We start from the raw sequence: 111,588 nt of genomic DNA, 5'->3' as shown, positions 1-111,588 counted from the left end.
TGGGCATCTCTTATGTACAGTAGCCTACATTTAACTCTATAAAAAGAAATAATTTTTAATGTAAACTGTACAAATGTATTCTTTATTCAATTAAGATGATAATCTGAAAAAAGAATAACACATATATTTTTTCCTGTTATTATTTTAAGGTAACGCCTAATTTTATCGATCAAATTCTTGTAACTTGTACGACTTTGATACAGTCGAGTCAAAAATTTAAAAATAACTTCCTACTAAAATTTGTTAAGTACTTTCCGATGACGAAGCTAGTTTTGTTGGTTTTTTTCTAAGAAAATATGAATATTTTGTTTATTTATTACGTGCACTAAAGTTTAGAAAACTATTTTAATATCGATCGCCGGAGTGTTCTAACGCCAACGTTCTATCATAACTAACCTATTTATGTAGTTTTTAAGTCTCACTTAAGCACGTTTATTAACATAAATTATTATACGGTGTAAACGTTATAAAGAAAAAACAACGGGAGAAACGTATTTATGCCAAAGAACAGGAAAAAATCAACAAAAATCGATTATTAAAAATCATTATAATGCGCTGGAATTTTTAAAATTTAAAAGACAATCACGTGACGCGTGCGTCGTAACCGTTATAAAAAATTCAATTGAAAATGAGTGGTCGACGTCATACGTCGACCACTCATTTTCGAAAGTACGTCATAAAAATTTAAATTTCCTACGTTATGTAAAAGAATATTTCAAAAGTATTAATACGTTTTATTTCTCGGAATCTACGATAATTAAATAATACATTATTAATGATGGAAGTTTCTTATTTATTATTATTATTATACGTTACGTGAAATCACGTGACCCCCGTATATATTTATATATAAAATATAAAAACTCGTACGGTGTATTATTTCGATTTTATCCCAGTATTTTCACCTGCCGCGTAATTCCGTCACAGGCGAGTCAGTTTTCCGCTTTATCGAAGTACGTCTGTCCCAATTTTTATCAACGCCCCCCCTCGCGTTACCATAACGACAAACTTATTGTCATTTAGTTAACTGTCAACTGCACGTGCGCTCCAGTCGCGAATATCGGGAATTATGAGACGCACCTCCGAGTGAGTATTTTATAACCCGATTTATCGTTATTTTACATTTTGTTTTGTGTAATTTTATTCTTTGAACGTCGTCGATTTGGGAATAATACAAACAAAAACCCTCGGTTTAGTATATATGTCTCTCGGTCGATCGGTAGACAAATTTTCCGACTCGACTAACGAATCTAGGGGATTAGTCAGTAGAAAAACCCCCAAACGATTTTTTTATTTTACATCAATTTAGCTTTTGCCAGTTATAATAATATATATTTCGAGATCGTATTAAATGAAATAATAACGTAAATTGTAACGATAAAAGTTAAAATATTATATTTTTGTTAATTTTATAAAATCGAACTCTGGCGGGGCAGACGATCGACCCCCATAAAACCCCCGAACGATTTATTTATTTATTTTGCACGAATTTATTTAGCTTTTCCAAGTGGTGATATATAGTTTCTCTTCTTAAAATAATTTAAAATTAAAATAATTCGATAAGAATTTAATTAAGTCGGACCTTTTTTTAATTAAACAATTTCCTCAGGGGATTAATCCCCCGAAAACCCTCTATATGAAGTTTTTAATTTTAAAAGTTAAGAAAAAATTATTATTACGTAGGATATTAAGTGTTTTATATAACATAAATCGGGTAGAATAAGGATTAAATAATTTTTCCGTTAATTTTACTAACCCCAATCAAGCATTGGGTCACCAACTACAAAATGGAAAAATCTCTCACTTTTTTAAAAATATCGCATGTTAGTGTTCTTTTTTATTTATTGTAAAAAAAAAAAAGTAAAGGCTTGTAACAAGTATATGAACGCATGGTCATTTTTATGAGCATCGTTAATTAAATAAGAACTTAACTCCTTTTTTCTCCTGTTTACTTTAATGGCTTAGTAAAAAGTATATCTTTTGCATATATTGTATATAGATATCATTTATATAATAAAATATATCAAAGCTCCCAGATCTGGCATCCTCCTAAAATTTAAATACTCGTAAAAAGGGCTTTTATTTAATTTTATAATTGTGGTATCACTCGAATGATTTTTAACTGTTTTTATATATGTAATTATTACATAATTCGATTATATACATATTTTATTATTTAAATATCCATTTTAATAGCAATAAAACACTATGGACGGATGAAAAGTAGGCGTATTTTTCAAAAATTTTTAATCGAAATGACAGAATATCGTACGTAATTAAAATAAAGTTTGGTGTGAGTTGTATGCGTATAATTTATCTGCGAATTTTTGTATGTATTTAATTTCGCCATAAAAAGTGTTCCGAGTTTAAATAAAATAAATTATTAGAAGTTATTTTTAAAAGCAATTATTTGTTAGTTTTTGAATTGTTTATAGCCTATATTTTATACCTAGAAAATAATAATGAAATGAATTATCCTATAATATAGTTTAAAAGATTTTATAGAAAATAGCAGTAATTATGCGAAATGTCCTGTGTATATGGTACAAGTAAAGCGCACCAAATATAAAGGCCACGTCGAACCGGTATGAATTTTAAAGCTTACGCTTATTCTATATAGCATTTATACCGAAGATGCTTCCGAGATAAAAAATTTAATTATAAGTTTTGTTATTTATCAGTGAGAACTTCGTCCAAAATATATTATCTTGTGCAAAAGATTTGGGCTGTGTTCGTTAGACTTTTTTTGGTTCTCTAAACGGAATCCCTATATGTATTATTGATATAAGTGTTCGGATAGAGGATGGTCCCGGTCGGTTATCCATTACAAAGATTAAATTGCTGCCTTATTCCAGTAATAGTTTTATTACTTACAAATCCGACCGATTATGTAAAAGGAAAACGCATTCTGAAGTCGGATTTATTAATATAATTTTTATTTGCAAGTACCTGAACGTACAAAAAATAATTATTTGACTTTTGGCCACCTCTGAGTATGAATATATTTTTTTTTTCCTGCTTAAAGTAAAATGACTTTGGATTTTTTTTATGTAAATAATTCTCTATTTTTAGTTTCCTTTTGTACAGTACATATTGATATTTGGTTACCTAATTTTTAATTTTAACAGATATATATGTTTAAAATTTAAGTTAATCTACTAAAGATCTTACAACAAAATTAATTTTTAAATAGTGTTATATAATCTATAAAGTCGCCCATATGTTTAATAAATTTAATTTTTTTTTAAAATAATTATTTAAATATTTAAGCCATTAAAATTTTATAACGTGAATATTAATTTGGTAAATCCACACGAAATCTAACATATAAAAAGTGTCTGTAAAGCTTTCGTTTCAAAATTACAATAAAGGGGAAAAAATAGAAATTTTATGTAATTATTTAAATATAACTTAATTCATTTTGTATTCATGGTTTCACGTGTAACTGCATTACTGGATTGAGTTTTGCTATAATCGTTCATAAACATGCAAGTGCTTTCACATATATAAGTAAATATCGTTGGGTTTGACCTGGCATCCCAGTTACCATGGAAACTTGAATAATAATATATTTCTTAATACCGTGAAACGTTTGCCGAATTCTTGTTTCCTGAAACAATTTAAAACTTTGACAGAGTGACAAGTTACAAAAAAATTATAGATTTTTGTTATATTTAAGTTAAACATTTTTTTAAATTAATAAATCGGCAGAGTAAATGTATTAATTGTGTTAGGAAGCAAAAGTATTAAAAACCTATATTTGTAACAAGCGTTATGAATTAAATGGTAATTTAGTTCTCAAAACTTGGATTTATGTAACTATTTTATGATTTTCTGCATGTTTTTTTATACGTGGGATTGTTAAGTATATTTACAAATATATCTTTAATGGATTCTAGTTATTAACACACTTATGCAAAACACTTTTTTCACTTTTAAAATTATCTTTACAGTCTAATGGTACCATTATATACATTTAAAGCATCTAGGTGCAGCCTCCTAGGCAAACAAACCAATGATATAGTCAGTTTCTTGCTTGTTTAACTATGGTCCATCTACACGCACACCTGTATCAGATAAAATAGTCAGTAAGTTAACGGTACTAAGTGTGTATGTGTGTCATTTATTACTTTTTATCCAGCAATTTAAAAATGTTTTTTTCTTATTTTCTTCAATAAGTATAAACTTAATTGCAGTCATTTGATTTTAAAATATTTTTATATGGTTTAAGAGTTATACATATTTTCTTTATTATAATCATTTGGTATAAATGCATAATAAATGCTTTTGAATTTATATAAAATCTTCATTTAATTTATTCAAATTTTTATGTAATATTTTCATTCCTAATATGTTAATATTTATAATAATGATAGTGATAATAATCAAGTATTCCTAATTCTCCTGAAGCAAATCGTTCAATGACCCTAAATGAGGTCATAATCAAATCTATAAATCATTATGAAAAGTTGCTATATGAATATGATATTAGTGTGTGCGTAACACGGTTAAACATTGTTACTTTTGCCCGGTTTACAGATAAAAAATATTTTGCAAACAAATGAAAAGTCATCTGAAACCGATTAACATAGACAAGCTGCAGGCGTCCGTGACGGAAAAGAAGGCTTCGACCAGTCACATACTGGATCGTGCCAATCAACTGAAAACGCTGTCTCGTAGCAGAAAGGAAGAATCTCTTTTGGCTCAACATAAAGTAATATGGGAACAGGAATATATGCATTTAAGATATTTAGAAGAAAAATTTCAGAGAGAGGTATATAATCATCTTGCCACTTTTGGTCGACTCTGTGACGAGGATGATCTGTATCTGGCCGACGGTCTAAGTTACGTACTGGAACTAGAAGAAGAAAAAGCACTGTTTAAAGAAAATGTTGTAAATCCATTATGGTATTTGAGGTAAAAAACATGTCTGAACCTATTGGAATCATTTAAATTAAATTGAATTTTTCAAATTAACAAACATCATTAAAAACAATAAACTAATTTTATTAACAGGGAGGATTTACAAGAATGGTTAAATTTACATGCAGACTATAAACCCCTACCTGAAGACATTAGATTATATCATAATGAGGTACAGGAACAAGTTAAATCTGTATGGGAAAAATACATTGAAATTGTATATTCCTTAGAACAAGAATTAATTGATTTGGAAGTAGAAGTCAAAGAAGGTGAGTAATTTGTAAACTTTCGTTTTTAAATATAAAAGAAACAAAGAATTTTGATAAAAGTTAAGTTCTTTTCCCCCAAACTACAGCAAGATCTGAAGTAATAGGTGATAAAGAGAAGCAAATTCCAAAAGGCATTCCGGATGAATTTCAAAAGCTATTAATTCCAGATATACATCTGAAAGATACACTTTTATCAGAGCTTCATAGAATAGATGATACTTACAAACACCGTTTAAAAGAATTGGAAGCAGTAGCCGAAAAACAGTAAGACATACATGATGTAGAGGGAAAAATGTTGTTCAATAATATAGATACTTTTTGTTTACAGGGTGATCAAATGATGATACATCTATGTAAAAGGAGTAAATAGACTTGGTAGTGCTGGAATGTCAGTTGGGACTACTGACTTCTTACCTGCCACTGATTTATTTATTTGTTTAAGTTTTCTCTTGAATCTGTAGTAAATGAATATTCAAAATTTAAGTGTTTCTATAGTAGGGCAGTAACAAGCATTGCCAAATTTACTCTTTACAAGTAAACTTTTCACTTGATCATCTGGTGTAAAAATTTGTTATCCTTTTCCTAATGGAATTATAATCTGGCATAAATTTTTTGAGTTCAAAATTCAGTTATTAAAATTTGTTCTGTTCTTATGATAGAATTTATACTTTGAATGATTGACAAAAAAATCTATTTACTTTTTCTTAAAAGTTCCAAACCAGGAGGATGGAATGAAAAGGACTTGTCAATTTTTAAACATATCTTACAGCAATATCCAACAGATCTAACAGACAGAAGAGTTCTGTTGTTTAATCGTTTGAAAAGAACATTTCCAAACAAAAGTTTGGCTCAATTAGTAAGTAAAATTCTATTAAAATATGACTTTATTTTACTCAAATATTTGAAATGTATATTAAAATTTAATTGTTTTAGATGGCATTTGAAACATGGCTTCAGACTCACAAATTTCAGAAAGATCGTTATAATAAATGTCTAGACGACTGGATTCGTGAACGTTGGAGTTGGCTTTTGAGAGCGGTCAGTGCAATATCTCAAACTCAACAGTCTTACGAAGTACACGAAATGACCAGAGAAGAAATAATGCAACAGAAAGCACTCTGTCAACAACTAAGACAAAAAGTAATAATAACTGATAAAATTAGAAATTTTTGTAAACAGAGCAGTCTTTCTTAAAGTTTTTATTCTTATTTAGGTAGAGCAATGGAGGAAAGAAAAAGAAATAGAGAAACGTCAGCAAGCCGAAATTGAATCTCAGAGAAAGATGGTTCTTCAGGCCGCTCAGCAGAGCCAAGCGGCAATAGAGGAACGCAGGCGTACGATGGCAAGACAACGACTTCGAGACTATTATGAAGAAAAGTTACGTTTCCAACAAGAAAGTGAAGAAGCTCTCAGTCGGCGCCTCGATGAAATGAGAGAACTCACAAAAGAACGATCTAAATACGATCGAGAAAGGTAGGCATTTTTTAATATATTTAAATATACAATAATGTATGAGAGTTATTTTGATGACACTTTTTAATAACAATATTCAATTAAATAATTAATTTTATATTAATATCTCTGATGTGCTTGTTAGAATTTCAGATGAATTTTAAATAACTTAGTTATGAGCGATCAGAATTGAAAGTTTTTTTCCCCTCTTAACAGTAATTATTATTCTTATATTAATAAATGGATTAATGAATAAATGAAAATGAAATAATTTCCACAACACCTTATCTCACTGAGAATTATTTAACTGTAACAAACATTTTCAGGTTTTTAAAAACCATGGAGCATTGATAACTGTTCTTTTTGAATAGAACACATTTAAAATACAAAATTCTTTGGAATATTGAGAATTGATTGTAAAGAATAAATTACAGTAATATATATACAACTTAAAGGAAAAAATTTACATTCACAATATCGGTTTTTGATTGTGTGGACATTATGCACCATTCTCTAGTAAGTTTTTTCAACCATATATTTCCACACTGGGTAATACTGTGGTATCCTTATATATATATACATACACACATCTGTCCAAAAGATTACTTCTATAAATTTCACTTTTTTCAAAATTCATTGCTAATGTTGATGAGTGTACTGGTTTTATAATGCTAGCTTTCTTCCATTCTATCACTGATCCTTTTCTTTGCATTTTTTTGCAACTAGACAAAGCTGTATAATACTGCCCATTTCAATGTATACAGGTGTTCTTTAAGACGTATTAAGGTTTCTGTGTTGTACCCCTACGTATTTCTAAATCCAATTGTTTATTTTTATATGGGATTTTGTATACTCCAGCCTGGTCTTCCTTTTTTTTTTTTAACTTCATCATTCCTTAAAAGGCTATAAATGGTAGGTGCTCTCTTGAGAACCAATTGGGAGTCTTTGTAATCCACCATTTCACTCATAACACCAGTCATGTTCTTGTTATATGTAAACTTAATTATTATTTTCTTTCTTGTTGTTCTTCCCTTTCTATTCTCCATATAACTTCTTACTACAGTAATTGAAAAATTGATTTTATATTCTAAGGATACAGCAACATTTTTAATTCTATCCAGCTTTTTTATCCTGTCATATATGTTGGAGCAATACATGATCTTATTAATGCCCTAAATGCCGACAGTTTATAAATGTACAGGTCATTTGACCAAGAATGAATATACTGAGGGTTATGCATAGGTTTAATGTATAGCTTTGTGTTCAAAGATCCATCATTAAATATGATGTCAATATCAAAGAAATGTATTTGTGTTGGACTTATTTGCTCCATTTTAAGATTCAACAGTTTTTCGGATGAGGTTAGCTCAAAGAATGAATCTTATTTTCGTTTCTCCATAATATGAAGACATCATCCACATACCTCTTGTATAATACTACATCAACCATAAAATGTATAATAGTATTCTTCTCCAGCTTATGCAGAACTAACTCACATAGCAAACTTGAAATTGGGCTTCCCATTAGCACACTTTTTCTTTGTTATATATAGCCTTCAAAGCTGAAAAATGATTGGTAACAGATAACATCTGCTAGTTGTTTCATCTACTTCTGAAGTAACTGCTTTTCTTGTTTTAACCCCTATCATTTCAACCTTGTCTTTTTTGTGCATCTGATCCCTAAGGATGCCCTTCATCTAAAATAGTCCTTTTTTACTTCATTTAATTTTGTGCTCCTCTTTATATTTCAGATATTGTGTCTTACCAATACTTGTTGTTATCAGGTGCAAAATTGGGGCTTTTTTCAAGGAGTTTCCTATCATCATCTGGGACATTGATGTGGTCCCATAATATAAATGCAGTAGATTACTTTACTTTATTCTTTCTCTTTTTCTTGCTTGCTTAGTACAAATCCAGACCAATTTCTTGTTGTATTTCTTCTTCAAATTACTTTGCACTTGATCTATTAATTTAACCACACTTGTTTTAATTCTTATTAGGCTATTCAGATCCTCAAAATGCATTTCGTTTTCTAGCTTTATAGGCTCATTTAATACTTCATATTTTTGGTATATTAAATGGACTTACATCAGCAAAATTTTTTATCTTCCACCTAAATGCTCTACATTCATCTGGTACATTGATTTGATGGATTGACATTAAAAAATTCCATTCTTGCAACTTGCCCTTACAATCTTCAGAGACAGTTTTCTATACTTCCTATGAAGTTTGGTGTCTTGCCATTTTAATACTTAAGATCAGTATTAATTAACTTCCGCAACATCATCTTATCTCACTGAGAGTTATTTATTAACTGTTTCAATATGTTCTACAGGACATCTTCAGGCTTTTAAAGGATGCCACAGCATGGAAATATATGGTTGAAAAAAACTTACTAGAGTGGTGCATATTGTCCACACAATCAAAAACTGATATTGTGAATGTAATTTTTTTATTTTTATCTTATTATATTTTGTTACTTTAAGTTTATATATTACTGTAATTTATTCTTTGGAATCAAATTATCTCATTATTCCAAAGAATTTTATATTTTAAATGTGTTTTATTCAAAAAGAACAGTTATCAATGTTCCATGGCTTTTAAAAACCTGAAGATGGCCTGTAGAACATCGTTACATCGTTAGGAAAGGGGGGTGAAGCCCATGCTACTTGTAGGTATTGCACGGGGGGAAAATGGAGGAGAGGACAAGAAGAGGATGAGAGTGTAGTAAGGGAAGAGGGAAATGTAAAGTGAATAGGAAAGTTTGGAAAAAAGTGGGCGTCTGGCATCGCAATTGTTTACAAAAGTAGTACAAATACAAGCATAATACAAGCATAGTATAAACATGATACAATCAAAATAAACAGAATATATAGGTGCCACGATATTAAGAACAGAGTAAAACATTACAAACAGTACAGAACAAATATGGAATGCAGAGTATCACGTTACAAAGTACAATACAAAATAATATGAAGTATAAAAATGTCAAAAAAAATACAGAGTAAGATACCAAGAATTTTAACATAAATTGCTAGTACAGAATAGAGAACAGGATGTTAAATACATTGTGTCGAGAACGTCGGTGGTACAGGTACCAAATAGTGTAGGCAATATATTAGTACAAAATACAATGCTTAGGGGTACAAACTAAGAATACACACAAAAGGAGAAACACACGTAAGTACAATATGTACATAGATGAAGGGCCTGCCGAACTTGGAGCTGACGTCCCCTGGGATGAGCCTACTGATGAAAGTCTGTCATCGTTGGAGGAATTTACCTGTTGGGGACTTGGCGGGTTGACTGTTGCAGCTGGGGAATGTTACTTACAAAGTTTGTGAGGCACACAAAAAGTTTCTTGTTATCGATGAAATCTTGGAGACGACAGGGCCAATGAAGACCCTCAAGTAGTGCCGTATCCCGAAGCTGCTTCCGATGGGCTGCAAGATCCACGCACGCAAAGATGAGGTGGTAAGGGTCGTCTTCCTCCCCCATCCCACAGCCGCAGAGCCCATCCCCCTTGCCAAGAAACCTCAGCAGGTAGGAACCGAAGTTACCATGGGCCGACAGCAGCTGGGTGAGGGAATGGCTCGAGAGGAAGTGTCGGTTGTTAAGTCTGCTGTTGACATTCGGGATGAAGTCATGAGTCACCCTCCCCGTAGTACTGGAGTCCCAATCTTTTTGCCAGAGTCCAATGAGAGTCTTTTGGATAAAAGTCGAGATGCAAGAGACAGGGATAGCCTCGTAACTGTAGCTGTTGGCAATGTTGTTGGCTTTCTTGGCAACCAAGTCAGCCCGATCATTACCCGGCACCCCAGAGTGCCCCCGAACCCAGTAGAAATTTAGCTTTGAATAGCTGTTAATGTCCTTAATGAGCTGCAGGCTTTCTTCAACAATCGGCAGTTTTCTGTTTTCTTTCTGTAGTTGGTAGAGGGCTGTCCGGCTATCACTGATAATATTGATGGTCACCTTTCTAAAGTTATCTCTGTTGCCGTTGATGTAACGGAGGGCGCGTAGGATCGCGTACGACTCCGCTTGAGCGATGGAACAATGAGGTTTGAGACTGTAGGCCGCTTGCCAGTGCAGCGTCCTGTGCGGGTCCACCAGGACCACCGAAGCCCCCACCTTGGTGTTAGTCTTGGAACCGTCAGTATAAAAGTTGACCCCGTATTTCGGGGTGACGGGATTGATATAGATGTTGCTGTCCATGGTACAGGCGGGGTGTGGATCCTTAGGGCTGTTAATACGGTCAATACCGTTCGTGGTAATATCTCTGTTGATGTGGTCTAAAGAGTCAGAGAGCTTCAATTTGGTGAGGAGGTTTTGCCTCTGGGTGGGCATGGACCCATCCTTCTCCAGGAGCAGGAGAGACTTCTTGATAAATTTCCCCAGAGCCACGAGATGGACTGGGAAAAGCCCAGCGATGGCCAAGAGGGCGTCGGTGGAAGTGGTACGGTATGCCTTAGTAATAGCAATCAGGGCGGCCCTCTGGGCCGAAAGAAGCTTACGCCTATGGTGCACCTTAAGGGTGGTGTACCCCCATTCTTCGGCTCCATAAGTGAGAATGGGTTCAATTACTGCCCTGTAGATAAGAGCACTGTTTTTTGGGCTTAACCCCCAGGTGTTCCGAGCGATGCTGCGGAGGGTGTTGCTGACTCTGACGGCTTTGTTATAGACACAGTGAATATGGTCAGTCCACGTAAGCTTGGGGTCAAGGGTAAGCCCCAAATACTGAAGGGTGTCCACACATTTAATTCTGCAACCCCCGATCTTGATGGTGGGTTTCTTCTTAAGGATGTTTTCTTTAGGAAAGACCATGCAGCTACTTTTTCTTTTGTTAACTATCAACTTGTGATTAGTGCTCCAACTTTCAATTCTTTCCAGGAACTGGTTGGCGTAACTCTGAAGCACCTCCTGGTTTTGATGCGAGAACAGCACTACGGTGTCGTCCGCATAGCCCTGAATATAGGGACTCCCCTCGGACTGAGAACTATCAGTAAGTTCAAGGAGGCTGTCGTACAGGATCGTCCAGAGGAGCGGCCCAGATTTAGAGCCCTGGGGGCAGCCCCGGTTGATGAAAGTGCAGTAAAGGGTGTGACCCTGATTGGTGGCCCACACGTGCCTGTCAGTAAGATAACTCCGGACGAGATTATAGAGGTTTTGTGGGCAGTTGTCCTTGCCCAGCTTGTACAGGATAGCCGGCCACCAGGCGTGATTGAATGCACCTTTATAGTCTATAGACACCATAAGGGTGTGCTTACCATTCTGTCTGGCAGTCCGAATGTAGTTGAGGACTTTTTCTACAGCGTGATGTGTGGACCTGTGCCTCCTGAACCCGAATTGGGCCTCGTGGAGAGCATTGCGGGATTCCAGATGGTGAAGGATCCTATTTCCCATTAGGGAGTCAAGGACCTTACCAAGAACAGAGAGCAGGGAAATGGGGCGGAAGTCGGAGACTTCAGCAGGAGTGTTGTCCTTCTTCTTAGGAATGAGCCTGACATCCGCCTCTTTCCAGTCCCTGGGAAAATACCCCTGGCTAAGGCAGGAATTGAACAACACCAAAAAGGTTGTAGGAATTGCCTGATAGGCATGCTGGGCCATGTTCGTGTTAATGGTGTCCATCCCCGGTGCTTTCTTTTTCTTTAGTTGGTAAAATTCTTTCTTGATCTCTCGGGGGTTGAAGGGGCAATCCATAGTGTCACTCTGATAGTTATTCCCAAACTCTCTGATGAGGCGCTGCTTGTCGCTGTCCTCCGCTGGTTCATCCTTTGGGAACAATTCATCAAAAATAGCCCTGTAGGTGTCGTGTGGGTTGTTGGTGTAACCATCCGGGGTCCTGATGGTGTCCGGAATGCCGAGAGTTTTGCGCTGTTTAAAAATGGCGTAGAACGGGATGTCCCAAGGGCTCTTTTTTCCAATCTCGGTGCACAAATTCCTCCACGAAGCAGACCTGGCCCTGTTGATCATGGTCTTATACTCCCTAAAAAGGACAAGATAGTTTTCCTTGTGTGTTTGCTTGGAAATGGGGTCCGTGCAGCGTTGGAATATTTTCCTGGCCCTCCGGACCCTTCTCCGCTTGTCAGAGAGCTGTTGATTCCACCACGGAGCCGAGGGCCGCTTTATCTTGATTTTGGTAGAAAGGAAGAAGGCCTGCTTAATGGTGTTATGAAGGTGCCGAACCACTAAATCAATTTTCTTGGTGGAGTCCAAGTTACGAAGGTCACTCGGGTCCCACAAGAGTTTGACAAACTCCTCGAAGCTGCCCCAGTCAGTTTGGTTAACAATAGTCAGATTTTTCTTACACTGTTTGTAGTCCACCCTCGTGAGAATATAGGCATGGTCGCTCGTTGAGGTGCAGTCCATAGTGTAGCAGTCAGTGTTCAAATGAGCGAGAGAACTATTGCCGAGGACGAGATCCACCCAGCTTTCTCCGTGGCTATTGGAGAAGGTGGGGAGACTGCTCGAGTTTAGGGAGACAAGATCCAGCTCAGCCATGAGACCGATGACATTCCGACCCCTCGGGTCCTCCAAGGGGCTATGCCAGATGGGCGACTTCGCGTTGAAGTCCCCACACACCAACTTGGGGCCCGGAGGGAGCCCCTGGTAGATCTCCTTTATGTCCTGCAGGATAGGGGCAATGTCCTCAGAAGGAGGACAGTAGGCATTGATAATGTGCAAGCATGAGGCACTGAGGTCCACACTGATGGTGGTGATGTACGAAGTGCAACCCTGGGCGAGGACTTGGCAGTTTACGTTCCTGTTGTAGATAGCGAAGCCCGTGAGGATAGCTTCCTCGAGCCCGCTGCCCGTCAGGGTGTGTCCCCTACCAAGCAGGGCAACCCTCCCTTTACGGGTGTAAGGTTCCTGGTACACTAGAATATCGATGTCGTGATCTGCCACCATTTGAACTGTGGCTGAGGCCGCCGCTTTACATTTCTGTAAATTGATTTGCAGAATGTTTAGCCGATCCTTGCTACACTTGTCATTGTCGTTGAACATAACGACAAGAGAAGAGCCGTTTACAGAGAGAGAAGCCGAGCTAGTCATATTGGGTCTTGTTAATCTGTATTAGCTTATGCCGTTTCAGTCTCGGGCAACTTCTGTCAAACGCATTGTGATCAATATCCACTTTATTGTGGTCAGGGACTTCTTTGTTGTGAAGATGACAGTTGATACACTTCGGATCCCTAGACAGATATGGGCATTCCCTAAATTTATGCCGTTTGGCACAGTGGCTGCAGCGTTGCCTCTCCTCGCATCTGTAGGACGTGTGCCCGAAACCGCAGCAGTTGAAACACCTGATTACTGGTAGATAATCGTCGACTCTGAGAGACAACCACCCCACGAAGATACGACCGCTCTCCATGACGGCGTTCCTGATGCTTGGGGGAACCGTCATTATAACATGTTTGGCCTCAGTCTCCCCCCGTGGGTTGAAGCTACGGTCGACTTTGGCATGTTCAAGGCATTCCTCTTTTGTCAGAGACGCATTGAAGCTGGAATTTTGTTCGTAAATATTTTCTAAGAGGGATTGGACTTCAATAACTTGGGGCACGTTAATTATAATTATCTTGGGCTTTCTCTTACTTTTTTGGGTGGTCTTTAGTCTGTGTTTAAGAACCGCACTATCCTGTATTGCCGTTTGCAGTTTGTCGATATCACTTCTATCCGTGGTCTTAATGTCGAGAGCCCCACTTGGAAGGGGGCGGACTTGAAGAATTTTTACACCCAGCAACTTTGGCTTAATATTGGCCTGAAGGAGGTCCATTATTTCCTCCGGAATGAGTTCCTTACCCTCCTGGTCGGGAATCGCCGATACCGTAAGACAGTGGTCGGTTTTATTGGGGTCCATCGAGCCACCCCTGTTCACCGAATTGGCCGCGATTAGTTTAGCAGTAGCACTCCTAGGACGAGTGTTCCGTTTGGCCATTTCCGAGTAAGAAACGCGGTGTTCCGTAGTGCGGGGAGAGGAGTGGAGTTTGGCCGCTTCCCTAAGGGCAAGGACCATCCCGAAGATTTGGTTGGCGACCGCGTGAAGCTGCACGGCCGCTTCCCGAGCCCGAGTACGGTCGGCCACCTTGATCGTACAGTTGCTTTCCATAGGAATGGCACTGAGGATAGACTCCAAACAGTTATTAGCAGCAGAGATGAGCTCCTCCTCAGCGAAGCTGGTATTCAGCGGGTCACCCATGTTGGACAGCCAAACGCACCACCAAAAAGCAAAGCTGGAAGAGCGAAACCGAAACAAACAAAAGCGCACCTAATAGAAAACCCCACTAAAAGACAGAGGGTAAAACGACGGATCAGACGATATATAACACGAATGTGTGCGAGGCGCGAGTCCCGGGAAAAACGACAGCAACCACGCCGAAAATGGCCGACAAAAGGAGCCGACCCGGCCACGTGCAGATGGCCTGTAGAACAGATTGAAACAGTTAATAAATAATTCTCAGCAAGATAAGATGTTGTGGAAGTTAAGAAGCATCCACTGGTATTAATTAAGTATGAAAATAAATGCTTTTCAAAAATGGTTCATTTGTACAGTGGAACCTCGGTATACGACCTTAATCCGTTCCTGATGTTTGGCCTTATACCGAATAGGACGTATACCAAACCAACCTTTCCCATAAGAAGTAATGTAAAAATGATTAATCCGTTCTCATGTGAAAAAAAACCTCTTGATATGATATATTAATGGGGTTGTAAAATAATTTAAACACTGTTTGAGCACATAAATAAATAAATATTTATAATAGATTTTTATTTATTAAAGTTATTACAGTATATTGTATTAATATTATTTAAATCATTAAATCAAAATCAAATCAAATCAAGCTCTCCTTAATACTAATAATCTGTTTAGAAATTGATTAAACCCTTTCGCAACGTTAGCAGATTTAATAATGTCTTTATTTTTCACAATTGTCGATATCATCATTCTTGGAATACAATATACAACAGTTAAATCTCGAACACACACGCCACCTTCATATTTCTCAAGAATCTCTTTTTTCAGTTCCATTGTGATTCTAGTCATTTTTTTAGTTTTCTGTTGCTTTTCATTTGTCTTTTTGCAATTCATGATTAAAAATAATAAAATTTTACTTACAAATTAAAATCAGAAGAAATTTAACAAAGTTATAAACCGTGGCACCGCGAACGTCTAGTCTTGTCTAGTACACCAATAGTACTATTTGTTCATAGATGACGCTTATAATTGAATTAAGTCGTATACCGAGCAAAATTTGTTTCGTCCAAACAGGACGTATTCCGAATTGTACGTATTCTAAAGCAGACGTATACCGAGGTTCCACTGTATTTTAAATAATTAAATTAACAATTATAGTTTGAATAATTATATAGTATTATATGGCTAATAAAATCACACATGAAATGATTATATATTTGGAATATCAAACAATTAATTAAATTAGAAATTTAATTTTATTCTATTATTCATTCTGCAAAAAATGATCAAATTAAAATAATTAAATTTCACATGACAATAATTTAAGCAAATAAACTAAAATTTTTAAATTCATTATTACTGTTAATAAAAATTTAATTTTGTTTAAATCAACTTTTAAATTTTAATTTCGATAGTTTCTTATAATTAATGTTGTTATAAATATTAAGGCATAGTTTATGTATATTAAATAAATTATAAAATATCAATAAATTTGCCAACCGGAAAATTTGTATAATGTTTATTGTACAGGGTAAGATATCGTTCCGGGCTCTTGTATCAGAACGTGATGGAGAGACAAGAACGACAACTCAAACTACAAGAAGAACAAATAGCACGTGAACAAAGACTCGAAAATTTGCGCAAGCAGGTATCCACCAGAATTCCGCGTACCTCCAAACAGAAAGTTACCGTTTAGTGCAATAAAAAAAAAATGATTGTTATATTTATGCACGGAATTTTAACAAAATATTATTTTTATAACAATTTTCCTGAAAGGAAACAAATGTATATATGTATTTATGTATATATATATACACACACATATGCAATATTAATTTTTTAAAATTCATAAATCACTTTTTAAAAAATTTTCAATGTTTGGAAGTAAGAAAAGTTCTTTTTCTCAATTTTACTTTTTATACAATAATAATAATAATAATAATAATCAAATAAATAGTTTAATTAATCAATTAAACTACAAATTATTATTGGAAAAAAGTTTAATAGCAATAATTACTTGATCACATTTTTTAAGTTTTAAAAAGGGAGATTTTAAAAATAAATTCTAGTTTTTTAGGTTATAAATAAATTCTTAGAATAAAATTAGTTTATAATAATAAAATTTCTGTCCTTAGAAAATTGTTTTATGCACGGACATTTTTTCTACGTATAAAAATAGCAATACACTTTATTTATATCTTAAAAGTTTATAATGAGAGTAGATTATCATTGATGATAAATTTTCTGAAGGATAATAGGATAATAATAGGAATAGTATGTATAATTTGTTTTATTCGTAAACGGTTAATTTAATGATATAAAACAATCAAAAACAAAATTCGAGATTAAAAAAATAATGTAGTAATTTTTGATAATTTATTATAAATCATAGAAAATTTTGACTTTTGTTAAATTTTTTTGTGTCAGTAATTTAGTGCAGTGTTTCTCAACTGGGGCCACAGAACACTTCAAGTAGCCACATGCCAAATCAACTTCGGAAGCCAGAACAAACTCTAGGGGGTCACAATCAGAATAAAATATTAAAATTATATAAAAATGATTAAATAAAATAAATAAATTTGATAAGGAAATTTTGAATCAAAAATGTTTTGTTATCAAACAATATAACAATACATTTCTTTTTTGTAAATGAATACATGTTGAATCTTGAAAATGACATGCTTTGCTACACATGATTCATTTTTTTTAACGAATGGTAAACATCCATTAAAAAAATGTAAATCCGTTAATAGTAAATATAAAAATATCAGTCTATTGCATGTAGATGTATAGAATGCATACATATACTATGAAGCTGAAGTTAAATATAAACAAAGAAAATTTCTGGATAAGTAGTGAAATGGCAAGTAAGCTTCCACAGCATTGGATAGGGCCAAATTATATTTTATTGCATTTCTTGCATCTTATCATGTTGAATCTGGATTTAGTGGGGTTATTCATCTGCTCTCAAAAGCTTGCAATCATCTTGATGTTGGAATGGAGGTACTCTTCATTTGTTACTGACAACATTGCAACAGGACATTAAAAAAAACTTGCTGGTTTGCATTAGCAAGAAGGATCACACTAAAGAAAGTAAATGTTTTATTTTTAAAAAATGTATAATAAATTGACATGTAAGTACATATGTAGTTCATAAGAAATATTCTATAATTATTTTAATTAAAAATCCATTTTGTAATATATATATAAAAAAAAGCAGTGGAATTTTTAATGTGTATTTTTTAATTTTTTCCTCATGCTACTATTTATGGGGACCACAGAAAAGTTCAGAAGGGATCAATGATCAAAAAAGGTTGAGAAACACTGATTTAGAGTATATGAAAAATTTGTCATATTTCATTATTAATTTTTAATATCACTTTGCCTGCTTACTAATTACATATATTCTCATTAATATTATAAACAATCTAAAAAAATTAATTATTATAAACTTAATCAATTAATTCATATTAACATACTTAATAAAATATTGTTCTGTTGCAATCTGCATATTTTTCAAATGAGTAAGTACCATCTGATACTTGAAAATAGTGTTTGGACAGGAGAAAGTATAAATGCAAGAACAATGCAATGAATTTTAAGATAAAATTATAACAATTAATAATTAGAATTGGAATAAATTTTTCAATCATCTAGGATGCTAAGTAAAAAAATAATTAGTGCTTGAAAAAACAACTGCAGCCACTAAAATTTGATGCTATGTCAAAATCTCGCATGACTTATTCGATACTAGACCACAACCTCTGACTCAATAAGTCTGTATGGTCGAAATTTTTTCAAAATTATGATTCATTTTCACATGTTTAGTTGCTTAAAATAGCATATTAATTCAGAATGTGATTGTACAGAATCAGTTTTTTTCTTCTTGTAATTAGATAATTGATAGTCTATTCTACTTTGCAGTTGAGAAAAGTTCCGATTTTTATGTTTAGGTATTACTTTAATACTTTAATAAACAAATGAAACTTAATACAGTAATCTATTTTAATCTGTAATCTATTTTTGTTACATTCTCAATGATTTGAATTAAGAGATTGTAGAGCACATTTTAGAATTAAATATAAAATTTTTGAAATTTCTTCAAAGGTTTTTTTTCTTAAAGTATGCTGTTTGGATCATTGAGAGTATAAAAAAAAAAGATTTTCAAAGGAAACTCAAAAATGAGTAAAACTGGATACAAATTTAAACTTTCTGTTTAACAAACTCAAAATTTTGCTAGTAAGATGCAGATCTACAATCAAGGGCATATGAGTTTGAATCTAATCTAGATTCCCACAAATGATCACATACAGTACAAGTTAGTGTTCCCTATGTTACCTGTGCTAGACAGGAGCAACCACAGTAGAACTAGTTCTATTGTGAGTTTCATATCTATTACAGATAGGTTTTATGGTCAGTCACAAAGACCTAAACATGTTGGTGCCTTATGTTAACTAGCCAATCGAAAACTCTTAGATAAACTGAATCAGTGTTACACTGCATCCAAAGTGGATGCTTTTGGTAGTATACTGCCTAACTTTATTTATGAAAATGTAATACTGGTAATGCTTTGATTATGGCAATTCTGAGCAATCAGAAAAGTGAGATTTGAAACTTTTTTTTTACAGTTACAACAGTTTTGTGTTTATTCAATAATAATTTAATTATATAATAAAAGTTATACAGAAAATTTTTGTCCAATTAAAAAATATCTTTCTCTAGAAATATAAAAGATGCCATTTAATGTAGCAATAACTTATTACAAATTACAAAAAATAATTTTTTATGTTAAATTGCTTGAATTAATCTTATTAACAAAATTAATGTCTTGATAATTATTAATTTATATAATATAGTAAAAGAGCTTGTAAAATATGCACTAAAAACAATGTATAACAAACTGGCAAATAAAATAATTGCTTAATAACAAATCTGTAAATGTTTTTATTAAACCAACATATATATTATATAATTATTAATTATTAATTCTCCCCGACTTTAATGTCGAAATGGTTAAAAGAGTTTAATTTAAAATCCGATAGGTACGGGTGCGTGCGGAAAGAGATCCGGACAGGTTAGAACAGGATACCGTTTCTTCTCAAGCTAAAAGGGAGCTGTTAGACTGGCAACTACAGACAACACTGTTCAACCTTCACACTTACACTGATGATCAGGTATGCTGTTTTGCATAAAATTATCCCTCATTTGGAATACAGACAAAACTAAATTTAAATTGTGCAAAAAGAAAAAAGTTGGCAGTTTTTATAATGGAATCCCAATTATCCAGATGAGTTACAGATTTACACAAAAAAAATTTAATTATGTTATATATAAGAACATCAGCTAAAACCTGAGTTTTTTAGTTAAAGTCAAATGAACTGCCAAATTATCTGGCTATAATCTGACTATGTAATTAATTAATACTAAATAATTTGTCTTGAAGTAAGCAGTTATGGCATCATAAGATGGCAGCATAAATGCCTATCTGTAGACAAATTATTTAGTATTTAATTAATTACATAGCCATTTTATAGCCTGACAATTTGGAAGTTTGTTTGGCTTTATGCTACGTAATCTAAAAATAAGCCAACCACACTCAAAAGTACATATGTTATATTTTATAAATCGTGTATCTGCCCAAGGAAAGAAACAAAGACCGATTGGAAAAATTTATGCATTGTGGGAAGTGAACCTCTGACTTTTTGTGGCACTTGTGTTTTGTAAACATGCAATTAATACTGTTCTGTGGTAAACTTAATGATGAAGGTTGAAACATAATGCAATTATAGTGTAGTTGTTTGATTGTCTGGTATTAGGGCTCTTGAGGAGTTTGGCAGGCTTGACGTTGCAAACTCCCCGTGCTATTTCTTAAAATTTTTCTTTGACTTTGAGCCCTTTGGAGTGATTAGATACATTTTTTTGAACTAGTCATAGACTTTCAAGTGTTTATAGGTATTCCAAGGTAGTATTTAGCAGTGTGCTTGTATGTAGAGCAATTCAGAATAATGGACTTCAGATTATGACATTGATCATATTTTTATCATCTCTTCTACGCAGTCTTGAGTAAATGAAAGAATCGTGCCTGCTGTATCATCTACTAACATGTGTTTGTAGCATTTCACTATCAAGTATCTGAGATGATTTAGACTACAGATTTGACTTGTATCGTGTGACACAATAAATGCATATTGAGCAGTTATAACATTGAGTTCCTCCACATTGATGTATATAACGTTCATTGCAAAAATATAAGGTCACCCAATTTTTTGAAATGCTGTGATTCAGCCACACTCAAAAATGATTAAGATCTATCTATTGTTAACATTAGTTATCACAACAATTAATGGTATTATGAATTCAATTATGCTGCCATCTCTTTATGATTATTAAATTCTAGATGATAGTGACCTTTTTAATTAATAAATCACTCAAAAATATTTTTGCAACACTATTATTTTTGATTTTTGGAATAAAATATTTATATCTTAATTTTATTTTTGATTGTAAATAGAATAAGTAATTCTTTTACATCTACATTTATTCCTGTCACTAAGTTTTTGTTTAACTGTGATAAAAATTTATTATTTCAAAAAATTGGTGTCACCTTATATTTTTGCAAAACATCTTATATAATTTGATGTATACTACACATTCATATGAAACTTAGTTACTGACAAGGGAGGTTACCCAAACTGTACTCACCGATTTTGATGAAAATTTAGTCAAAATAAGTATTTAGCCTAACCAAAAGATGATTTTTGTATGAAAAAATTAACTGCTAGTAAACACGCATTCACAAGATACTACTGCAGCAGGCCATCGAAGGACTTCGTTACAGACCGTGCTGCGTGTAGCCGTTATTTATTGGCGAAGTCTGTCGACCTTACATTTTGTCTGCAAATGTTGTTTTAAAATATCAAAATTAATGGCTTTGATGTGAGAAAGATATACAAAGAATTTGATATGTTGAAAAAGCAATCGATGCTAATAACAACTCGAGAAATTGAACCAAAAAGTTGGATTTTGGGTAAGTAAAAATCGCAGTTGCTTTTTGATAACAAGATTAGCATAGTTTACAGCCTAATAATATATATACACATGGGTGGCCAGTTACAAAACTGAAACCGAGCAGAGGTTGGAGTTGGGTTGGATACAGAACCATAAAGAACTGAATAAATCAATTACGTTGATACAGATGTGGGCAAAGACAAAAATGATTAAGATTAGCGATACCGATATTGCTAAATCACTAAAAGTTTCTTCAATAAAAGATGTTAGAAATATATATTGGAAAAATTCAGTAGAATTTTGATAATTCGGTTCTTTGAAATTTACAACTGTCCAGAGTCAATTGTTTTTATCATTGAAGAAGTTGTTCACATTTCTGTATAAATCAAATGAGGTTTCAAGAAGAAGAAAAACTGAAAGTAATAGTCAACTTTGTCCCGGAGCAGTTTGAATCATCAAAATCTAAAAATCCAATTCTTCGTGATGTCAATTTGAAGAGATGGAAAAAGTGAAGAGAAATTTCTTTGGAAAACTTCAAAGTTTGAAAAATGGTTACAGAAATTCAAATCTTAGTCAAATTGTTTTGTGAAAGGAACCGGTTTGTCATCCTAACATATAGCAGTGAAAGCAAGATTTTACTGCAAAAAATGTCACTTTTCCTAGCATCAAGTGCAGATGATTTTGAGACCACAGCTCAAAATATGATTTTCAATAGTAGTCGGAGTGGGTCCCTTCAAATTACATTATGGCCGAACTCTTCGGGCTAAGGGATTTGTCGTGTCGAAGGCACGGTCGATCAATTGGATCGATGATACTTTCTTACATAATATAACTCAGTCTCCGTTAAAATGATAAACACCAGCAAATTCCCTGTTATGAAAAAACTGCAACTGTTTTTGACCAAGAGAGCTCAAAATTTGTTCCAAACATTCACACTAGGGCATCGAGAAAATTAACAAAAAATCATAGAAAAATTTCTTCAAATCAAGTTTTTAATTTTAAACCTTCTATTTTAGACAAAAGTTTGTTAGAGCACATATATCATTATCTATAAATTCATCAACAACTTATTTTGGAGGCAAACAATTCTTCTAAAAATGACTTCAAGCAATCAACCTTTTTGATGTTTTCTTCAGAATGTGAAAAAATTTTGTTAGAAAATTTTCTGACAGTTCTGGTTGATAGAATAGACATCATCTTACACCAATGAAATAATCTTAAAATTGCAATCTCTGGTTTGTATGTCTTGGCGATAAAAATTGATTACAAAGAATTCATCAAATTTGCATGGATGAAAACAGAGTATCTAATGGCAAACCATCTCACAACAAAACTCCTGTCAAATTTGCATTTTCTTTGAAGAGCAAAGACTGTTCTGGAGACCGTTTTCAATATTTTGAAGATGTGTTCATGGTGTGAACATCCTTTATGCTTTAGTTATTTTTATATTGAAAATCATTATTTTTTCATTCAAAAAAGTTGGTACAATAAACAAAGCATTATTAGCAATTAATTTTTTCACGAAAAAACTTTTAGTTAGTGCTTATTATGACCTAAATTTTTTGTCCAAATCAGTGAGAACACTATTACTTTCAAGATTACACAACCGTTGAAATTTTTAAATTCTTATTGAATTGTCCTGTTATACATTTATATACATTCTGTTGATTTTCATTTTTATATTAAAGTGAAAAAGTAATCAAACAATCGGCATGTTTAAATTATTATTTGAAAATTTTATGGCATACTAGTATACTGTGGCACACCGAACCATTAGACAGTAATAAATTAATTGGATGTATCACAGAGTAAGGTAGCTTATTCTTTTTATCTGGTCTTAGTTTCTTTCTTTAGGTGAATATATAATTTATAAATTAATTTAGCATTTTGGGTGTTTCTTGTTTATTAATTACATCATCTAGAAGTAGCATTGAAACATCATCAATTCATCATTAAAGATATATATGTTGTCACGACGAGTATATACGTATACATATACTAATTGTGTTTCGTTTCATAGAGTGCAATGTGCATTGGATGGTCTTACGAACAATGGCGGATGACATAAAACTTAAAATTTAAGCGACGGAAGCACTGTATGAAAGAAAATGCAAAACACAATAAAATGTAATTATTTAAGTGCACCAGATTCCACTTTTCTCCCCCTTTTTATAATTAAAGAAAATTATAAAAGTAAAAAGCAATTAGAATTTTTACCAATCTCATTGTTTTCTTAAAGGTCTTAAGCAGTCCACGCATAAGATTAGAATACGAGCTACGGGAAGCCGGTCTGATTCGTTCCGATTACGCCGGACGAATTCTTCGAATCGTAAAACCGTCGAAGGAACCCCGACGTGACACGGTCTCTTCCGTTTTTCAGTACGAACAATTGGTAGACGACTGAATTAAGAATTTTAATATTAGTAGTAATTTTTATGAAATTCAAAACATGTTTATATTACAAAATATTCTGTAGAAGGCTTTTAAATATAGCTTAAAATGTTTGATGTTAAAAATGTTCAAGAATTTTTAGAAGTTAAGAATTATATATTATATTATCTACAAATATATAATTAACAAATATTTAAATACATTGGTCTCTTAACATGTGAGAAAGGATTTACTTGGCACCTTTTCATAATTCTCAAATATCTGTTTTAAAAGAATAATATATTTCTAGAATTTTTAGCTAAATTAATAGAAATAAAAATAGTTTTAACAAACATTTTTGCCATGAAATTCTTTAAAAAAAAACTTTTTTAATAACTAAATTTACCTTTCTACGTTTCTATGCCTTTTCGACCTTTCGCGCAAAGGCGGCCTTCTCGTCGGACCGTCGGGGTTCGGGTCGAACCGTCCGCAAAAATTTCTAAAGATTAGACCCGGACTCAAAAGCGGTCTCTTGCCGCCTCGGCACATTTCTATACTTCAAGAGATTCTTACAGAATTTTAAAGTATTTGTTTTTAATGTTTATTTTGTTAAATTTTTTATATAATTATAATTTTTATTAATTTAGTAAAATATAATTATGCATAAAATTGTTTTATTTATATATATATATGTATATATAAATGGTTTACATCTTACACATTTACTAATATCCAATCAATCGAATTAATTTTACGGATTCGTAAAATGAGCCCGTGCAATTTTCTTGCCTGTTTTTTGTTTTTAATTAAATACACTAATGCACAAATAACTTTCAAAATTTTATATAGAAGTATGCTTACTACATATTTTTTGTTTTGATAAAAAGTATTAACAATTATTAAAGGCAAACAAATTCATTTATAATACTATAACATTTCGTATTAACTTAGTCGTCCTCGTAAGTATATGCTGGAATGATTTTAAGTTTGATAAAAAATAATAATAATAATAATAATAATGGCATGGATCTCAAACAAGATAATTAAATAAGACTGTTATGAAAGCTTTTCCCTATAACAAATATATGAAATGTTTTTTAACAAAGTCAATCTGTCCAAACTGAATTAGGAAAATGTTTGAGCAGTCCTCTAATTTTGAAAGTTTTTAATGTATTTTTATATAAATATCTAATTTTTAAAATTAAAAAATATCGTCTCTAAGAATGATTTTTTTTTTGTTCGGATTTGCAATACTACTTTGAGTATTTAATGTAATTAACTGCAATATTTTAAAATAATTTTAAAAATTTTTAATCAAATTATTAAATTAAAAATATTCTATATTTATATAATTTGCTATATAATTTCAGAATTGATGCTGCGATCGTACATTTTTGTTTTAACATAATGACGTGATAGATATTCATATAAAAATACAAAAACTAAATTTAAAAACCCAATAAACCTTGCAGAATTTAACAGAACGATTTAAAAACTGCTGGCCGTTAAATTACTCTATCACAAAAACCTCGTTTCCTATTTTACAGAATCACGTAAGTGAAATTTCTCAACAGAAAAAACATTTACAATATATAGATACTAAGTACAGAAAGGAACATCTGTTTATAACAATGTGGAATGTTTTTTTTTTCTTAATGATTTAATACACTTGTGATATGAGTTCAACAAGAAAAAAATGGCTTTTTTAAAAAAAAGCCTCGTGTAGAAGGCACCTAGAAAAAAGAAAAGCCATTCCCTCGAAATGCAGATCGGCAACAAACAACCTGAGACAAGTCGACCCGTCTTTACCTGCGTTCGCGTGCACGAGGGTTGTAACAAACTGCAGATTTGGAATGTTAATGTTTCGTTTAGGACGTCCCCGTTGCGAGAACGTGGTCGTGGAACGTTCGGATTTCCCTTCGACGCACTTCCGCCTCTCGTCGTAATTACAAAGTCGTGCACTCTCTCTCTCTCATACCGCTTTAATTTCTAATGTTTTTGACGTAAAAATCTTTCGTCCTACGATGCTTGCCATTTGAACCTTCCTTGCATTATCCATTTCTGGGCTATACTGTTACTATTGCATTCCTTGAGCACTGGCAAAGACATGTCCTTCTCTTGAGGTTTACTTAAACACAGACCGGTGTTTACATGTTTGATTATTTGATCCTGAAAGAGAAACATTATTTAATTTGGATCAGTACAAGAATTTAAAGAACTGAAATATGTTTATTTGTGAAAATTTTGAATTATTACACAGACTTAAGTAATCTCAAATGATCAAGTGAACAGTGGTCTGAAATAATAATAATAATTTTATTATTATTCACTTGTAAACTAATAATGTAACAGTTGATAGAATTATTCTAGAAATATTTATATTATGTGGCATCTGATATTGTCCACACTTTGATATTACTCACGACTACCTATGGAGGCAGATCAGTAAGATAAGGTCCACAAAACCCGCAATAACGATATTTGATACCATCGTGGTAGTTAGTTTCGTTAGTCTCCTATGCATAATCTCTGTGACTGAGGTAGTCATTGAGATGGCAGGCTGGAACAGACCCAGCTGTATCATTTGTCAAGAACTGCTGGAGGTGTATGGAAACAGGTTTGGTTTTGGTGTAAGGTGTTTGTAAATGGCAGGATAGATGTGACAAAGGGTGAGTTGCATCCCATGTTGGTTGCCACAGATGATGACATGTACTGTGTGGAAGACATGATTTAGGATGATTGGCAATGCCCCTCAATTTCAAATCACCCATGAACTCGACATTTTGTATGATACTGTCTGTCAGAAACTGAGGCATGGGAAAGTTTGTACCCAATAGGAACTGGAATGCCCAAAAGAGGACACGAAATATGTGCTTTGCTTTGCATCACCTATTTATCCAACAAGCTATGAACAGGAAAAACTCTTCTCTCATGTTCTTATAGAAGATTAAACAATGCTGCACCTGTGGAAACCAGAATTGTCCGTCGTCTCTACAAAAAAAAATTTGAGACAACACTCCAACCACAAAAATTGTGGCAATGACTTTTTGGGACTACTTAGATGCCTCGAAGAAGAAATCCACAAGCAAAATATCATTGTGTCGTACACATTACGAGACCTGCACTAAAAGAGACCTGCAGTAAAAGACCCGAATGCTGTAACAAGATGTCATTCAGTTGCCTGCAATGCAAAATTCCACATTAAATTTCACCCATTTCCATATTGAGGATTTATACTGAGGCAGAAAGCATCTTGAACAAATCTTTTCTGCCTCACATACACAATAAAATGAAAAAGTAAATGTAGAGAGATGTGATATAGTTGCCTACCATACAGACTATAGTTCTGCCAAGTTTTGTTTTCAACTCTAGGTTCCTTCATTAAAAAAATTATTTATTTACCTATACTACCCCTTAAATTTATGACACATATATATAATCTCATTGTTGATGTTCTCAATCCTTTGGCAGCACTTTTGGTGAGTTGAGGCAATCTTCTCTAAAATGGGTTAGACATCTCATTGGAAAAATCTAACAATCCAACAAGCTCCATATGTCAGATATGTACCTTTTTTCTTCTTTTTTCAATGATTTAAAATCTTGAAAAAGAAGATCACCAAATCTCTGACTTGAGCGACATGCTGTTCATCAATTGACGTGAATGATCTAACAGAGCATGGTTCATCTTGGACACATTCTCTGTCTTCCTTGAAAATCTTGTACCACTCAAACAAGAGTTTTTGATAGTCTATCATAACCAAAGGCTTTTTTTAAACATTTCCAATATTTCTGTAGCAGTAATTCTGTTGCAAAAACAAAATTTAATGCATGTTCTTCTCTCAATTATACTTGACATTTTGAAAAATCACTTGTTTGGCACAAAAATTCTTTACAAACAAAAAAGACTATGACATAAGGATTGCTGCTAGATGTTGAAAGTAAAAAAAAAATGCATGTGTCCAAGAGGACACATGCAGTTTAAATGAGCCATTCCTGATATTTTTTTTTTATTACAGTAGTATATACAGGGTATTAATCTTTGACTTGCACAAGGATGTAATGATTCAACGTTCTTACAAGTTTCTTGATATAATTTGAATATTACCCTCACATTTTTGAAAATGTCCTACTAATTGTGACAAAGGGGTGAATATCTCTCCTGTATACTAAAGTCAGGTGGGTACCTTGATTATGACCTAACATAGGCTGACTATAATATTTACGTTTCAACTGGGGCCAATTTTCGCATCAGTGAAAAATGGGTCTAAAGCTAAATTTTGGTATTTTTTAAAATTTATTACCAATTTATAGATCAATAAATAAATATTATATTGGTGTGTTAATAAAATTTCTCTATTCAAAAATTGATTGTAGAATCAAATAATAATAAACAGGCAAAATTAGGAACGTTTGGTCACACTACCTAACACGTTTCTACTGCTCGGCAAACTGAATAGCCTTTACTCAATACACATTTTACAACTAAATTCTTGTTCAGTACTAGAATTTTTTCCTTTTCCTTCTCTTTCTCTTTGGCGTTACAGTAGAGCGTCGATTATCCAAACGTCGATCAACTGAAAGCTTTCCGGTAGGCAAATTTAAATTTCTGAAAGTGCTGTGGCACTGCATGCAATATTTGGCTATGTTTTGGGCTACTCCAATATTACTTTTGTTGGCGTGTGTGTTTTAGCTGGCAGCATTGGCACAACCATAAAAGGGTACTTAAGGACACGCCAGTATTCGAACAAGGCTTTTTTTCCCATCACGAGCAGTGCCGTCTTTAGGGGAGGGCCTATGGGGCCCCGAGGTCGTAGGGGCCTCTGAATCCAAAAGTAATAAAGTTACAAAGAAAACAAATAGGTTACTTGAAATGAAGAAACCATTAATAATACAATTGAAATTATTCCTCCAACACATAGTGTGAAGTGTTGAGTAGAGGGTGAAAAATCTCACTGGCTAAAAAAAGGGGGGTCAACAGATTTTCTGGGATATGTTAAAAGGGTGATAGCACAATATCCGTAACCGGTCTTGCCTGTGCTAGCTACACCAGCGACTCCTAGGTCTGTAATCTAGTATTGATTCAGTTTCTTCATGGGGGACCCCTAGCATTCTTCTGGCCAGGGCCCCTTACTTTCTAAAGATGGCACTGATCGTGAGTGGTGAGCTTTGGTCGGTTTGTGTGGTGTTTTTCTCAGGACTGTGTTGGGATGTGTGTCGTGCTGAATCGGAATGTTTTTGATACTAGATTTCCAAAACAAATATATTGAAAAATATAAAAACAAAATAATTTTTTTTTGTTTGTGCAAAATAATGATCATTTTTAACGATACAATAGCCACAATTATTATTTTAAAAAATTTATGTCAGGCTTAACATCGACAAAAATTCAACACAAAGCAACAGAGAAAAATTTCAACATGGGATAGAAAAATATATTTTTTTATACATAATCAATTATCCGAACGTCACCAATTGATTCGGATAATCGATGTTATACTGTATTGGTACCAGTTTCTGTGGGGGTAGAAAAAATTTTTTCTAATTTACTTTCATTTATGGTTGGATGCAATACCCTTTGCCAACCTTCTCTTTTAATCCAAGTTTGAGACCAATTAAAATGTTAATGTGTATTAAATTTAAAAGAATGTAATTAAATATTAATTTCTTATATCAAGAAGATCTAAGAATGGAATTGAAAATATTCTAAAAACATTTCATTGTACAAAGATTCAAAATGCTTGAGGAGCCAGAAAATGTTTAGTGTTTTTGTATTTTTTTTTTTTTTTTGTAAACTTACAGCATTGTCTTATTCATACTCTAAACCAGGGGTACCCAAGCCCATGGGCCACATGTGGCCCAATAAACAAATAAAAAAATTTGTCAGTTTTGTTTACACATTTCAACAGCATAAACCTCAAAAAAGAAGTTTCACAAAGCCATAGACCTTTATACACATTTTATTTTTGAGTGGAAAAGAAATATTTTCAAATACTTGGAAATGTATGAATGAAGAAGGATTACTAAATAAAGCTGGAGTTGTGACTCATAGGATTATAGACCCAAATTCGGGGAAGGAGAGAAAGGCCAAAAGATAAAAAGTAGTGAGAAAGGTTAAATAGACCTTCTGTTATGCAAGTATTGACCTTTAATTTTCCAATCTTTCTCACTTCTTTATCTTTTGGCCTTTCTCTCCTTTGAGTCCCAACTCTAGCTTTATTTAATATTCCTTCCAGTGTTACAAGATTTAGCTACCCTTTATTTAGTTTGGCATAAAAAATATCATTTGGTGCATTGGCTACTTTTTGGGCTACATATTATTTATAAAGATATTAGTTGAATAAAAATGCACTGTAAAATGTTTTAAAATGTTTTTTTTATTAATTAACATTTAATAAAACAAATATTTGTGTTTTTTAAATAAATTTTTGTTTGTTTTCTTTATAATAAATGAATTCATGTATTTCTAAGTAAAAATTAAAAAGTGTCTGTAGAAGTAATTTTTTAAAAATATCCTTTTTTGTGATAAAGTTTTAAAATTTATTACTATAATCTAGACATGCTAATCCTCCTTAAATATACTTTTATATTTAAAGATTGGGCCACAAGTATATTGTGGCCCAGAGAAACAAAGGTTGGACACCCCTGCTCTAAACCATTTGACTTTAATTTTCTCTTAAAAGCAAACACAAAATTTCTTTTAAAAGATTTATGTAATACAATAGATAAACTTTGACTTATCTGTATATAAATTCCTATGATGACCATCCTATAAAGCACTCATAGTATCTCAGCAAGTATAAGGCACATAAGGGCAATACAAAGAAAAGCAATTAACCTGCTAGCATTACTTCTTAATCTTCATAATAAATGACTTAGTAATGACAAAAACACATTGTTTAATGTCTATTAAACAGAACATGCTCAGCAAATAATTAGATTATCATAACACCTTTTATGTTGCCGAGATAGTTTTCAATAAAATTAACATTTTTGGCCTATTCTGTAGACCATCCTCAGGTTTAACCAGAGAATTGCAACATCGGTGTTCCAAAAATAGTATATATATATTCAAATTCAGCATGATTTGAATATATGTATTCTATTGATGAAGCAGCATCTAAGCAGTTATCATCAGACATAATCTGTTGCCTCTTGGTGTAAGCAAAGACCTAAATTATGTAATTTTATTATATCTAATGACTTTTTTTTTTTATTAATGTATAATAATAATAATAATAATAGATGTAACTAAAAATAACCTTGTTTCCTCTTAAGCCATGGCATGCTCCCATTTCAACATTCTCACCACTTTTATGACCGTATCTAAGTCATTACTGACATAGTAATAGTATGATACTTGTGTAGAGATCATATGACCTCTCTCTTGCTTTCTGGTATTGTGTTTGTGTATATTGTGTCAGACTTCTGAGGAGGCTGTTATAATGGTGACCAGTTATGTCAATGTATACCTTATATTGGTGTCCAAACTTTTTGATTAGTGGGTCAAATTGTGCATAAGTCATAGATATCATTTATAAACAATGTGTCAAATATGTTTACAGACTAGATTTGGCCTGGTGGCCTAGTTTGGACACCAATGGTCTAGGTTGTGAGAAACAAAAATTTATTTGAACCATAAAAGATTAAAGTTCAAAAATATCCTACCGTTTGATCATAGTTCCACATTTGATTTCCTCCCATGCCATGACACCTTATGAGTTTCACGGGTCCTTTTGATGAAGCAGCATCTAAGCAGTTATCATCAGACATAATCTGTTGCCTCTTGGTGTACGCAAAGACCTAAATTATGTAATTTTATTATATCTTATTATTATACATTAATAAAAAAATCGTTAGAGATGTAACTAAAAATAACCTGGTTTCCTCCTAAGCCATGGCATGCTCCCATTGCAACATTTTCACCACTTTTACGACCATAAGTATCTAAGCAATTCTTAGAATCTGCATTTTTTATCTGAAATTTATAATTAGTAATGCCTCAATATATTATAAGCTCAAATATTATTACTTGATGGTTCAAAACTCAAATTTAAGAAAGAAATTCTTACTTCTCCCAAGTAATGGTAATCAAGTGGCATTTGCGATTCCGGATAAATGTTTTCTAGATACCAGCGGAAACTCTTGCAATGTAAACGTTGTCTCAGAGACTTCCGTGGAGTCACATCTCCTACCACTGCTTGTTTGGCTCCTAAAATGATTTCATTTAAATTTTATTATAATCAATTAATATATTATTCTTATGATTGTTAAAACACACAACTATTTACTGAATTTCTAACAATGCAAATTTTTTCTTTTTTTAACAGAAAAATTCAAGCCAATTTCAATAATTGTTTGAGGATGATTTAATTTACTTAAAAAGTTTAAACATTTCTTTAACAGTAAACTGATTAAACTTTTTGTTATTAACAATTTTACTTAATAATGAATCAATATAAACTATCCAATAAAATTACAATTATTTACATTTGATGAAGAATACTTACAATAAACCCAAGAATCAAATTTATAAGTACAGTACATACTTTGATATTACTGACTACTTTATAATAGGCATTCAAACTAAAATAAAACTAATCACATGAAAATAGAGATGAAAAAACGATAGCTATGTTATTGATGTCAAAAAAACTTTGTAAAGTAGAACTCTCTACCAATTATATATTAAGAACAATTGACATTATAAATTGTTTATCATCAGTGTACTTTGTGTTTCTCAAGAATAAATACTAGATATTTTAAGATTCTGCACTGAAAATTTCATCAACAAGATAATGTTATGAATAATTTAAGAAATCTTTAAACAAAGGTTAAATACCTTAATATTTTTTAGTACGTTTATCGTTGGTTGTGGTAATTACAGGCACTTTGGATTTTACAAATAAGAGTGAATGAACATCCCCTAGGAATGGATCTTAAGTAATAAGTAATGAAAGATGTTTAACCTTTAAAAACAATAAACTTTTAATAATGATATAAGAACATTAGACTTGATAAACACTAATGTTGTGTGTTTTTTCTTCAAAGACACTTGGCAAGTTTTCTATCAGATATCTTTATTCATTCTCGTTGATACAGTACTCTGTCTGTACACGTTTCGGGCCCTGCCCCTCGTCAGTCAACTGTTGATTATCTTTTTTTAAAAAAAATGTAAAATCTTGTTAACTGTATACATTACGGTTGTAAGAAGTTCATCGACTATAAAAAGTGCATTATAACTAAAGAACTAACAAAATATAACCAGCAATACGAAGACAATAAATATAAAAAATTAATTAAAAAATTTCAATACCCAACTAAAATACAACTCGCAAGTTGGAAAGAAACACTTATATTAAATAAAACTGGAATAAACATTCCAATAGACATCAAAGAGATATTACATAAAGGATTAGACTTCAACGGTCCCAACAAATGGGACGTTCTAAACATAATACCGAATCTAGATAAAATGTGTAACAATCTACCTGAAGTAGAATCAACTATAATGAAAACTAAACTAAGTAATAAAATCAGAACATATATAACTAAAGAAGGAAACAAAACAATAATAAAAGATCCTAGTTACTTTCAATATAAAACCCAAATTCAGAACTTAAACAACTTCCTAAGAGATAATACATTAGAAATTATTAAAGCTGATAAATCAAAACAAATAGTAATAGTTACTCAAGAATGGATAAAAAATAAAAAACAAGAAATTGTAACAAATCATAAATTTAAAAAGCTACCTATAAATCCTATAGAAGTAATATATTCAGAGCTTAAGAAAAGAATTAATAAACTAGAAAAACTTAACGAAATTACTAAAACAGAAAAATGGTTTATACTAAACGAAGAAAATAACCGTATACCAAAACTAAATATAAAACTTAAAACGCATAAGATAGGCGAAAAAGTAAGACCAATAATAGATTTTAAATATTCAACCTTATACAACCTAGAAAAATTTCTAAAACAAAAGCTTAAAAAATACCATAACTCACAACTTGCAATTAAAAACGCAGACGAACTTATACAGGAACTAAATAAAATAGATATAGAAGACAAGTACAGAATGGCTAGCCTAGACATAGTTGATATGTATCCATCAATAACTTGGGACATAATAGAAGAAAAGCTTAATAATTTAAATGTCAACAAAGAAATAATAGACTTAATAGAATTCACGTATAGAAGTAACTACTTCGAAACCAACGAAGAATACTATACCCAAACAGAAGGAATAAGCATGGGATCGGTGATCGGCCCAAAACTTGCCAAACTGATTATGATAGATATTGATAACATAATATATAATATACCAGGCGTAAAATTTTACAAAAGATACGTTGACGACATTTTAATAATATACAATGAAACAGAAATTAATATAGAAGAAATTAACAAGCAAGTAAATGATATACACAACGCAATAAAATTTAAAATAGAAAACGAAGATATAACAAGACAAACAATAAATTACCTAGATATTACAATAACAAGACTAAAACAACATCTAGAATATAGAATATTCAAAAAACCGAGTTCTAACCAAGAAACAATTAGATACCACTCAAAAATGCCGTTATACGTCAAGTACAATATATATAAAATGGAATATGACAAAATAAAAAACCGGACAAGCCAAGAAGTACACATATATGAAGACCTCATGGAATTAAGAACGAAATTTCTCCTAGCAGGATTCCCGCAAAGACTGTTAAACCGATGGGAAACCAGACTTAATAACCCACAAACGCTAAACCAAAATAAACAAGTAACTAAAACAAAATATATTAAATTTCCTTATATCAAAGGCCTATATGAACAAATCAATACAGAAATAAAAAGAATAAACTACAAATTAGCACCAACATATCAAAAAATGGAGAGCAAGCTGTTAACCTCGAACCCGTTAAAAAACCAACAAATACCGACCGAAGCTCAAAGTGCAGTATATAAAATTCCGTGTACCTGCAAAAATAAAAAATATTACATAGGAGAAACAAAAAGAAAAGTAAAAATTAGACTGAAAGAACATATAGCAGACCTAAAATACAATAGAATAAATTCTGCATTTTACGAACATTGTACTCTAAATAACTGCAACATAGACAAAGATAACGTCAAAATACTGCATAAAGAAAAATTAACGTACAACCGGAAGTTTAAAGAAACCATAGAAATTATAAAAAGTAAAGACAATATAAATAAAAACCTAAGCCTTAAAATAAACGACAACTGGCTTAATATATTATAAATTAAAATATTTTGGGGAAAAAACAATTTCTTTGGAAAAAATGAGCCTGCAAAAACGTTTTGGTAAACGACCACAAGGCGGCAAACGCCATACGTGGCAACATAGCCGTACCAACGTAAACGTCAAAAAAGGGGTGGAAAGGAAAAAGGGGGCAGAAACAGTTTTAAAAATCTTTTATATTTGCAATATATTTTTATGTCTTACAGCGAACTTTTAAAGTTATAATGCACTTTTTATAGTCGATGAACTTCTTACAACCGTAATGTATACAGTTAACAAGATTTTACATTTTTTTTAAAAAAAGATAATCAACAGTTGACTGACGAGGGGCAGGGCCCGAAACGTGTACAGACAGAGTACTGTATCAACGAGAATGAATAAAGATATCTGATAGAAAACTTACCAAGTGTCTTTGAAGAAAAAACACACAACAATAGTGTTTATCAAGTCTAAATTATAGAACAAGACATGGTTTCATAAAACAAATCAATAAGAACATTAGATAATAGTACAGTTTATTTATTATTAATAAACTTTTATCTAATTCATAGTCTAATCCATCTTTTCAATGTAAATGACTCAATGTACAGAAAAGTAGACAAAAGAGAGTGAGAGAGATTATATTTTTAAATAAATGATCTGACAATAAAACAAAGTTATTATAATTACCATTGTTCATCAGAAAACTCACTGTAACATGCTACAGTCATCATGTACATTTGACGGATGTGGCAGAAGCATTTCCTGCAATGTTTGTTACAGAGATGTGTGTTCATAAAAAAGTGTTCAAAACTTGAAGAATGAGTAATCTTACTCTATACTGTATTCTTATAAATACAAAGAAGGGTCTATATGTGGATTCACAATCAATTTTCAGTTTTAAAAGGATTGTCATTTTTAAAGAAAAACCAATTTGACAATTCATTTTAAAATGAAAGATTTTAACAATTTTGAATGCAAAGATAACAGAGCCAAACCAACTGCTGAATTTTCCAGCAATTATAATTTTGATTACTAATCATTTGTCCTGAAGAGAGGTGTTAGGTGCTATCTCATATTATAATTTAATTAAATAATTTTAGAATATTCTGGAAGAAAAGAAACCAACCTGGAGTGGGACTTGAACCCACAAATCCCACTTGCTGTGTGGATGTGTTGCCAATTATGCTAACTAGACCTCCAGTCATATCTCCTCTTCCAGGTATATTTAACTATGATAGTACCATAAATAAACTGATGATGGTTATAACTTAGGGCCACATCAAGTGCCTTCGTCTGTAAATTCTCACACAATTTTCAACAAGCCATTGCATATCCCAGCATAGTATATACATAAACACATATTTAAACATTTCTCAAAAGCTGTTTCATTAGTATAAAGTCAAACCAACTTCCATATTGATTTGGCTTTATACTAATGAATTGATTTTGAGAGATGTTTATATATGTGCAAAGATAACAGATTATGATAAATGTTAAATATGATATTAATACTCACTGACTTTCATATTAATTTTCTTTTTTTATTGATTTATTGGGTTGTTTGGAAAGTAATTTCGTTTTTTTATTACTAGAGGAATCAGATGTATTTTTACCAGCCAATTTTATTTTAAACCACATTTTCATTATATGGAAAGTAATTTCGTTTTTTTATTACTAGAGGAATCACATGTATTTTTACCAGCCAATTTTATTTTAAACCACATTTTCATTATATACTTCGACAGTTGACATTTTAAGGCTTATTTGTAAGAAATTTTGTTTGATTCTATACAATTGTTTTTTTTTTTCGGTGACCCATCAAATACGGAAAATCGAAAGCATCATTTTCGGCATATTTTGCTTTTTTATAACTAAAAAATCAAAATGCCGTTCAAATAAGAAAAAAATTGTGGTACACGTTTGGAGAAGATGTGTTGAGAGAAAGACAGTGCCAAAACTGGTTTACAAAATTGCGTTCTGGCAATTTTAATATCAAAGATACACCACATTCTGGATGCCCATTTGAAGCCAATGAAAACAAAATAAAGGTACTGATTGAAGCAATCTGCCATATAACAACACGTGAAATCACTAAGAGATTAAATTTGTTAAACTGAACAGTTTATTATTTCTTGAAATGAATTGGTTTCGTTTCAAGAAATATGGAAAGCTCGATATATGGGTTCCACATGTTATTAACGAGAGATGCTCTCTATGGTTGGATTTTAAATAAATTTTTTTTGAGCTTTTACCAGACAATTTAACAATCGAATCGAAATGTACTGCCATCAAGTAAACAACTTGGGTAATATCATCAAACAGAAAGGCCAGAATTGATCAACAAACAAAGTGTAGTGTTTTACCATGATAATGCCAAATTTCACACAAGTTTGGTAACTCGTCAGAAACTGTTATAGCTTAGATGGGATGTGTTATCATACCAACCATATTCGCCAGATCGGGCACACTCGGATTATTACTTGTTCCGGTCTATACAAATTTTTTTTAACTGTAAGACATTTACTTGAAATGACAATGTCAAAAATCACTGAATCAGTTTTTTGTAAACAACAATAAAAATTTTTATGAATGTGAAATCATGCTACCACCAGAAACAATGACAACAAGTATTTGACCAAATGGTCAAAATATAATTCAATAAAATATTTATTTATTATAAGAATATTGCGTTTATTTTTCTATGGAAAAAACGAAATTACTTTCCAATCAACCCAATAAATTAATTTCCATAACATAATATTTATGTAATATAATTGTAGTGAAGCGTTAGCGAAGCTTCTTCTATGAGGCTTACAGAATTGTGTTCATTCTTAAAATCTGTTTGATAGATTTTGATTAAACTTTGCCATTTTCCATTAACTGTGGTGCAGAATCCAAAAATGCAATTAAAGAAAAGAGGGTCCATGACTTTGTTTCTCAGATATAAGGTTGTTTAACACACGTGGAACAAAGTGATATCGGATGTTGAACCCCGTCAGGACAGTTGTCAATGAGTCCCTATCACATTCAATCTGTACATTAAAATGCTTTACACCAAGATCGCCAAGAAACACTGAATTTAGATCACATACAGGAGATGTCCCACTATGTTTGACATCCTCCGCAATGGAAAAGACCCCCCCAACTGGAACAGACTACTAAGCGTCTACAGTATCCCCATTAGAGACAACAGATTTGATAGAGACTTCATTTACATCAGATCGACCAAACGCTCCTTGGAGGTCACACTGCAGGAGCACATAGTGGACATTCAACATAAGAGAAACTCCACCGCCCTTGCCACTTACGCCTCCGATCCTGACATCATGGCGGCCTTTAATCAGGCGAAGCTAGTCTGCACTACGTCACACATGGAACACCTAAAATAGCTTGAGGCCATTCACATTTATAAATCAACTCTTGACGACATGTGAAACAATTTTAAAGATGAGTTAGTTTTGTCTGTAGCCTGGCAGGCGTTGATGGACTCTGAACTTTAATTGTTAAGATCTGGTAGCCCTACGATTACGCATGTGCAACTCATGTTACACTTTTGAATTTTTTTTCTCATATTTCATTAACCGATTGCTCCACCCCATCAGAAACTCCGTTTTACACCAGAGGAAGAACTCAGCAGTTCAAAAACGTTTGTGGTGAACCCTTTCATTTTTTTTCGTCACACCAGATATAGGTTCTAGGAGTACAATTTTTTAAACACATTCTGGTGTTTTGTGTTGTTGTTGATTTTTAATTATGGCAAAAAGTTATAAAATCCATCCCTACTCTCAAAATTAATAAATTGTAAATGCTAATAACTAGGTTACCATAACAGTTGAAGGTAAAATACAGGCAGATTTAATAAACAGAATGTGCTCAGCAAATAATTAATTTATCACACTATACCTTTTGTGTTGCAAGATAGTTTTATTGAAAAAAAACTAACATTTTCGGCCTACTCTAAAGGCCATCCTCCAATTTAAAAAAATACAGGCAGATTAGCATTAGAAGTACTCAGACAGCAAGGCGTTATGAATGTGCACGTGTTCTCTAAGCAACAGAACTGTTACATTTACTTATAGAATGTTGCCATGTTTCCAACAAATGCAATAACAATTATCAAAAATTTAGCACCTTTTGTCAGATTTAAATCTAAATGGTTATGATTTAACTATGAACTGTGCAATCAGTTGGAAGTACAGACATACCCAACATGGATGTATGGTGACTCTATAACAACAAATAAAATTGTCATTAAGTCTGACCCTACTTGAGATATGACACACAACCATTCTTTACCTTTCCACCCTGTCGACCTTAAACTACCAAAATTTAATAGCATGAATCTTTCTAATACACAAACCTTCCTGCAAAATTTCTGAAATTTTCAAAAGCACAAGAGTTAAATTTCAAAGAGGGTAAACAAAATCATGCTCCCCACACACACACTAACATACATACAGAAAAAACTCAATGTTTTTGCATTTATTGACGTTTCAAGATTCCCTCAGTCCAAAAATGTAAAAATCCAGGAAGGTTATTTTTTTGACCAATTGCCATACTTTCTTTGTTATCTATAACAGAGTAAAGAAATTAAAAACAGGAGTCTATGACTTCATTTTTGATGTACAAAGGTATTACAGTTAGGGATTGCAATCCAGCAGTGTTTTTAATCCAGCTGGATTTTTGCTGGATTAAGATCATTCCAGCTGGATCCAGCGCGGATCCAGCGCAGATGTATTTTTGGTGCAATAAAGTGTTATCTATCTATCTATCCAGCAATTTATGGTTTTTTTTTTAAGAAATAAAACATTTTTTAAAATACTTAAGCAACTTTTATTACTTAGACTGGTCACTATAAATCAGTAAAACTTCTTACACATTTAGGTACTAAACTTAACTTTGGTTCGGTTTAACACTTCAGATAGAGATAATTAACTTTAAATGTTTAGTTAGATTATAATTATAATGCAATCTTTAAGTTAAATAATAACAAAGGTAATTCAAATTAATTTAAATTAATATATTATACTAATGTAAGGGCAGATAATCAGTGGCTAAGTGGCTAACAGTCTTACCAATTTTCTTATATAGGCTCTACATATCAGTCTGTAGTTATTTATAACTAATTTAATTATTCGTGTTAGTAAAATAGTGAGTAAGTAATTAGTAGTAATCTAGTAGTTAGTTATTATTATCACAATCATGAATCACATACATTCATATCATATATAAGATACTGATAATCATTAATTTATTTAACTAACTAGGTAGTCTCAGTTTCTCACCAATTTTCACAATAAAATTGCCTAGCCTAGCCCACTAACCACTTATAGAATAAAAGTTAAAAACTCTTACTTAATAGAATTAGAGTAGAAGTTATAAAATATTAGTCTTGACCGACCGTAAATTAGAATTATGCACCGAGGAATAGGAGACTAGGAGAGGAATTACTTATTTTATTTAGCGTGAAGACACTTTATTTAGTGAGAGCGGAAAGTCAACTGGCAATTAGATCAGCAGAGGCAAAAGGGTGGGCGGTGTGGTGTCGAGAGGGGGTGTAGCCAGTGCCGTCTTTAGGGGAGGGCCTACGGGGCCCGGGCCCAGGGCCCCGTAGACCCTCCCCTAAAGATGGCACTGGCTACACCCCCTGGCTACATTATCTGAAAGTAATAAAGTTACAAAGAAAACAAATAGGTTACTTGAAATGAAGAAACCATTAATAATACGATTGAAATTACTCCTCCAACACATAGTGTGAAGTGTTGAGTACAGGGTGAAAAATTTCACTGGCTAAAAAAAAAACAATAAAAAATAAGGTCAACAGATTTTCTGGGATATGTTAAAAGGATGATAGCACGATATCCGTAACCGGTCTGGCCCGTGCTAGCTACACCAGCAACCCCTAGGTCTGTAATCTAGTATTGATTCTGTTTCTTCATGGGGGCTCCCAGCATTTTTCTGGCCCAGGGATCCTTACGTTCTAAAGACGGCACTGGGTGTAGCACGTGCCGCACTGAGCGGCAACGTCAACGCTCGCCGTCGAGCGTTAGCACACGTAGCAAAGCAGCAACGCCAACAACGTAGACTTTTGCGCCATTATTTAGAAAGTTAATTGAGTATTTGCGAATCCGCAGCGCTGGATCCAGCAGGCTGAAAAATGCGCTGGATCCAGCTGGATTGCTGGATGAGGGATCCAGCAATTGCAATCCCTAATTACAGTGACAATGTCTCTGCTCTCTGATGCGACAAGCGCACCCAATGGAATTTAGGGCCTAGGGGTCAAAAATAAAAACAGTATTACATGTTCCTGGAAAATTTTCACAAAAAACAAACAAAACACAAAAACAAAGCTATCACCCTCGATTGCTTTGTTCTTGAATCCTCTCTCTGTACCTAGCCAGTGCAAGAATTGTCCCCCCCATGACCTGCAGGTACAAGGATAACCTCTTTTGTGATGGCAAGTGCAAAGTTCACCTGTGTGTGTCTGTTAAATAGTGTATAAGAATTGCCTCTTCTGTGCTTAACAGGAGCAGGGATTGTTTCTGCTCTGCTTCAATTTTATCACAACATGACAAAGTCATGCAATGTCCTAGTATTTTATTATAACATCCAAATCAGCAATAAATTAATAAAAACACTGAAAGGAAATGAACACATTTTCAAAAAATAAAAAATTTGAAGTTTTTAAATTTTTCAAGTTACATCAATTATTATATTAGATTTCTTTTTAATGTACTTTCTTTTCTGTTAAGTAAATGCAGTTATGTACTAGTGTGAAGCTTCTTGCCTATAATGAATTAAATAATTATCTCAAACTACCAATTGATGGAGATATACGAGGCTTATCAAACTGTATTGGGGCATTAGGAAATCAAGATCATATCAATAAAAGTCTAATTTTATTCATGGGATGCATTTTGGTCCTCACTAAATTCTCCTTCAGCCACTATTACATAAACACCTGCAATGTTTTAACTTAATAACTAAAGGTTACATGGACATAAACTGCTAACTGTTTGTACAGCCATCTAGTTACAAATTCTTCTGTGTAACCTACCGACAGTTACATTGACAATCATTGGTAGATTACATAGAAAAATTATTTTAGTTTCATGCCATAGAAAAGATCAATAACTACTAGTTTAGAGATTAAATGATGGTCAAGTAAATATGTAATTTTCATCTTATAACAACAAGGTGGACTATTTAAAAATGCATATAAAATTAAAATAATGTTTCTGTTTTTATAAGATTTTGGATAAGTTTATCATTAATGACACAGAGAAAATGATTTTGTAAATAATTTAAAGACATAATTTACCTGGATTTATAGCATAATAAAAATCTTTCCACTCATCTAACCATACTTCGGCAAGACGGGCATTATTGTGATTGACGATGTTGCTAGTGCCTCCTGGAAATGTGTATGGAGTGGATTTACGAAAAACGTGTCCTACATGAGAACAGGTCACAATTTCCAAAGTACCACCGCACATCCATATCTGAAATATATCATCTAATATTAAAATTCTCATTTATTATACCATGCAAGATAAAATGATTCAATCTTTAGAATGACTATTCTTTCAGAGGATTTCATTATATTATATGTTCACCAAAGGAAACAGCTAGCCTTTGCCACTCATTTGAAGATGACGTGGAATTATTGGATGCAGTCATCTTACTATTTAGAGCCTGGTGACTATAACCAGCCCCAAGTCTGGATTTTATTTTAGTTTTTTGCTCTTTCTGCCCCATAAACAGTAAGAGGACATTTTTTCCCATACCCATCATAGCAGCAACTGGGATGCAAAGGATGGGCATGACTGCTTCAAAATCTTTATTAGGGGTCAGTGACTGGAAGGGTATCTAACCATAAAATGAAACCAAATCACAAGAAATAGGAATAATACTGAAAAATAATAATATTGTATTTATATGAATAAAAACAATAACAACAAAAGAGAATCTTATAATAAAATTTATAGTTTTACACCTGTTACAGTCACTCAAATCTTGTAATGATTTATTGTACTAAATCAATTCAAAGTGCTATTTCTGAAGTGAAAACATTTAAAACAAAACAAATGTTTTCAAGCTATACATCTACCATTACCAATCAACAAAAGAAATGACTAAGAGTATATTGCCTGTATTGAATTTTCTAAGAAGTTTTCACTCCAATAAAAACTGTTGGAATCAGATTTGTTTGTGGAGCTTCCTTAATATTACAAAATATTATGCCTTTTGAATGGAATATTTTGAAATCTGCTTATTTTCAATCCATATTAAGATTAATAACAAATAAAAGTAATTAACAGAAAAAAGGATAAAAGATCAAGCCAAAACTGGTATGTTATAATTTGGATTTAAAAAAAATTAGTAATGTTTCATATGTTTTAATTAATAGCATTAGGATAATTTAAAATTTTAATTTTTTATCTTGTATAAATGCATTTCAATGGGCATAGTGCTATTCAAAATGCATTTGTACAAGATTACAATAAAATTTTCAAATAATTATCCTTGTAATTTGTATGTTGATCTATGGGATTCTGCTATTTGTTACTTTTTAGTTATTAGATGCTTCATTTTAATTCTTAAAAAAATTAATTTTATGTAGAAGTTGAGAAAAATTTATTTGTATACTTTTGTATCAAAATTATATTTAGTTAAATACTGTACTGTACATTGAATACAAACCAAAATAAAAAATAATAATTTCCATACAAGGTAGCTTCAAAAAGTTCCCAGAATTAGTTCATTACTCAAAAGTATGTATATCATTGACAAATCAAGTCCTTTGAAGTATTGTCCTTTGGCAACCACACACTTTTGCTAATGCTGGTATAGCTGCTGAAAACATTCTTGGAAGCAGTCTTGCGACAGCATCTGCAATGCAGATGTATGTATAACCTGATCCACGTTCTTGAAGTGGCATCCTTTGATGACATCTTTCAATTGAGGAAAAAGGTAAAATTGCATGAAGCAAGATCTGGAGAGTATGGAGAATGCTCCAATGTGATCACTCCATGTTTGGTCAGATACTGCTTCACCAGCATGGGCATTGTTATGGAGAAGCACCCATGTGTTGATTTCCCAATGGCATGGACATTTTCGGCAGATGGCTGCTCTAAGATGGTGAAGGATGTCAACATACATCTCCTTGTTGACTGTGTGACCCTCAGGTATAAATTCTTAATGAACTGGAGATCTTCTTTGACTGCTAGAGGATTCCCTAGCAGTCAAAGAAGATCTCCAACATGACCTTTCTCTTACTCCTGTCCTGCTTAAATTTCATGGACTGTCATTTTGGTTGAGGATCTTACAAGAAACACCAGGTTTTGTCACCCATGATAATGTCAAGAAATTCCGGATTCTTATTAGCCAGTTTGATGAGATCTTCCACACAATGTCTTGCAAGTCTCTCATTGGTCTGCCATGAGCATTTGTGGCAACATGTGATCATGCAGGATGGAATGACAACTTCCAATCGAAATTCCTGCTGTCTTGGCGATCTGCTCAATTGACTGCCATCTGTTTGAACTCACAATCTCATATACAACTGATACTTTCTTGTCAGACATTAATGTTGATGGACAACCACTTTGCAAATCATTAGCAATACTTTCTCATCCCACATGAAAGTGTTTGTGCCAGTCAAACTTGAGAACTCTTCATGGCAGATTTACCATAGGCATCCTGAAGCATATTCAAGGTCTCAGAGAATTTTTCCCCCAATAACACACAAAATTTGATATTTGCATGTTGTTGTTCCATAGACATTCTCGCCAGACTCCATTCATGACGTCTCATTAACATGACCTTAGGTGAATGAAACTGATGTCATCTTTGCAGCAAGTACAAGACTTTTTTGAACACTTTTCTCTATTCCTGACATGTTTAGCTAAGACATGCATTACATGTTCCCTTTTTCATTACCTTTAATTGACTAACCCAGCATAATTCTGGGAACTTTTTGAAACTATCTTGTAGATGTATATATAACTATTGATTTTGAAAAATTTAAATAAATAATAATAATAATTTACCCTGAAAGAAAGTTCTAAATTTTCTCCACCCCAGATATCCATTCCTTCGTCATATTTTCCCAATTCTTCAAAATAATCACGATCAATGGAAAACAAACCACCCGCCATGGTCGGAGTTCTATTATATATAATGACAATATAAATTAATTAACAATCATTAATTTCTTAAATGTTCATTTTATATTTCATTAATAAATTTAACAGAATTCATTGTAATATAATATAATATACTTTTAACAGAATCAAACTAAAATTTCATGTAAATTGTATTATTACGTTTAAAAAATTAATGAAAAATATTCTAAGTGAAAGTCTTTATTATTTCTGAAAGTTAAATTTTTATATTAAACCAAAGTAAGCTCTGTTATTCTTATTAAACTATATTAGTTTCATTTATGATATCTTAAGAGAGAGTAGTGCTTAATCTGTATACAAACACTTTCTTAAAAGATTTACAAGTTTCTAAGGATGCTAGCCATAAAAATAGAAAAGAACTTTATTATTTAAGAAGTTTTATTATTAAAATGAAACACTCTGACATTTGTAATTTATTATTATTCGATGTCAGTTTAAAAAAACTATTCAAAATTTCCAATTTTTTTGGATTATTGCATACAAAGACTAAATATCATATCTTCTATTGTCAAATTAAATTCTCATTTTTAAATCTGTAATAAGAAAGCATCTCAAAATACTGAATATATAATTTCTGTTCAATTTTTCAATGATTTTGAAGTCGATTTTTTTTTTTGATGATGATAATTTAAACAAAATTCTGAGGAAGAACTGGTAGAACAAAAATCAAAAATAGATAGATCATTTGAAAGTACGTTACAACAAAAATATCTGATATTTCTCTTTCTAACTGGGATAGTGTCTAACATTTTTTTAAATTAATAAATAAATTTTGATTTGAGCCAAGAAAAATTTGAAAGTTTTATTAGACATAATAATTTATTTCCAATATACTGGAATCAGAAGAGGAGGACAACAAATTCACAAGGTTTAACATTTTGAACAAAGTCATATAGTAGTATCTGGAATGAAACTGAAATTGCTACTAATAATTTAAATGTGGTTATGCTAATTGGTGACTTTAATGCCAGAACTGAAGTCCCTTAATTTTGGTCAGACTTCCTATGTGATGAGAAATTGATGCCAGTTTGTCAAAAAGAAATGTTCAGGATGTGGTTATTAACCAACAGGAGGTATGAACTTTAAACTTTTGTGAAAACTTTGGCTATGTTGTTTTAAATGGCAGAAGTCCTTTTCCTGATTCATGTTGTTACACATAAGTTGACCCTCAAGAAGGTTCTATTGTAGATTTGGTTTTAACTCTTCCAATACTGACAAAGAATTGATCTAAGGTTTATAGCAATTTTCCAACTTGTGTTGAACTGTATATAAATCTAGAGAGAGAGATAGCAAGTAAAAAAATAATAATGTTAAATGTAAAAGGTTATTTTGGAGAAAGGATGACAATCACCTCTTAAATAAATTGTGAGTTGGTATATTCAAACAGATTAATAACTAGTAATATATTGGCAGATTTACTTACTAAATGTATTAAAGATGAGTATTTTAAAAATAATGTTAAATTTTGTGCGAATAATTTTACCCATTTTAAAGAGGAATGAAGGTTTTGACGTGCTAAATCAGTCAATCAGATGTTAGATCAGTCATTGAAAATTTAAAAACTTCAAACTTAGAAAAAAGAAGCTGTTTTTGCAACAATTAAATAACAAAATTTGAGAAATAGTTTATAAATTTGAAAAATTATAGACTCTTTTTTGAAGTCAAAGAATAGTCTTGTGTTTTGGCTTGACTGAATGAACTATTTTTCTACATTTTTCCAACCCTTTTAATATTTTCCTCATTTGTCAGTACAGTCAAACCTGTTTTTATGCGCTCTTTTTATGTGTGATTTTTATTTGTGCGATTTTTTTAATGCGAATTTTTAATTTGTGCGGTATAGTTGGTGACTAGTCTCGTGCGATTCGTCATGTCTTACGTTGACTTATTATAGCTAAATAAACTTATTATAGCATAAATGCACTTATTATTGTAATATTATTGCATGAATATGCGAAAAATGAAATAATTTACTTTTTAAGTCAACAAAACACCACCTGAACAAAAATATGTAAAACAGACGATAGACCAGACGATGCAGTCAAGTGCTGACATCTGTTGTCAATAAATTCTATTTCGTACGGTTTTGAGTTATTTTCTATGTGAGACTTTTTTTTATGCGGTCCCTGTTGACCGCATAAAAAAAAATATTTTTTAATTGTGTCGCGAAAACTATTATTTACAGCCATTCGTGAAGTTTCGTGAGATTTTTTTTAATGCGTTTTTTTTTAATGCGGTCCCTATCCCCCGCATAAAAACAGGTTTGACTGTATATAATTCTTTTATTAATTGGTATTTTATTTAGAAATAAATGATATGGATACTAAATTGACATTGTCATCTATGCAGGATGGGTCAGACCCATTTAGATGGTGTATGTATTTATAAAACTTTAGGTACATCAGTTATCAATTATTTAACTTTGTTGTTATATGTAGTAAGATCTTTAGAGATGGTATTTATCCTCCCGAATGAAAAATTTGCAAAATTTTTCTAATTTAAAAAAAAAAAATGGAAATATGAAGACTTGTTTGTAGGAAATAGTAGTAAAGTGTTTTCTCACCAAAACGTTCTTAAAAATATGGAACAAAAACTCAAACTCTATAGTTATTTTTGAAGTTATCATAAGTTAATGATATGTGTCATGAAACATCAGAATGAGACCCAAAATATTGGTCATATGGCAACGCTATTCTGAATATATAGGCTAATGCAAATGATAAATTAAAAAACCCACACTCTTTTTCTGAAACATGTATCATGTTTTTTTCTACATACTTTTGGATTTTCATAACATATTCACATACATATTTCATGGGTTTTTCTAACATAAATCTAGGCCTTATTGACCACTCTGTTTTTAGATAATTTTAGTTTTCAATGAGAAGTTGATTTTCCAGGAACATGTTCAAAAGTTATTCAGATCCTTGTCTATTGGACAAGAAATTCACAAGATATATTTTCTTCTTAATAAATTTAACAACCTTCTATTTACCAATAACCATGAAGTTGCTAGAATATGACTCAGATTACATGATCCTACAAAACAAATGCAATATTTTGACCATATCCTTTGTTTTAATTATTTTAATGGTATAATAAATAACTTTTGGCTTTGTTTGAGAGAACTCAACAAAAGAACCTGTAATAATTTTTGCATTTATACTCCATTTTATCATCTGTCCACTTCCCAAAGATTACTATTTTACTGGATTGCCAATGACTTGAAACAAATAGAACACTAGAATAGATATTGATTTTACTGTAATTAAAAGTAAATTTAAACATGTACTACATATAAATTAATAAACAACATGGTTTGCTGTATTATTTTAAACATATTAATAATTTTCATCATTTACTCCCTTTTTTTTACTAAATTTTAGTTTGTGTATTTCCTTTATTTTTAAGTACATTTTATTTGTATTCTTTTATCATTATTCTTTTGTAAATAGTTGTTTTTTTAGTTTTATTTTTAATGCAGGTATAAATGTTGAACGGGGATGGAAATCAATTATTAACTGACATTTCCATTTGTTTGTGAAATATTTATATATTTATTTATTTTACAAAGTACAACCAGGACATACATAATTGACAATTTAAAGTTAGCAATTGGTGATCTGATATGGCTAAAGAATACACATAGTTCATTATTTTTTAGAATCATTGTCAGTGAACTGGCTTTTAAAAAACCAATCACATGAAATTTTAAAATTTTTTAAAATTGACATTTATTTGAAATAGCTGTTGTTGTGGTTGTTGTATAAAGATGAGACAAAATGTCTTAAAAAATATTCAATCCTAATTAAAATATACAAGAACTTAATATTTCAGCCTTTTTGTACTTTATCATTCTTTCAACTTCTAAATATTAAATAGATAGGAAATCCAACAAAATACATTGCAAATTGTTTAACTGTTAATAACAAAACAGAAATAAAATTTAAATAATTGAGCATTTTCATTTGTTAGTACTAAAATTTAAATTTTTAAATTCATTATCAACAAGCCATTAGATGAATATCAAAGAATTCCCAGTAAAATAAAAAACTGGTACAGTATATTTTTAAATTTGTCATGAAAAAAATTAAATAAATACATGCACACATTATAATATAAAGCAAAAATATGGCAAATCAGGCAATTTCAGATACTTAAAAAATCTTCAGATACTCTATTAAAAATGTTTTAACAGAAGCATCAAACACAAGTTAAAGGGTCCATCTGATATGTTACTCAAATTATGCTGCCAGAAATATAGTTTTTACTTAAACATGTGAACCTAAGAAATAACTTGAGAGTATTCTTGCACGTGTAGTTTGTTATGAGTGATGACAGTTATCATTTTAAACCTAAATATGATTAATTATATTAGGATGAGGGAAATGAAAGTGAGACTATGTAATTTATTTGTAACCACTAATAGTTGTATTTTTAAGTTTCTGTTGCATAATCCACTTTAATCCTCTTCAAGTTACTTTATTTTCTACAACACACCCTGGGTTTATTGTAGGGAAATAAAACATTGATCTTATGGTTGTTTCATCTGTACTTTTAAACTTGGAATATAATAGAGAGTTCAATTAAAGTTTCATTGAACTCATGCAAGTTTCCTATAAGTGAACTCTGCTGTAGAATTAGAAATAAAAAGAAATTGCATACTTGATAAAAATCTTTTTTACATTTCTTGGTTTTTTTCTTTTATGCACACTTTGTACATAAAAACATATATTTTACTTTTTAACTAAAACTTTAAAATTTTTTTAATAAAGTCAATAAAAATACAGTCAAACCTGTTTTTATGCAGGGGATAGGGACCGCATTAAAAAAAATCTCACGAAACTTCACGAATGGCTGTAAATAATAGTTTTCGCAACACAATTAAAAAAATAATTTTTTTATGCGGTCAACAGGGACCGCATAAAAAAAAGTCTCACATAGAAAATAACTCAAAACCGTACGAAATAGAATTTATTGACAACAGATGTCAGCACTTGACTGCATCGTCTGGTCTATCGTCTGTTTTACATATTTTTGTCCAGGTGGTGTTTTGTTGACTTAAAAAGTAAATTATTTCATTTTTCGCATATTCATGCAATAATATTACTATAATAAATGCATTTATGCTATAATAAGTTTATTTAGCTATAATAAGTCAACGTGAGACATGACGAATCGCACGAGACTAGTCGCCAACTATACCGCACAAATTAAAAATTCGCATTAAAAAAATCGCACAAATAAAAATCGCACATAAAAAGAGCGCATAAAAACAGGTTTGACTGTATTAGATTAAACTCAAAAATGCTTAATTTAAGAATTTTCTTTCATTTAGAAATATATACAACAATTTCAAAAGTAACTAATTGCATGATCCAGATATCTTTGTTCTTATAATTTCATATACATTTCTAATACAAATTACCAATGAGGTCTATTTTTACAGTTAGAAGAAAAATATATTATACTAAGTAAAAATTAATTTTAAAATTATAAAAATTTTAGAAAAGTAATCATCAAAATGATTTGGAGATAATCACACCATAAACAACAATGTTTTATTCAGATCAAATATTTTTAGTCCATTTAATAGATCATTTTCAAAATGTAAAACTACTCTAAATAGAACCTGGAAACATTAGTCTTTGGAATTAAACTTTTAATTTTGAATAAAACATTACTGTTTAGTATGGTGTGATCATTTCTTGATACTAAGGCTACTTTTAGCAGTTAAAATTTCAAAACAATTTAGTTTTTTCTACTAGAAATTTGCTTTGAATCTTGGATATTATTTATTAAAAATGAATAAAAATCATTCGTATTAAAAATTAAGAAAAGGATTATGTACCTCAAAGGAAGTGTGCGATCACCTTTCCTACGATCAACTTCTCTCTGTGGTACCCGATACCAACGAAAATTTAATTTCCAATTAAAACCACCCCATGTCATATCAGATGCAGGAATATATTCAAATGTTTCATCACTGATGACATCGATTATTGGGCAAACAACTCTTGTTCTAAAATATAAAATTTGTTTAAAAAAGGAAAAAATTATCCTTTTAATTGAAAATGATAATGCATAAAAACTATTAACCTGTCTTCGGCTATTCTAGCTAATAATGGTTCTAGCCAACCTCGTGTACATTCACAATGAGCATCTAGAAATGTAATTACTTGACCTTTAGTAATTGCTGCTCCTAAAAGTCGAGCTCGTATTAATCCTGATCTTTTTCCTGTTCTTAGTACCTATAAATGAGGAACAATAACACTAAATTTTTTTCCTGTCTTATTTTTTAATCTTAAATTTATTTCTTTACATTAATAAATTAATTACTGTATTTTATGGAATATAAGACAAAACTTTGAAAAAAAAAATCATTTTGCATGTGCATGTATATAAAATTGTGATCACCCACAGGCTAATGAATTTCTCAAATGGCTTTCAGTAGGCTACAGGTAACCTCTAAATATTCCAACTTGTGTATAAAAATGTTATTATTTAATTAAATATATTACCTTTTGCTGTAGCTAAGCAACTTTTGTATGTATTCAAGATAAATATTTTAATGGTAAATTTTAAATTATAAATGACTTTTAAACTTTTTTTTCCCTGATACATAAAAGTGTGCATTCTAATTTTATCTTTTATAACCACAATACAGTAGAAAAATTTGGGGTGGAATACCAAAGGCAAGAGATGACTTAAATACAATGAATATTTTCTTCCCTAAATATTCTATGCTGAAATAGGGTTGCATCTTATATGCCATAAAATACAGTAATTAAACATCAATTACCTTCACAGGAACTTCCAATTTCGCAACATAATTTTGTAATTTTTCCCCAAGATAATCTTTAAAAAATATATAGTAATTATAAATATTACATTAAAAAAAAAATTAGTAAAATATTTAATAAATTCTAATTTTCTTACCCCTTTCACTATAATCATCTACTAATATTATTTCTTTTAATAATTCTCGAGAAGAGGTACGGATAACACTGTGGACAGTACGTAAAAGAGTAGACCAAGCTTCGTTATGAAATACAATTACTATACTTGTTGTTGGCAAACTTTCTGGATAACTTTTAGATTTACACCTGTAATAAATAATATGTTAAGTTAAAATTAGTGTTCAATTATTTATTAATGTTAGATTTTTTTGTATTAGATATCTAGGATTATTTTTCTTTATACCAGTTTCCATAAACATCAATCATAACAGCTAACTTCTAAATAAAAAAAAATTAAACTTTGTTTTCTGCTTGTCAGAGGTTAATAAATAAATAGACACAAAAATTTTATCTTTTGCATTCATTTTGAGAAATTATATGACTAATTAAACATATAAGACAACAGAAAAAGTGTATAATAATCCAAGATCAGAATTTACAGGCAAACTAACTTCCAGCCAATGTCTTCTTTTGTATATAATACATCTATCCCTCAATTTGCATATTACTCAATTTCCACGGTTTTTCTTTTACATGGTTTTTAAATGAAAACAAAAAAAGTTTTTGAGACAGCTGTTGGTAGCCGTTTGCAGGTTATTTTCATGCACATCTGTTTAGAAATCTGTCTTCCCCTGAAATTTGTATCAGTTATTGTAAATACCCAAATACATCACAATTTTTTCGATCCAATACACTATCTCTACAGATAGGGACCAAAAAACTGGTCCGAAACAAACTTCTATTGAGTGTAAAATTACAAAACTTTGAGATTGAATGCAATATTGAAAGCCACGTAGAAGAAGCTTCATGAATGCTCACCTTAATAAATGACTTCAGATATTCAAGTGTTAAAAATAACACAAAAAAAAAGTTATATAAATTAATAATCTAACACATAAGATGTAGAAAATAAGTATAAAACATTTAAATTTATTAGCAAGTGAATAAGTCTATGCTCTGACAAAGTAGAAGGTGAATTCTATTTTCAATATTTTAAAAATAATTTCTAGTTTTAAATTCTGATTACTTAAATTTCCATATTTTAAGAAAACTGGAATAAATGAAATTTTACTTAAATTCAGTAATTTATGTCTAATTTCCACAGAGTAATTTATAAAGATTTCCCAAATAATTATTATTTTTAATAACAATCAAATTAAAAAATAATAATAATAATAATTACCCTTCCATCCTAACATCCAACAATGACCTATTTAGAGCAATTCTATCACTTGCTAAGAGATTAAACTGATTAAGTTTGAATTTTTCATTTTTTAATTTTTCTTCATCTTTAGAAATAACTACTGGTTTACCACCTTCTCCTGGCCATTTAAGTGGATTGGTTTTTAAATCTAAAATTACAAAAATTGTAATTAATTAATTATATAAATTTAGAAAGAAATTAAAATAAAATATAATAAAAACTAAAACTATCATCAAAGTTTATCATCTTATTGAATCTTATTGAAAAGCATCTTATTGAATCTTATTGAAATCTGAATCTTATTGAAAAGCATCATTAAAAAATTCAGAAATAATCTAAATTATATCAATAATAAATAATTTTACAACAACATTATTACCACCAATTCCAAATTTTATAGCTCCCAATATGATAATTTTGGAAATAATGAATTAAACCACTTGTTTCAAGGCATTTGTCAAAAGTAAAAATATAATATTTGAAACAAACTATAAATATTAGTATGCAGAATATATGTTTGGCAGATATTGTTTATATCATTGCTTGAAAGTGTGGTTTGTTTCCTTCAAACTTATCCCAATAAAGACTATTCATGTCAATACATAACCAAACCAATTTTTAATAATTAATACTAAGTAATTTGCTACTAGAAGTAGATGTTAGGTGGCATCTCTTATCTAAGTTAATAATAATTTAAATAATATATTAAATAATTTAGAATCATCTGGAAGAAAAGAACTGGTCTGGGATGGGGCTTGAACCTGCAACTTCTTACTGTGCGGTGCACTTGCCAATTGTACCACCCAGACCCTGAGTAAGCCTTTGCTTCCAGATCTATTTAAACTATGGTGCCGTGATTAATCACATAGAGTTGTATCTAAATTTAAATACATCTGGAAGTGAAGGCTTGCTTGGGGTCCAGGTGGCACAACTGGCAAGTGCACCACACAGCAAGCAGAAGATGTAGGTTCAAGTCTCACCCCAGACTAGTTTTTTTCTTCCAGATGATTCTAAATTATTTAATAAATTTTTTAAATTATAATTATTAACTTAGATAAGAGAAGGCACCTAATGTCTACTTCTAGTAGCAAATTAATTATTAAAAATAGCAGATTTATAGCCCAAATATTTAAGACAATCATTTGGGTATGTATATATATATATTTATTGGGTTTCAGATTGTTAATATACTTAGATTATTTATGTCTCTTATTGTATTTCATATGATATAAAGTTAATTTTGTAGTTAACTACAACATCAGATATAAGACAATCAGACCATCCTTTTTGGCAAATCTTACAAATCAATTCAATGAACACTTTCAATTGTTTGATTTAAATATGGAATGATTAATAAAACAACCCTTACCTGGACTCTTCCACTTTCTAAACTCTCCTCTTGGAGCTTTTGGTGACCTAGTTGTTGTTGGCGAGATTTGGACATTAGAAACTCTTGCACCTTTCTCACAACCAAAACCATTGTTAATGCAATCAGTATAATACATTAATAAGCAAACACCAACCATTAACCAAACTAATGAAGTAGCTAATATTATTTTACAAGTATGTAAACGTATTCTAGTCATTTTTTAAGTTTATAAACAAATTTAGATATAATGATTTCTTTGATGCATGGTTTCAAGATATTAATAAATGAAACATGTTGTATTTATTTCCATATGTCAATAAAACAATCCTTTTTACTTGTGTATCTGTGATAAATATATTTTGATTTTGATAATACTGGTTGTATTTTAACATTGCAGAATTGTACTCATGCCAATAGATGGATTTTATTTCCTTGTTATCTGAAAATATAATAATAATAAAAATTATTACAGACCTAATATAATATATTATTACAGACCTAATAATTAATATAAGTATATTAATTTTAAAAAATATAGCAAAAAAATATGTATATATATCATCTCTCTTTTGATAGAACATGGTTGACTTGTATACATGAGAGTAAGTCAGAAAGTAAGTTTACCTCATTTTCCCTAGGTCAGAAAAAGATAAGACAAGATATAGCACACTACTTTGTTTGTATACCATTCCTTTATATTTTTAAACACACAACTAAATTTATTTAAACATTTATCATAGTCTATCATTAGATTTTTTATAGCTTGGTGATAGAAACTGGCATCTTGCTTGTTTAGCCATTTCACAACTTCAACTTTGACAGATGCCACTCAGAAATTCCCTAACCTGCAAATATTTTTTCAGTTTTCCAAACAAGTGAGTTTAAGACTGTTAAGTTTGGGCTGCATGGGAGGTGAGAAACACACTGCCAACACCAAAATGTTCAGCTGATGCAGTAAGTTATTGTCTGAGACATAAAATCTACAATAATTATGCAGTAACTCCAGAACTTGGATAAGCAGGCAAAGTCTTAATGACAAATGGCTTCTTTTGGTAGGCAGTTATTGTCACAGTTGTACCATACTTCATAAAATCAACAAGAACCACATCTTGAAGGTCCAAAAAAATTGCTACCCAACATTCTCCTGTAGCACATTGATTAGTGATGGGAAGCTACTTTCGGTTGCACTCAATGGGCAGAGAAGCAGCACCAAAACAAACCAATATGGATGAATTTTTTTTAAACAAATTGTGAAGTGCTAATGAGCATATATACTGTACTTTGCTTCTTTCTGTGCTATATAGTTTCCATCAGATATATTGCTGTACACCCACATGACATAATATACAATCTTGTAATATATGTGTTTCTATAGGATAAAGGATAGTCAAGAAACTTAATAATTTCAAATACAGGTATTTCTTATATGTAGGAGGTTAAAAGCAATTTTTTTTGTTTGAATAATAGATATTTACCTGGATGTGTGGGAAATCTGTTGTTTGTGGTATGACAAGATTCTCAGAACAACAGATGATTTTTGGTGGTCTGAGTGATTTGTTAAAATGAGTTTTTACTGTACATCAGGTTAACTCTAGATCCTTCTTCTCCACTCCATACTGTTTTGTGCATCAAGATGCACAAAACATAATGGAATGGGAAGTCTTTCTTCACCTCTTCTAGCATCTTCCTGCTACAACCTTATTACCCTTTTCACCAGAACAGTATTTGGTCTATAAGCATGTCCAATCCATCTAAGTCTCCTTTCTTTCAATTTAAATTTTAAATCAGTGACAAGAAAGCTCCCCTTAAGACAAAAGTGTTCTTTACCCCATCTCTTTGTAATTCTGTACATCCAACTCAACATCCTTATCTGAGGTAGCTCTCTCTCCATACACCAGGCATTCTACCAATGGTCTCTTATTCTATTGAACAATGAAGTCAGCCATTTCCATCCTGTCACTTTCAAAATTTCTGCTGATATTCTGTCTGGACCTAAAGCCAGACAGAATTTTCATTTTCATATGAAGTGAGGCTAATCTTTAAAGATTAGCCTCACTTCATGTTCCTTTATTTTCTCTACATCTGCTTAGCATTCATCACATTCCTCAAGTTCTAGGGCCAAATCTCCATTCTCTTTTTACATTCAGGAGATCATAAAAATATCTTTTCCATCTTTCCTTGACCTTGCTATTATCTCTCAATATGTTCTGATTCTCATCTTTTATATGCTAAATATGCTTGAGGTCCCTAGTTTTTCTTTCCCTAACCCTGACCATTTTATAGACATCCTTCTCCTGTCTCCAACTTGTTATAAAGATTGTTGAAGGCTTGATACTTGATAGGTCACTGCTTTTTTTTTAGCTATATGTAGTTGGGTCTTCCTACCATCCTTTGCCATTCCTTGAATACCAATTTCTTGTCCTTAATGGCCTCCTGAACCTCATCCTTCTATCAACATGTGACTTTATCTCCACATCCCCAGCCCCTTGTTTCCCCACTATGTTCCAAGCCACTAACCTAAAATTCCAGTTGAACAGTCCCATATCTTGTTGACATCTCTGCCCATCTTGTTCTCCAAATTTCATTGTTACATGAAATGCATAATTAATCTATATATAAATGAGGATGTTTGTTTGTTTGTTTGCTATGCACACCTAGTCCTTCTGACTAATTGCTACAAAACTTGACAGTTACATTTATATACTTCTACCTTACATAATATCATATATCCCACCCCAAAATATTAATTGGATTTCTATACATAAATTAATTTCTATCTATATTCAATTTGATGATTTACACATAGCACCATCTATTGGCAAAAAACTAAAGAATATAAACTAAGTATAATTCTTACAAACAAAAAAGAATATAATTTTTAAAATATAATAATATAATATAATATATATATATATATATATATATATATATATATTATATTCACTTAATTACTGTGACATTGATATAGCACCATTACTACAACAGGTAGCACATAACACTTGTCTGCGTGGAGTGTAATAGTGTTTTGCCCCTGTACATCATACTTTTCCTGTTACTAATAGAGTAATGTCAGTTATGTATCTAACTCAATTTAGGGGGAAATTTTTGAATTGAAATAAAGTAACTTGTGGTACAAATTAGAAGTTCATATATAGTTAATCTGGTCCTCTTTCTCTTACGATTTCCATGTCGGTCTCGACTTCATCTATCTAACTCCATTCTCAAGATTAAGGAAAGACAGAGATGGACAGATGACAGTGGGAATTTATAGGTTTACAATTTTTTTCAAATTGCAGCCTAACAAGTACTCTCCAGTAACCGAGTGGATAAAACCATCAAACACCAGTAGTCAGTCATGGGTTCGTGCTTGGTCAATGGACTGGCCATGTGGAGTTTTCTGGGTTTTCTTCATGTTAGTAACAACTAAATAAGGCCAGCTTTACATAAAAGTCTTCTCAAGATGTATCCTCCTTGGCAGATCACTCGCATGTCGCGTTGATGTAACCAAATACCAAAGCAATTTTTAATACTTTTTCTATAAACATGATATTACAAAGACATACTTAACTATCTTAATTTAAAAATAGCAGATAGTATATTTACAATATATATGAAATGCAGAAGTAGCAGAGTCGTAGCCTACAATAAAAGGTTCTCTCTGCTAAGAAAGACTGTTAGTTCCTGATGTTGGAAAGAGCGGAAATGAAGACATTTTTGTATCTTCTAAATTTTATACTTAACTATCATGAAACCTAGATACTTCGCCCCCTCCAGATTCCATCTTTCTTATTAACTCAAACCCATTTCCCCAAATTTCCTTCATTGATACTGCTTAAAGATGCTCTATCATTCAGCCAAATTAATGTATTGTACAGTAAGACCTCGTTTAATGCAATTTGATATAACACAATCTGCTCAAAGCCCAAAAAAGAACTCAAAATTTATGCTGATTCAAATTATTGTGGCATTTCATTGATTCATATATATTATGATTATTCCCAAACATGAACCAATCAGCAAAAGTATAGCCAATCAGGACAGTACAGCTTTTCATCAGCATATACTGAAATTGGCCCACTTAATATGTTACAATTCAGTGCTTCAATTTAATGGGGTGATATACACACAAACTAGAGGTGGGCAATCCAGTGTCCGGGGATTTGGGTGAATTAATTATCAGCAAAAGGTGGCAATTCATTATAGCACTGTACTTCTCCTAAATCTATGTTTGTATGGTGCAATTTTGGAAAAAACATAACATCATGGATGCCATAGGCAATGTCGACATGGCAAGAATTAACTGATAAATGCATGAATGGAATGTGGAAGAAGGAATTGGCTGGAGGTGTCCAAGAATTCTCAATGAGAAGAATCTATCGTTGACCAAACTGTCAAATTAATCAATAGAGCGGGACTAGGAGATGTAAACGAGCAGGATATTGAGGAGTTACTGCAGGTTTCTGGTGAGAGCCTTACCAATGATGACCTTCAAGAACTAGCAGAACAAGGAATTCATGTGGAACTGGAAAATAGTAATTCTGAAAACGAAGAACCTGAAGAATTTCTCTACAGATTTCCTTAGTAAAAGTTTGATAACGATAACCAAAATCATCAATTAAAAAGTGAATGATCCAGATTTTGAAAGGTGTGGTAAAGCAAAATGAGGCATTTTGGATGTGATCCCTTGCTACTGACATTTGCTTAACAAAAAAAAAAAAAGCAACAAATGATACTAGATGTGTCATATACTATTATAATGTCATCCACATATCTAGCTATAAATACCATTCCATTTAAATTTGCTAATTTTTTATCTATTTCTATCATGCATATTTCGGCAAGTTTTGGGCCAATTACTGTACCCATGCTAATACCATTTTTTTTGTCTATATATAAAATATATATAGACAGAAAAATGCTCTTAATATAAAACCATATAAAAAAAGCTGCAATGTCAATAAAAATCTAAACTATAAATCATACTGTCCTATAACAATTAAAAGGAATAATTTTGTGACAGCACTATCAAAGATATGGAACAGAACATCTAAAGCAGAAGATAGAGAAAAACAACAAAATGAATTAAGAAATACATTTATATTAAACGATTACCCTAGTAGATTATTAAAAAAATGGATAACGGAATTTATAAAAGACAAATTTAATGTTAAAAACAAAATGATGATAATATATATATAATCATCATTTTGTTATGATATATATATGTCATTCCCTTACATTAAAGAAACATACAAAAAAATATAGAAATGTTTTAAAAAAATGTGGAGTTGTACTAGCAGCCATACAAAAAATAAAATCAAAAGTAATATTAATATCAATAAAATTAAAAATAAAGAAAAACTAGATGAAGTAGGTGTTGTATATGAGCTAAAATGTATGTGCAATAAACCAGCATAGATGAAACAGGAAGGCAATTCAAGACTAGAGTAAGAAAGCATGAAACAGCAATCCAGCTAAAAAAAATAACCAATCACCATGGACAGATCATTGTAGAAAATATGGATGTGTAATCAACAATAATAATATAAAAAAAAACCAAAAAAAAAAAAAAAAATGATAAGTTTTTATGAAGGGTCAAGGAACATTTTGCAATTGTAAATGCACACTGCACCATTAACTTAAATAATGGAATGGAGATAGATGACATGTGGGCAGAAGTGGTAAGGGCAAAGTAGCAAGTAACAGACAAAAGGCTGTTAGAACGATGCCTCGAGGGTTGGACATCGATATAGTGGAGCGCTGTATGTTTTAGCAAAAGAGGTTAGTTCATTATAATATAAATCATTTGAATGCTGTAATTTGTAATAATTTTGTAACATCTGTATGTTTCCCTATTGTAGATATGTATTACCTGATGAAGGGTGCAAACGAAACAAATTTTGCACCTGAAGTGCATTGTAATGTAAAAAAGGCTAACAGTTTGTAATCCTTAGTAGTTTTGTCTCTGATAAAATGTGGTTACAGATAAAAAAACCGATGGTTGTCTTCAGTATTAACCCTTGAAGTATTGAAGTTTTTTAATTTTTTAAGAAGGTTTTTTTTAAAAGATTGATTTTAAAAAAAATATATTCTTTTGATACATTAAATAAATCATACTCAGAAGTTCCACTTATCTTGGTACTGAAATCAATATTAAATAAAAATAAGAAGGAAGAACAGCTAATTAATGAAATTAATGTTAAAAATCTTTGAAAAGCATTTTCAGTCTTTATTTTCACCAGCTTCAGCTCTTTTGAAAATAATGCAAAATACATGCAGTTTTTTTTAAATTACCAATATATACTTATTTTGGTTTGGTTTGATTGTTTCTTTTTATTTAAGATATGAAACCTGTCTTTAAATTTAAATATTTAAATTACAGAAAATTCCATGAGTCAAAATTTTTCCTGTAACAGATTTCTCCCTGTATTAAACAGCCGACAATCCTTGGAAAATGCAGTACATATTCATATGGAAATCATTATGCCATATAACAAACAAATTTTCTTCTGATAAAATTCCCTTTATTTTAAATGCATGCTATTTGTGTTGAAGCAGACTATGTCAAAAATATGCATTTGAAGAGAGTTTAAGGACACTAGCTCCAACTACAAGCATTCTTCAATAACTATTCAATACGTCTTCAATAACTATTCATTTGATAAAATAGCAAGAACTTTATTAAATATATTTTTAACTGTGCCATCTTTAGAGGGAGTATTTTAACATTTTACATATTGAGGCAGACAAAAAGCCTCTAAAGAAAGGCTGACTCTGACATGAGGCATTTCTTCCCTGAGGTGTGTAGAAAGGACAAGATGAAGAGACTGACTGTATTATCTTGTTTGAAAATTTTTCACAAAATTGCTAAATTTGAACTATGAATTATTGGAATAGACATAGGGCAAGTTGCTAGATCCTTGATTTCTCTCCAGTTTTGTTGATTTTGAAGAAAATTTATAATAGTTTTAATAAGCAAAAAAAGTGTTATAAATAATACAAAACTTTTTAGCTTATTAAAACCTTTATTTCTTATTTTTTATCTTCTTTCTGTAGATTTCTGATATTAAAAACTAATGCCTGTTAATTAAAAACCAAAGTTTTAGGTTTAGCTTTCCTTTGCAACTTTTTGATAAGCATTTGCAAGTCGGCTGATTTCTGGCCATACTGAATATAACAGTCTGCAATACATTACAAATAGTTTACAATAGATGTGCAAAGAAAGTGAACAAGTGTCATACATTTTTGACCACACTTTATTAGTCAAGTTTATTTCTAAATGCATTTTATACTTTCAGTCATAACTGATCATTTGTTGTTATACTCCATATACAGAATTCTTTTATTTCTCTTTCTCTGTCTGCTTTCTTGAAAATCAAAAACAAAAATCTCACTTAAACTTCTTTTGAGCTCCTTAGTCTGTTTTGAAGCCACTAAAGGCTATATATATATATGTGTGTGTGTGTTTTTGTTTGTACATATACACAAATATATATATATATATATATATATATATATATATATACAATGACCCAAGAAAGTTATTCATATTTTGTATTTCAAGGATCTTACAAAAACTGTTCAAAAAGATTTTAAATAAGACAGTTTTGCTAAAGATTAATTGACTTTTGGGTCATCTTGTATGTATATGTATATATACAAATATATAGGAAAACAAGAAGACTTATCCAATGATCAAATTGTCATCTGGAAATTTTGCTTAATAAATAAATGTCATTAGGCAATTTCAAATTCATAAATTCGATCATTTAGAAACAAAGTTTGCTAAGTGATATTTTTCTAGTTTTGAAAAAATTCCTTTTACAGATCAAAATTTACTGGGACCAAATTCAGCTAATAAATGCACAATATTTTTTAGTTAAATATTTATGTTGTTGATCAATAGGAATAGGAATTTAATGAAAGATAATTTCATACTAAAATAAAATAAATTACACTTCATGACAACTTTTGAACATACAATAACTACACTGAAGTGTTGAAATTGGCATGTGAATTTGTCATGTAGTGTCTAACTGTAAGATGTCACATTTGTTTTAATTTTATGAGGCTACAGATGGTGAATTCATTCATTTTTTGGGTCTACTTCATCCATTGGCATGGTTTTTTGGCTGCTTAAGCACTTTGGCTGCATTGGTGAGCATTGTACATTGTGTGGATGTAAGGTAGTAAATATGTTTGTGATGCAGTAGCTATACTTCGACCAGTATTACATTCACCATTGGTTGCCAAGGGAGACTGGCAGATTTTTTTCAAACATGAGCCTGTGCCTAACCCACAAATGAAAATCTTGTTAACTAAGGTGACACATGAGCCAGTATCAGGCTGTGAAAATGTAACTACCATTTGTTTTCACCACAAGAATGGATTTGTTTATAAATCAGCCACTCCTAACATTGGGAACAGACACTGGATCAAAATACTGCTTGTGGATCTCTTTTTCATTTCTTACCATAGACCTTACTGGCATGGATAGCTCTACTGGAAGCTTATGTTCCCACCAACATTGCTCTTTGGTTCATTGTAACTACTATCTCTTGCTTGACAAGGTGGTGACTAGAGATGATGATGATGATAATAAACTATTATAATAAAAAAAAATCTGTTAGAAACTCTATAAAAGTTGGTCTTTTTGCAAAAAAATTGTACAATGTCATCATTATAAAGAAATTTTGCACTTTTGGTCATAAAAAAGTTAATTAGCACATTCTGCTAAAAAATAGATTATTTGTGGTAGCCACTTTAATTTAAAATTATAGACCTATAAATTCCTCACTGTCATTCATCCATCTTTCCTTAATCTCGAGAACAGCGTTAGACAGATGAAATCCGAGACCTTGTGATATGGAAGCCTTAGGGGCAGGATGCCCTGATTAACTATATATGGACTTTCAGTATAGACTGGAAGTCACATTATTTCAATTCAAAAATTTTCCCCTGAAATGAGTTAGACAGATGACCAACACAACTCCATTGCTAACAGGAAAAGGATCAGGGGCAAGACACTACTGATTTGAGGTGAAGAGAATATATTTTAAATTAAACTTTAAAAAAAAAAAAAAAAAAAAAAAAAAAAATTAAAAATTGCAGCCCAGAATTATGATGATGTCACAATAAATAATTGCTTGTTCACTATACCCTCCTAGGCCATTCGATCGATTGCTATGAAACTTAGCAAATCTGTTAATATACTACTAACTTAGATAATGTCATACATACCACTCTAAAATATTTATTGGATTTCTATATATTAATTAATTTTTGTCTACATTGGATTTGCTAGATCTATATTTAGTGCCATTTATTGGCAAGAAAATTTTTAAAATTATAAACTAAATATAATTCATACAAAAAAGGATATAATATTTAAAAAACTCAAAAATATTATATTCATTTAATTACTGTGACAATGATATAGTGAAAAGTAAACTCGTTACATTATTACTTTGATGAGTAGTACATAGCACTAAACTGCATGGAGTTGAAACTGTTACACCCACCGGTCATGCCTGCTGGCACATCAACAGGCTGGCCATGTAGTGTTTTCCAAGTTTTCTTCAAATTAGTAACACCTAAACAGGAGGCAATTTTCCATAAAATCCCTCCCAGGAAGCATCCCCTTGGCAAATCAACCACATGCCATGTAGCTGTAATCAAATAAACCAAACTAACTGTAATAATTTTTCTATAAATTTGCTATTTTATGAGAAAAACTTCCCACATAGTTAGAGGCATTCTGATAATGTTCTTAAAATTGGCTTTATTACTTATATTTTTGAAATTTACAATTAATAAGATTGTAACAATTACTGAGAAGAGTACTTTATAAACCCAGATGAAGCTGGGCCTAACAAGCTAGTTTAAAAATAAAATGAAATCTTAGAGCTCCCTTGGGGATTAAGAAAAGAGCAACCAAATAACAAAGGGAATGGGCACATGCCACAATTTACAGATGCTCTTGTCTTCACAAATCTAATCATACAAAAGAAAACTATCTTTTTAAAGGAGAGTCATTTCTATTGTTTCAACAGAAATGCATTTCAGGCTATGCTCCTCATCAGTCTGTTCTAAAAAAACAGTACATTGATGTGTACTCTACATATATGAAATACATATATAAAGCATACCTCAGTAGCGTAGCGAACATAACTGGCACCCGGGGCATAACTGGCACCTGACACTTTATTGGCACTCCCCTCCAGAAAAACATAGTTTGTCTTGGAGACCATTTGGGCACCCCTCTGCAAGTGGCGCCCGGTGCATGATACACCCCCTCGCTACGCCACTGGCATACCCTGTTAGTTTTTAAGAAATACTGCACTAACTTACTTAGTTGTTGTTTACAATAGTTTTAAGAAAAGAAAGAGTACATTACAATCTATAAGGAAAAGTGCCTTGTACTTCAAATTTAATTCATTCCAGGAGGTAGTTCAAACTCTGAATTATTTGAAGTTAATCATCTGAATCAATTTTTTCCATTAAAAATAATGAAAAGTCAATTAAATCCATTCCCAAATCCTGAACAATACCCATTTTGATAAGACTTAAAAAAAACAAATATATATAATTTAAGGTAAAAATAACAATTAAAATACCCTAATAATAAACCAATTAAATTAAAACATAAAAGTGATAAATAAAATATGTAAATGTTATATAATAAAATGAAAATTGTTAATGGTCACATACAGTAGACTTTAGCATCTTCATAGATGTGTGATTTAATTATAAGTTGTGAAATTTAACATATAGATATGTAATGTGAGATTTTATTCTTTGTTCAGAAATTTACTTTAAATTCTTTACTTCACATCCTGTTTGAATAAAATCAAATTGTAATGACTTCAAATAAAAAGCAAATCAACCACATTATGCTTATGACTTTCAAAAAGGATAAATAAAAAAAATAAAACAATAAAAAATTGTAATGTGTATGGGAAAAACTGCTCCTAAACTTTAAATAAGTCAAATATACTGTAGTTTAAAAAGTTTCATTTGAGAAATTTTGAACTAAAGAATACAAAATGTATGGGGTTCCAAAAGCTGTCAACAATGAAAATTTGCAAGAAATTGTTAACAATTGACAAATAACACAGAATACAGTATATATAATCAAACATCAAAAATAAACTGAAAAAAAGCACTTAAAACATACAAGCGTAATGCTTGAGCAAGAATGAATAAGGACATGGACACACAACAAATTGCGTTTATGCTTTAAGTGCAGTTTGAACTCTGAGGCAAATTTTGTCGAAGTTAGCATGTGAACTCTGAAGCATTCAAAGTACAAGATACCACTGTATTCTAAAATGATTACAAAATTATCCAAATTAACATGAATTGAAGTCAGCTGGATGAGATTTATAAAGTTTATAGTATCATTTTCAATGTGTATGGATATTCATTTGTAGATATGTATGTATGTATGTGTGTATATATATAAAATAGGACTTGTGATTAAAAATATAAATTGCAAATAATATAAAAAAAATCTTTAAATAGTTAATTAAAAAATAATAATAAGTCTTACATCATATAAAATGATGCTGCTTTTTTTTACAAATACTCTTTTATAATTCTTAAAATCTATATGTAAAATAGTTGATATCACTCATACCAACAGCTGTATTGAAATAAAACTTAGAATAGAATTAAAATATAGTATTGAATGAATGTAATTAAAATATATTTATTTTAATCTTTGAAAAAAAAATTCTTATATTACTAAATTAAAGTTGTGAAGAGAAAAATGATAATTCAATGAACAGGCCCTTGTGCCAAAAAATTCCAAATTCAAACAATTCAATAAACAATTATTTTAAACCATGTATTTTTAGATTATTGTTCATTTCTATACATGGTATTTTAGTACATCTACCAGTGGTGCACCACTTTCAAAAATATAAATACATATTTTGCAATTATTTTCATATTTTAACCTACTTTGAATTACTTAAAATTAGTATTTTATTATAACTGCATTATGTATTTTATTACAAATTTCAAAATTTCTTTACTACATGTGAAAAAAAAATGATAAGATTGCTATTGTATATTCAAATATAAATTTGTATATGCATATTCCCAATGGAAGCACCGTTTTGTCAAATATGGAATAGCTTCCATGGCAAAAATATTTGAATGGTGTAAAGCAGCCAAATTAAAAGGTATGTGTTTTACAGAACACCAACCTCATGCGATTTAGACAGTGGATGCTACACACCAAAATATGTAAAACTCTTCTAACGATTCTATCCAAGGCCAGCACAGCTTCCCTATCATCAAATGTCCCCACACACCACTGAAATCTACCTTTTATTTTATTTTATCCATTGCAAATTCATTATGTTATAGTAACATGAGTTTTTATATGTTCTGACCTATAATATTTTTATTACTAAATTATATAAATATATATATATATATTAAAATTATTTATATTAATATTCAAAATATATATGGGATGTTACAAATAAAATCCTATAACTTCAGAATGACTAAAGGTAGGAAAATTTTAACATACGTAATATATATATTTTGAATTTCAAAATCAGATATACAATTTCATTTTGTTTTAAAATCTTGTTAAATTCTTTACTCCATTATGATCAATTAACTTAACTGTTAACTAAAAATATTTTAATTCTTTTAACAATTTTGAATATTAACAAGCCAAACTTTTACATCAACCGAATACTGATTAAACTAGCAAGATTATAAATTACAGAAGAACTCTTCAGTTTTATTGACTACTATCATCAATTATTCTGATTAATCATCATTATAACTTATTAAAAATATCTGATTACTGCTATTAGTTTGTTCATCTTTATGGATTTAAAAGTATCAGTATATATTTTAAAATTTTAATTACGATCGCAAGTTAATAATTAAACAACGTATTATAATTATAAGAAAATATAATGTCATTTCATCCGAATTGAACCGTAACAGATAAAGGGTAGACATTAGTGACAAATTTTCTATTTAATTTACACATTATAAATGTATTTATTTTATTTTTTAACCGTAAAAAGCTATGCTGACATATGCTGACTTCACACTTAAAGAACTACATATTGACCTTGCTAATATTGCTAAACAAATATATATAAGCTATCTTTTTTACTCAAAAACCTGTATGCTATATTACACTGACTTTTTTAGGCTCACAAATATGTGCTGACTATGCTGACATTTTAAATTGAAAAATGCATACACTGCTTCTAGAATACATTTCTTTAAGCTCAGAAACCTGCATGCTGAGTTAGACTGAGCTTTTAAAGATATATACAGTACATTTAAGAGTATATATTCATGTATTCATATTACATTTTATACAAATGATTACTTTTAACATATAGATGTTGTTTAGATATATGATACATTTAAGCACATTAAATCAGACATGTTTATGACAAATTTTTAAAAATAAGTGGATACACACCTTGTAAATAAATTGGAAACATGTGTAGAAGGTAAATAAACAGGCAAACAACATAGATATTTCATGTATGTAAATTAAGTAAATTATTATTAAACTTTAAATATTTTAAGGAAAAAACAGAAAGGAAACGTAAATGAAACTTACCAATAATTCGATCAGCCCTTAAATTCCTTAAAAAATACCGAAATTTTGTATTTTTGACACATCAAAGTGAATAATTCAAGTAAAAAGGACGAAACATACCATTAGCACTTAAGCCTAACTGCAGACGATAAACAAGTTTACATGATCAGTCCTAACGCACATTTTTTTATTTAAAAAAAATTATTTAAATATTTATTATTATTTTCTTTAACTTAAAATATTTATTTAAAATGTATTCATCAATATATTTAATTATACATTTATTTTTTCAAACTTAAAAGATGTCTATGACACGATCGCTCTCGTGTTTCAACCGTGACAGATCGAAATTATATAAAAAAATTTAATTAAATACCGTTTTAGAATAGATTCAATTATATTTAAACATCTTTAAACTGTTATATAATTTAATCTGTAGTTTTTTTAAAAAAAAATTATTACCTTTAAAAAGGCGAGTTGACGTTCGATCCCGTAGCTAGAATGTAGTAAAGTGAAGCGCTCTTACGGTCACGTTTCTATAGAATGTCATCGGAAACATCCCGGTACGTCTGACCCATTAAAAAAATATTTAAATATATATAAAAAAACAACTTTCACTGACCCAATTCTAACTTTCTTCATTTGTTTTGTCGCAATTTGATTTCCGTTCCGTGTTTAACGCAAATAATCATCGGAACACATAATAAAAGGTAAGCAAATACAATGAACTCGAAGAGTAAATTTCCGTTTAAAGACTGCTCGTAATAACGTTTTAAACGTTAAAAATGCTTGCGAAAATAAAATAAAACGATCTTTCGGCATCTTTGCGCCGAAATCAACAAAAACCAAATTTAAATTTAAAAAAAAAAGAAACGAGAAAAATTCAAATGTAGTCATTTATTATAGAAGCGTGTCATAAACAAAAATATAATAATATATATAGAGAAAATTTTCTGGAAAATATTCTATTTTCGTCCTGTTCTATTAAACAATGAAAATATAGCATATTTAAAGATATTCGAGCGAATAATTTTCCACAAAAACAGGATATTCAAACGTGTACGTTTACGTCATCAATTACAAATCAATTCACTCACCAGATGGAACTAGTATAGCGCCAGCTGTAATATTACGAAATTTTCATTCGTGGAATCACTGGTGAAATAAAACCCCTCTCGGTGGATTACCAGTAATAATAATAATAAAATAAAATTTTACAAAGAATGAAATTTAAATATTATTATTCCGAATCTATTCAAAAACATTTTATATTAACAACAATAAAATTGTTTTATTCGAAGCATAACAGTGATATAATCAACTACACACACATATATATAATAGTTAGAGAAATGACCGATTTAAAGAACATTTACTTTCTTTAATAATAAAATAAAATAAAAATGAATAGAAGAAGACAACAAATAAAAGTGGAAGCGCTTGGCTAATTACGCTACATTTTTGTTATTTATTTTCGAATTTAGTGTGTTACAGTAAGGAAATAAATTTATAATTACCCTTTTGAAAATCAACAATTTATGAAAGATTATCCATTTTTATTTTTACTTATTTATTTTTTTCATAACTGTAAGAGAAAATTAAAAATAATTTTTATTATTCGTTTTTGTAAAACAATTCAATCAAATTTTTAAAACACTTGTAATAATAAATTCATAAATACTTAAAATTACTGAAAGAATAATTAAAAATATGCAGATTAGATTTAACACCAATATTTTTTGGAATTTTTAAATAAATAAATAAATAAATATATATGTTGAACGTTTATCTTTAAAAAATATATATTTTTCGACATTTTCAGAAGTATTTTTTGAATGTTTTATGTATTTTTTTAAAGTGTAAGTTTTTCGAGAAGTCCTCATTTTTTCTCCAAAAACACAAAAAAATACAGTTTATGGAAATTAGTTTGTTCATTTTATTTTTTAAATTTAAAATAACATTTATGTAATTTGAAAGAATTTACATATTTTTAACAGATTCTTTTTATATAAACAATAATTTAAAACGCTAATCCTTGTATAGGTATAGTTTTATTTTCAATCTCAATTTTCTATCGACTTAATTCTTGTTGTCTTTTGAAAAAAATTACGATACAAAAAATATTTAGAAAAGGTTTTAAAAAAATAAAAATCATTTCCTGAAAATTCTAAAAGTATTCATGGAAATATTCAAAAGCACAAAAAGTATTCGCGAAACCTTTTAAAACACAAAAAATATTTATGCAAACCTTCAAAAAAAATATGAATAGATAAAAAAAATCTATAGGAATATTTAAAATTGTCATTTTTCTTACAAAAAAGTAAAATAAAATGAGATTATTTTAATATTTAACTAATAGTTAAACCTTTTTTATGATGACATTAAATCTAAACATAATTAATTAATTCACAATCTAATTTTTTTTATTTTTTAGGAGAAGCGAATATTTCATACGACTGTTTACATATGCAATTAATTTTTGAGAGAAAGGGGAGAAAATAAAAGAAAAAGGGGAGAAGATATCGAATTTTAAACAATATTAACACAAGCGAACACATCTGCTCCCTTTACAATTCTCCGAAGATAAAAATATTTTAATAAAATAGAAATAAAGAAATCACTTCTAGAAAAAAAATCAATCGATATTTTTCCCTGTTGTTCCCTTCTATTTTTTTATTTTATTTTATTTTTTTTTCTTCAATTTTGCGACAGAAAGAACAAATCTCGTTTTGTTTCTTCCACCGAGACTCGCCTGACACCAGCAAAATAAATGCAAATTCCTTACTTTTTTTTCTAAATAACAAGATTTGAAAGGAGAGGAAAAACGGGAATGCAGGTTTTGGGGAATACAACCCGGAAACAACTAATGTAACGTCGAAAAAAAAATCATTATCATTCATATATAAAAATACAGTATGGTTCCTAGCGCTCCTCGAATCTAATACTCTACAGATCGGTACAATTTACACATTTCTACAAAGCATGCGATTTAAGATTCCGACCTCGGCCCTTACTTTTTATTAAATTCGTTCTGAAACCTTTTTTTTTTTTTTTTTTTTTTTTTACAAAATACGATGACGTTTACTTCCCTCGCTTTCTGCTAGAGGCAGCACCGTCGAACTCAATTATCTGTCTTCGTAATAATATATTCTTAAGACCAGTGCCGTAACTAGGCAGGTGCAACAGGTGCACCGGCACAGGGCCCACTCGGAAGGGGGCCCAAAATGCATGTATTTGTTTTATTATTTTCCCAAACTGAATTAATTAAGGAACCTAAATGAAAATTCTTGCACAGGGCACAGGAATGTCTAGTTACGGCATTGCTTAAGACCTATACGTTTCACACGCGGAGCGTTGACTAACCGAAATCGACTTCGGAAAGTACTAATTCCAGAAATTATGAAGTTTTTACGTAATAACGATCGTTGACCGTCTTCCTCGGGTCAGCCGAGGATCTCGTTAGGCTTTATTGACTACGGTACATATAGCAAAGCACGATTAACAAGTCGCGACAATCAGACTCGATCGCCAAGCCGGGAATTTAGCAACGTTAAAAAGTAAAAAAAAATCTACGTGAAACAAAGTAAAATAAAAGCGACTTCTTAATAAGTTCTGTGTATAGGCTGAACTTTATATAATATTAATTTTAACATTATGCATTTTTCACCGAATTCAAAGTTTGTCGTAGAGTGCGACGAAAGACTACTGCTCATTCTTAATTATACAAATTTTTTCGTTATTTCTTATCATTTGCTCGTATTAAATTTTTATAGCATTTTATTATTATTATTATTATAGAATTAAAATGAACAGTTACACTTTATTTAAGGACTTTTCGTTCTTTCCCACCGAGTATGATCGGTTATTCGAAATTGTCCCATCCCGATTATTTTGAGATATTTAATGGTACGCTGTGGTTTTAATGATAGTCCGGTCAGTATTTTCAATTAATCAGTTCTTAATCGTTACAGGAAAACATAAAATGCTGGAAAATCAGATTAAAAGTCATTAACAATGACATCCGATCTTTACTTACTGCAGTTAATGCCAACGCTGTGAACGCTCGTCGTAGAGCTGCCAATTCTTCTGGAATTTGGCAAAAATGTTTAGATTCTCGGACTTGTGTTTATTTTTTATCTTATATTTGTCTTTATTATAGGATACTATGGTGATTTTTCAAGAATCCAAAACTACAGAAAGTAAAACAAAAGCAAAGCAACACAATACAGTTAATAATAACAAAACATCAGATAATAAACAATTAGTTACAAATAATTACAATTTTCAGAGTCACATAACTGTAAGCAATATACCAAAATTACAATCATATTATCTCAAATGCTCTTACAACACAACTAATTATTACAATAAAACCATTCAATATGTTATATAAGTATATCTGTTACAGTCAAAACCCGTTTTTAGTTAGAACTAGTTGAAACTAGTTTATACTAGATGTCTTTGTTAAAACCCGTTTTTAGTTAGAACTAGTTGAAACTAGTTTATACTAGATGTCTTTGTTAAAACCCGTTTTGTCTAGTTAAAACTAGTTTTAACTCAAATTCATTTTTGACTAGCAGTAAATTCTAGTTAATTTACTGCTGTACATGTTTTGATTTTAGATAAAACTAGTTTTAACTTTTAACATTAGTTAAAACTAATTTTAGCTACATAAATATGTTTGGGCGAAATAAAGTTATGTATAGTGATTCGGGGGAAGATGCCTAACATTATGCTTATAAAGGAAATTATAGCGATAATTTGGGTTTTGGAGGCCTCTAACGAAAATATCATATTCTTGAGCATGTTTTTCAAGTAAAACTTTGGAGTATATGAAAAATAACTGTATATTGTGTTTGCAATGACGACTTTTTTACTGTCTGGCATTTTAGGCATCTCACCCTAAGTATCCGGGTGAGATGCCAAATGCCATTAGGGTAAGATGACAAATATAATTGCATGAAATTAATTTTCGAATATCTTAACCAAATTTAATTTATTGCATATGTAGTACAAAGTACTTCGTAGTAAGTATAACAGCGCAGTTTAAGTATTGTTAAGTTTCCGCCCGTTCTAACGCGCTCTATAGCTAGCTGAAAGCTTTTTTCAGTCCAAAAACCTTTTTGAGAAGTCCTTATATAATTTCTATGCGTATCCTGCAATAAAACGAGAAAACAAAAATTTATTAAAAATAGGCATATTGGAATTCAATTAGCAAAAAATAGGCATGTTACCCATGAAAAATGTGGCATCTTTTCCACTTGTCGGGGTAAGATGCCTACGTTGTACGTGTTCTAGAATGTCTGATCGGGATCGGCGGTAGCTCACAATGGAAACTTTAGAACCTTAACTACATCACATATTAATTCCGCAATTTTTAATAAATTCTATTTTAACTTTTAGTTTTAAAATGATTATAGAAACATTTCGCAACAAAAACTTCGTTCTTATCTTGCTTTTATTCTTCTCGGATGTAGAAAATGAGGTAACGGTAGCCAACTACAGCTTTTCGCACTCAATATTGGCCCAACGATTCATCGTACAAACACACAAGGACGACGCCAGCCAATGGGTAAGGGGGGGCAAGATGATGTAAATTGATAGAGGATATGAATTGTATGTAGGTAAAATAGAAACGATTCATAAAGTTTTAATCATTTACTATGTACCGGAAAAGAAATATCTCAAATAAAACATTTTCTTTAACTTACAAGAAGCCTAAAAAGATTATTTTAATTAAAACTTAGCATTTAAATAACTTTTTCGAATTTCTAGGGGAGGGCAACTGCCCCTCTGCCCCTCCCCCTGGCGACGCCCTTTCAAACACATGACAATATCTGACGTTATAGTTTGAAAATATCAAAAAGTAGGCATTTTCCCCGCTTACCATCCTACCCCGAATCACTCTGTATGTTATAGTCAAAACCAGTTTTTAGTTAGGATGCGTTTTAACTAGTTTATACTGGATGTCTTTGTTAAAACCCGTTTTGTCTAGTTAAAACTAAAATTTACTGCTAGTCAAAAATGAATTTGAGTTAAAACTAGTTTTAACTAAACAAATTTTAACAAAGGTTTTTATAAACCTTTGTTAAAATTTTTAACGGGTTTTAAACAAAGACATCTAGTATAAACTAGTTTCAACCAGTTAAAACGCGTTCTAACTAAAAATGGATTTCGACTGTAAGATATCCATTAAACCATTTTATACGTTATACAACCTTTCAGCGGTGTTGTGCAGAATCTAAGTTATAGTGTTATTCCGGGTGCCGACATGATTCTACCAATTTTGTTATACATATTATCGAAATTAGCCCAGTTATAATGGAGTTCAAAACCATAATTTTGAAGTCCATTATAACTTATGTTATAACATAATATAAGTTATAATGGACTTATAATTTAAGTTATATAAGTCCATTATAACATAATTTTGAAGTTATGTTGTTAATTGAATTATGTTCTTGCATGTGAGGCGATTGCACAACATATAGATGACGATACGGAGCGTAAACACATGCGTTGTAATATAAATATGCAAGTAAGAGATTAGTTTTTTATGTACCACGACCTACACCGAACTATGGTTTCCATTTAAGTGTGTAATTAATAACTAAAATATAATTTTTACTATATTTCTATTCAATCAGCGTGCCACCGATTTTTTGATGTTAGTTCCGGCTGCTTTCATTTGTTATCTATTTAACTGAAATTTAATAAATAAACGAAAATGGAGACCAGATAGTGAGAGATCAGTTTGCTTCGATATTGACTAGGGTTTAAGAAACACGTTTAGTTCGAACACCCGTTTGGACATGCATTCAAACGTGTGTTCGACCAAACGTAATACAAGTAGAAAATGATAAATAACGATAGCCTTGTAAGAAGTCATATTTGCCTAGATCGAACCCATATCCAACAGTTAAATAGCATATAAGTTAAAGAATTACATAATATCTAAAGAAACCAAACGTTGCAAGAAACACGTTGAATCTGGTCCTTTGATATAACATTGCTAAATCAGTTAAGTGGGTAGTTATTTACGGCGAATTCTTCACGAACAGATAAATCGTAAACAATATTTAAAAACCGGAAGAAATTTTATGTAAAAATAGCAATTCACAAATCAATTTAACATCATTCTCGTGCAAGATTTCGAATCATCACCACGAAGCATAAAAAGTCGAAATTCATTATTAATAATAATGACGTATGTAAATAGAAATTATTAGTAAATATTTATTTTAACATAATCTAAATATTAATTATATTTTACGACACTAATTAATGTAATTTAATTTTCCGCTTTTCTAATTCCCTATTCCAGAAATAAATGAGTAAACTGCTTCGTATCATAACCTTTAATGAATTTCTAAATATAAATTCTGTGGCAAAATTCTAAATCATTTTTATTAAAAACAAACAATAATTACACGAAGTTCATTCGATTTTTTGAAATTTTATAGATTTTAATAAGTAAATATCATGTGTTTAGTGCTTTTCCATGCTTCAACCCTATCAGATCTCCATCCTGCCATTCTGGGGAATCCGGAATCGAATCCGGGAAAACTCTAAGAATTTATCGGGATCTGTCCTTTCTGGATATATTCCCTTGCCACCCAGCCTCCCCGTCGAGCCCAATTTTTACATTTTAAAGTTGATTATTTAATGAAATTACATACATTTCTTTCCAAAGAACGTGTACTCGACACTTATTGCAAGTTCTTCGAGTTGATACGGAAGGAGGGAAGAACGTACAGAAATTAAAAATTGCAAATTGGTGTATTAATAAATATACAATATGTAAAAACAGTATTGGAAATATTTTAAAACTTACAACAAGAAATTCCGACTACTCTGCGGCTTAAGTAATAATGAATTTCTGAAGTCAAATAAGAAATTTCACATATTAAGTGTCAATATGGCTATAAAATATCGAGTGGTGGGTAGAAATCCTTTTAAGTTAATATCACACATGAAAATCAGCGATGTCCAAAAGTACTAAATATCCAGTGTGGCGGACAGGTGTAGACTTTTGAAAACAGATGCAGAAACACGATTATAATGTTTCTACAACTGTTTATTCGACTATAAATTAGATATCAAATACATATTTTATCCTATGTTTAGAACATAATCTGGCAATAAGAATCGTTTTACAAAAATTTTAATTTTAGGCATATCTAAGTGTGTTACATACTAATTAACATAGGACCCTATAAAGCGAAGGAATACAAAGAATTTTAAAAGACAAGGATTCTTTTAAAAAACAAAAAAATACCTAATATACTCCTTCGTCAATCGTTAATTAATTATTTTTTATTTCATTCAATAAATAAATGTAATTTAAAGACCATTTTTTGATTTAAAAAATGTTATAAAATCCCGCCTCGATCGATTTCTAAGGATCACATAATGGAATTTATTGATTTTTTTTTAAATAAAAATATTAAATATCTGTTTAATTAATAGAAAAAATATAGCAAATTTTTAAAAGCAAAGTCCGTTAAATACACTTCTAATTGGAATTAAATGTGTATTTCCTTCAAAAAAGAGAGAGAGAAAAGAAAGAAATGTGTTAATTAAGGAACGTTAGAATGACTTCCTTATAACATAGACCTAATGATCCGAACCACATATTAAATTCTAAATAACATATCCATTTAATAAGAATATGAAATTCCAGTATCGTAGTTGCACTATTTTTAATGGTATAGAAAGCCAAATAAGTTATAGGCATACCTCGCTAATACGGCAAATTAGATCCCAGACCACCGCCGTAAAGCGAATCCACTTGCCATTGCACATAAAACATATTTCACTCTTATTTATTAATTGCGCTAGACCTAAACAACCGTGCAAAAGTAGATTGAAAAGTATCTAGATATATACGAGTATACCGGGAGCTTCTATTAACGCAATTGCCATTGACATGAAAGGATAGAACCGCACGACCTAAGGAAGTTACATCTTCCGATTATTTTACCATAGTGTCAGCAGGCAATGGGAAACGTAAATACAGTAGAAGTAGAGTACAAGTAGAACTTCTGGTTTTTGCCGTCAGAGGTCGTACTTTGGCACATTCTATCACGAACCTCTAGCGCTTCAGCCCTCGACTTATCTTTTTGCTCTCCGGACTTGCTCGGCTCGACTACTTGGGACGTCCTCTCAGACACTCTATCAAGCGATCATGCCCCAGTCTCCCTTTCCATTACCGCTCTAGCACCCCGGCAGGGGCCTCGGGCACGTTTTCACTGTAGTACTGACTGGTCCGGCTTCCCCACCCGGTTCGAGAACTCCGTCTCTTCACTGGCCCACCGCCCCCCTTCGTACTCCCAGTTCGCCGGCCTGCTTCGGGAGGCGGTGGAGGACTGTTCGGTGTGGCGCGCCCCTCCTCCCCCTGGGTCCCCACCTTGGTGGACTCCGGCTTGTAGCCTCCTTCGGGCTAAGAAACGAAGGGCCTTTCGTAAAGCCCGCCAATCTGCCTCCTTGGCCCTTTGGACTCGCTACAAACGTCTCAGCGCCCTTCTCCGCCGGCAATCCCGACAAGCACGTCGGGAGTGGTGGGGCCGACTCTGCTCCTCCCCTCCTTCTCCGTCCACGATCTATAGGATTTTTCGCCGCCTCCGCACGCCCGCGGACGCGCCAACGTCTCACCTCATTTTGCGTACGACGGAAGAAATCACTTCGCCAGCCCAGCAAGCAGAGGCGCTGGCCGCCTACTTTGGTCGGAACCGCCCTTCGGGCGCGTTCGCCCCAATCACAGCGAACCACAACGACCAGCTAACCCTAGAGGACGGCCCGTTCCGTCCAGCGGAGCTTGCTTCGGGGCCTTCGCCCAACCACTCCGGGCCCGGACCGCATCCAGGCCCAGGCCATTCGTGCACTCCCTCCGTCGGGCCTCGCAGCCCTCCTGGCAGCCTTGAACAGAGCATGGTTGGCGGGGACATGCCCCCAGGAGTGGAAGTTAGCCCATATAATTCCTATTCGCAAACCGGGTCGCCCGGCGACTAATTGCGCCTCCTACCGGCCAATTTCTCTAACTTCCCACATGGCCAAACTATTCGAACGAATGGTTCTGCACCGTTTCCATATTTCTGCGGCTAATTCCACCTTCTTCCACCCACACCACTTTGGGTTCCTGCCCTATCGGGGCGCCGAGGAAGCTTTGCTCCTCCTTCACCATCAGGTCGCAGTGGCTCGGGCCCAACGGAAGTGGGTCTTTATGTTGGCTCTCGACTTGGAGGGGGCCTACGACTCGGTCAGCCAGCAGGGCCTCCTGGCCAAGATCCGGTCTTATGGCATTGGGGGCAGGTTTCTTTCTTGGCTTAGAGCGTTTCTGCTAGACCGCCAATTCCAGGTTTGCTGGCGTGGAATCCTCTCCCATCCCCACCCGTTCCGGCAAGGTATCCCTCAGGGGAGTGTACTGGCCCCCCTCCTTTTTTTTAGACTCTTTCCGCCCTGTGGGCACTAAGAGGGCCTCTTTTAGTAAGGCCCATCAGGGGAGTCTACTGGCCCCCCTCCTGTTTACCTTATATATGGCCGATCTCTGGAGGGCTATTCCACTGGATGTTTCGGTGATAGTATATGCCGATGACATCTTTCTTCTCTCAGCTAGCTCGAGCCCTACCAAGGCCCACGCCCGCGCCCAACAAGCTCTAGACCACTTGGAACATTGGGCGTTGGGGTGGAGCATGTCCTTTTCTGCTACCAAGAGCGCGTCAATCGACTTTTCGGCCAAAACCAATCGCTCACCTTTATCTTTCACCCTCAGTTCGGGATCCATCCCCCAGCAAAGGGTAGTCCGGGTCTTGGGCCTCCAACTCTCTCATACTTTCATGTGGGACAACCATGCCCAATTCCTCCGGACCAAACTAACGCGGTCCTGCTCCTACTTAAAATACTTTGCTTCCCGCCGGAATGGAGCTCGGACCGCCGACCTCTTGCGCCTTGTCTACTCGGTGCTTCGCCCAATGGCGGAATTTGGCACCCCGCTCCTGGAGGAGGCTCCGCCCTCCAGCATTAGCTGTATGGAGCGCCCATTACACGAGGCCCTTCATACCGTGCTGGGGGTCCCCAAATCGACCCCCCTGATCTCCCTCTACATGGAAACCGGGTATATCCCGCTTCAGCTTCACCTTCGTCATAGAGCAATAGCGCATGCGGTAACCCACTTATCTCGGGGTCCATCTAGCCCTCTGTTCCACCTTTTCCAGGCGGCTCCCAGTCTGGCCTCTCACCATTGGCGCCGTTTTCAGTCTCCTTATGTTGACCGGGTTTTCACCCATTTCGATAATGAGAGTCTCCCGGTCGCCAGCCTTTACCGCCAGAATTTCCACCCCCCGTGTGCAGATCAGGTCCGGCCCAAGATCCACCTCAATGAGTGGTCCGCAGCGGGTGCGGACCACGCCGAGGGCTTGATAAGCCTTTACTCCGAGCTCCACGCTAAACTATGGTACGACAGGTACTGCATCGGTACCGATGCTTCGAAAACTACTCTCAGGACTCAGATCGGCATCGTCATTCCGAACGATGGTATCCGGGAGACTTGGCGCCTCCACGACGCCTGCAGCGTTTTTACGGCAGAAGCTATCGGGATTCAGCGAGCGCTGACGATCGCCTCCCAATATAATCGTCCGACTGTAATTTTTTCAGACAGCCGCTCTTTTCTGCAGGCAATCGCGAACGTCTCTTTCTCTTCGACGGCCATCATCTCAGACATTGCATCTATGGTCAGCAGGTTCCTTGCCCCCCTGGACCTCGTTTGGATCCCAAGACATTCGGGCATTCAGATTAACGAAGCGGCCGATAGGGCAGCCAGTCACGCCGATCTTACTGGCTCCTGGCGCCGCTCCCTGACCCCGAGAGACCTACGACGGCTCAACAGGGACAAGATCGTGCTCGCCCTCACCGACAATTGGTCGGCAGCTCTCCAGCACAAGGGGAGGGAGCACCTCCGACCGTTCTCCCCTTGGCCCTACCATCTGGCCTCCTCGCACCGTGCGGAATCGCTTTTGGCAAGGCTACGTACAAATACGGCACCTCTTCAATCTTTCCTTTTTTCTCGTCACCTTAGCCGCTCACCGGACTGCCAGCACTGTGGGCAGGAGGAATCCCCCGATCACTTTTGGCTGGTGTGTCCGGCGTACAACGAGGCCCGTCGGGAGTTGGGCCAAGCCCTCTCTTTGGATCTGCACCAGACTCGTCACCTCAGCCAACTTTACTGGCCTCACGCGGGCTTAGACCCACGCCACCACATCTCAGCCCTTGAGCGGTACATATATAAGACCGGCCGCTTCACCTAGCCACCAGGCGGCGCATCGGAAGAAAAGCCGACAACGGCCACACCTTCCAACATAAACCCACGTACAAGAACAAGAACTTTTTCCATGGAAAAAATGGTGTAAACATACAATATTTAAGCAGATATATATATGAATAATGTATATAAAATTCGGGTAACTGACTACGAAGAGAGATATATTGATATCTTAATCATAATTATGTTTACAAGTATTGTATAAGTTCAGATTAAATAAGACAGTATAACATAAATTTTAATATGTTACCGGTTTAAACACTGTTATTTTTTTGGAATTATCACATCCATTGATTCAAAAAATACTATCCAATCAACAACTTTATTTTACCCAGATGTATTTCAGAAATTACAATATTTCCCTCCTCGCTGGGTATAGACTAAACAAGGCACAAACACTTTCAATACTCTAGTAAATATACAAAAATAATACATTAAGTTTACAATTATACAACTACTAAAACTTTTTTTAAACTATTTACCTCACACGCTTTCAATATTCCAACCGGTTTTTACTAATTTTCATAAGAAAAATCATTTTTTCTTATCTTAAAAAAATGGGAGGCAGGAGGAGAGGTGTTCCTGTTGCAGTAGAAGTGTTGGTGAATGAAATGAAAAAATAAGGAATGAAGGCAGACTGTGGATAAAATGTATAGTTACACAGGTACTGCAATAATTGATGTTACGATTAGGTTATTCTTTTAAATATTTAAATAATGTATTTTTTTAAAGACAAAATAATTATTTTATTATGGAAATTAGTAAAACACGGTTGGAATATTGAAAAAGCGTGTGAGGTAAACATTTTAAAAAACTTTTAGTAGTTGTATAATTGTAAACTTAATGTATTTATTGTATATTTAGTAAAGTATTGAAAAAGTGTGCCTTGCTTAGCCTGTATGAAAGAAAGCCCACTGAGGAGGGAAATTTTGTAATTTCCGAAATGCATCTGGGTAAAATAAAGTTGTCGATTGGATAGTATTTTTGGAGTCTGTGAATGTGATAATTCCTAGAAAATAACGGTGTTTGAACTGGTTACATATTGAAATTAAAGGGAGGGGGAACATTATCCAATTTCAATATAATTTTACTATATTTTACAAATAAACTATTCTTCCTTATTTGTGGTTAATTGCATAATATGGTAATAATCATTAGAACTATATAAAAATACTGTATTGCTTTTACTTTCCAGGTTGTTATGTATAATCCCAAGATTTTTACATTTTTGGACTCAAGGCACCTTTAAACGTCGGGAAATGCAAAAACAAACAAACAAACAAATTCGGGTGTTTTTCTGTATTTATAGGTGTTAGTGTGTGGGGGGCACGATTTTTTCGCCTTCTTTGAAGCTTAATAACTTCTATGCCTTTTATCTAAAATTTCTGAAATTTTGCAGGGAGGTTTGTGTATTAGGGACATTGATGCTATTAAGTTTCGGTGGTTAAAGGTCAAGAGGGTGAGGAGATAGCGGGAGGTCGTGTGTCATATTTCGAGTGAGGTCAGACTTAATATTTTGCTGGTTATTAGCATTTACAATTTTTTAAAAATAAAATATCGTAATAGATGGCGCCACACGCAATTTGAAATGATTTTGCCGGGAAAGTTACGCAACTCGTTGCTGGATTTTTTTTAAAAAGATGTAACTAAGATCAGGATAAGTAAATAAAATAACCAAGACGTAACGTGAAAGTACTATTTTTGAGACATTAAAGGAATAATTATCAATTTATATTTTGGAATATCCAAACTAGTAAAAATTCTAAATCAATATTTATATTTGTAGGTAATTAATTTTAATTTAGGAAAAATGCACTATTTATAAACTGCTTTATAAAATTATTATAAGCTATAATGATTACTTTCAGTTAACTTGCTTCCTTGATTTTAATTCCTTGATTTAACCCTTTTTGGATTCTTCTGCTCTCAAAAATTGAGATGCGCATTAGAATCGAGCACAAAGTCGACTTAACCTTTATGCCGAAAACGTGTTTACAGATATTTTAGTGTGAATCTACGTACTAGTAAATTTCGTGCAAACCGACGTCAAATCTAACTGTTAAAACGTCGATCGTAGGGGAGAGCGGGGCTAAAAGTTCCCGGGGTAAGTTGTTCCGATTGAAATAGCTCCACAAGGAAAAAATATATATATAATTAGTAAATATTTCATGAAATCGAACGTTTCTGCGCACCGACGGCAGCTATCTTAATCAGGCCAGTGACGTCCGGTACATTGGAAAGAGAGCCTGTACGTCGCTGATCCACATAAGTAAATATTTACGTGTTTGATATTTTTGGTATATCTGGCGAATTTAAATAGTTAGCGATTAGTTGTTTGGTATTTTTATTCAAAAATATATCGAGTATCTTGATATACTACGCTAAAACTGTATATGTCTCGTAACCTAATCTAGTAGCTGCTGTTTTGAACCCATGTGCTATCGGGGCTAGATGTTCCCTTCTTTGGGGGAATGTTGTGACCTTGAAACAACTTGCCCCAGTTCATCTGTACCGATAATGCAGTAAAAATAATGTTTTTTTTCCTTTTGCAGTATGCGGACTTATATTCGAAAAACAACACGGGGTTCTGTATCTCAGGAGTTGATGCAAAGAGCTGCAGATGCAGTTATTAAAGATGGTAAAAAAATAAAAATAAAAACTGTTGCCAGAGAATTAGATATTTGTCATATGACGTTATATAGATTTGTAAAGAAGTTGAAATCTGGAGTAGAAAACGATGCGATTGGCTACAAAAAAGTAAGATTGGTCTTTATTGAAGAGCAGAAAAACAAGTTAGCAGAGTATTTGTCAAATGTAAGCTTTACTGACGAAAGACAAATCTTGGATCAGCCAGGGTCATCGGGAGTTGTAAATTTGCCTGCAACTTCTGGTGTTATACAAGAACTTGGAAAGGATGTTCCTTTCTCTCCTTTTCTTTAAGTAAAAGTTATAAATGTTGAAACGTAAAAATGTTTTCTTTATAATAAATTTAAGAAAAACAACTAATTATTGATAAGATATTATTGATTAGTCTTTAAATACATACTTAGTTAAATAAATTATTGTTTTTTTACATATTACACCTTCCATAGATCTTGTAACAACTTGCTCCACCCTGTTAACAACTAGCCCCGAACCGGGGTAAGTTGTTACTTTCCGACTTTAGGTATTGTATTATTAATTATAAAAAAACTTACAAAAAATCAACCCCAAAACTGTATTTATAGCAAAGTTAGATATATTACTAAATTTTAATCTCTTAATACTTATGCTAGAATTATGTTTCCTTAACAAAATATAAGGTTGATTAAAAAACGGAACTTGTAGCCCCGCTCTCAACTACGTAAATTTTGACTGTGGTTTTGTATTGGTTCACAGATCCTCTTGATAATTAAGTACACTCGAAAATGTGGACGTCGTAAAGCACTGTATACATGAAAGTGAAACGCTTTTCAAAAAATGTGTTTGTTACTGTTAACATATTAATACAGTACTATTAATATGATACATTAACTGTTTGCAGTTGCTTGTTGGTGTTATAGGAGCTCGCATTACATTTGTAACACGAGTCTCGAGATTACTATAATTCACTTTTATTTGTATCACAATTCTTCGGAAGAATGCACTATCTTTTTCTGAATTTCAAAGAAGAATGTAGCAATAACCTATTTTACTAAAACAAAAATAAAAACGTATACAGAAAAGAGCAATTATTTATTGTGACATCGTCACAATGCCGCCGGGTTGCAATTTTTACTCATATTCTTAATAACGTTTTAATTTAAAATATATGCTCTCCATCTGAAATTAGTAGTGTCTTGCCCCTGTAAATCACACTTTTCCTGTTAGCAATAGTCGTGCTGGCCATCTATCTAACTACTTTCAGGGGAAAATTTTTGACTCGAAATAACGTAACTTCCGTTTTGTAGTGGAAGTTCGTATATAGTTAATCTGGGCTTCCTACTCCTAATCTTTCCTTATCTCGTCTCAGCTTTCATCTGTCTAACTCCATTATCGAGATTAAGGAAAGACAGACAGACAACAGACAGACAGGCAACAGTGGGAATTTATAGGTCTAGAATTTTTTCAAATTGTAGCCCAATAAGTCTCTATACTAGTAGAAAAACGTTTGACATACGATGTTTGCGCCAAACTATACCCTCTAAAGGCAGCTTCGAAAAACTCAACAGTACCGGGTTTTAAGAGCCTGTAGCATAACGTAGGCCACGATTTTGCAGATTATATAGAGAAATTGCTACGATACGCCTCCAAAAAATTTCTCGGAGAAGGTGTACTATATACAATAATACACATTCTAAAAGTTTAAAGAGTTTTTACACCCCATGAGCACTAAGAGCATTTTTATCATTACGTACTTTTAGAATTTATGTAACTTTTTAAAATTCTTAAATTAAATCTATAATTTAAGCTTGTCCTTCTGCAGTAATTTTTATTAATTTTTTTTTTTTTCAATTTATCCGTCTGTTTAAGCTTTCGGACCAAACTATTACAGCTAAAAAGATAAAATTCGATTGAACGATTATATATAAGCCTATATATATGAGTCGACAACGTATTTTTTTTATTTTTTCGCAATTTTGTTTCAGTTGATATAGTTTTATTTGATTTTATAACGGAAAATAAATAAATTTTATCTAATTTTTTAAGGGTTTTTCGTCGGCTAAAACCCAACGTTCGCGAAATTATTCAAATTGGTGGGGGGGGAAGCTTGTAAAAATTAAAATTTCAGAACGTTTTTTGATATTTTAACGAATTAACTGAAAGATTTTGGGGATTTTATGCGGTTCTACGGAGGAATAAATAGTAAGTCTGCAGCGATCTGATAATGACGTCAGGATATAGTAGAGAATTACATTACACAAAAAAGGAAATGGCATATGCATCCATTGCATCCTTCTTCCTCAATAAAAGTGGATTACATTCGGCTAACGATATACTTACACTCTTATACTGTATATATTCGGTTTTTGAATACTAATTCCTAAACAGCTTATCGCAGAATCTAACTAATCAATGAGAATTTTGATAGTTGTAAGGTAATTTTATTAAGTTAAATAGTATTTCAAAAATATGTATTGTATAGATTCATCTCCAATGTATTTTTCTATTTTGAAATTTAAACATAATAAAAAAAAACATTTTTTTGAATCACATTAATGATAAATGCAATTTATAAGAGCTTCTGCTTAGCTAGAAAATACATACTGTATACGTTTGTGAAGTTACAATAAATTTCCTGTAAGAGAACTGATCCGAAGGACGAAAACTACCAAAAAACAACGTCATCACGGCTATTAACAATATAACGCATTTATATAATAGAGGAAAAAAAACTCATTTAACATCTATCAAGGGCAAAAAAAATAAAATAAAAAAATAAAGATTATAAAATATTGAAAAAAAACTATATAATTGCATAAATGTGGATATTTTACATCGAATGTATCGATAAAAAATATATGTATAATTAAATATAATGATAAAATTAGATAAATTACATAATAACTTACTTCTGTTAGGTGTATGTACTTCAATACGTAGAATCATATAAAGTAACACTTCTTGTGCTTTCAGTAATACTATTTATAATTTAAGTATTTCAGGTATTACCTTGTCCGCTTCTAAGTTGTAACTTTAACTTACGTATTTATAGTAACACTCATTACTGCCGGAGTAAGGCGTTATCCTACTGCTCAATATAAGCTGGGAATCAAATCCGGCCGAGTCGAAAACCCGGGAATTTTTCGGGGATGGTCCGTCCCCGTCTCCCACCCAACCGCTCACTCGCGAACCCAGATAAAAGCCCTCTTAGTGTCCGTCCGAGGGACGAAAAGAGTAAAAAGAAGTACTATTTGATTATACTTCAATCCTTCAATTCAATTTTATTAAAATTTTTAATATTTACAAAATAAATTTTAAGATTTGTAATAAGATTTAATTGTAAACTTTTGTTTTTTAATTTTTAAAATTCATCAAGCATAAAGATGGAGTCCGTAAATACGTAGTTTTCGATTTACTGGCAGATTTATAATTAAATTTTAAATCTCTGACAAGTGAAGAGCAATGGTGATAGCGCCTTCTTTTTTCCTTTCTGCTTTTCATCATCTCCCGCTGTCAATTAGCACTGATTCAATTTGTACGTCTGGAGGGCCAAGTTAAGTTTCGTTAAAGAGTACGATCGATCTCAAACTTTCGCTAGGAACTAACGAATTTATTGGCATTTATTATCGAGAACTGGAGTTCGTTCGTCGTCCGTCTGTCTACCTATTCTTTAATTTAAACGCTTTAATATCGATTAGAATATAATTTTAACCGACATTTTAAAATATATTTATGAATTGGTCAAGCTGATAAATAACATTTAATAATACTAGATTCAAAACACATCTTCAACTATAAAAACATTTGCTTATTTATGATAAAACATACACCTCACACATATCGGAATCGATTCACGGTTAATCAATTGATTTCCTCTTAATTCATCCCCAAATAGCCAAAAACTATTCGAAACTCATCAGTTACTATTGATTCAAATACCACGAATCAACAGTAACTGATTCATGATATTTCTTTCGTGGATCTCATGACCGCAGCATATGTCTACGTTAGTTACTTTAACATAGAAAGTTGTGTATTAGTTACACAACAATCTTTACGAAATTATCTAATTTTATCATAAAGTTTTATCAAAAAGTTTTACTATTAATCTAATTTCTAGAAGTTTTATCATAAAGATTAATACATATGTACAGTTTCTCGTAAACCTTACGTATGTTAACCTTAATGCTTGGATATTTCCTCTCAATTAAACTTCGATATAATAAAGGTTTTCTCAGATATTTCACATATAATGTTAACCTTAACATGGTACGTACCGTTTCCTCGGATATTTCAACCGTAATTTAACCTTTATGTCAGCTCTTCGTTAACTTTAACGTTGTTAAGTTTTTTTTTTTTTTTTTGTTAGCTATTTCGGCTATAATTTAATCGTAATGGGCTTGGTGCTTCGTCAGATATTTCTGTCATAGTTTAACCACAGAATGAGCATCTTCTGATACAAAAGTTACATTCCAAACTAATTCACCGACAAATACTTAATGCTCGTATCCAATCCGCCACATTGAAAGAGAGTATCTGTGATCATCGTGCCGCAAACGTTTTAAGTAAATAACTATTACGATATGAAGTATAAAAGAAAAAATACGGGCTGGTGTGCAGCTGGTTGCTGCATGACGATAAATGCTGCATCGTCAATGTTTTGGATCTCATTCCTAGTGTTATTCTCTAAGACGTCAATCGTGCAGGGTTTGTTATAGTACGCTACTTCCTTAACATGGCATCACAAAAAGATGTCCGGGCTGGTAAGATCGGGCGGCCACAGATTCTCGGAGATAGTATTATCCTCAAAAAAGCTCTGGATTGTCTGCATAAATTCCTTTGGTGTGTGGCATGACATTCTACTTCGCTGGAAGTAACCCTGTGTCAGTTTCACATCACCAAGTTGTTGAACAAATTCTGTGAAAATCCGCACGTATGCAGCGCTGTTCGGTGTTTCTCTAAAGAAAAAAAGGACCGATGATCCTCACATCACAGATAGAGTGTACCAAATTCCTACTTTCTCGGATGAAAAGGCGATTCGTTATGTTCATGACGATTATCGGCATTCCAAATCCTGAAATTTGTGAGATTACGTATCCGGACAAATAAAACAACGATTCATCTGGAAACCATGTGATATCGAGTATTCCAGGCGTACTGTGTACCAGCTCCTGAAACCACAAACCGTATCGAACCCTCATCTCTTAATCAGATTTCTAGAGCTGATGTACGATTGGTACTGTACATCAGTTGCATTGATTTGATGTCATTGTACCGCGTTTGATTTCTTTGCTGACCTCTGACATGTCGAGTAAGAATATCCTGTCTCCTGTGAAAGCCGTCGTAAAGATTTTGAAGGCGATTGCACGAACATCCATAACCAACCTTCTGACATTCGGTGGTTGGTTGATGTTTTTCTCGTTAGTCAAGAAGGGACCCTGTCGTTTCCAGTTTCTATACCAAATCATTTATGGTTGACTTGGCCGAGACTCGCTGCACACCATAAGTTCTCCCGTAATGCTGCAGAGTTTCGAAAGATGAGCCAGTAACTCAATAAGTTCGCATAACAAACACAGTCTCTTCCAAAGAGTACGCCATTTTGTTTCGAGCTGGAATCGTGCTTCTGCTGCCACCTAGCTGTCAACACAACACCCGATGTGTTCAACATAAGCGGAAGTACGCTTCTTGAAAATTTCATCGATTTCCATTCATTCGATTATGATTTACAATAAAAAATTTGGGTATTTTTGAAAATTGAAAATAAATTTTTGTGATTCACTACAACTCAATGAAATATATTTCTAATGAAAATCGATCAGTGTTAATTCAATCGCCCTCTTACAACCTAAAAAACTTTTATTTTCAACATTGGACTCATCTTACTCTCTTTACCACGATTCATCCAAACAACGTTATGAAAAATCCCTATAAAATGACGTCCTTTCTCTTCTGGTGTGTTTTATATGTTCGTATAATTTTATGTAATGTAATTTGTATAAAAGGATGATCGAAATGTTCTAAAACTGATTATAAGGAAAGGCGAGGGGTGTACCTATAAGTCATTATTTAAATTTATAATAAAATGTCATCGTTATATAAAATAGTTCGGATGCCTTTGGTATATTTCTCCTCTCTCTCTCTATAATAAAAAATAACCGATCATCATAATATAATTGCAAAATGTATATAATTTACTTAATTTGAAGAAGTCTTTTGGTAAAAAAAATAGAAAGAACTTATAACACAACTATTGTTTACATAACGCAGTCATAGAAGAACGTACAGTTTATAACACAACTATTGAATTAATTTACAATGAAATATGAAAAATTAATAGTTAATTACAGGACAAAATCTGACAGAGAAGATTCGAGGACGATGTTCGTATTTTTTTGGTAAAATTTTTTTTCGTTCGACAATAAATTTTAAAACTTTCTGTTATTTGGTAATATATTAATTAACACTTCATTTAAAGTGATACTTTACGTCGTTTTTTTATTTTGATACATTTTAATCCGCAATTTATCCACCGTTTCGCTATTTTCTTTCCACAGTGCGCTGGCTACACCGTCGGGGGGTAGTGAAAAGGAGATACCAAGATTCCTCCGCTAACTGTCACTTCTGTATCCGAAGTTACTAAATCTGCGGTTTAATCTCGATGTAAAAAGAGCATTCTTTAATATATTAGTATAAGAGAATATATTTCACCCATAATTAACCCTAACGTAGAGTTTTGTTAACCTTACGAGGTTAAAATCTCCTAATATTCACGTGGTTAGGATCACGGGTTGAAGACTATATTTCTGCCTTTTATAATATAAAAATATAAATATACGTGAAAGTGTATATAAATGAGTATTATTTGGTTTCAAAAATTATTACGTGTCTACTTGTTTTATTTTATATTTCATTTATTTCTTTAAAAACAAATAAAATAATTTAATTAATAATAAATTAATAAATTAATTTTTAAAATTTTCTTTTATTGAATAATAATTAAAAATTAAATTAAAATTTTCTCTCTCTATCAACATTCCTAATCTATAAATTTATGAAAAAAATAAAATCTGCGTTTAATTAAGCGTAACGAAGTAGTAATAAAAAATTGTGAACAGACAGACGGACTAATTATTTACAAGACATTAAGCTCTTTAATACATGACATAGTTACGAGAAGTTTTATGGATAGACCGATAGATAAATGTATAATTCAAAATAAATCTTTCTATAACTTAAATTTCGAAGAATCCAACGGATAAGCAATTTAATTTTCCAAAAATAAAATAAAAAAAATATTAAAAAACCTTACGGATAGATCGCTAGACGGTCAAGCAATTCGGAACAAACACTATTGTAGATAATAAATTCTGTAAAATCTTGCAGACAGACCGACAAACAGATAAACAATTCTATACATTATTGTCTAGGAAATCTTACGGACAAACAATCGACAATCGATACAGAACACTAAAATAATAATAGTAATAACACCTGTCATTAAAGAGTCAGAAATAACGCATTATTTTAATAAAGATGGAATTTTTAAGTGAAATTCATTATTATAGTCAATATATTGTTCTCATTTTATATTAATTACTATTGTATAAAACAATAGAAAAATTATTAAATAATTTAATTTCAAAAACACGTATTAATATTTATCGAATAGATTTTAATCCCGAAACATTTGAAACTGTCGACTCAGACCGTAGATGACGATATTCAATTATTCAATAACACCGAATATTCAAATTATTATTATTGTTAAAACCACAATCTCTTCTTAAGCAGTCGATTAACTTCCCTTTCATTTCTTATTTGTATATTATTTTATTTTATTTTGCTTTAAAATTAACTAGAAGTAAAAGTTTAGTGGACAAGTTAACAAAGTTCACCTAACACCTAAATAGGAACCGCCGTTCTCCCGGGAGGCATCTCCCACGTGTTGCATTGCCGTATCCATAACACGAACAATTCACCCGTTCGGTTGTCTATACGTAAAGTTTATTAAAACTAAAAAAAAAAATGTAAAAATAAATTTCTTTTATTATTATTTTTCGGTCATCGTTACGAGTAGACAACAGAACGGACGGACTATAATATATATTTATTTAATTTTTTACTTATATCTAAGTAATCAATTGTCTATTGTTTGTTTATCTGCAATAATAACCAGAAATTACGTGTGATTCGTCTGACATTCTGTATATCCGCAGAAATACTTCAAAACTACGGAGACAGATAACGAGGACATAGATGTCAGGTGTTAACAAAATAAAATTAAATTACACTTTATTATTTTCCAAATAAATATAATTACTGTTACTTAATTTGTTTGCAATTTTCTAACATTAATATTACATGAAATTAAATTGAAAATTCCACGTAAATGTCACGAAAAGACGATCTCGAAAAGATCGTTATGTTGAAAATTATAAAATTCTTAGAGCAGACAACCCAACGCACGCTGTGGAGTTATTAATAAATTATCGAGTCTGGAAAATATCACGAATGACGCAGTCGAAACGGCCGTTTGGGACAGAATCGCATGTTAAAAAATATCAAAGAATATCAGAAAACTCGAAATAGTGTCGTCTTTTTCTTAAACGAAATTTGTTTTTTTTTTTTTTTTTTTAAATTTCGTTGGGGATTGTGGGGTGTAGCCACTCCACCCCGCAATCCCCCTATTACACATAGACATTACAGCACATTTATACACAGACGTCATAATTAAATTATACATTTGATTGTTTATCGTACTTTTTAATGAATTTTTTGGAAATTAAAAAAAAGTAATGAGTAAAAATATTTAATAAAAATTACAATTAGAGAGATTTTTAATGCGAAATTATCATCGTTTAGAAGGTACTTCGAAGGGTAAATTGTCTGTAAAAGCACTCGTTCAAAGGACGAAATGTTCCTAAAATGAATTAAATTGAAAAATAAATATTTCTAGTGGTCCTAATTAGTAAATTAAAATTAACCCGACGTATCGATTCGAAGGATGAGACTTCTAAACGGGCATCAATTCGATGCATAACACGTTCCTAACGGTATTAAATTGAAAAATGAAATATTCCTAGTACATTAAATTAAAGAATAAAACATTCCCGGTGTATTAATTCAAAGGGTAAAGTATTTGTAACGACGTTTTAGAAGTACGAACGTTCCCGATGGTAATTCTAACAATAAAACGTTCCTAACGATACGTCGAAGTATAAAATGCACTGTACCTAACGACATTAAATTGCAAAATAAAACATCCCCACAGCACAAATTTAAAAAATAAAACACTCCCAGTGTATTAACCCGAAGAACGAAACGTTTCTAAGAAAGAAAAGAAATCGCATAAAATACATATATTTTAATTCTTCGAATAATCAAACCGACGGACTTTTAAAAAGAAAAAAAAACCCGATTGTTTACGTCATCGTTCCTAACACCTATATCAGAGGTTTACGACTATTTCCATCAGTTATCATTATATCGTTGTACGCGGTCGAAGCTGACGCAAGCATCTTTGAGTCGTAGTCGAATACAGTAGTCGTTACGCCAAACTCTGTCCACGATATTTCATTGACTCTCGCAGCACGCCGGACAATGGTTGTTTGCCATATGCCCGGCCTGGCAAACATCCAAAGAATGATACAAACAATTGAATGCGGTTCCATTGCGAGATAAAGGCTAAAGAAAAATCACATATAGTACATATTCTCTTTGTGTCCTTCCCCGTAACCTTTGACTGCGCATTTCTTTACGTTTTTCTCTTATCTTTCGAGTGTCATACTTCTTTTCCGTTTTATGATATGTTAAATTTACGTAACGGGAATATTTATTTGAGAAAATAAAACGTATACACCATCGAAGGGAAGTGTCGATAGCGTTATTGATATAGTGTTTTTAATGTATCGACTCCAAGAAATTAACCTATTATTTTTCGAGGAGTAAATTGTTCGGAATGGCATTAAAATGCTCCTAATGGCATTATTTCGAAGAAGAAATTTTTCTTAATGGCATTAATATGAAGGTAAGATGCACCTAACGCACCCATTTCGTAGAATAAAACGTTCATTTAACGACTTACATTCCCAGAATAAATGCTTAATACAGACTAAACATTTCGGTTTTTCGAATGAAGGAAGTCGTATCGTACTTTTTCTTTAATACTTTCAAATATTGAAGTCTTTTCAATAACGTTACGAGATGCGAGTTTATTAAAATTCATATTTTTCCTGCCTGTTGACATTTTTCGAATAACGAAAAAAAAAAACACGATAACGTCGTAAAGCAGCTAACCCGTATTTTGGATAATAAAATAACATCATTTTTGATTAAAATTCAAAAAACACCTCCCAATCTTCTCTGGCACGAAGGGGATGCGTATTAATGGATTTAGGGGCACGGTAACCTACCGGTTGGAAAACTCATTTCGAAAATCGATCGATTTGTCTTATAAAACTATTCGAATATAATATTAAATGCGAAACTATGTTGCTTCGTAATTACGCTTCGCGCTAATTTATGCCATTAGATTAATACCAAAGCGCAGAAATAACAAATTAATCATCGGCACGTCATAATTTTCGTGGTTATTAAAGTTGTATCACATGCGATAATTCGTCGAGCATTTCAACCACCTCACGCGAAATTCGGACGAGAAAGACAAAAATATTGAAAACTATAAAATAAAAATAAAAAACAAACAGCTTAATTCTCATCTTATAAATTTGCAAACAATATTAAAAATCTTAGAACAACTCACAAAATTAAAAAAAAAAAAAATCGTGGCGAAAGCTCGTGAATTCAATTAAGTGGCAATCAACCCGATGTTATGTTCGCTTTTCACAATGAAGACGTCACTTAAACCCGTCGATGTCGTCTCGGCAACACCAGGAAGAAGCTCATTTATCTAGTAGGGGGTTGTCAGTGAGAAACACAGAGAGAGAGTGTGTGTGTGTAAAAGAAAAGAACGAGAGAGAGCGCGAGGAGCACCTTTACAATTTCTTCCTATTTGTCATTAATGATGTGTTCTCTTCAATCTGAATACCGTAATTATAAAGGGAGATAACATCAAAGAAAAGCAAATTTAATTGGAAAATTCCGAAATATTATTTAGAGTCGAGCGAATTCTTTAACCTTGTGCTAAGTTATTTGTCAACTCCTATCGAGAAGTATTTTAACTCGTGAAAAATCAGCATCGCCTCCATCACAAAAAAAAAGAATTAAATCCTTTATAAAAGATTTCATATCATACAAAACTCTCTTATTTTATCCTCTAAAATAATCTTTCCTTCTTTCATATATATATATATATATATCTAAATGACAGCTATCTTAATAGAAATATAGAAAGGTATGCAGACAGATTTCTTAAAGGAAATAACATTTTTTTAAGAGAATGAATGGATTTTCGAGAAAAACTGCGAGACAGGAAAGAAGCGTTAAATGTTCGAAAGTGGGAGAGAGAGGGGGGGAAATAAATAAATAATAAATGAAAAAGTTCAGGATCTGTTGCGAATATCGAACAAACCCGTCAAATTGCATAGCGGTCATGACAGATGGATGTTGAGAAATCGAGCGATGCTCATCACTTTTGGAAAAGCTGTCTTCTTCGCTTCCAAAGCGCATCAGTCAGACGTCAGGACAACTTTTAAAAGAGTTAGGAATTCTCCATATATTGATTCTCGTATTTAAAAATAAAAAAAAAAAACCGGAAAATTTATCAAAGGTCGAATTTATAAATGATTTTTTTCTCTTCTTCCTGGAAAATTTAATTGAAAAAAATAAAGTTTGTGAAAAAAACACCGATGCGATAAACGAATCGTCGCCTAGTTTTGAAAGTTAAAAAAAAACTATGTTAATTTTTAAACTATTAAACTTTTTAAATGATAAATTCATTTTTAAATACAACAAACAATGTATATATTTATTTATTTTTATAATTTAGAATCGGAGGATGTTGACTCTAAGAATTTTAATCCGTAGTTCGAGATCTACTTTTAACGTTAAAAAAAGAAAATCGATTGAAGGAGGTTGGAAAACTCTAATCACTCATCAAATATTTTTTTCCTTGTTCTTTAATTTTTCGGTATTTAAATTTGAAGTAATTATTTTCATTGAAATAATTGTAAATTCATCGATAATTTTTGTAAAAAATTTCATATTTCTAAAATAGAATAAGACAAATAATAAAGTTGCTAATAAATATTTTACAGGGTGGCTAATAAATATTTTAAAATTAGTTTACATATAATTAATATGATAATCTTGTCATAATATGCTTCAATTGCCACAGTATCCGAGGACAATAAAACAAATTGGAGACAATGAAAATGCCTTTATTTAACAATATTCTCTTTATAAATTATCAAAATGCATTTCGATTTTCTAATCAAATTTAAGTCCTCTTCAGTTAAGATTATAGCAATAATATTAAAGAAGCAAAACCAGAACACCCGATACATATGTGGTAAATATGATCGAAACTCTATAATACCTATCCAATTTCTCATCTATGTAAACGAATTTTAAAATATTCATATTTCTATGCAAACAGATTTTAAAATTAAAAAAAAAAATGTTTATTTTTCAGATTCTTTAATTGCTATACTTTTTATTATTTAAAAATACTATAACTAATCTCCAGTTCTACAACTCCATTGATCTTATGTATATGTTCCGCTGTGTCTGTCTATCACTCTTTATGACTTAACATAATCATGGAATGAAATGTAGTTTAAAGCTATTTTTCCTATAAAAACACCAAAAGAAGTTTATTTTCGTATTTTTCTGTCATTCCAGAACAAAAATAGGTGACCGTTCAACGCTATATAACACAGACGAGAAATCAATGAAAAACATATCTGAGTTAGTTTAAACAATCGAAACATTGAAAGAAAATCGTATTTTTGAACAGGAAAAGAAAAAGAATTGCTTTTGAAGGAAAGAAAAAAAAACTGTTGCTTTTGTACAGAAAAATTTCGAAAACGTCAATGCAAATCGCAATCGTAAATAAAAAATAAACCGACACCTTAGAACAATTGCGATTTGTGTTTACGAATAATAGCAATAATGATACTTTCTCGTTACATAAACGTAGCAATACTGCCAAACAAATGCTGCACAATGCTCACTCTTTGTATGACAAGTACAGTACATGAAGATTCAAAGTATTTTGGTAATAAAAATAGATTTAATAATTTTCCAATATAATAAAGCCATCAAGATTACAAAAATAGTAAACAAATAGAAAAAGTTTTTGAATAAAATATCAATAAAATAAATTCTCTAGAAGATTTTTAAAAATAAAATTAAAATAAATAAACTGTATTTTTACGAATGCAATCAACTTTTTATACTTCAACGATTTTTTTAACATAAATTATTGTAAAAATATGTAAAACACTCTATTATAATCAAACATAAATAAGCTATAAATGACGTGTTCGATTTTCCTACTTAAGATAAAGAGCATAAAAGGACATTAAGGTCAAACTTGTATAAATTATCATCTTACGTCTCATCTGTTCGAAAATTTTATTGCTCCGGCTCACCAATTCACTAGAATATATATATTTAGTTCTAGACGAAGAATTTTAGAACTTGAAATCTTCATCAGTGTAAGAGCACAGCCGAAAGAAAGAGCCGTTTCGATAAAATTAAATAAGAGAAATGGCTTCTTTAATGCAATTTTGTGCTTTCGATGGCAGTAATTTTAACAAAATAGTAATGTCTTTATAATGCCTATTGGTTTTTTTAAAGTTCGGAACATCTAAAATAACTATACAAGCATAGTAATTGTTTTTAAAATCATTAGATGTTCCGCAAACAAGAAACTTTCTAATCATAAATTACACTGATTCCATTACTTAATATTAAGTATCCTCCACAAAGAAGAGAAAAAGTTTCTTCTCCATTAACTATGTTAACTATTGTAGCAGCCGTCTTAATCAAGTTACTCCCGAAAAACAATCGTAGATTTTTCCCTAAATATTATCATTTCTAATCAAGATAGTATCATTTATTGTTATAAAAAATTGAGCATGACGTTAATTTGTAGCCTTATAAATGGATAAAAACTTGTTTTGATATAAAAAAAACAAAGTATAAATAAATTTTTCCTACATTTTCAATACATTAAAAGACATACACGAGTATATTTCACCGCAGTAGACGAACGAAATATCGATTTGCCGGGCAAACATCATGTTCGAGTATAGTGTTGTAAGTTAACTCATTAATATTGCATCAATAATGGAATATTTGATGTAACTTTTTGGATTCTGTTTCTAAATCTATAATGTATAATCGCCGAGGATTTAGAGAGGAAGATAATACGAGAATATAAATAACAAGAACGGCAAAAGTAGTTTATTACATTCTTTATTTTGATATAACTTAGGCTACGCGATATTATTTTAGATTTACGAGTAAATTAAAGCGTATCGACATTATTAAATATAATAATTTAGAGAAGTTGTTGTTGTTGCCCGCGGATTTGTAAGAGCAGATCTTTCATTGGTTCGTCCCTCGGTCCGTAAAACTAGTTGTTATCCTGCAGTGATCAAACTATAGGAATCGGATAGTGTTTACCTTGTCCTTCGGGGATTTCGTAAGGTTAGATCCTTTGGTAAAATTGGTTCTTTTGGGTAAATGTAGTTGTGCCGCGAGTCCAGGAGAGCTATTATTGTTTCTTCAATTGGCAATAGCAGATGTATTTCCTTCGACGTTCCTCTGCCATTTGGTTTTGATGAATTTATCATCAAGAAGAAATATTTCGAGTCCACATTTTTTTTTTTATTTAAAGATTTAGTTCAGATTACGGTTTATTACCGGAATCCTTTTGCTGGGGAAATTAATACAGATGATCTATATATGTGTGTATCTCGATCTCTACTAAAATAATAACTTTGGTCAAATAAAAAATAGTTTTAGTCAATAATGGATTCTTACCGATATAGTAACTTAACCAATAATGGATAAACTGTTCAAATAGTGGATCATTTGTCGATAATCATCGCGTATAAGAAGTCATTCTCTTCACTAAAAAAGAAAAATGAAAAAGTAACCGAACGTAAGTACATATTTTTCAAAGCGCGATCAATAATTGTTACCTATTGGCATTTACTATTAAATCAACGTAAACTCAATTATAAAATTAAATCTAATCATTTAAAATTCTCATAAAAAAAGCTAATTAATTTATCTAAATTATTTTTAAAAATTAAAAGAATCTGACGATAATCTATGTACGAAATAATTCAATTTCAAATGTTATTTGAAAATTTGAAATAAACCAATAAGATCACTTCATTTAAAATTAACCAATTAATCCAACGATAATAGTACACGTTTTTTTTAAATTGACCAATCAGCGCGTTTTATGCATTAAATTCAAAAATTGAAATAAAACCAAAGAAACTAGCGACGATATTACGCCAGTCGAAACAACTAATAAGAGCATTTGAGATTTAAATCTAAACAATAAATTATTGTTTCTAAATCTGGATACATCCAACAGTTTGATTTCAAGACAAATTATTTTTAACCGGTTTTTATTAATATCACTTCGAGAGATAAAATATCGATTGGAGAATCGTCGGCTTATCTTAAAACCTCTTTGCCAAGAAGTCGAAGACACAATATCCGAGACAATCTGTAGAATTGAATATCGATTTTTCCTCTTTACCCTAATAAGGACGAAATTCGCAATATTGCGGTTAAGTTCCATTAAGAATGAAATAATTTTTTTCTCTTTAAAAAAAAAAGGACAATTCTAACAAATCATTACTTTTAAAAAATTTCAAATATTTAAATTCAGTCGGGCGCAATCCAATTTTAAAATATTTAAAATATACGGCGCATAGCGTACGTAAAGAATCTCTAATCGACGAACGTGCCACGATGATTTTTTTCTTAAAATCGTAAAAAGAATCACTTATGTATACGTCGTTTCCGGGTCCGAAACCCCGCGACTTGAGATTACGGGACTACCTAAGAGCCTCGTTTATACGAGAGGCGACCGAGAGGCGACGTTCACCTCTCGGCTGTCATAAAAGGAGGGAGGAATTTCGTCACGACCGCGTGGCGAAACCGAAAGCCAAAGGGACCGTCGAGAGCTCTTACGTACCTTTGACCCTTATTTTTTCTAACTGGCGAAATATGTGGAATGGAGTGGGCGACTCTCGACACGCCTATGGCTTTTTTTTAGCACCCCACGGAGATGGCCATAAAAAATAAATATCCGACGTCTTGGCCGGTTGTTTATTTTACCTTAATTAGAATACCCTATTTTATGGAATAGAGCGAAACTAAATAAAAATACCATAAAGAAACAAACACTATCCACCGTTTTATATTACGGAAACGTTATAAATAGTAAGAAAATGAAAGAAACATCCTATCTTCCATACGCCCGTTTCCGTGGCCTAACTTACTGAATTACAAACAGGGTTGCCACTTTAGCCGAAAATCTGCCAAATCTAGCTTTCCCGTAGCGTCACATAATAATTCCTAACCGCTCTAACCGCTGCACATAATAATAATACGATCCTAAAAATTTCGGTTGGTACCAGAGAAATTTTGCCCGGTACGTTAGGCGATTTTGACCGGCGCGCTTAAAAATCCGCGACTTTCCTCCCCTCTCGACGAACGATGGCGCAGACTATCTTCGACGTAATCGTTTCTGTTATTGAAATATAATTATTGCGCTTTGTTTCTTGCCGAAATTCGTTAGAAAATGTACGTCATGGCGGATCGAGGGAACATCGGCGCCAAATTTCGCCCAAGCGGCTAAATTTTAAAGCAAACCTTTTTATGGAAATCGAAGCCACGGTACACATACCAAATTTGGTCGAGATTTGCCGAATGGGTCTTGCAACGAAGAAATCCGATCGCATAGTCTTTAACTGCGAACATGCCGTATTTATTTTTCGTGAAAATCTGGATAAGAAATTCAAAGAACGAAAAATTTAAATCCCAAAGAGAAAATTTATTCGTAAAAAGTTTATTTTTTGAAAATGAAAATCGTGAAGAGGAGAATAAAATTTTGTGTGGCAGAGATTTTCGTAAAAATCGTAGAACTTTCTCTCTCCGATTTTCGGCTTGCTACGAGGACTTTTTAAAAGCGAAAAACGTTATTCCGGTTTTTTTTTTAACTCTTTCCGCCCTGTGGGCACTAAGAGGGCCTCTTTTAGTAGGCCCATTATGGGTTCGGCCAGGCCCACAATGAGGCGACCGGGTGGTGAGGGACGGGGCCCGACATATCCGAACGGACCACCCCCCGAAAAATTCCTGGGGATTATTCGACCCGTTCGGATTCGATCCCGGGTCCCCCAGAGCGGTAGGCTGCCACCTTTACCGCTCGGCCATCCGGCCGTCTAACGTTATTCCGGTTACTAAGATCAAGATTACGTCAAAAATGCTTTCGAAAATAATGAAAAGGTAAGAATAAGAGGATATGCCGTGGAAATATGTTAATGAAATCCTTACAATAATAGCGAGGTTGAGGCCCAAGTTTTAGACGCGAAAACGTGTACGTCGGACGTTCGGCGCCGCTTTCCTGTAAGCCTAGAAGTTTAACAATGGCGTTTGGAACGTCGAGCATGAGTATCTGTCTTGAAAAAGAAAGGCTAGAAATTGAGCTCACTGCTAGGAGGCTGAACCTTCCATGGCCATGCCAGCAACAAGATTTAATTAAAAACAAGGAATTATATAAATTGTTCTGCAATCTTGTGCATAGTTATGAACTAATTTCCCCCATTACTACTAGAGAATGACTTTTAGAAATGACCCTTTTAATGCATCTACTTTATCAATGTCATCTAGGCATATTGTATATATACTATTTATATATGTAAATAGAATAATATTAAATTTTAAGAGCATTCATTTCATATATTTGATATAACATGTCTTGATTGGTTATGAATATACTTATAAATTAATTGACACGCACTGCACGTACTGCATTGTAAATGTAATATAATATAATCGTATCTAATGTGGTAAATACTGCAATCATACTTTATATTATTCTGTGTTTTACTTCTGTCAACGTTTTACAGTTTATAATGCTAAATATTATATACATAATAAAAATATAATGTTATATTCCACGGTTCGTTTGTACAATCGTTACAAAGATTTATAATACTTATTTTGTTTTAAAGCAAAATAATTAATTACATTTCTTTATTACTTAAGTATATAATAACGTATTAATTAAACGATTTATAATTTGTTTTGTTTCGTATTAAATTATTATTTTATACGTCAAAAATATAATTATATTATTCATAATAAATATATCATCATTTATTTGTTTAGTTTTATTCTGTATTATATAATTTATATCACTTGTTAACAATGTATAAATATATATATATATATATATATAAAATAACCTATAAACATATAATTTTCAAACATTAAATATATTGTATATTTTAGAAATACTGTACAGATAACAAATATGGTATATATTCAATGTACTGTACATCAATCAATTTTAAAACCTTGTTGTGTGTTGTTGGTACTATACTGTATAAATATAAAATTGAGTTACATAATCGCTTGGTATATACATTGGGTTTGTATCCTACATGTATACTATACTCTATTGCAGGGGTGGCCAACTTTTGTGTACATAACATCTACTTTTTATCTTAAAAATGTGTCGCGATCGACTTGTTGTCATAGGCATAGTCTAAGTGGGGGGACGTGTGAAATACATACTACGTTTATACGCTGTGTTTCAGTACGAGGTGCACTGCTTATGAATCGAGTCATAACTGCATGCATACTGTTGCGTTCGGTTACAAAATATGTAATACATTAAGTCAAGACATCGCGAGCGATCGACCGGTCGATCGCAATCGACTTGTTGGCCACCCCTGCTCTATTACTTACTTTATTATATGTATATCGTTACTCTGTATATTGTTGATTGTTATTTATGTATATATACGTGTATTTAGCGTATATACTAAGATTGTATACTAATCTATTTAATCTACATCCTATGAATATATTCTATATTCCATATAAATACCAAAACTTATAGAAATATTCTGTATTCAGTGTATATACCGTGCCTGTAGTTTGTATAAGCAACCCGTCTTTTGTATACCGTCACCTGTATCCTACAATAATGTTTTTCACTTCAATACATCTTTTTGTATTCCTCCCACTCTAAATTTATTGTATATTTATATTAACAATAATTATTTAAGTCAATACAGTAACAGTATTACTTTCTGTACTTTGTAACCTGGCTATGCTTAGCGGAACGGGGAATATACTAATATCTAGTATGTTAAATAAAAAGATGATGATGATGATGTCGAGCAAGATTCCATTGACTTTCCAAACACCATTGTCAAACTTCTAGGCTTACGGGAAAATGGCGCCGAACGTCCGACGTACACGTTTTCGCATTTAAAACTTCGGCCTCAACCTCGCTAATACGTCTCTCTCTCTTCGCTTTTAGGAGTAACGCTACTGCACGGAGAGAAATTCGTACAGAAGGAAGAAAGTGACGAAGAGAAATCTAAAAAGAATTAATCATTAATTAGTTCTGGTAGGTTTTTCGATGCATTTGGTTCAATAAAAGTAAAGGACTTTGCGTTTTTATACACAATGAAATAGCATTTCCATTTATCTTCGTGATTAGAAAGTTATTTAAGGTGTTCGATCAATCATTCACACTTAATTTTCTTCGTTAAGTTTTCTTACGTGACTACACGATTGTAGAAAACTATTTATTTTACTTTTTAAAACTATTAAAAATTATTAAATTAAAAGAAAAATGTCGGGTTATTTAAATTGATCAAAAAACATTAATTATATAGACAAAAGGGATGGAAAATGAGGAAAACATCGGAAACATTTCGCCATACTTTCAATTAGTTTGTAGAAAACATTAATCTTTTGCCATTTTAAGCAGTAACACGCGCGCTAATCATCTTTAGAAAGTAGGTTAATTACAATTTGGGGACATCGATAGAGGAGAAAAGAACTTTCTATCAGAAAACTTTACACTCAAGTGATGATAATAAATAGGAAAAGGTCAAAATTACCGATTCGCTAAAGGGGTAGGTGCTCTTAATAATTCCCTATCTTAGGTAAACGATCGTTTCAGATACCGTAGTAAGTAGGGCATATAATTGGAAAGAATTTTGTGAATAGTAATCTCTAGAATAACGCCGTTTCAACAGTATATATGAAAATAAATACTAAAATTAGAAACTGTTAGGTAATCTATTGCGGTTACTCACGCAAATGAACGATACGAAAAATTTCCTCCTATTAATTCGAATTGCTGAATATTAATTACATTATCGTCACTCGAAACTTATAGAATCCAGTTTAGAAAATACGCTATTAAATTATCACGAAATGATTTAAATACTTTATGTATTGTACAGATATTTTTAAACTAGCATAATAGTATATTTCTAGAATTGTAGATTAATTCTTGAAATTTTTGACGTGCAAATAAATGAAATGTTCAGATTTACTTACAAATACATAGCATGTCTTTTTTTTAAATAGAATTAACACTTTAAATAAAGTTTAACGTAAAAAATAATTGAGAGAAATTTCATGGAATTCGTTAAAATAAATCGCATTAAAAAATTAAACAAGCGTGAATACTTAGAAATGTATATATAAAAAAATTACAGAAATAAATTCTAAGTAATTAAACGCACCGATTACGGTATCACACGGTAAAGTAACAAACAAAAGCCAGATTAAAAAATGTTTTCCCTTCTTTTTTTTCACATATCCGTGTTGCTCGTTCACCAGTGGTTTTCGGGGGTTTTTGCACCCCTGGGAGTGCGTCACGCTACAAGGGGTGCACAGCCAATTTCAAGACAATCTTTTTATTCGTTTCTTAATATTTTACACAATTAACGAAAGATTAATTTAAAAATGATTAAATCTTTTCGATGAACAATGATAGAAATTATTTAAGTAAATTAAAGAATGCCAGAGGGCATATGGCAACACTCAGTCATCCCAGCGAGTTAGCAACAAATCGTAATTTGCGTCACTTTGTTGATAAATTATAACCATTTTTTTTTTCTTTCTTTCTTTCTTTTGTGCTCTAATAGCTGAAAAGGAAAAACTCGGAAACTTTGGATGAACCAAATAACAACCAAATAGGCCTGTTACTGCTATTAGAGAACAAGAAAACACACAAGTGGATACTTCTGACGAAGAGGAAAACGCCTATATTTCGGCCTCATTGTACAAATAACACCGCCAGTCAAAAACCCGAAAGTATATTAGAAAGTTAGATATTTTCAAAATAATTACGTGAAACGTTAAATTACGTACACTCGTATTAATAGTGAACCTCCGTCCTCTGAATATTTTGTCACGATAACCCGAAGCCATCAAAATCAGAAAGACGTTTAAAATCCACGCAAAAAGCAAACAGGATTTTTTCAGTGTTTTCTGAAAATCTGCAATGATTAATCTAAAAGTTTGCAGAACACACCGATCTTAAAGAAAAATATTTGAAAGCTTCTTTTGAAGTTGGTTACTTGATAGCAAAAGAGAATAATCCTCGGTCCGTTGGTGAAATGCTTCTTTTTCCTGCCGATTGACATCATTCACGAAAAGAAACATTCTAGGAAATTAAAAACAAATCCTTTGTCAGATAATATTATCGCAAGGCGCACAGAGATGATAGCTGAAAATATGAAAAAACGTTTATTAGAATAAATAAATGTGAGGAAAATTTGCTTTGCGACTGGATGAAAGTGTGGGTATCTGTAATATGACTCATCTTCGTGTTTTTGTTAGATATTTTATTAATGATGAATTACACGAAGAAATGCTTCTCTGTCACCCACCTAAAAGGAGATGTACAGAAGAAGAAATATTTTCTGAAATAAATAATTTTTTCGTGACAAACAAATTCTCTTGGGATAATTGTACAAGTATAATATCAGACGGTGCAGCTGCTACGATAAAAGTGAAAGAAGGATTTAGAGATAAAGTAACCGAAATAGCACTTCGTGTTAAATTTATTCATTGCATTATTCATAGACAAGCAATTTCAGCAAAGAAATTAGAGTCGGAGTAACAGTACATCAAGTAATATAAGATGCCATTTTTGTCGTTAATTACATAAAATCTAAGTCATTAACGAGTAGAATCTTTGGAATACTTTGTGCCGAGACAAGCGGGCAAACACGATACACTTTTGTATTACGCGGGGGTGTGCTGATTATCACCGGGCAAAATACTACAGAGAATCGTCGAGCTTAAAGTCGGACTCAATTTTCTTTTTTGGATAAAGTTCAAAGTTTTCGGGTTTTCTTTTTTACAAACAAAAATGGCTACCTACTTGATATATTTGAAAAAGTAAACATTTAATTTGTCGCTTCGTGGCAAAGGCGATGATTTTTTAACTATGAGCGAGAAATTTACAACCTTTAGAAAAAAACTCATCCTGTGGAGAAAGAATTTTGAAATTTAAAATGTAAGGACGTTTCCATCTATGAATGGTTTTATAAAGCAGAAAATGAAATAACTATAGCAGATGAGAAACGTCGTATTCATACTCATACTCGAAGAATTTAGAAGCAGAATTTCCTAATCAGTTTGAAAATCTCTCACAGAAAGAATTTAAATGGGTATTGAATCCATTCTATGAACACTTAAACTCGGAGCATCCGCCAATCAAATTTCAAGCATCTTTTCTCGAGAAAAAAAAAATATATATATCCGACTAAAACAATGAATATCCAAACTTGCTACAATTGCAACAAATGCCTCGCTCCTTTTTAGTTCAACATATCTTTGTGAAGTGACCTTTTCTCCGCCGTAGTTGAGTTTAAAACGAAAAGAAATAAACTGAAGTCTATCTAAGAATTTCTGTCATAAGCAATTCAACCAAGATTTCTCGAATAAATGAAACTCCGTCAAGCACATTCTTCGCACTAAGTTATTTAAATACCGTAAGTTTTTTCTTTTATATTTTTATATACTAAATATTTAGAAAATATCGAAAAAATGCACCTTCGCAGAGATATAATTTTGTATATTTATTTTTTAATGTAATTTTAATTTGGGGAGCGTGTAATTTATTTCTTCGTAACCAAACAAACGATTGAAGACCATCGCGCTACAACACCTCTTATACACAAAACAACAACAAAAAAACACATAGACCGTATTAAAAATCTCCTTCGCTACCCATAAATTTAAGAAATTTTACTTCCAACCGTAATTTTAACATTCATTTCTCATATATATATAATAACTAAATACGTAATCCTGTTACACCGTAATCACTAAAATGACATCAACTGGATAAATATAGATATCGCGTTACGTATCTGTGAATTATAACCAGATGTGCCAGTACATTAAATTTATTATTACTTTTTTATTTATACAAATTCAGTTATTACATTAATTATACCATCGTTTATTTAAAAGTATACACTTACAACTTAAATATGTTTTAAATGTCATCTTTATAAGTAGGTTATCGGTGTTGTTTAAAGCTAAAATTTCGTTTTGTTAAATCGCTTGTTTAACTATTCGACTCGTAAATAACCTTAAAGTAAATAAAAATCGGCACCGGTATGGATAAATTTCTAAATAACGAGTGGTTCCGAGTGATTAGTACAACACGCCATAAATCGGGAGAAAGACAAACAAATCGTTAATATAGATTCGATTTTATCCGTAATAAATAATGATTTATTGACGAGGTTGTGGTCGAAGTTTAAAACGCGAAAACGTGTACGTCGGACGTCGAGCGCCGCTTTCCTGTAAGCCTAGAAGCTCGACAATGGCGTTTGGAAAGTCAGTGGAATCGTGCTCGACATTCCAAACTTCTAGGCTTACAGGAAGGCAGCGCTCGACGTCCGACGTACACGTTTTCGCGTTTTAAACTTCGACCACAACCTCGCTATTTACTGTATTACCGTTAAATGCAATTTATTTCTACAGACCTTAATATTTGTCACCGTATAAATGAATTACAGAATCACAAAAAGCCATCTAATGTTACGCAAACAATTTTAAAATTTTATGCCAATTATTCCAGGCGGAGAAGAATATATATTAGTCGAGTTGTAAAGATTTAAGATACGTTTCGCTCGACAAATCTCGTATATATCTTGTATTTTAAGAGAAAGAATTTTAATGAAGCGAAACGTTTCCGTATTATCCTAACTTAAGAATTTTAATTATTTATAATTTATATAAGTAATTAGAAAATTAAAAAAAACAACCTTTTTTTTAGATTAAAATACTTGGTCTAATTGAATATTTTCTACATTAATCGAAAAGTAGAATTTATTTTTAATGGTCTTAAATTTTTCTTTTTTAAGTTTCGACTCTTACAGATTTAATTCTTTACCGGAAAGAATAATCGGGATAATATAAAAGTAACCGATTGGTCTTGCGGTGTATTAAAGGATTTTATAAACTTTGCACGGGTCCGTAGTTAGAAGATGGATTTTTTCTCAAACAATTTATTAAATTTTATTATATTTTTAAAATTTAAATAATTAATCGCGCTCGTGCCATAAAATAACATTTGAAAAATATTATTTTACGGCGCTTTGCGTAATAAAAAGTTGCTTTTCCTTAGCCTAGGAATGAAGGCGCAATTTTCTGTAGCAAGAATGAAACATGTAGTTTTTTTATAATACGAATGCGCACGTAGGATAAAAAATAATCGCGGCGATTAAAAAAGATGCAAACGGACTCATTTTATATGTGCAATTCTGTCGCACGATGGAAAATCGCGTGTGTACTCCCACACGTAAAGACACGCGACGTAAAAAAGAGGTGACGACTTTTCGAAGATGATTACGGTATAAAATTATTAAAATATAAACAATATACATAATTTTTTGAATATTTTGATACTTTCTATAAACATAGCTATTAAGAAAATATGGTTAATGTTACCTATGGCTCCAAGATGGCGGCTAGTCTGATTCCGGCAAGGAAACAGTGGGGACGCACGTTCTAACTTAACCTATTCTAATAATTTTGTTGGTAATAATTATGGTGATTTATTAGTATAGGTTAGATTAGGTTAGAACGTACGTCCCCCACTGTTTCCTTGCCGGAATCAGACTAGCCGCCATCTTGGAACCATAGGTAACATTAACCGAAAAGATGATACTCTTTGGGAAAAAACAGAATTAGGAAAATATTTTGCTACTATTATAAATATACATTACTTTATTTGAAGATACGCATCATAAATTTGTATTTTTTCAAAAATAAAGATGATTTTATTCAGAATGTAAAGTAATAACTCTAACATTATCATTTAACAGAGAGAAAACTGACGAGAAAGAAAAATGTTTGCATTTCTGATTTTTTTTTCCTTTCGACCGCTTACTTTTCCTTTCTAAATTGTTAGCTTTGACAATATCAAAGAAATTAAATTTAACAACGTTAAAAGAAAAAAAAACTGCGGGCACTCGAAGATCACATTTAATAAAATATATCGTCGAAATTTTTAAATTCAATTATTAATTATTTAAATTAATTTTCTTAAAATTTCATATTTAATTCAAATTTTTATATACACTTAAATTGTAAATACATTACTTAACTTAGAATACAGAAAGCTTAGATACAATTCGTATTTATATTAAAATAAATAAAAGTATTAATGAATTAATTTTTTTAAATGGGTAAAAATATTTTACATTAATGGTCAATATATTATCGCAGTGGTTCGGTAGTCGGCCACGACGAATTTTGGCAATAATTCAAGCGAAAATCCTTGTTTTTTTTCCAATATTACAGTAACGAAATATAGAAATTTACACAAACATTAAATCTAATGATAAATATATTTTAATGGAGTTTAAAAAACATTTTAAGAAAACAGTTTTATTTATCGATTAAAAAATGAATTACGCATAAATTTTAAAAGCGAAACATTTAAAAATGATTAAACAAAAACAAGTTAAAAGTTTGACGTTTTTTTAAAAATCCGCAAAATTTATAACTGAGGAACGGTGGAAGTTACTTTTAGATAATTTGTTCATACACGAAATATAGAAAAGTTACCTAAACGTAACTTCCACCGGGTATATTACACACACACACAAATACATACGTAAGTTACCGGGTGTATTTTAATAAGATAAACAATTCGATGGATTGGGAGGAAAATAAACAAATGGAAGATACCTTTCTCATCGTCGTCATTTAAGAACCTTAAGTCTTTCGGATCGCTAATGCAAACACGCATCGACAAACTGCAACACTCCACACTCGAATGAAATCCTCGTCGTACGAGTGGCTCCCAACTAACTCCCGCCACGTAAAGCATCGATAGTGGCGACGTACGACGTCCGTTTAAGTAAACCGTAACAGCAGATATTGTATTTCTTTTTTATTAAAAATCATACTACTACATTAATAATTTATTTCGTGTCAAAATAATATTTTAAATTTAAGAAATATTAAAATATATTATCGACCCGTTAAATTTTGTATATAAAAAAGTTAATAACCAGAGCGAGAGCCGGCGTATATTTGATCGATATATTCCCTAGAGTATCGATGACATTCTTTACAGTCAAAATTCAATTTAAGTCGTTTAATCTTAAAAGAAAATAAGAAAAATAGACGAGTTTAAGCTTTAAAAAAATGAATTAAAAAAAAATCAATTTTTGCGCATGCTCATAAAAGCAACAGTTTGAAATCGCTATGCATAAAGATCTTTTCTTTTTCAAATTCCTATACCACAAATATGGCGGAAAGTAAAGCCATATTTACCATTTAAGTAAATCTTTTCAAATCATTATTCTCTTTTCCTCCTGCAAATGGTAAATGCCATTTGCAGGAGGAAAAGAGAATAATGATTTGAAAAATGAATTTAATTAAATAAATAAACGAATCATGGTGTTTACATTAAGATGGCAAATAACAGAAACCTTCTAAGATTAGTTTATTTAGTTTTTCCTCGTTTTACGTGGGTGGAAAAGTTCATTTTAATAAAAATTTATCCAGAAGAAGATTTGAAAAGAATTAATTCGAACGAAAAAATATCGGTTTGTATTCGTGTTTAATAACAAAGTGGATCTCGCTCGGGCATCATTTTAATGATTCGAAGAACTATAAATTTAAGTTATCGATCCGAATGTCAATATAAAGTAAAAGAAGTAAATTTTTCTTTTCTTATCCACCAGTAACTTGTAAAAGGTTAATGACGGAGTCATCTGTAAACTAGACACGACGAAGGTGAAATTTCAGAAGTCTGTCGATTTAAACAGGAAAAAATATTTAAAAAAAAGAGCAGAATTGATCGTTAGACATCGAGTCGATGGCTTCCGGAATCGAGAAGTTAACTTATCTATGGGAATCTACGCATTAAAAAATAAAAAAATAAGTAAATAAACGCTTTTATAAATCGTATATTAAATATATATATATATTATATAATTTTAAACCAAGAATTATAGATATTAAATTATTCAAAGAGCAAAAAATTAAAAGGGAGAGGATCTACTATTAGACATTAGACGAGTTCTCGATTTAAAATAGTAAATGTTTTATAAACTTTATAAATTGTATATTTTTTATAATATATTTTATATACGGTATATTATAAATATTTAATATATATATATATTTATTTATAACGAGAATAAAAATTTAAATATATTTTTTTAATGCCTAGCCAATAAATAATAAAAATTAATTCTATTTGTAAAGCTGGCAGTCGAGCGAATGGTTTATAATTTATTATTAAATTTAACGTTTATTTTATAAATTAAATTTTTTCCTTTAAAATTATCGACCGGAATTCGATAAGTACAGAAATAGGCGCGCATTCGTTCCACGTAAATAATGCAAATTTTATGAAGTCGAAAACAAAAAT

At 31.9% G+C, this 111,588-nt stretch overlaps 2 protein-coding genes across 4 annotated transcripts; one reads left to right on the top strand and one right to left on the bottom strand.

Moving 5' to 3' along the window:
• Positions 1 to 967: 967 nt before the first annotated feature.
• Positions 968 to 24,502, top strand: LOC136983454 (coiled-coil domain-containing protein 148-like). 2 transcript variants are annotated; one of them, XR_010882049.1, is made up of 11 exons: positions 968 to 1,086; positions 4,540 to 4,917; positions 5,017 to 5,192; positions 5,279 to 5,456; positions 5,904 to 6,048; positions 6,126 to 6,332; positions 6,406 to 6,665; positions 16,365 to 16,482; positions 19,877 to 20,008; positions 23,863 to 23,969; positions 24,082 to 24,196. XR_010882049.1 is itself a non-coding variant. In XM_067280194.1 (10 exons), exons 2-10 carry the CDS (start codon positions 4,562 to 4,564, stop codon positions 24,244 to 24,246), a joined length of 1,737 nt encoding a protein of 578 aa, XP_067136295.1. In that variant the 5' UTR covers positions 968 to 1,086; positions 4,540 to 4,561; the 3' UTR covers positions 24,247 to 24,502. The 2 variants fall into 2 exon arrangements, 1 of the variants encoding a protein (XP_067136295.1); XM_067280194.1 differs by lacking the exon at positions 23,863 to 23,969 and having other exon boundaries at positions 24,082 to 24,502.
• A 537-nt stretch (positions 24,503 to 25,039) lies between these two features.
• On the bottom strand, positions 25,040 to 110,016 carry Pgant5 (polypeptide N-acetylgalactosaminyltransferase 5). Of its 2 annotated transcripts, none has more exons than XM_067280192.1 (13): positions 109,893 to 110,016; positions 55,174 to 55,612; positions 53,784 to 53,952; positions 52,581 to 52,747; positions 52,444 to 52,499; positions 51,741 to 51,892; positions 51,493 to 51,663; positions 45,510 to 45,627; positions 42,779 to 42,959; positions 32,282 to 32,421; positions 32,089 to 32,187; positions 31,878 to 32,012; positions 25,040 to 26,381 (listed from the first exon to the last, which is right to left on the bottom strand). In XM_067280192.1, the coding sequence occupies exons 2-13, from the start codon at positions 55,388 to 55,390 to the stop codon at positions 26,232 to 26,234; spliced, it is 1,755 nt and encodes a 584-aa protein (XP_067136293.1). In that variant the 5' UTR covers positions 55,391 to 55,612; positions 109,893 to 110,016; the 3' UTR covers positions 25,040 to 26,231. The 2 variants fall into 2 exon arrangements, with proteins under 2 accessions (XP_067136293.1, XP_067136294.1); XM_067280193.1 differs by lacking the exon at positions 109,893 to 110,016 and adding an exon at positions 68,786 to 68,940.
• Between the last annotated feature and the right edge of the window lie 1,572 nt (positions 110,017 to 111,588).

This window comes from Centruroides vittatus, unplaced genomic scaffold (genome assembly GCF_030686945.1).
Source record: "Centruroides vittatus isolate TY-2023 unplaced genomic scaffold, ASM3068694v2 contig_882, whole genome shotgun sequence".
In the NCBI taxonomy this organism is placed as follows: domain Eukaryota; kingdom Metazoa; phylum Arthropoda; class Arachnida; order Scorpiones; family Buthidae; genus Centruroides; species Centruroides vittatus.
This window is presented reverse-complemented; position numbering and strand designations above follow the sequence as displayed.

Bases quoted from the DNA above. Each gene is read 5' to 3' on its own strand.
- Pgant5 (XM_067280192.1), bottom strand. From the start codon at position 55,390: ATGACTAGAATACGTTTACATACTTGTAAAATAATATTAGCTACTTCA. The intron at 52,748-53,783 runs GTAATTATTATT...TATTTATTACAG, and splicing joins TTGGATGTTAGGATGGAAGG to GTGTAAATCTAAAAGTTATC. The intron at 45,628-51,492 runs GTACATAATCCT...TATATATAATAG, and splicing joins GATCGCACACTTCCTTTGAG to AACTCCGACCATGGCGGGTG.
- LOC136983454 (XM_067280194.1), top strand. From the start codon at position 4,562: ATGAAAAGTCATCTGAAACCGATTAACATAGACAAGCTGCAGGCGTCC. The intron at 5,193-5,278 runs GTGAGTAATTTG...CCCAAACTACAG, and splicing joins GGAAGTAGAAGTCAAAGAAG to CAAGATCTGAAGTAATAGGT. The intron at 6,666-16,364 runs GTAGGCATTTTT...TTTATTGTACAG, and splicing joins TCTAAATACGATCGAGAAAG to GGTAAGATATCGTTCCGGGC.